This window comes from Silurus aristotelis, assembly GCF_946808225.1.
Source record: "Silurus aristotelis genome assembly, chromosome: 10".
NCBI lineage: Eukaryota > Metazoa > Chordata > Actinopteri > Siluriformes > Siluridae > Silurus > Silurus aristotelis.
The window spans coordinates 3,657,187-3,785,126 of NC_139583.1; the positions used below are offsets into that span (position 1 = coordinate 3,657,187).

The following is a 127,940-nucleotide window of genomic DNA, read 5'->3' on the forward strand; positions in this document are numbered from 1 at the left end:
AGCCCCATCTCACCTAGCCCATCAACTGCCTGGAGATGCTAGCCATGCTTCTGGCTCTGAAGCAATTTCTCACAGACTTGAGAGGCCACCATGTGTTGATCCGTATAAACAATACATCACTGGCCTCCTACTTCAAATACAGGGGGGTCGCAATCTTGCCCCCTATACAGGCTGCCACATCATTCCTTCTATTTCAGAAGCTAGCATCATCTCCACTGCAATTGCTTTGATAGCTTCCTGGTTGTAACATCGCGCCTTTCCGTTGGACAGATTACACACGTGATTCAGAGTGTGGACACGTGAAAGCATTTCCAAAGCGTTGTCTATGCAATGTCTTATTCCCTTAGGGAATCTAATTTACATACATAAACTAGAGACATTCTTTTTAAATTTTACTTTTTCCAGTGTCTTATTCTTGTTATTTCTTTCTTTTTTTTTGTTTTTGTATATTCTTTTTTTTGCCATCCTGGTGCTAATCACCTGACCTAATTAGCATGTAGTCTTAGTTTATTTCACTTATATTTATCTGCCTGTGTACAGGGAGCCAGTTCACATTTTACAATTTCTCATTAGGATGACTGACAAAATGTTCTGTTTAGTTTGGTTGCTTCCTTGCTTTTTAATGGTATAATTAGTTTTTATATAATATTTAGCTGTTGCAGTTTGTTCTTGTAACCTTGTGAAAAATGTGTTCTTCTAAAATGTACCTTTAGAGGATTGAGTCAGTTCAAATCAATAGAAAATTCTTAGTACTTCTTGAAAATACTGATCACCTGAATCCTATGAGGACACCTTTGTAAGTTTTTAGTGTTATAGTTCGCAATAAAAAAATTTAAATCATTTTGAGTTATAATGATGCATGCACATGGTTATTCCATTTCAGATGAGCAATAAATGTGCTCCGCAACAAGTCACTGCTCTGTTGGTAAAACACAATGACTATGCAAATAAGTAAATAATAAGCAATCAAGAAGTAAACAATATACGGTTTATTTTTATATTAAAACATTCCAATTCTAAATTGGTCTCTATATTTTTATTGGATTTTGGACCATTCATATTATAAGTAAATACCCACAGCATTAACTCAACTACCTGGTGTTTTACCCATAAGTTGTTTCTTACTATTCTTTTCTGGTTTCAATATGATTATGTAACACTTTGGCAAAAAAATGCAAAATAGTAACCCAAAGCTTGATGATAAAATGGCAAAGATCTCCACAGCTACAGTGAATTTTCCAGGAGAGCTGAAATAAGCTGGAATAAAGGTGATCCACACTGCACAGAATATGAGCATGCTAAATGTGATGAATTTCGCTTCATTAAAGTTATCAGGAAGCTTCCGGGCCAAAAAAGCCAAAATAAAGCATAACAGTGCTAAAAGTGCTATATAACCCAGCACAGCCCAAAAACCAATAGTTGATCCCAAATGACATTCTAGAATGATCTTTTCTTTGGATCGCTTAAAATTTTTAAAGGGGAATGGAGGGGATATTGTCAACCAAAGCACACAAATAAGGACCTGTATGAGAGTAAAGACAAGAACACTAAGCCTTTGTTGTGGAGGCCCAAACCATTTCATGACATTGCTGCCTGGAAGTGTAGCTCTGAAGGCCATTAACACAACCACTGTTTTTCCCAGAACACAGGAGATGCAGAGGACGAAGGTGATCCCAAACGCTGTGTGCCGCAGCATACAGGACCAACCAGAAGGCTGACCAATGAAAGTAAGTGAACAAAGGAAACACAAAACCAGTGAGAAAAGCAGCAGGAAGCTCAGTTCAGAGTTGTTGGCTTTAACTATTGGGGTATTTCTATATTTAAATAATATAATCGTTATTATAAGTGTCATCAATGCGCCAAGTATAGATGCTGCTGTTAGCAAAATTCCCATGGTTTCCTCGTAAGAAAGATATTCGACCTCTTTTTTTACGCATTCATCTCTCTGAGGATTTGACCAGTAATCTTGCTGACATTGTTCACATGTAATAGAGTCTGTAAAGGAAAAAAGGAAATAAAAGAGCAGCAGTAAGCAATATATCGCTGTTACTTTTGCACAATTTATTGGAATAAGAAATTGACATCTTACACTTCAATATGTAAAAATGTTTTTTATATGTGATTATGGGTCTTTGTACCTGTCATATTACTGATCTCTCCTTCAGCACATGGTATGCAGTCAAAGCAGCAAATGGGTTTTCCTTTCTGTACAGCCTTCCTTGTGCCAGGAGGGCAACTCTCACTGCATACAGACTTTGGGACCTATAGTATAGAGAATATCTAAAGACTTTAAAACCTGATATATGTATTTTTTTTATTTATTTATTGATTTCATTACAACTAAGTTCTACCTTTTACTCACCTGAGTGTCATTCTGTGCCCAAACAATATATGTCATATTTATTGTTAAGTGCTCATGAGAGGAGCTGTCATAAAGTCCGACAGTCACAAATTCATGCTGATATTCTGTATTTACCTGCCAGTTTATTATTTCATATTTTGCAGGAGGATCACCATTTTCATCAAAGTAAACCTCTTCACCTTCTTTGCTTTTAAAATGCACCTTTTTAAGATGTCGTAGAAACTGTTAAGACACAGCACAGCCTATATTTTAATCAAAGTTAGGTCATTTAAATCGTTCTCTTTATTCTTAACCCTACAATAGTTTTGCCTGCTGCTTACTCTTACATGTATACATAAAAATTTTTAGGAAATTTTGAGAAATCTGAACGACTCACAGTCAAAGGATCAGGCTGAGTCTTTTTAGGACATGTTTGTTGACACCCAAGAAAGTTGTGTAAGGCATTGGCTATAGCATATACTCCTTTATACACATTACTGAAAATAGGCATCAAGGAAGTATCACTGAAGATGTTCTCCACCTCGGAGAGTTTCTCTTTTCCTGTGCACACTGAAATGTCTGAATTGTTCTGCGCTCCAAATTCGCACTTAAAAAGAGTTTCCCAGAATTCTTTAAAAATGATATTGCCTGCGGATTTTAGTGGTCTTATATCTGAAAAGAAGCTTTTGAGACCTGTGACCTTTGTTTTGGGAATGGCCAGTCCAATAGCTCCCTGTAGCATATTGTTCTTATCTTTTACGACCAGTTCCGAATCAGAGATCCAGCCCTCCGTTCCTACCCACTGGAATCCAGTGATGTTGTGCTCGAAAAAAACACTGAGCAAGATCTCTAGCTCACGAGTACCAAGAAATCCCACAATAACTCGAGAGCTGGCACTTTTGACTTGCTCGACTATTCCCATCACTCTTTCTTGTGAATAGGTTTTGGAAAATGGAAGAGAATATTCTAAGCAGATGCCCAGCTGCTCTGCAGCTTTAGTAAATGCAGCCATCCCGCTGTTACCATAGTCATCATCTCTTCTTATTGCTCCCACCCAGGTCCAGCCAAAGTGCTTGACCACCTCTGCCAGGGCTCGGCTCTGGAAGGAGTCACTAGGAATAGTGCGCAGAAATGATGGATATTTCCGCTTGTCACTGAGACACTCACAGGTGGAAAAGTAACTGATCTGAAATGGCACATAAAATTCAAAGGGAATTAATAAATGATTGTCCTCCAGTTAAATTATAACATTTATTGTTAATACATAATTTCTTACTAGAGGAATGCTGAAAGGCCCGATAGTCTTTGCTATAGCCATGGACACTGATGAATAAGCCTCACCGATTATAGCTTGCACCTCTGCTGGCTTTGTACAGGGCTCAGCTGAGATCGAGTTCTCATTCCCGTTCACAAGTGCCATAGCCATTTTAACCCCCACTGATGCAGAGCTGCATGTATCATATACCCTGTAGCCCAGTGTGATTCCAGGCAGTAAAGATGAACTGTTGTTGATTTCCTCTATTGCAAAGATCAGAGTCAGTGAAGACTGTAAGGCTGTGAAATCAAGACTGGTCAAAAATCAGGAAAAAAAAATACAATGACAGTGGTTTAATATAAATTCATCTTAATCACTGAGTTGTCATATTGGGGTCATGTATATCAAAAACGTTTAAACAATTTCAAACTTTTTTTTTTTTTTTTTATCTTTGGCTGCTTACCTTATGCACTTCAGTGGAGGTGGAATGGCTGAAAAGGACAAATCTGTGATCTCCCAACGACTATGTAAGGGAAAAATACCTCCAACTATGATATCCCCATCATTCCACAGCTGTGGATATACTGGTTCCCCTTGTAGGTTGCAAGCAGTTGCATTAGCTCTTGAAAAATTAAGAATGGCCATTACCACATGCAACAGGGAAAAGATGAGCTCCATTTATCTATCCAGCAAGAGAATTTCCCCTATTTCAATTATATGAGCAGGATACAAAAAGGATCTGCTGTATTTATAGAAACAGGTGAGACAAATTCTCACTGGAAAAGTTACGTTAGAGAGACACAGTCAAAGGAGGTGTGACTTTTATATACGAGAATCACTAATCCTCAAGGAGAACTCAAGGCTTTGTTTCCCCTTTTACTTTAGTCCCTGCATCTTTTACAAGAATTAGAGCGCTGTCAAACATATTAGTTAAGCTCAAATTAGGAGCTATTATTTATTTATTTATTTTTTTTTTTTTTGGAGAGAACTTAAACCAGAGTCCTTGGTTACAATAATTGCTTACTGTTATATTACAAGATTCCCAGGTACCAGGGGATAGCAAATGGAGATTTGGGACTATTTTAATCAACCAGTTCTGGATCAGGTTCTACTGTTGATAAGGGAAATAAAGGCATTCCTAGACCTCCATGGACCACTAACATGGCACTAACATCAATAACAACAACATCACAGGCTACAATTTCTGACATACACACTCTGTCATGTTTCTAAATACTGATTATGCACACCTGGACATATATAAGCAGAAACCAAACTTACACTCGCTGTGAAGTGTCGCACTGTTTCTAAATGTGTAATGTGGGCACAGTATAAAATTGAATAGGTACATTTATTTGTCACATGTACAGCACAGTGATATTCGTTCTTCGCACATCCCAGCAATGCAGGAAGCTTGGGTCAGAGCAGAGGGTCAGCCATGATTAACACCCCTGGAGCACAGAGGGTTAAGGGCCTTGCTCATGGGCCCAAGAGTGGCAGCTTGACAATACTGGACTTGAACCCCCGACCTTTCCGATCAGCAACCCAGCCTTAACCACTGAGCTTGAAACAATATAAACAATATATATTATTAAAAGTGCTATACAAATACAAATATATTAAATTGAGTTGAGCTACCACTTCCTAGTGTATCTGTTGATCACATGATTCTCCACCTATTTTTGACTGGTTTTAGCCTGTAGAACTGCAACAATTTTGGCCACTTAATAATTACAAAACCAGAAAATGACATTTGTTGATATGACAATGACAATTGTCATATAAAAATTATTATATAAAATTATATAAAAAGGTGATTTTAAGCAGTATTTTTTTTTTTTATATGGACCGTTTCTGATTCAATTTATGTTTAATGCAAAAAAAGTAAAAAATAAATAAAGCAATTTGTAACCATTCAAATGAATAAATATAATAAAATCAATAAATTCTATAAATAACTAATCATTTCCACAATTGATCATTTTGACACTGTAAAAAACAACTTTGTATTATTCTGTCCAATGTCATTTATTGGAGCACAGAGGTGCATTTTCATAAGAAAATAAATTAAATATATTGTACAAATTGTTTGTCTTGGACTTTAAGATCATAATAACCCTGTGTTACCACTGCATATAATCAAATAATGTTTATTAGCTTGAAAGTGTGTAAAGGCAAATTGTATGGTTTGGGGTTTAAAAGAGCAGCTCTGCTGCGTATTGCCTCACATTTAAGAGAGATGTGATGTAAGAGACAATGAAGTTTGTGTAAAAGAACAGTTAATGACTTTCTGCCACAAAACTTCCATGGCCCTACAAACACTGGCCCTTATAAAGTCCACAGAAATAAGAAATTGACTCATTTTGGCGGTTATGGCAGGGCATCCACTGGCCGGTGATGTAGATGGAGTTTGGTGTGACAACAAGGATTTTTTTTTCTTCAAGCAAGTTTCTTGGAATGTTGGAATATTCTGTGCAATAACACGATAAAACTTAATAAATATTAATAAAAATTAATCTAACATGTTCAGCTGTTTCTCAGTAATAATATAACATTCGAGTATTAACACATACAGTATAAATGACAGTATACAGTATATGTTTTCCGACAGAAAATATGCTGAGCTTGGTCTAAACTGAGAAACAGTATATCTCATTAATTTTTTAAGGTTGCATGTTTTGAAAAATTATAAAATGTTATATAAAATAAAAAAAGGCTGCTACTTCATATAACTGCCCATGAGTTGCTTTTTGGTGTTCTTCTCCGGTTTCAGTATGATTATGTAACACTTTGGAATAAATATACAAAATAATAAGCCAAAGCTTGATGCTAAAATGGCAAAGATTTCTACTGCTACTGTGAATTTTCCAGGTGAACTGACATACGCTGGAATAAATGTGAGCCAAACTGCACAAAAGATTAGCATACTAAATGTAATAAATTTGGCTTCGTTAAAATTATCAGGCAACTTCCTTGCCAGAAAAGCTAAAAGAAAACACAAAAGAGCCAAAAATCCTATATAACCCAGCACGACCCAGAAACCTAGGTTGGAGCCCAAATGACATTCTAGAATAATCTTTTCCTTGTAGCTCTGAAGGTTTTTAAAGGGGAAAGGAGGAGAAATCGTCAACCAAAGCACACAAATAAGGACCTGTATAAGAGTGAAAAACAGAACACTCAGTCGTTGTTGTAGAGGCCCAAACCATTTCATGACATTACTGCCTGGAAGTGTAGCTCTGAAAGCCATCAACACCACTAATGTTTTCCCCAGAACACAGGAGATGCAGATGACGAAGGTGATCCCAAACGCTGTGTGCCGCAGCATACAGGACCAACCAGTGGGCTGACCAATGAAAGTAAGTGAACAGAGGAAACACAGAGTCAGAGAGAAGAGCAGCAGAAAGCTCAGCTCAGAGTTGTTGGCCTTGACAATTGGGGTATTTTTATGTCTAAAGAAAATAATTGCTATTACCATTGTCATAAATGCACCAATAATTGAAACAGCTGTTAGCAAAATTCCCATCGTTTCTTTGTAGGACAAGTATTCAATTTCCTTCTTTACACATTCATTTCTCTGTGGATTTGACCAGTAATCCTGATAGCATTGCTGACATTCAATGGAATCTGTCAAAAATATTAAAAAAAGCAAATAAACCGTAGAGAAAATAAAAAAATATATTCTTTACAGAAGTGATCAAATCAATAGATTATAATACCAGTCATATTACTGATTTCTCCATCAGCACATGGTATGCAGTCAAAACAGCAGATGGGTTTTCCTTTCTGTACAGCTTTTCTTGTGCCTGGAGGGCAACTCTCACTGCATACAGACTTTGGCACCTATGACAAAAAACAAAACAAAACAAAACATATTTCAGACATTTCACACAATTATTGTACACAATTTTTACTGCAAACCTTCAGTGCATTGAAATATTAGAAATTATTATAAGATTGAACATAATCTCTCTATAAGACTCACCTGATTTGTATTCTGCGCCCACATAATAGTGGTCGCATTTACAAATAAATGGTCTTGACCAGTTAAAGATGAGTCATAATGTCCAATTGTGACAAACTCATGCTGATTCTCGTTATTCAAACGCCAGTTTATTACTTCGTATTTAGCTGGAGGGTCACCATTTCTGTCAAAAAACACATCTTCACCCTCTTTGGTTTTGAAATGCACTCTCTTAAGCTGTTGTAGGAACTAAATCGATGAAAGAAAATGACAATTCGGCATATTTGATATCTGAGTACACAGTATGGTATGATAAATGTTCACATTTCTTTTGGTATATTTATATTTATGGTTCAAATACTGGAATCATCAGTATTATAAACTCACTGTGAAAGGATCAGGCTGTTTATTTGTAGGACATGTTTGTTTGCAGCCAAGAAGTTCATGTAAGGTATGAGCAATTGCATATACCCCTTTATACACATTGTTGAATATTGGCATAAGGGTCATATCAGTAAATGTGTTTTCCACCTCAGACAGCTTTTCGTTTCCTGTGCAAACTGGTGTCTCCTCTGTACCATTTTGCACTGCATACTTACAGCTAAACAAAGCCTCCCAGAATTCAGTAAAAATGGCACTGCCTACAGTTTTTAGTGGATGTACATCTAAAATGAAGTCCTGCAGACCCGTCACCTTCAATTTGGGGATAGCCAAACCTATAGCTCCTTTCAGTATATGGTGTTTATCCATTGTGGCTAATTCTGTATCAAAAATCCAGGCTTCAGTTCCAACCCATTGAAATCCAGTTATATTGTGCTTAAAAAATACTGGCAGTAAACTCTCCAAATCCCAGTTGTCAAGAAATCCAATAATGACTCGAGAAGTAGAGCTTTTGATTTGCTCGACAATTCTCATCACTCTTTCTTGTGAATAGGTTCTAAAAAATGGGATGGAATATTCCAAACAGATGCCCAACTGTTCTGCAGCTTTAGTAAAAGCAGCCATCCCGCTGTTACCGTAGTCATCATCTCTTCTCATTGCTCCCACCCAGGTCCATCCAAAGTGCTTGACCATTTCTGCAAGCGCTCTGCTCTGGTAATAATCACTGGGAATTGTGCGCAGGAATGACGGATATTTTCTCTTGTCACTGAGACATTCACAGGTAGAATAGTGACTGATCTAAAATCAGATTTAAAAATGTAATTATAAGGCAGTTTGGTAAATTATGGTTTTATACATGATCCTAATCAGCAATTATAGAATGGCACAAAAAAATAAAAATTTTAGGATTAAATTTCCACATTTTTTAACATTGCCTATCTTTAACAATGGCAAAAATTGGAACAAATATTCTTACTAAGGGAATGCTGAAGGGTCCAGTGCTCTGTGCAATAGCCATGGACACAGAAGAGTAGGTTTCGCCAATTATGGCCTGCACCTGGGCTGGCTTTGTGCAGATCTCATCCATGACTGAGTTCTCATTTCCATTCACCAGTGTCATTGCAACTCTCGCTCCCATTGTTGATGAACTGCAGGTATCGAATATCTTGTACCCCAGTGAGATTCCAGGCAATAAAGTGGTACTGTTGTTAATCTCCTCTATTGCAAATATCAAAGACTGTGAATACTGAAAGGCTCTGAAATCAAGACTAATTTATAACAATCAGAAAAAAAAAATACATTATTTGAAACAAAATTTGTCACCGCTGTCTAACTGTGAATTAAGCACTATAATATATAATTATATTATATATTTTTTACACCGAATTTCTACATCAACTACAGGGGGTCTGCAATCTTGCCCCTATACAGGCTGCCACATCATTCCTGGATATGTAAAACATCTTACCTAATACACTTCATTGTTTGTGGTATGACCGAATAAGACAAGTCGGTGACCTCCCAATTACTATGAAAGGGAAAAACTCCACCGACAGTGATATCACCATCCTTCCATAGTTGTGGATACGCAGGCTCTCCTTGCAGTATACAAGCAGTTCCATTACCTTTAGAAAAATTGATGATGACTATTATTATATGTAAAAGAGTAAAGATGGGCTCCATCTATCTGCCTGACTGCAAAACAGTGCTAACGGTTGATATCTGCAGGTCTAGTGTCTCTTCTGGATTATTAGAAATGAATTATTAGTATTTATATAGATATAATGGCAAATTCTCTATGGTAATATTACACTGGTGGGAAAAAAAAGAGGTGTGACCTGCAAATGTAGGCAGCACTAATCTAAACTAGTGTCATTGTTTTATTTAGTCTGTTTTCTCTCATTGGTGCAGTGACAGATTATTATTATTTTTTTTATTAAATGTAATTAAAATGAAAGCTATGTTTATTATTATAATATTGAATCTATAAAATATTGTTTATTAAAAATTATAATTCTTAATCCATTTATATTTCTCAGGCTATTCTCACAGCCGTGAGGACAGTGAAAGAAGGCCAGTCACATATTGTGAAGCATTTTCAAAGACTGCTGGGTCTGTTAGCACTTGCATCTAATGCGGTTCCGGTTGGTCTCCTGCACATTAGACTTCCCCAGCGGTGGCTCAGGGACAGAGGGTTCTCCCAGAAGGCCATCCCACTCCACACTATCAAGGTCACACGGTGAGCCCTATGGGCCTTGGACGTGTGGAGAGAACCCAGGATTCTGTCTCAGGGCCCCGTGTTTGGAGCTTCTTGTCATCACGTAATGCTAACGACGGATGCCTCCCTCACGGGATAGGGAGGCGGTCATGAGAGGCTGCTCCGCCCAAGGTCTGCGGCCCCATCTCACCTGGCCCATCAACTGCCTGGAGATGCTAGCCATGCTTCTGGCTTTGAAGCAATTTCTAACAGACTTGAGAGGCCGCCATGTGTTGATCCGTATGAACAATACATCAGTGGCCTCCTACATCAACTACAGGGGGTCTGCAATCTTGCCCCTATACAGGCTGCCACATCATTCCTTCTATTGCAGAAGCTAGCATCGTCTCCACTGCATTTGCTTTGATAGCTTCCTGGTTGTAACATCACCCCGCCGGTGACATCGTGCCTTTCCGTTGGACAGATTACACACGTGATTCAGAGTGTGGACATGCGAAAGCGTTCTTGTTTTTTGTTTTGTTTTGTTTTGTTTGTATATTCTTTTTTTGCCTTCATGGTGCTAATCACCTGACCTAATTAGTATGTAGTCTTCCTTTATTTCACTAATAATTATCCACCTGTGTACAGGGAGCCAGTTCACATTATACAACTTCTCATTAGGATGACTGACCAAGTGTTCTGTTTAGTTTGGTTGCTTCCTTGCTTTTTAATGGAATAAATAGTTTTTTATATAATATTTAGTTGATGCAGTTTGTTCTTGTAACCTAGTGAAAAATGTGTTCTTCTAAAATGTACCTGTCAGGAATCCCCCTGCCACGCCCCCTTCGGAGGCTGTCTTTCCCGGGGATTCCCTGACGCACCGCTCTCCTGTTCTCGTGCGTGCCCCGCCCGCATGCAGCTGCTCGCAATTGGGCTTCACGAGGAGCAGCTGAGACTCATCTCCGTTTCCCCTTATGCCACCCATATAAACCCCACGCTGACCTTCACGGACTGTGGGTTATTGTATGTACGTGTGTGTAGTTTCGTTTTGGTCTGTGCAGGTTCCTGGTGGCTCGCTGCTCCGCGTATGCTTCCCCCGCTACGCATCTTCTCCTACCGGATTCCTTGTTCTCTCCACGGCGGCGTGTGCGTTTCCCGTCGCTCCTAGGACTTCCTACGCTTCTCCTTCTCTCCCTCTGCGCCACACCCTGCACCGTGGATATTATTGTGTTTCTCTTTTGTATTACGGACTGCCGTTTGCCGGTTTATCCAGCTCTGCGGGTGCTTTATGTTGGCTCTGCCCTTTTGTATAATAAAAAACGCCGGCTTATATTTCTGCCTCCGCCTCCATCTACGCCGTGTGACAGAATCACTGACCCTTGAAAAGGAATAAAGAACTGAAGAAAAGAGGAAAGGACATGATCGGATTAACGGCGTGTTCCCGGCGCGAATCGCACCTCGGTAAGCCGGTTCGCTCGGCCGCGATTCCGAAGCAGCCAAGCCCCGCCACCAGGAAAACCCGGAAGCTCGCGGCCGACTCTCAGTCATGTTTGGCGGCGCCACACCCCTACGATGACGTCACAGGATTGCCAAAGCGCTTCTCTGGCAACAGAGCTCAATGGGGCGATTTTTTACGGAGCGTACTTCACTTTATGGAGTTGAATGCGTTCTACTACCCGACGGAGAGAACCAGGGTCGCTTCGGTCTTCTCTCTCCTGACGGGTGAATCACTCTCTCTCGCCGTACAGCTATGGGACGTGTATGGGGGTGAGTTTGGCATGTGCACCCGGTTCTTATAGCTTCTCACCAGGGAACTCTGGTTGGTCACGGCTGATCTTCAGCTCCTCTCACCCGCCTCTGAGAGCACGGTCCCGTCCCAGGACCTCAATGGAAGCTCGGTCCCGTCCCAGGACCTCAATGGAAGCTTGGCTCCGCCCCAGGACCTCCCGGAAAGCTCGGCTCCGCCCCAGGACCTCGCTGAGAGCTCGGCTCCACCCCAGGACCTCGCTGAGAGCTCGGCTCCACCCCAGGACCTCGCTGAGAGCTCGGCCCCGTTCCAGGTCCATCCAGAGAGCTCGGCCCCGTTCCAGGTCCATCCAGAAAGCTCCGCCCGGCTCCAGGTCCCTCCAGAAAGCTCCGCCCGGCTCCAGGTCCCTCCAGAAAGCTCCGCCCGGCTCCAGGACCCGCCAGAGAGCTCCGCCCAGTTCCAGGTCCCACCAGAGAACACAGCCTCGCTCCAGGCTCCGCCAGAAAGCGCCACCTCTCCGCTCCAGGTTCTCCAAAAGAGCTCCGCCTCTCCGCTCCAGGTTCTCCAAGAGAGCTCCGCCTCTCCGCTCCAGGTTCTCCAAGGGAGCTCCTCTCCACCTCCGAGCGACTCCGTGGGCTCCTCTCCGCCTCCGAGCGACCCCGTGGGCTCCTTTCCGCCTCCGAGCGACCCCGTGGGCTCCTCTCCGCCTCCGAGCGACCCCGAGAGCTCGGTTCAGCTCCAGTGTCCCGAGGAATGCTCCGCTCAGCTCCAGTGTCCCGAGGAGTGCTCCGCTCAGCTCCAGTGTCCCGAGGAGTGCTCCGCTCCGCTCCGTTTCAGGGTCCCGAGGAGGGCTCGGTTCCATTTCTGGACCTCCGTGAGGGCTCAGCTCCGCTCGTGGATCTCCAGGCGAGCTCCTCTCCGCTCCTAGGCTGCTCGGCAGGGTCCGATCCGCTCCTGAGGGTCCCAAAGAACGCCCCTTCACCCAGGGTTTCCCTGTGTGCTCACCTCGACTCCAGAACTGCGAAAGGGAAGTCGAACCGCTGCTCCTGGGCTCCACCGAAGGCGACGGCTCACCCCACAGTCCTGCAGCAGGCGAAGTGATGCCTCAGAGCTCCTCCCACGGCGACGTCTCGCTCCTGAGCTCCTCCCACGGCAACGTTTTGCTCCCTAGCTCCTCCCACATGGCACTCCAGGAGTCCTCTAAGGGCGTCGCTCGGCCTCCTGACTCCGCCGAGTACGTCCTCCAACCTCCAGTCGGGGTCGTCAACACCATACAGTTCCGGTTCCCCGCCGAGGAGGTCGCTCCGCCTCTGAAGACCACCGGGGGCTTCGCTCCGTCTCCGGCCTCCGTCCAGGGGGTCTACCAGCCGGTAAGCCTCGCTGTCTACTCACCCACGCCTCCGGCGGTCTGTCCCTTCCAGGTCCCCGTGGGTGGGAAGGCTCCGGTCCAGACCTCCGGCGAGGACGTCTCACAGCTGCCGGCCTCCAATGAGGGCGTTGCTCCGTCTCCAGTCTTCCCCGTGGGCATCGTGCAGCTCCTGGTCCCCGTAGGTGTCGTCTCTCCGTCTCCGGGCGACTCCAAGGGTTTTGCTCCATTCCTGGCCGCAGCATTGGGATGTGCTCCGCTCCTGGGTCCCGCAGTGTCCATGGTCCCCTTCCGGCTCTTCTTGCAGGGGGTCGCTCCGCTTCAGGTCCTTCCCGGCTCTCCCCGGCTCCGTGGCAGTCCCTACCTGGTCCCTTTCGGCCCTGGACGATCAGGAGGGCGTCCTCCGAGTGCCCCGGCCCTCCGGGCTTTCTGTGGGTTGGGGGCGTCCGTTGCCGCCCCGTCGGGGGGCTGGTGGTGTCAGGAGTCCCCCTGCCACGCCCCCTTCGGAGGCTGTCTTTCCCGGGGATTCCATGACGCACCGCGCTCCTGTTCTCGTGCGTGCCCCGCCCGCATGCAGCTGCTCGCAATCGGGCTTCACGAGGAGCAGCTAAGACTCATCTCCGTTTCCCCTTACGCCACTCATATAATCCCCACGCTGACCTTCACGAACTGTGGGTTATTGTATGTACGTGTGTGTAGTTTCGTTTTGGTCTGTGCAGGTTCCTGGTGGCTTGCTGCTCCGCGTATGCTTCCCCCGCTACGCATCATCTCCTTCCGGATTCCTCGTTCTCTCCACGGTGGCGTGTGCGTTTCCCGTCGCTCCTAGGACTTCCTACGCTTCTCCTTCTCTCCCTCTGCGCCTCACCCTGCACCGTGGATAATATTGTGTTTCTCTTTTGTATTACGGACTGCCGTTTGCCGGTTTATTCCGCTCTGCGGGTGCTTTATGTTGGCTCTGCCCTTTTGTATAATAAAAACGCAGGCTTATATTTCTGCCTCCGCCTCCATCTACGCCGCGTGACAGTACCTTTAGATGATTGAGCCAGTTCAAATCAATAGAAAATTCTTGATCATTCTTGAAAATACTGATCACCTGAATCCTATGATGACACCTTTGTAAGTAAAGTTTTTATGTTATAGTTTGCAATAAAAAAAAAAAATCTAAATCATTTTGTTATAATGATGCATGCACATGGTTATTCCATTTCAGATGAGCAATAAATGTGCTCTGCAAAATGTCACTGGTCTGTTGGTAAAACACAATGACTATGCAAATAAGTAAACAATAAGCAATCAATAAGTATACAATATACGGTTTATTTTTAGATTAAAACATTACAATTCCAAATTGTTTTTTTTTATTGGATTTTAGACCATTCATATTATAAGTGAATACTTACAGCATTAACTCAACTACCTAGTGTTTTACCCATAAGTTGTTTCTTACTATTCTTTTCTGGTTTCAGTATGATTATGTAACACTTTGGAAGAAATATACAAAATAATAAGCCAAAGCTTGATGCTAAAATGGCAAAGATTTCTACTGCTACTGTGAATTTTCCAGGTGAACTGACATAAGCTGGAATAAATGTGAGCCAAACTGCACAAAAGATTAGCATACTAAATGTAATAAATTTGGCTTCGTTAAAATTATCAGGCAACTTCCTTGCCAGAAAAGCTAAAAGAAAACACAAAAGAGCCAAAAATCCTATATAACCCAGCACGACACAGAAACCTAGGTTGGAGCCCAAATGACATTCTAGAATAATCTTTTCCTTGTAGCTCTGAAGGTTTTTAAAGGGGAAAGGAGGAGAAATCATCAACCAAAGCACACAAATAAGGACCTGTATAAGAGTGAAAAACAGAACACTCAGTCGTTGTTGTAGAGGCCCAAACCATTTCATGACATTACTGCCTGGAAGTGTAGCTCTGAAAGCCATCAACACCACTAATGTTTTTCCTAGAACACAGGAGATGCAGAGCACGAAGGTGATCCCAAAAACTGTGTGCCGCAGCATACAGGACCACTCAGAGGGCTGACCAATGAAAGTAAGTGAACAGAGGAAACACAGAGTCAAAGAGAAGAGCAGCAGGAAACTCAGCTCAGAGTTGTTGGCCTTGACAATCGGGGTATTTTTATGTCTAAAGAAAATAATTGCTATTACCATTGTCATAAATGCACCAATAATTGAAACAGCTGTTAGCAAAATTCCCATCGTTTCTTTGTAGGACAAGTATTCAATTTCCTTCTTTACACATTCATTTCTCTGTGGATTTGACCAGTAATCCTGATAGCATCGCTGACATTCAATGGAATCTGTCAAAAATATTAAAAAAAGCAAATAAACCTTGGAGAAAATAAAAAAATATATACCACTGGAGAGTTAAATATCAATATTCTTTACAGAAGTGATCAAATCAATAGATTCTAATACCGGTCATATTACTGATTTCTCCATCAGCACATGGTATGCAGTCAAAACAGCAGATGGGTTTTCCTTTCTGTACAGCTTTTCTTGTGCCTGGAGGACAGCTCTCACTGCACACAAACATTGGCACCTATGACAAAAAAAATTAATAATAATTATTAAAATTATTTCAGACATTTCACACAATTATTGTACACATTTTTTACTGCAAACGTTTAGTACATTGAAATATTAGAAATTATTATAAGATGGAACATAATCTTTTTATAAGACTCACCTGATTTGTATTCTGCGCCCACATAATAGTGGTTACATTTACAAATAAATGGTCTTGACCAGTTAAAGATGAGTCATAATGTCCAACTGTGACAAACTTGTGCTGATTCTCGTTATTCAAACGCCAGTTTATTACTTCGTATTTAGCTGGAGGGTCACCATTTCTGTCAAAAAACACATCTTCACCCTCTTTGGTTTTGAAATGCACTCTCTTAAGCTGTTGTAGGAACTAAATCGATGAAAGAAAATTGCAATTCGGCATGTTTAATATGTGAGGACACAATATGGAAATATAAATGTTAAACACATTTTATTTTTTATTTTTTTATGTTTAGATTTATGGTTCAAATACTGGAATTATCAGTATTATAAACTCACTGTGAAAGGATCAGGCTGTTTATTTGTAGGACATGTTTGTTTGCATCCAAGAAGTTCATGTAAGGTATGAGCAATTGCATATACCCCTTTATACACATTGTTGAATACTGGCATAAGGGTCATATCATTAAATGTGTTTTCCACCTCAGACAGCTTTTCGTTCCCTGTGCAAACTGGTGTCTCCTCTGTACCATTTTGCACTGCATACTTACAGCTAAACAAAGCCTCCCAGAATTCAGTAAAAATGGCACTGCCTACAGATTTCAGTGGATGTATATCTAAAATGAAGTCCTGCAGACCCGTCACCTTCGATTTGGGGATAGCCAAACCTATAGCTCCTTTCAGTATATGGTGTTTATCCATTGTGGCCAATTCTGTATCAGAAATCCAGGCTTCAGTTCCAACCCATTGAAATCCAGTTATATTGTGCTTAAAAAATACTGGCAGTAAACTCTCCAAATCCCAGTTGTCAAGAAATCCAATAATGACTCGAGAAGTAGAGCTTTTGATTTGCTCGACAATTCTCATCACTCTTTCTTGTGAATAGGTTCTAAAAAATGGGATGGAATATTCCAAACAGATGCCCAACTGTTCTGCAGTTTCAGTAAAAGCAGCCATCCCGCTGTTACCGTAGTCATCATCTCTTCTCATTGCTCCCACCCAGGTCCATCCAAAGTGCTTGACCATTTCTGCAAGCGCTCTGCTCTGGTAATAATCACTGGGAATTGTGCGCAGGAATGACGGATATTTTCTCTTGTCACTGAGACATTCACAGGTAGAATAGTGACTGATCTAAAATCAGATTTTAAAATGTAATTATAAGGCAGTGTGTTTAATTATGGTTTTATACATGATCATAATCGGAAATTATAGAATGGCACAAGAAAAGAAACATTTTAGGATGAAATTTCCACATTTTTCAACATTGCCTATCTTTAACAATGGCAAAAATTGGAACAAATATACTTACTAAGGGAATGCTGAAGGGTCCAGTGCTCTGTGTAATAGCCATGGACACAGAAGAGTAGGTTTCGCCAATTATGGCCTGCACCTGGGCTGGCTTTGTGCAGATCTCATCCAAGACTGAGTTCTCATTTCCATTCACAAGTGTCATTGCAACTCTCACTCCCATTGTTGATGAACTGCAGGTATCGAATATCTTGTACCCCAGTGAGATTCCAGGCAATAAAGTGGTACTGTTGTTAATCTCCTCTATTGCAAATATCAAAGACTGTGAATACTGAAAGGCTCTGAAATTAAGACTAATTTATAACAATCAGAAAAAAAAATAGATTATTTGAAACAAAATTGTCACCGCTGTCTAACTGTGAATTAAGCACTATAATATATAATTAATCAATGCTGGATATGCAAAACATCTTACCTAATACACTTCATTGTTTGTGGTATGACCGAATAAGACAAGTCGGTGACCTCCCAATTACTATGAAAGTTAAAAACTCCACCGACAGTGATATCACCATCCTTCCATAGTTGTGGATATGCAGGCTCTCCTTGCAGTATACAAGCAGTTCCATTACCTTTAGAAAAATTGATGATGACTATTATTATATGTAAAAGAGTAAAGATGGGCTCCATCTATCTGCCTGACTGCAAAACAGTGCTAACGGTTGATATCTGCAGGTCTAGTGTCTCTTCTGGATTATTAGAAATGAATTATTAGTATTTATATAGATATAATGGCAAATTCTCTATGGTAATATTACACTGGTGGGGAAAAAAGAGGTGTGACCGGCAAATGTAGGCAGCACTAATCTAAACTAGTGTCATTCTTTTATTTAGTCTGTTTTCTCTCATTGGTGCAGTGACAGATTATTATTATTTTTTTTATTAAATGTAATTAAAATAAAAGCTATGTTTCTTATTATAATATTAAATCTATAAAATATTGTTTAATAAAAATTATAATTCTTAATCCATTTATATTTCTCAGGCTATTCTCACAGCAGTGAGGACAGTGAAAGAAGGCTAGTCACATATTGTGAAGCATTTTCAAAGACTGCTGGGTCTGTTAGCACTTGCATCTAATGCTATTCCCGTTGGTCTCCTGCACATGAGACTTCCCCAGTGGTGGCTCAGGGACAGAGGGTTCTCCCAGAAGGCCATCCCACTCCACACTATCAAGGTCACATGGTGAGCCCTATAGGCCTTGGACGTGTGGAGAGAACCCAGGATTCTGTCTCAGGGCCCCGTGTTTGGAGCTTCTTGTCATCAGGTAATGCTAACGACGGATGCCTCCCTCACGGGATAGGGAGGCGGTCATGAGAGGCTGCTCCGCCCAAGGTCTGCGGCCCCATCTCACCGGGCCCATCTACTGCCTGGAGATGCTAGCCATGCTTCTGGCTTTGAAGCAATTTCTAACAGACTTGAGAGGCCGCCATGTGTTGATCCGTATGAACAATACATCAGTGGCCTCCTACATCAACTACAGGGGGGTCTGCAATCTTGCCCCTATACAGGCTGCCACAATTATTCCTTCTATTGCAGAAGTTAGCATCGTCTCCACTGCATTTGCTTTGATAGCTTCCTGGTTGTAACATCACCCCGCCGGTGACATCGTGCCTTTCCGTTGGACAGATTACACACGTGATTCAGAGTGTGGACATGCGAAAGCGTTCTTGTTTTTTTTTTGTTTTGTTTTGTTTGTATATTCTTTTTTTGCCTTCCTGGTGCTAATCACCTGACCTAATTAGCATGTAGTCTTCCTTTATTTCACTTATAATTATCCACCTGTGTACAGGGAGCCAGTTCACATTATACAACTTCTCATTAGGATGACTAACCAAGTGTTCTGTTTAGTTTGGTTGCTTCCTTGCTTTTTAATGGAATAAATAGTTTTTTATATAATATTTAGTTGATGCAGTTTGTTCTTGTAACCTAGTGAAAAATGTGTTCTTCTAAAATGTACCTGTCAGGAATCCCCCTGCCACGCCCCCTTTGGAGGCTGTCTTTTCCGGGGATTCCCTGACGCACCGCGCTCCTGTTCTCGTGCGTGCCCCGCCCGCATGCAGCTGCTCGCAATTGGGCTTCACTAGGAGCAATTGAGACTCATCTCCGTTTCCCCTTACGCCACCCATATAAACCCCATGCTGACCATTACGAACTGTGGGTTATTGTATGTACGTGTGTGTAGTTTCGTTTTGGTCTGTGCAGGTTCCTGGTGGCTCGCTGCTCCGCGTATGCTTCCCCCGCAACGCATCTTCTCCTTCCGGATTCCTCGTTCTTTCCATGGCGGCGTCTGCGTTTCCCGTCGCTCCTAGGACTTCCTACGCTTCTCCTTCTCTGCCTCTGCGCCGCACCCTGCACCGTGGATATTTTTGTGTTTCTCTTTTGTATGGACTGCAGTTTGCCGGTTTATCCAGCTCTGCGGGTGCTTTATGTTGGCTCTGAACTTTTGTATAATAAAAACGCCGGCTTATATTTTTGCCTTCGCCTCCATCTACGCCGTGTGACCGAATAACCGACCCTTGAAAAGGAATAAAGAACTGGAGAAAAGAGGAAAGGACATGATCGGATTAATGCCGTGTTCCCGGCGCGAATCGCACCTCGGTAAGCGGGTTCGCTTGGCCGTGATTCCGAAGCAGCCAAGCCAAGGAAAACCTGGAAGCTCGCGGCTGACTCTCGGTCATGTTCGGCGGCGCCACACCCCTACGATGACGTCACGGGAAGCCCAAAGCGCTTCTCTGGCAACAGAGCTCAATGGGGCGATTTTTTTTTACGGAGCGTACTTCACTTTATGGAGTTGAATGAACGGCTGATCTTCAGCTCCTCTCACCCGCCTCTGAGAGCACGGTCCCGTCCCAGGACTTCAATGGAAGCTCGGTCCCGTCCCAGGACCTCAATGGAAGCTTGGTCCCATCCCAGGACCTTCAAGGAAGCGAGGTCCCATCCCAGGACCTCCAAGAAAGCTCCGCTCCACCCCAGGACCTCGCTGAGAGCTCGGCTCCGCCCCAGGACCTCGCTGAGAGCTCGGCTCCGCTCCAGGACCTCGCTGAGAGCTCGGCTCTCGCTGAGAGCTCAGCCCCGTTCCAGGTCCATCCAGAGAGCTCGGCCCCATTCCAGGTACATCCAGAGAGCTACGCCCAGCTCCAGGTCCCTCCAGAAAGCTCCGCCCGGCTCCAGGTCCCTCCAGAGAGCTCCGCCCGGCTCCAGGTCCCTCCAGAAAGCTCCGCCCAGCTCCAGGTCCCGCCAGAGAGCTCCGCCCGGCTCCAGGTCCCGCCAGAGAGCTCCGCCCGGTGCCACACACAGCCCTGGGGGGCCCCAGTGCTCAGTGTGGTGGTGCTGGAGATGCTGTTTCCGATCCGGACTGACTGAGGTCTTCCAGTCAGGAAGTCCAGGATCCAGTTGCAGAGGGAGGTGTTCAGGCCCAGTAGGCTCAGCTTCTCGATCCGGTGCTGAGGAATGATTGTGTTGAATGCTGAACTGAAGTCTATGAACAGCATCCTTACATAAGAGTCCTTGTTATCCAGATGGGTGAGGGCCAGATGAAGGGTTGTGGAGATAGCATCGTCCGTGGAGCGGTTTGGACGATATGCGAACTGCATGGGGTCCAGTGCGGGTGGAAGCTGGGTCTTTATGTGCCTCATGACGAGCCTCTCGAAGCACTTCATCATGATGGGTGTAAGTGCAACGGGACGATTGTCATTGAGGCAGGAGACAGAAGACTTTTTCGGCACAGGAATGATGGTCGTCGTCTTGAGGCACGTAGGAACAGTGGCGCTGCTCAGGGAGATGTTGAAGATGTCAGTGAGGACATCTGCTAGCTGTTGTGCACATTCCCTGAGCACTCTGCCAGGAATGTTGCAGACTTCCGTGGGTTAACTCTGCATAGAGTTTTCCTCACTTCAGCTGTGGTTAGACAGAGCACCTGGTCACTGGGAGGAGGGATGGTCTTCCTCGCCACCATGTTGTTCTCCACCTCGAACCGGGCGTAGAAGTCGTTCAACGCATCTGGGAGTGAGGCGTCACGGTCACAAGCAGGTGATGTGGTCTTGTAATTCGTGATCGCCTGGATGCCCTGCCACATGCGCCGGGTGTCTCCACTGTCCTGGAAGTGGCCGTAAATTCTCTTGGCGTGTGCGCGCTTCGCCTCTCTGATGGCATGGGACAGATTGGCCCTTGCTGTTTTCAAGGCCGCCCTGTCCCCTGCTCTGAAGGCAGAGTCTCTTGTTTTTAGCAGCGCACGCACCTTGGCGGTCATCCATGGCTTCTGGTTGGAGCGTGTAGTGATGGTCTTGGAGATAGTCACGTCATCAATGCACTTGCCGATGTAGCTGGTCACTGTTGACGTGTATTCCTCCAAGTTGATGAAATCGCCGTTGGTTGCAGCTTCCCTGAACATGTCCCAGTCAGTGCATTCAAAACAGTCCTGGAGAGCAGACATGGATCCTGCTGGCCAGGTTCTCACTTGCTTCCGAACTGGTCTTGAACGCCTGCTGAGTGATCTGTATGCTGGGATCAACATAACAGAGATGTGGTCTGAGTACCCGAGGTGGGGGCGGGGCTTCGCCCGGTATGCGCCCCGGATGTTTGTGTAAACAACATCCAGCGTGTTTTCTCCTCTGGTTGCAAAGTCCACATTCTGATACAATTTAGGGAGCACAGTCCTGAGATTTGCGTGATTAAAATCTCCGGCGACTATAAACAATCCGTCAGGGTGGGAGTTTTGAAGTCTGCTAATGGTCTTGTAGAGCACACTAAGCGCTTCCTAAGCATTAGCGCTAGGTGGTATGTACACTCCGAGCACAATAGCGGTGGTGAATTCCCGGGGTAAATAAAAAGGTCTACATCTCACAACAATAAACTCCAGCAGCGATGAGCAGTAGGTAGAAACAAGCACAGAGTTTCTGTGCAGGCGATGCCGCAGGCGATGCCGAGGACCGGAGGCCAGGTTCTCGGAGCACGCCGAGGTCGCGTAGCTTCTGCCGCAGGTCATCATTAATGGTGTTGTTTGGGTTGTTTCTCAGGGTTTTTCGGTTGTACACAGGGACACCGGTTGCTCTGATGTCCATGTGTTGTAGTAAGGCGGGCTACAAAGTGAGAGTAGCACCATTTTGGGTCCGGAGCGGCCGCTGCGAGCTACTGCCGCGCCGCCATCTTGGAACCAGATGGAACCAGATGCATCCTTCTATTGCAGAAGCTAGCATCGTCTCCACTGCATTTGCTTTGATAGCTTCCTGGTTGTAACATCACCACGCCGGTGACATCGTGCCTTTCCGTTGGACAGATTACACACGTGATTCAGAGTGTGGACATGCGAAAGCGTTTCCAAAGCGTTCTCTACGCAATGTCTTATCCCCTCAGGGCATCAGGTTTACATACGTAAACTAGATACATTATTTTTCAGTTTAATTTTTTCCAGTTTCTTATTCTTGTTTTTTTTTTTTTTTGTTTGTATATTCTTTTTTTGGCTTCCTGGTGCTAATCACCTGACCTAATTAGCATGTAGTCTTCCTTTATTTCACTTATAATTATCCACCTGTGTACAGGGAGCCAGTTCACATTTTACTACTTCTTATTAGGATGATTAACCAAGTGTTCTGTTTAGTTTGGTTGCTTCCTTGCTTTTTAATGGAATAAATCATTTTACAAGTTTGTTCTTGTAACCTAGTGAAAAATGTGTTCTTCTAAAATGTACCTTTAGAGGATTGAGTCAGTTCAAATCAATAGAAAATTCTTGATCATTCTTGAAAATACTGATCACCTGAATCCTATGATGACACCTTTTGTAAGTAAATTTTTAATGTTATAGTTTGCAATAAAAAAAAATCTAAATCATTTTGAGTTATAATGATGCATGCACATGGTTATTCCATTTCAGATGAGCAATAAATGTGCTCTGCAAAATGTCACTGGTCTGTTGGTAAAACACAATGACTATGCAAATAAGTAAACAATAAGCAATCAAGAAGTAAACAATATACGGTTTATTTTTAGATTAAAACATACCAATTCCAAATTGTTTTTTTTTTTTATTGGATTTTAGACCATTGATATTATAAGTAAATACTTACAGCATTAACTCAACTACCTGGTGTTTTACCCATAAGTTGTTTCTTACTATTCTTTTCTGGTTTCAGTATGATTATGTAACACTTTGGAAGAAATATACAAAATAATAAGCCAAAGCTTGATGATAAAATGGCAAAGATTTCTACTGCTACTGTGAATTTTCCAGGTGAACTGACATAAGCTGGAATAAATGTGAGCCAAACTGCACAAAAGATTAGCATACTAAATGTAATAAATTTGGCTTCGTTAAAATTATCAGGCAACTTCCTTGCCAGAAAAGCTAAAAGAAAACACAAAAGGGCCAAAAATCCTATATAACCCAGCACGACACAGAAACCTAGGTTGGAGCCCAAATGACATTCTAGAATAATCTTTTCCTTGTAGCTCTTAAGGTTTTTAAAGGGGAAAGGAGGAGAAATCGTCAACCAAAGCACACAAATAAGGACCTGTATAAGAGTGAAAAACAGAACACTCAGTCGTTGTTGTAGATGCCCAAACCATTTCATTACATTACTGCCTGGAAGTGTAGCTCTGAAAGCCATCAACACCACTAATGTTTTTCCTAGAACACAGGAGATGCAGAGGACGAAGGTGATCCCAAAAACTGTGTGCCGCAGCATACAGGACCACTCAGAGGGCTGACCAATGAAAGTAAGTGAACAGAGGAAACACAGAGTCAGAGAGAAGAGCAGCAGAAAGCTCAGCTCAGAGTTGTTGGCCTTGACAATCGGGGTATTTTTATGTCTTAAGAAAATAATTGCTATTACCATTGTCATAAATGCACCAATAATTGAAACAGCTGTTAGCAAAATTCCCATCGTTTCTTTGTAGGACAAGTATTCAATTTCCTTCTTTACACATTCATTTCTCTGTGGATTTGACCAGTAATCCTGATAGCATCGCTGACATTTAATGGAATCTGTCAAAAATATTAAAAAAAGCAAATAAACAGTAGAGAAAATAAAAATTTATACCACTGGAGAGTTAAATATCAATATTCTTTACAGAAGTAATCAAATCAATAGATTCTAATACCGGTCATATTACTGATTTCTCCATCAGCACATGGTATGCAGTCAAAACAGCAGATGGGTTTTCCTTTCTGTACAGCTTTTCTTGTGCCTGGAGGACAGCTCTCACTGCACACAAAAATTGGCACCTATGACAAAAAAAATAAATAATAATTATTACAATTATTTCAGACATTTCACACAATTATTGTACACATTTTTTACTGCAAACGTTTAGTACATTGAAATATTAGAAATTATTATAAGATTAAACATAATCTCTCTATAAGACTCACCTGATTTGTATTCTGCGCCCACATAATAGTGGTCACATTTACAAATAAATGGTCTTGACCAGTTAAAGATGAGTCATAATGTCCAATTGTGACAAACTCATGCTGATTCTCGTTATTCAAATGCCAGTTTATTACTTCGTATTTAGCTGGAGGGTCACCATTTCTGTCAAAAAACACATCTTCACCCTCTTTGGTTTTGAAATGCACTCTCTTAAGCTGTTGTAGGAACTAAATCGATGAAAGAAAATTGCAATTCGTCATGTTTAATATGTGAGGACACAATATGGAAATATAAATGTTAAACACATTTTTCTTTTTTTTTTTGTATATTTAGATTTATGGTTCAAATACTGGAATTATCAGTATTATAAACTCACTGTGAAAGGATCAGGCTGTTTATTTGTAGGACATGTTTGTTTGCATCCAAGAAGTTCATGTAAGGTATGAGCAATTGCATATACCCCTTTATACACATTGTTGAATATTGGCATAAGGGTCATATCATTAAATGTGTTTTCCACCTCAGACAGCTTTTCGTTCCCTGTGCAAACTGGTGTCTCCTCTGTACCATTTTGCACTGCATACTTACAGCTAAACAAAGCCTCCCAGAATTCAGTAAAAATGGCACTGCCTACAGATTTCAGTGGATGTATATCTAAAATGAAGTCCTGCAGACCCGTCACCTTCGATTTGGGGATAGCCAAACCTATAGCTCCTTTCAGTATATGGTGTTTATCCATTGTGGCCAATTCTGTATCAGAAATCCAGGCTTCAGTTCCAACCCATTGAAATCCAGTTATATTGTGCTTAAAAAATACTGGCAGTAAACTCTCCAAATCCCAGTTGTCAATAAATCCAATAATGACTCGAGAAGTAGAGCTTTTGATTTGCTCGACAATTCTCATCACTCTTTCTTGTGAATAGGTTCTAAAAAATGGGATGGAATATTCCAAACAGATGCCCAACTGTTCTGCAGCTTCAGTAAAAGCAGCCATCCCGCTTTTACCATAGTCATCATCTCTTCTCATTGCTCCCACCCAGGTCCAGCCAAAGTGCTTGACCATTTCTGCAAGCGCTCTGCTCTGGTAATAATCACTCGGAATTGTGCGCAGGAATGACGGATATTTTCTCTTGTCACTGAGACATTCACAGGTAGAAAAGTGACTGATCTAAAATCAGATTTAAAAATGTAATTATAAGGCAGTTTGGTTAATTATGGTTTTATACATGATCCTAATCAGCAATTATAGAATGGCACAAGAAAATAAACATTTTTGCATACAATTTCCACATTTTTTAACAGTGCCTATCTTTAACAATGGCAAAAATTGGAACAAATATTCTTACTAAGGGAATGCTGAAGGGTCCAGTGCTTTGTGCAATAGCCATGGACACAGAGGAGTAGCTTTCGCCAATTATGGCCTGCACCTGGGCTGGCTTTGTGCAGATCTCATCCATGACTGAGTTCTCATTTCCATTCACCAGTGTCATTGCAACTCTCACTCCCATTGTTGATAAACTGCAGGTATCGAATATCTTGTACCCCAGTGAGATTCCAGGCAATAAAGTGGTACTGTTGTTAATCTCCTCTATTGCAAATATCAAAGACTGTGAATACTGAAAGGCTCTGAAATTAAGACTAATTTATAACAATCAGAAAAAAAAAATACATTATTTGAAACAAAATTGTCACCGCTGTCTAACTGTGAATTAAGCACTATAATATATAATTATTCAATGCTGGATATGTAAAACATCTTACCTAATACACTTCATTGTTTGTGGTATGACCGAATAAGACAAGTCGGTGACCTCCCAATTACTATGAAAGGGAAAAACTCCACCGACAGTGATATCACCATCCTTCCATAGTTGTGGATACGCAGGCTCTCCTTGCAGTATACAAGCAGTTCCATTACCTTTAGAAAAATTGATGATGACTATTATTATATGTAAAAGAGTAAAGATGGGCTCCATCTATCTGCCTGACTGCAAAACAGTGCTAACGGTTGATATCTGCAGGCCTAGAGTCTCTTCTGGATTATTAGAAATGAATTATTAGTATTTATATAGATATAATGGCAAATTCTCTATGGTAATATTACACTGGTGGGGAAAAAAAAGAGGTGTGACCTGCAAATGTAGGCAGCACTAATCTAAACTAGTGTCATTGTTTTATTTAGTCTGTTTTCTCTCATTGGTGCAGTGACAGATTTTTTTTTTTTTTTTTTTTACATTTAATTAAAATAATATTATTATTATATTATATTATTATTATAATATTGAATCTATAAAATATTGTTTAATAAAATTATAATTCTTTAACCATTTATATTTCAATAATTATATATATTCAATATTTGAACAATTATTCTCTCCCCAGAAATCTTTTGAGTTGTCATGATAATTGAATGCAAGATTTGTCAAAAACATTTCATTTCACTTATGTTCGTCGCAATTCCCAGCACCTCCTAGCTGCCATTTAACAGGGCCCTGAACCCTTATCTGCTTGGTGTATAAACAATGAGATAAATGTAAGTTGTTCTGTTTAAGGGGACCTGCCAAATACAATAAATATATATGATGAATATATACATTCCTTGCATTTTTTTTATATTTATTAAGTATTTTTATGTGCAACAATTCCAGAGTAGATAGATGTAGATTTTAACATTTACATTAACATTATGACATTGTTATGAACAGCCAGTGACTAGAGAAGGTATGTCCAGTTCATGCCAAGTTAATCAATCGAGTTAATACACATTTCTAACTAGAAAATGTGTTTGAAAGCACATAGAAGGTATTTTACAAATTGTTATACTACATTGCATAGTAAACTGCATAAGGTAAATAATAGTAAACCATATTATTTAGTGACTATTATAAATAAGTACATTGATCCTAAAAGAAAAGGTATGTAGATACAAGATTGAGGAATCAAACACTTGTAAAAATTAAGATATTATTGGTTAATGACATGTTTTTACTTTGAAATAACAAGCTTTAGAGGAAAACAAATTGTGATGATTAAAAATAATATGAATTTCATAAATGTAAAGAAATGCTTGTTTGTCCTGTGTCCAGCGGTGGTAGCAGTCTTAGACATCACGGTTCTCCCTTCACAGAAGGAAGAACATAGAACATTTATATTTTGTATATCGCCATATACAGACATTCAGGTTTACTTTATTTTCTGATCAGATTCCATGTAGATTATGCTTTGCCCATAAGTTGCTTTTTAGTATTTTTTTCAGGTTTCAGTATGATTATGTAACACTTTGGAAGAAATATACAGAATAGCAAGCCAAAGCTAGATGCTAGAATGGCAAATATTTCTACTGCTACTGTAAATTTTCCAGGTGAACTGACATACGCTGGAATAAATGTGAGCCAAACAGCACAGAAAATTAGCATACTAAATGTGATAAATTTGGCTTCGTTAAAATTATCAGGCAACTTCCTTGCCAGAAAAGCTAAAATAAAGCAGAAAATAGCTAAAAAACCTATATAACCCAGCACGGCCCAAAAACCAATAGTTGAGCCCAAATGACATTCTAGAATAATCTTTTCCTTGTAACTTTTTAGGTTTTTAATAGGAAAAGGAGGCGATATGGTCAACCAAAGCACACAAATAAGGACCTGTATTAGAGTGAAAGTTACAACACTAAGTCGTTGTTGTGGAGGCCCAAACCATTTCATGACATTACTGCCTGGAAGTGTAGCCCTAAAGGCCATCAACACCACTAATGTTTTCCCCAGAACACAGGAGATGCAGAGGACGAAGGTGATCCCAAACGCTGTGTGTTGCAGCATACAGGACCAACCAGTGGGCTGACCAATAAAAGTAAGTGAACAGAGGAAACACAGAGTCAGAGAGAAGAGAAGCAGGAAGCTCAGCTCAGAGTTGTTGGCCTTGACAATCGGGGTATTTTTATGTCTAAATAATATGATTGCTATTACCATTGTCATAAATGCACCGATAATAGAAACAGCCGTCAGCAAAATTCCCATCGTTTCCTTATAGGATAAATATTCAATTTCCTTCATGATACATTGATCTTTCTGAGGATTTGACCAATGATCCTGATAGCATTGATTACATTCAATGGAATCTGTTACAAAAAAAAAGAAAGAAAAATTAAACTTGTGCACAGTTCAGACATTTTGTTATTTAATATTCAGGGAAAACTTGGGAAATATGTTTCCATTGTAAGAAATATCAGTACCTGTGATATTGCTGATCTCTCCTTCAGCACATGGTATGCAATCAAAGCAGCAGATAGGCTTTCCTTTCTGTACTGCTTTTCTTGTACCAGGAGGACAGCTCTCACTGCATATTGATATTGGAACCTATAAATAAGAACGATATGCATGTACTTCAATGCATTCATATATCAAAACAACATGTTTGAAGGCAGTTGCAGTTTTTACTTAATTTGTACTCACCTGGTTAACATTTTGTGCCCATACAATAGACGTCATATTTACTGCTAATCGATCATGACCAGGTATGGATGAGTCATAAAGTCCAACAGTAACAAATTTATATTCATTATTTACATGCCAGTTTATTATATCATATTTTGCTGCAGGGTCACCGTTTTCATCGAAAAACACTTCTTCACCCTCTTTAGTTTTGAAATGCACTCTTTTGAGATTTTCTAGAAACTTAAATGGAAAAAAATATATATTATTCAGATTAAAAGTGCTATCCGAATATTTTCCAATAAAGAGTAGCATCTGTCTCTATGATTGAGCCACAGCGACAGCACTATTAACTCACTGTAAATGGATCAGGCTGCGTCTTTATAGAACATGTTTGTTTGCAGCCAAGAAGTTCATGCAGTGTATGGGCAATGGCATATACTGCTTTATACACATTACTGAAAATAGGCATCAAGGACATATCAGTGAACGTGTTTTCCATCTCAGAGAGTTTCTCATCTCCTGTACACAAAGGAGATTCCATCGAATTATTTTGCACTGCATATTTGCACTTAAACAATGCTTCCCAGAATTTAGTAAAAATGTCGCTGCCAACAGACTTTAACGGTTTTATATCTAGAATGAAGTCCTTTAAGCCTGTCACTGTCGTTTTAGGGATAGCTAGTCCTATGGCTCCTTTCAGTATATGGTGCTTATCTTTTGCAGCTAGTTCTGAATCTGAGATCCAGCCCTCAGTTCCTACCCACTGGTATCCAGTGATGTTGTGTTCGAAAAATACTTTCAACAAGATTTCCAAGTCCCAGTGAGCAAGAAATGCAACTATCACTTTAGAAGTGGAGCTTTTGATTTGCTCAATGATCTTCAGCACTTTGTCATTTGAGTAAGTTCTAAAATATGGAAGGGAATACTCTAAGCAGATGCCCAGCTGTTTTGCAGCTTCTGTAAATGCAGCCATCCCGTTGTTACCATAGTCATCATCTCTTCTTATTGCTCCCACCCACGTCCAGCCAAAGTGCTTGACCATCTCTGCCAAGGCCCGGGTCTGGTGGAAATCACTCGGAATAGTGCGTAGAAATGAGGGATATTTCCTCTTGTCACTGAGACACTCACAGGTAGAGTAATGACTGATCTAAAATTATATTTACAAAAAAATATCACATTCATTATGATTAGCAATCATATTTCTTAACATGAATTTTAGCTGCCATGTGGTATAAAACATCGAAAATAATTTACAGGAAAGGTAATTATTTTGCACTTAACATTTTAGAAAACTATTAATCATATAAAAGAATCTTACTAAGGGAATGCTGAAAGGTCCTATAGTCTTTGCAATAGCCATGGACACTGAAGAGTATGTCTCGCCAATTATGGCTTGCACCTCGGCTGGCTTTGTGCAGATCTCATCCAAGACTGAATTCTCATTTCCATTAATAAGTGCCATGGATACTTTAACCCCCAATGCTGGTGAACTGCAGGTGTCAAAGATTTTGTAACCCAATGATATCCCAGGAAGTAAAGACGAACTGTTGTTGATCTCTTTTATTGCAAAGATCAAGGATTGTGAATACTGAAAGGCTCTGAAATCAAGACTTAAAAAAAAAAATTCATTATTTTAAAATGAGATATGAAAATAGATCCAACTGTCTAAGTCAAGAATTTAATGTTTTACAGTAAACAACATGCTTAAATTCTTACCTTACACACTGCATTTTTTGTGGCATGACCGAATAAGACAATTCTGTGATATCCCAATTACTATGAAAAGGGAAAGCACCTCCGACAATGATATCACCATCCTTCCATATCTGAGGATATGCAGGTTCTCCCTGCAGTACACATGTAGTCCCATTACCCCTAGACAAATTGATTATGGCCATTACCATATGTAAAAAGGTAAAAAGTAATGGCTCCATCTACCTATTCCGCTACCCCGTAGTGATCCAGTTATATCTGCTCGGCCGGTTGCCCTAGCTGGATGAATAAAAATGATTTTGTGGCATTTATACATATGGAAAAAAATCTCTATGGGAGCATTGCACCGATGGGACAAAGGAGGTGTGACTAAGTAGCTAGGCCTCATTTTAGTATTTTGTATTTTTTATGCTGGACTAGTAATAAATATACTTTTTTTTATTTCTGCTCACTATTAAGAGTGGTTGTGATTTATTTTATAGTTGTATTGTTATTTTTGGTATACCTTTCATTTTCCAGCCATCTATTAACATGTGCCAGAGACTCAAACACCTGGTGCCAATGAACTGCAGGTGTCATAGATCCCAGTGACATCCCATGAAACAGAAACAAATTGTTGATCTCTTCCATTGCAAAGATCATAGATTTTGAATACTGATAGACTCTAAAATTAAGAGAAGAAAATATTATTTATGGATTAAATATGAAAACATGGACCACTGTTTTATTGTCTAATGTTGTTATTGTATTGTATATTAAAGTTGTTCAATGTATGAGGTGGGTAATTTCTTACCTCACAGCATTTATTTTACCAGCAGGGGCGAATAAGTCTGTGATTTTACAAACGTAATATTAGTAGCATGACCAAAGAAGTCTGTAATATACCAAATTCTATAAAAATAAATAAATAAAAGACCTACTAAGATACAGAATGACAAACAGGCCTAGGACAGATAATATGTAAAATATTTATTTTTATGAAGATGAATTTGTATTGTGATGTAGAGATGCACAAGAGATCAAACCCATACTATGCAAAACACTACTAATATGCCATCTGACTAAATATAGAGAACATTCCCTATATCTATTCATAAAAAATAACACTGATAACAATGCCACTGATGGCATTTTCAGCATGCAGTAACACTCCTAATTATCAATACACATTATATATTCACTTCTTTAAGATTTCAGCTGTCTACGCTAGACCAGTTAGAGCGAGAATATTGCAATGTATACTTTTTTTTTACAAAAAAAAAAACAAAACAATTATCTATACACAAAGCGTCTCAGACTCACAATTTTCATCGTCTTTCAAATAACTTGCCATAAATACAATTCTTTATTTAAGACTTTCAGACTGAATCCTGACAAATAATAATAATAATAAAAAATTATAATTCCATATAGGCCTTTATATGTTTTGCTCTGATCTCAACCATAGTAACCACTGGGTTAATTGTTTTGTCACCTCTCTTATGAAAGCCCCTCTTTCCCATTTGTTTAGTTTGCTGACCAACTCTAGATCCTGGTTGATCCAGACTTTTTCCATTTAAAAATTATAAAGGTCATTGTGCTTTTATGTATTACACCTGACAAAGTGGGATATTGTCAGGGATCCACCAGCCAAAAATCAGTCCAAATCAGTCACCACTATATATAAACCCTATTCATTCACAGTCTCACCGTCCGTTCTACAGCTTTTGGCCTAAGAACATTGTGGACTCCCAAGCTTTATTGTTTGATCCTTTTGGCAAGCTATCTTTGTTTGTTTGTTTTCTTTCGAGCCTGCCCGTTTGCTGCGTTGCTCTTTGTTTCTTTTTTGTTTTATATAAAGACAGAACCTTCGTGATTCACACTCAAGTTTCCTGCGAGTTCTTGTGCCTGACAGAAGAACGGACCTTTAACAAACCGAAGGGCAAACAGGAAACGGAAAAAAAAGGAAACCGCGTTACCTCGGTATGGAGGATCCGCCCGCAGCCGCGTCTGGGGTTTTGGAGGACTAGCCTGCTGCCGCGTCTGAGTTTGTGAGGGAGCTTTCCGCCACGCTCCGAGAAGCTTTCCAACCTGCGGTCACTAACCCAACCCGTTCAACTTCCGGCAGCCCGGTTGCGCTCCCGGCGTCTTTTTCCGGAAACACGGCAGAGTGCCAGGGCTTCCTGCTCCAGGTGTCCCTGTATATTGAGACGCAACCCCAGAGCTTTCCCAGAGAATGAGCTAAGGTCACGTTCCTGATCTCGCTTCTCTCCGGAAGAGTGCTCTCATGGGCACGAGCCCATGACGTCATTCGCCGCTTTCACCGAACACTTCGCCGAAGTCTTTAGCACCGCCCCCAGGGATACCTCAATGGCCGATCAGCTGCTGAACATCCATCAGGGGACCGACAGCGTGTCGAGTTACAGCCTCCGCATCCGTACTCTGGCGGCATCTGCCGGCTGGAACGAGAAAGCGCTGCTGGCAGTGTATTGCAAAGGTTTAAACCGAGAGCTTCGGCTGGCAATGGCCACATATGATGACACACCAGGGCTAGAGGCATTTCTCCAGAGATCCATCCGTGTGTCTCAATACCTGACGGCATGCCAGTCTCCTGTGGACGATCCAGCGCCAGCAATGGCAGCATCAGCAGTTCCGGAACCGGAACCCATGCAGCTCAGCTCACAGCGGCTGTCTCAGCGGGAAAAGGAGCGCCGGTGGGCGACTCAGGCCTGCCTCTACTGTGGAGAAGGAGGACATCGCGTGGCCCGATGAGCTGTTAGGCCTCCCCGTCGGACGGTGAGTAGTGTCACTCTTTCTTCTGACATTACTCATCTGTCCACACTCCTGGTCACCTTGATAACCCCCTCTCTCTCTCTTTCGGTCGTTGCCCTAGTCGACTCGGGATCCGCGGGGAACTTCATCTCCCAGGCGTGTCTAGAGGAGTGGGGATCTCAGGAACTAGCCATTCAGACCATCCAGGGACGACCTTTAGGACGAGGAAAGGTGAAGCACTGCACGCCACCTATCACCCTCCAGGTCGGGGTGTTACACCCCGACCTGGAGGGTGATAGGTGGCGTGCAGTGCTTCACCTATCACCCTCCAGGTCGGGGTGTTACACCACGAGGAAATTCAGCTTCTCGTACTGGAGGACTTGACAGTGGACGTGATCCTGGGTCGTCCCTGGTTAGCCAAGCACTCCCCTACTTGTTCCTGGGACCCGTGTGACATCTTGGAGTGGAGCCCCGCCTGCCGGCAGAAATGTTTACGTCCACTCCCGACTCCGCTCCGGACCACCTTCACCCTGGCAGCCACTCGGGTAGAAGGAGCTCCCCAGCCCTTTCAGGTGGAAGTCCCCCACGTCTATCATGCTTTCTCTGATGTCTTCAGCGAGGAGGCTGTCACCCGGTTACCCCCACATCGGGCATGGGACTGTGCCATCGACCTGAAGCCTGAGGCGAAGCTGCTGAGGGGGCGGATCTACCCCTTGTCAGCCCCGGAACACCAAGCAATGGAGGGTTACATCCAGCAGGCCCTCCGACAGGGTTTTATCACGCAGTCAACCTCTCCGGCGGCTTCCAGTTTCTTTTTTGTGGCAAAGAAGGATGGGGGGTTGCGGCCATGCATCGACTACAGGGGCTTGAACGCACAGATCCCCCCGCTTCCGCATCCGCTTCCCCTGGTCCCAGCGGCCTTGGAGGAACTACGCAAGGCTCGCGTTTTCACCAAACTGGATCTCCGAAGTGCCTACAACCTGGTGCGCATCCGTAAGGGGGACGAATGGAAGGCGGTCTTCGTCACTCCTTCCGGCCATTACGAGTACAGGGTCATGCCGTATGGTCTCTCCATTGCTCCGGCGGTCTTTCAGACCTTCATGAACGAGATTTTCCGTCCTTTTCTCCATCGGTTCGTAATTGTTTACATTGACGACATCCTGATCTATTCACAGACGCTGCAGGAACACCATCAACACGTCACCCAAGTCCTAGCACGGCTGAGAGAACACCGGTTGTACCTCAACCTTCCCAAGTGTGAGTTTCACCGCTCGGAGATGCAGTTCATGGGTTACGTCATCGACGCAGCAGGCATCAGGATGGATGAGAGAAAAGTGACGGCCGTACAAGACTGGCCGGTTCCCACCACGATCAAGGAACTCCAAAGGTTTCTGGGGTTCGCAAACTTCTACCGCCGGTTCATTGGGGGTTTCAGCCTGGTTACTGCCCCACTCACATCAATGTTACGTGAAAAAACCAAGGCCCTTTCCTGGACCCCGGAGGCACAGAGGGCTTTCAGGGAGCTGCGCAAGAGGTTCTGTGCCGCCCTGGTTCTTCATCACCCTGACCCTCAGCTCCCGTTCGTCGTCGAGGTGGATGCATCCTCCACGGGTGTAGGGGCTGCCCTCTCCCAGCATTCGGGAAACCCCCATGACTCCATCCCTGCGCGTACTTCTCAAAGAAGCTATCCCCCGCTAAACAGAACTACGACATAGGTAACTGGGAACTCCTGGCCATCAAGCTGGCCCTGGAGGAGTGGAGACACTGGCTGGAGGGGGCCACTCATCCGTTCACGGTCGTCACTGACCACAAGAACCTCCAGTACCTCCGTGAGGCGAAGCGCCTAAACCCCCGTCAGGCGCGATGGGCACTCTTCTTCGCCCGGTTCAACTTCAGCATCACATATCGGCCAGGGTCAAAGAACGGCAAGGCCGATGCACTCTCCAGGGTCTATGGGCCTGAGGAACCCGTCGAGCTTGGGACAATCTTGCCTCCCACGCTTATCCTAAGTCCGATTGTGTGGGATATGGACGAGAATATCCGCACGGCCACACGGAGGGAACCAGCGCCCCCTGGTTGCCCCAGGAACCAGATCTATGTGCCACAGGAATGTCGACATGCTCTGCTCAGCGCAGTCCATGAAATCCCAGGCTCGGGGCACCCGGGACGAAAACAAACCCTACGTCTGGTTCAGGGACGGTACTGGTGGCCAGGGTTGAGCAACACGGTGGCTGAGTTTGTCCGGGGCTGCAACACTTGCGCCATCTCGAAGACCCCCCGGCATCTGCCGGTGGGTAAACTCATCCCCCTGCCTACTCCACAAAGACTGTGGTCGCACATCGGCGTGGACTTCGTCACAGACGTTCCTCGGTCGGGGGGCTTTACGTGCATCTTAGTGGTCGTCGATCGGTTCTCCAAAGCCTGCTGCTTTGTCCCCCTCCAAGGCCTCCCCACAGCTCTGGAAACGGCAGAAGCCCTCTTCCATCATGTCTTCCGCAACTTTGGCCTTCCGGAGGAAGTGGTGTCTGACCGGGGCCCCCAGTTCACCTCACACTTCTGTAAGGCATTTTTTCGGCTACTGGGGATCGCTGTCAACCAGTCATCTGGGTACCACCCCCAGTCAAACGGCCAAACCGAGCGGATGATCCAAGACCTGGGAAGGTACCTACGTTCTTACTGCCACCATGATCAGGAGGAGTGGAGTCGGTTTTTGCCCTGGGCGGGGAAGGCCCAGAACTCGTTGCGCCAGGACACCAAAGGACTCACGCCCTTTCAGTGTGTGTTAGGGTTTCAGCCCCCACTGTTTCCTTGGGCCGACGAGCCCACCAACATACCTGCAGTGGACTACTGGTTCCGGGAGAGTGTTAGGACGTGGGAGGCCGCACACACCCAACTACGCCGGGCAACGAGGGAAACTCAGCGACATGCAGACACACGCAGGAGGGAGGCCCCCCAGTACAGGCCCGGAGACTGGGTCTGGCTGTCCCCCAGGGATCTAAGACTGTGGCTTTCTTGCAGGAAGCTGAGCCCCCGGTACATCGGGCCGTTTCAGATCGAGAGGCAGATTAACGAGGCGGCTTATCGGCTAGAACTTCCACCGCGGTACCGGATACACCCCACCTTTCATGTGTCACTCCTCAAACCTTACACCCCCGCGAACACACAGCGCCCCAGTGAGGTTACACCCCCGCCGCCGGAGGTGTTGGAGCAGCCCTCGGTCTACTCGGTAAGAGAGATACTGAACTCACGTCTTCGGGGCGGTGGCCTGGAGTATCTCGTGGACTGGGAGGACCCGAGGAACGGTCGTGGGTGGCTCGGCGGGACATACGGGACCCAGCGCTCCTGGAAGCGTTCCACGCTGCTCATCCGTTGCATCCTGCACCCCGGGGTCAGGGCATTGGGAGCCGCCCGCCACGCCTTCTCCTAACCCTCATATACCTCCTAGCAGCTCGCCTGATTACTAATCATCTACACCTGGTCCAAATCAGTCACCACCCTATATAAACCCTATTCATTCACAGTCTCACCGTCCGTTCTACAGCTTTTGGCCTAAGAACATTGTGGACTCCCAAGCTTCATTGTTTGGTCCTTTTGGCGAGCTATCTTTGTTTGTTTGTGTTTTCTTTCGAGCCTGCCCATTTGCTGCGTTGCTCTTTGTTTCTTTTGTGTTTTATATAAAGACAAAACCTTCGTGATTCACACTCCGGTTTCCTGCGAGTTCTTGTGCCTGACAGATATATTGGGCAGCAACTAAACAATCATATATATATATATATATATATATATAAAAAAGAAAAAGAAAAAATAGAATCATATATACAAAACCTGACACACAGCTTGAGTGTATGCTGTGAGTTATGGTTGGCTGAAGACAAGAGGAACAACTCAAAGTTAAGTGAAGAATGTCTCCAGGTTATGTATGTAACCCTAGTTTGCTTCGGGAATGCTTCCGCATTGTCCATGCTCTAAATCATGTGTATAATCTGTCCAATGGAAAGCGCAGTGTAACTGGCGGGGTGATTTCATGATCAGGAAGCTCTAAAAGCACATGGAGTGAAGCCAGCACCAGCTTCTGTAAAGAGAAGGAAGCGCTGCAGTGATGCCATCAGTGTGGCATTGAGACGCAGCGTCTCATTCCCTCAGGGAACCAGGGTTACATACGAAACCTGGAAATAATTCCTTTCAGAAACTCGACGCTTTGGAAACGAGAGTCCAATACCACCAGACTGACCAGTCCCTGCCTAGTGTGTGGGCACAGCTAGGCTGAAGGACAGGGGGCAAGGACTGGCACTGAGGTCAAGGTTATAATAGCTGACAATGGTAAGCAGAGTAGACCAGCCCGCAGCACTGCAGATGTCATACAGATGTGCAGATGAAAACTCCAGAGGACCAAGACTTAGAGGCTGCCACTTTCCGGGTTGAGTGTGCGCTGACCCCGAAGGGAGCGGGGCGACCAAAGGACTCATAGGAGGATGCGATTGCATCAACAATCAACCTGCTAAGCGTCTGCGTGTTCACAGGGAGGCCTCTCCTAGGACGGCCATAGCAGATAAATAGCTTCCGAATTCCTTCACGGACTCGTCCTGTAGATGGAAATGTCCAGTGCTCGCACCGAATTCTGCCACTTCAGCTTTTCTGGTCTGGGGCCTGAAAAGAAGGAGGATAGAATGCCTGGAGCCTAACAGGTCATGGGACAACCAAGGGCACCTTCTGGATGTAAAAGAAGCCTCCAAGGTGCCTCGACCAACGGCTCGAAGGGGGGCTCAGATAGGCACACTAGGCCAAGTTCCACACAGGCACACTAGGTCGCACCAGAGGCCTTAGCCTCCGGGTGCCGGGAGAAAACGCATCACCAGAGGGTCTCTGCCCAGTGATTGCCCTGCCAAGGGGACATGAAATGCCAAAATGGCGGGCACGTACACTTGGAGGGTAGATGGAGCCATACCTTTAGCGAACTGTTCCTAAAGGAATTCCAGCACTGAACCAACCAGGCAGTTATCTGGATCCAATCGGGGCTGATCACACCATACACAGAACAGGCGCCATGTAGCGGCATATGACCTCCTAATGGAGGGAGCTCTGGATTGGAGGATGGTCTCCACCATCTCGGTGGAGAGACCGTTTTCTCTGAGCTGTTACCCCTCAGGGGCCACAGCCACAACCTCCACAACTCTGAAGCACGGCCAGCATCTATAGGCAATTGATGTGCCACAGCAGATGGGGCCCTTCCCATAGACCTTGGATGGAGCGGCAACTTATGTCTGCTCTCCAACCCGTGAGGGACACGTTTGTCATTAGCATTATGTGACGATCGGGAACTCCCAACACTGGGCCCTGAGATAGGAAACCGGGCTCTCTTAAGACATCTAAGGCTCGTAGGGCTTGCCACGTGACCCTGATTGTATGGAGTGAATTGCCCCGCCGAGAGAACCTTTGGGTCCTGAGCCACCACTGAAGGGGTCTCATGTGCAGGAGGCCAAGTGGAACCACATTGGACGCTGCTGCCATCAGCCCCAGCAGTCTCTGAAATTGCTTGACAGTGAGTGACTGCCCTTCTCTTATCCTACTGATGGCCCTATTAGAGCCGGGGCTATGCCCTGGTGCAGCTCTAGGAGCCTCGAAGGAGGCCACAAGTTTTCCAGGTCTGCTACGATACCGGGCAGAAATCGTGTCGTGTGCTCATTAGAGCTGGCCGTGCCCTGAAGCACTAATTGTGGCATGGTTGATAGACCAGGTCCTAAGGGGTACCAGGGCAGGGCAGGCACTGTGTGATGAGGTGCACCATGCCCTTTCTGGCGAGCGTCACACAGGATCCCTGGCAGGGGAGACTGTTTTTTTTAACCTCTCTGTGTTGGGTTGTTCTTGGGGCTGCGCCCTCCGAGCAGCCACATGAGAGCATCATAGGAAAAAAAACACTGGAATGCTGCCGACTGTTTCTTGGCATCTTGTAACCTCTCGAAGACCGGATTTATGGAAACGCCAAAGAGGCCAGTCAGCACTAGCAGAGTGTCAGGCAGCACCGCCCTGCCCCTGTCAGAAAGATCTGACAGGGTAGGCCATGTGCCTCTGTGGAGACTAGGGCAGCCATAGACCGTCCAACAGCCAAGGTGGTCTCTTTAATGGCCCTAAAAGCCTGAACCTCCTGACCGTCCGAGGCGCCCCTACGTCTAGCTCTCGCAGTAGATCAGCCTGGTACACCATGGTGTGCAGGCTTGCACCAGCTTCTCTCCATGTGCTTTTATAGCTTCCTGGTCATTACGTCATCCTGCCAGTGACACCGTGCTTTCCTTAGGATGGATTACACACATGATTTAGCGCGTGGACAACAGGGAAGTGTTCCCAAAACATTGTTGACACAGCTCGAGTTCCTAAAAGGGAACAGAGATGAGAAGTAACGAAGTACAAATGCTTTGTTACTGTAATTAAGAAGATTTTTACTATTTATTTTTTTGGAAAACATTTTACTTTCGCTCATTATATTATTACACAAATATCTAGTTTTTACTTCTTACATTTTTAAAACAGGCTTGTTACTTTAGTTTTTTAATCTATTTGGTGAAATGTCAATTTTTTTGTCATTGCGCCACTTTCAGCCCATCAACTGTCATTGCACGGCTTATTCAATCTACCACTGGTGTATCATTTCCTGGCTCTCACAAACCACAGACCTAGGCTAGTTTACGAAGCGAATAATGACTACAATGACATGCTAAGATGCACTATGTGAAAAGGGCAAGTTGAATAAGCAGTGTAGTTCAATGAGCAATGTTTTGCTGAAAAGCCTACTACTTAACTTGTGAAAAAAAAAAACATGGAGGGAAAATAGGGACATCTGGTGGACAAAGAGATTAAAGCATGGCAAAACTCTGACAATAAATCAAGGGAATATGTCAATACCCTAGGACCAATTCCAGTGTCAGATAAAAGCAAGCTGTACCTAACCAAAGTACTGTATCAGCTCATCAACATGTAACACAGGGTATACATTACATTTATAAGTCAATACAAAAACTAACTAACCTGAAGCTCCTGTGCATTAAAACCAATGATGAGCTCCAATTACTGTAGTACACCTTAATTAATTCTAATTCTAAGTTGAACATTATCCTGATGCTTTGTGATTTTCTTTTAAATCTGGGACACCCACCTGAGAATATATCTTGTTGAAGTTTTGGATAAGAGGAAAACACACTTCTGCATAGCTTTTCTAAAACCAGTTTCTATTGTGTGTTTTCCTCTTATCCAAAATGTCAAGTTTAAGACGTTCAACATAGAATTAATTAAGGAGTATCACAGTAATTAAAGCTCACAATTGGTTTTAATGCCCACGAGCTTCAGGTAGTTTGTTTTTGTATTGACGTTGGTGTATAAACTCGATGTATAACCTGTCCATCAAGATTGCTCTACATCACCATGACTGTCTGAGTCTCAAGGTGCTAGCAAATGGAGATAATCCCTAATGCCTACAGTATCTTAATGTGTGGGTAATTACTTTTCAACAATCTGTATATTGGAATATTAAGTTATCCTTGAAATTGTGGTTATTGAAGCAAACAAAAATTCTGAATAAATATAAATCAATGTAGAGGTAAAGTTCAATGTTACACATGTGGCACATGTATATTTCATTTATAACATGGAAAGTCAAAACTAATAAATAAACTCATACAAAAAATAGGTCCCACAAAACGATGTATGTATTGTTATTTGTATGTTTATTAATAGAATAATAATACAAAATTAATAATGATTTTCATTTGGAATTTAAAAAAAACAACAACAACAACAACAACAACAACAAAAAACCAAAGGTGCCAACAGTATTTTAAATGTAATCTAGTAATTATTTAGCAATGTCCAATTAATAAATGCTTTGGCTACATGCACACAAAACAATAAATAAATACATAAAAATAAAAACAGATTTATAAAATTTTAGGTGATGCATTGATTTCTTTCTTTTCATGTTCCAGAGGTGAGTGTTTAAACACAACACGGTCCTGGTAAGATGTAGTCTTTCCAGTATTTCTGAGGAGAGGCATTGATGCACTGATGCACTGATGCACTGATGCACTGATTACTGTCCTCTGAACAGTTACCCATGCTTCTGGTCCTTGCAGCTCTAGAACAACTATGAGAGAACAACTGAGATTTTTGACAGGTCAGATATTTGGTGTATCTGTAAGAGCACCATCTTTGTCCTATTTAAAGTAGTGTTTAATTCCATTCCCGCTATCTTTGGTGTCAACCATATTTCAGTGCCTGGTTAATGATGAGCTGCGGCAGGTCTGTGATATATATCAAAGCCTATATTGGTATTTTAATATACTCCTCCAACAAGACCAAATCTGATTACCAAATAATCAATGTATACTGTAAAATTATTATAAAAGACACCTTACTCTAGAGATATAACAAAATTGAAGAATAAATATAATATATATATATAGTAATATTTTAGTCATTTTCCTGGGAGTTTGACCATAATTAGCTTTTTTGTGTTCCTCTCCGGCTTCAGTATGATTATGTAACACTTAGGGAAAAAGATACAAGATAGCAAACCAAAGCTTGATGCTAAAATGGCAAATATTTCAACTGCAACAGTGAATTTTCCAGGAGAGCTGACATACGCTGGAATAAAAGTGATCCACACTGCACAGAATATGAGCATGCTGAAGGTGATGAATTTGGCTTCGTTAAAGTTATCAGGTAGCTTTCTAGCTAGGAAGGCCAGCACAAAGCATAAAAATGCTAAAATTCCAATATAACTCAGCACGGCCCAGAAACCTATGGTTGACCCCAAATGACATTCCAGAATGATCTTTTCCTTGTAGATGTTTAGATTTTTGAAAGGGAAAGGAGGGGATGTTATTAACCAAATGACACAAATAAGGACTTGTATTGCAGTAAAGACAAGAACACTGAGTCTCTGTTGTGGGGGGCCAAACCACTTCATGACATTACTCCCTGGCAATGTAGCCCTGAAGGCCATTAAAACAACTATAGTTTTTCCCAGAACACAGGAGATGCCAAGGACGAGGGTGATCCCAAACGCTGTGTGCCGCAGCATGCAGGACCACTCAGAAGGCTGACCGATAAAAGTAAGTGAACAGAGGAAACACAGAGTCAGTGAGAAGAGCAGCAGGAAGCTCAGTTCAGAGTTGTTTGCTTTGACTATTGGGGTATTTTTATGTCTAAAGAATATTACTGATATTACCATTGTTATAAATGCACCGATAATAGACACAGCTGTTAGCAACATTCCCATTGTTTCTTCATAGGAAAGATATTCGATTTCCTTTTGTATACATTTGTCCCTTTCTAGATTCGGCCAGAAGTCTTGATAGCAGTGCGTACATGTCAGAGAATCTGTAGAGAAGGAAATGTTTCAAATGGTAGAGGCATTAGATACACAGTGGACGTAATAAGCACAATACAGTGCAAATAATAGTGCATCTATTTTATAGTACATTTCAAAGTGGAGAGTCGAACATCTGGCCCTAAATTTAGCGAGCTTCTCAAAGAACAAAATCAAACATAACTGCACATAATAATGTTAATACTGGCCTTCAATACATATAATTCAATTATGCTGATCCTATATCCTAGTTTAATTAATTTTAGTCACTTTTAACATGAACATAAAGAATTCAAATGTAAATTGCTTGAGACTTTTAAAATGTTCAAGACAGAAGGGAAAAAAAATTACACACACACACACACACACACACACACACACACACACACACACACACACACACACACACATTAATATTGCTCAAAAAGACATGGTATGGCTTGTTTTTGAGGGATGTCATAATTTCATGTACAACAATCTACCGGTACATATGTATGGTACAAAAATCTATATATTACAACCTGTACCCTGATTGGTCATCTGTTTACAGTCTCTCTCGTACAAAATCACCCATTTGGGTATTTACAAATACTTACTTTAATTATAATTTATATAACCATTATATTAGTATTATATAATATTATATATTACTATAATAATAATAATTATTATATTTAAATATTAGATTACGATAATAATTATTATATTAATTATATTTTATAATTTTATATTTGTATAATATTATATTAATTATTATTATATTAATATTAATATTAATATTTTCTAATTCAATACATCACAGACACATTATATTGCAACAGACTTTTGGTACTACAATAAATGGCAATCTTAACTGGGGCTTATTTTTGAGGTATATATATATATACAGTATGGTTATAAATTGGATGTTTATAAATTGGATGGTTTGTACCTGTCATATTACTGATCTGTCCATCAGCACACTGTATGCAGTCAAAACAGCAGATAGGCTTCCCTTTCTGTACAGCTTTTCTTGTGCCAGGGGGGCAACTTTCACTGCATACAGATACGGGCACCTATGTTTAAGTAAAAAGCAAAAAAAGGGCTTTAAAATGAACAGGAAATAATATTATATGTAGCAAATCAACAACAACAATATCATTTCATTATAGAATTGTTTTTAGTTATAACTTTCAACAATACATTGTGAGTACTGACTGATGTGAAATGCATGTATTAAGAGCACTATGCAATTTACTTAGTCTTTTACTGACCTTTGTGGCATTATTTGCCCACACAATATTGGCCATGTTCATTCTTAGGCGGTCCTGTCCAGAGAAAGAGGAGTCATAATGTCCAACAATGACAAATTCGTTTTTGGACTCTGTACTGGCTTGCCAGTTTATAATCTCATATTTTGCAACTGCATCACCATTTTCATCAAAATAAACTTCTTCGCCTTCTTTCGTTTCGAATCGAACCCTTTTGAGATGTTCTAAAAACTAAAAAAATAAAAGTTATTATTTTAATTCTGAAATAAGTTCTGTACTGTCCCTATTAATGGATGATATTTCAGCATAAAAAAGATTATTGCTTACTGTGAGAGGATCAGGCTGCTGCTTTGTAAGACAGATTTCTTTGCAGCCAAGAAGATTGTTTAGTGTATGGGCAATGGCATAAACTCCTTTATACACATTGCTGAAAATAGGCATCAGGGACATGTCAGTGAAAGTGTTTTCCACCTCAGATAATTTCTCTTCTCCTGTGCACACTGGAGCATCATCCAAATCACTATTAACTGTATATTTACACTTAAAAAGAGTTTCCCATAACTGAATAAAAATGGCGTTGCTTGAAGATTTCAGTAACTTTATATCTAGAATGAAGTCCTTCAGACCTAATACCACCGTTTTGGGAATGGCTAGCCCAATAGCTCCTGCCAACATGTTGTACGTATCTAATGTGTCAAGCTCAGAATCTGAGATCCAGGCTTCGGTTCCTACCCACTGGTATCCCGTAATGTTGTGTTCATAAAACACATGCAGCAAAATTCCCACATCCCAGCTGTCAAGGAATCCGACAATCACTCGTGAAGTGGATCTTTTAATTTGCTCAGCGATTCTCATAACTTTTTCTTGTGAATAGGTTCGAAAAAATGGAAGAGAATATTCTATACAGACACCCAGCTGTTCTGCAAATTTAGTAAATGCAGCCATGCCACTGTTTCCATAATCATCATCTCTCCGTATTGCTCCTACCCAAGTCCACCCAAAGTGCCGGACCATCTCTGCCAATGCCCTAGACTGGTGGTAATCACTGGGAATAGTGCGCAGAAATGAGGGATATTTCTTTTTGTCGCTGAGACACTCACAAGTAGCATAATGACTGATCTGGTAAATAGCACAAAACAGCATAGAACATTGCAAGTAATTTATTATAAATGTCATTTTTATTTGACCCATTTAAAAAAATTCTAATAATAATTTGCATAAATTCTTACTAAGGGGATGCTGAAGGGTCCAATACTCTTTGCTATAGCCATAGACACAGACGAAAAGGCTTCTCCTATTATGGCTTGCACCTGGGCTGGCTTTGTGCACGGCTCATTTGAGGCTATTCCATGCTCATTCATAAGGGCCATGGCCATTCTAATGCCAACTGCTTCAGAACTACATGTATCGTAGATCCTGTAGCCCAATGACACTCCAGGCAGTAAATCTCTATTGTTGTTTATTTCTTCTACTGCAAAGATTAAGGACTGTGCAGACTGCAATGCTGTGAAATCAAGACTTTTCAAGAAATTCAGAAATAAATGCTTGTGTTATGTTAATTATGTAAAAATGTTTAAGGTAATTCATCTTAAAACAGTATTTCAAATGTTCTTTATTGCTGCTTACCTCATGCAGGTCACTGGTGGTGGCATAAACAAATAGGATAAATCTGCAATTGTCCAGCTGCTATGCAATGGGAAAATCCCTCCGATTATAATATCACCATCTTTCCAAAGCTGTGGGTTTGCAGCAGCTGTCCTTAAGGTACAATTAGTTCCATTAGCTTTGGAAAAATTAACAATAGTTATTACAACTTGCAAAAGAGTGAAAATGGACTCCATCTACCTAAACAGCTTAAGAATAGAGATATTAGAGTAGAGCACGCATGGCTAGTCTAGATTAACAAGCAGCATAATACGGATTTGTGATATTTATACAGACAATTCTCTGTGGTCAGACATATGGACAGCATATACAGGAGGTGTGACTTTCACAAACGTAGTATCTTCTCAGTGGAGGATTTTACTATGTTTCTTAATGATATGTAATATTATAATATTTAGTATAATGTAATATTGAGATAAACATTTTAGTAAAAAAATCCCTTTAGCGTACAAGAATACAGATTTTATTTAAAATGCCACATGATCAGTCTTGTATAGGGAAACACACATATATACATTGCACTACATCATGCAAAGACCTTGGCATGGTCATTACATATTAATGAGGCTGTATACATTTGATTCCAACTCTGCAATGCAATGCAATTTTTATATTGCATATCAGTCTTACAGACAACTGGCAGGTTTAATTCTAACCTTTTTTTTAGAGTAATTAAGGCAGTATTCTTTAATAGCTTAGTTTACATTTGGCATTTGCTAGTTAACAGTTTTATTTGGTGGCTGTGATTGCTATAATTTAGTGCCCCGAATAGTACCAAATATTGACACTATCAGACACTCTTGAAAGAACAAGTGAACCGGGTCTTTTTTGTGTTCTACACGGCTATTCAAGCAAGTCAACCAGCTTTATGTTAACAGCATTCTTAAAATGATGATAATAATAATAAAAAAAAGAAAAGAAAAAATCCTTAATTAATAACATTTTACAATGAATTTGAATGTGATTGGTTTCATTCTGAGCAAAGTCACATGATATATAACAAACACACACAAATTACTGAAAAATATTCCATAACAATTATTTTACTTTGTCACTGAATTCTGTTGGTTTCTACAAAAAATATATTGTCATGTTTGATCTCTCACAAAAACTGCAATTTCAACAGAAATGTGTAGATTGTATATGTCCACTATAGATGTATTTATTTCACTATACACAATGCTATTTTATAAAGGCTTATCCTGGCAGAGCAAAGCTATTACAGCATTTCGGACCCTGAGCATTCCTCACTGTTGAGATAACCTTTCAAGTATGAAGGCATTGACTAGAGGTGCCTAGTCACCCATTTATAGTCTTAAATGACCTATAGTAAACAAATTATGCATGGCAATCCTTGCAGGCCAGTTTCACCTGCCAGTTGGTTCCCTGAACCTAGGACCTTTTTGGAAGAGCTCTCTCCATCATTTCCCTGTCCTCAACATGTCAGGATCCTTGGACTTTGTTTCAGATATTCCTTGGTCCAGTCATAGTGTGAGTTTACAATTACTGCAAATCTGTAGCCCTACCCAAGATCTTTCCTCCCAAGGAATCTGACCAGTGACCCCAACAGGCTACTCAGTATTGCAAGACCTTGTCAGGTCATGTGAGACTCTGTAAGTTTTTGATTTAGCAGCCACTCTCATTTCAATAGTCACATTAAATGATTTGTTTGCAGTCCTAACCCAATAGCCTAATCTATCTCCTAAATGAAGGGAGGCCCAGCATATAAGAGTCCTATCATTCTTGCTAGGTCAGATACTGTGATGCATGATATCATGATTCTTTCATCATCCAACATTTCCATTCTACCAAAGCCAAAGGTACGGAACACACTTCGCTGTTTTCCTGGTGCTGGTGTTCTCAATGTCGCTGCACAGGTACCCACGATCCTTAATCAGAACTAAGGAGATATTGTCCTCCATGCCACAACGAACGACTAGGGGTCCTCTTATTAGGGGTCGCCACAGCAGATTATTTATTTCCACATTAACCTGTTCTCTACATCTGCCCCTTTCAAACCAACTACCTGCATGTCTTCCCTGACCACATCCATAAACCTCCTCTTTGGCCTTCCGCTTTTCCTCCTGCCTGGCGGCTCCACCCTCAGTATTCTTCTGCCTCTGTACCCCATGTCCTTCCTCTGCACATAACTAAACAATCTCAATTCTTCACCTTGTCTCCAAAACCTCCTACATACTTTCCCTTTCTGCACACTTCACTGCTGTCACACTGTCCTCACACATGTCCTGTACCGCTCTCACATACATCACTGCCACACCTGACTTTTCCTTAGCTGTTGCCACATCCCTCTTTACCTGCTTCCACATCTCCTTGTATTCCTGCCTAGTTTTCTCATCTCTCTGCCGATCCCAATTCTGTTTTGGTTAACCTTTTTTCTCCTTTTGCTCTCCTGCACATCCTCATTTTACCACCACGTCTCTTTGTCTTCCTTTTATCTTTCCAGCTGCCACACCAAGTACTTTCCTTGCTGTCTCTCATCACTTCTGCAGTAGTTGCCCAATCATCCAGCACCTCTTCACCACCACCGAGCCCCTGTCTGGCCTCTTCCCTGAATCTAACACTACAGTCTTCCTCCTTCAGTTTCCACCATCTTATCCTTTTTTTAGTCCTCACTCTCTCTTCTTTACCTCCAATGTCATCCTACATACAATGCTGTTTAGCTACACTGTCCCCTGCCAGCACTTTACTGTCTCCAATCTCTTTTAGTTTGCATCTCCTGCATAGAATATAGTCCATCTGTGTGCACCTTCCTCCACTCTTATACGTCAGCTCTTTCAATGCACAATGAACAGTTTAAACCCCGCTCCAATGTTCCTGGCCTTACTTCCTTTTCACTTGGTCCCCTAAACACACAACATATCTACCTTTCTCTTCTCCATGTTGCCTACCTCTCTCCTTTTGTCAGTTATAGTACCAACATTTAAAGAAGCAACTCTAACCTAAACTCTCCTACACTTTTCCTATCCTGCTGTCTCTGTAGATGTCTTTCCCTCTCCTTCTCCTCCGTTGGCCCAATTTCCACTGCTAACCTGTTAGCTAACAATAGCTGTGGCGGTCGTTGGTAACCCGGGTCTAGACCGATCCGGTATGAAATTCAGGTTTGTAAATGGCATATGATTTGCCATGTTTTACGCTGGATGCCCTTCCCAATGCAACCCTCCCCATTTATCCGGGCTTGACACTAAGAGTGCACTGACTTGTGCAAATAGCCCTAATAAATTGGCTAATGTGTCCTAATCAGACTTACCCTTTTCTCACAACCTAATTACTCACTTTTGAAATTCATGTTTGCATATTTACTAATTGGCAAGCAGGGTATTTTCTTTTTCCCTCTGTGAGTGGATCAATTGCTAACCACCCCAATACACATAAATGATAGAGTCAAAATGTTACTTTGGAAAAAATCCGGCCACCAGGACATTCAGGGCAAGCTTAAAACTGAGACATGAACTTCTTTAGCTATTTTGCTGTGACAAACATTAGCAAAAAGGCTTTCTTCAATTATGCCTATTTTAGAAATCATCCTCTACAGATTCAGATGTAGACCTATAAAAGTACTCTAAGTCCTCTAATGCCAGGCTCTTATAGGCACAAGTTAATTGGAAAGAAGTAACAGAGGATTGGGTTATCTATAGAAAATACAATGTCACTATCACTTTCTGACTTTGTTAAATAGAGCTCTGTATATAGAGCATCATTTAGCTTTAATTATAACAAATTTTGCAAAAACTAAAATAATATACAGTGATGCTAATTTCTTTTTTTTCTTTTTTTGGTATTATACATGTTTTAAACTTTTACTGAATCAGCTTGTGGTAGCAGCTGCTATTATAAACTTGTTCATAAACCAATGCTGTTACTAGATCTGGATTTTTTGTTTATGTGTTTGTTTTAGGTACTGTTGTTCAAGAAACATTAGGCAATTTAGATAATATATGTGTTTAATGTATTATAATTCATTGATTCATTTATTCATTCAATCAATTTATCTTTTTATCTAACTCGTGCTTTTGCTAAATATTATCCCCCAACCTTTATGAATTTACTGTAGAAGGACACAAAAAAAAAAGAAAAGACAAAATCCATTATTAATGAGTAACAGTATGAAACAGATTTTAATGGTAAACACACTGAACTGTCCAGTGTGTTCAGTATATTACCTAGCAAAAAAAAAAAATATAGGGCCAAATTAATTAAAAACATTTAGATTGTTTTATAATATTTTAATTATACTTAGCTGGTATTTTTCCCCATAATTTGCTTTTTAGTATTTTTCTCTGGCTTCAAAATGATTATGTAACATTTTGGAAGAAAGATACAGAATAACAAGCCAAAACTTGATGCCAAAATTGCAAATATCTCCACAGCTACAGTAAATTTCCCAGGTGAACTGACATACGCTGGAATAAAAGTGATCCAAACTGCACAGAATATGAGCATGCTGAATGTGATAAATTTGGCTTCATTAAAATTATCAGGCAACTTCCGAGCGAGAAAAGCCAAAATGAAACACAAAAGGGCCAGGAGTCCTATGTAACCCAGCACGGCCCAGAAACCTATGGTTGAGCCCAAATGACATTCCAGAATGATCTTTTCCTTGTAGTGACTTAGATTTTTGAAAGGGAAAGGAGGGGATATTGTTAACCAAAGCACACAAATTAGCACTTGTATCAGAGTGAAGGCAAGTACACTGAGTCTCTGTTGTGGAGGCCCAAACCATTTCATGACATTACTGCCTGGAAGTGTAGCCCTGAAGGCCATTAACACCACAATAGTTTTCCCAAGTACACAGGAAATGCAGAGTACAAAGGTGATCCCAAATGCTGTGTGCCGCAGCATACAGGACCAATCCGAGGGCTGACCAATGAATGTAAGTGAGCAAAGGAAGCACAGAGCCAGTGAGAAGAGCAGCAGGAAGCTCAGTTCAGAGTTGTTGGCTTTGACTATTGGAGTATTTTTATATTTAAGAAAAATGACTGCTATTACCATTGTCATAATTGCACCAACAACAGAAATAACTGTCAGCAACATTCCCATTGTTTCCTCATATGACAGATATTCGACTTCCTTCTTCACACATTCATCTTTCTGTGGATTTGACCAGAAGTCTTGCTGACATTGTTTACATTCAACAGAATCTGAAATAGAGAAATAAAAATGAACAAAGTAATGAATTCAGGGTTAATACAGCTGTTTTGCTGCTTAATTTCTATTTAATAGTAATTATTTACTATTCTTATTCAGTAGATTAAACATTTTATCACAAATGTTATAATGGTTGGCAGTTAACGTATAGGTAAACATACCTGTCATATTACTGATCTCGCCTGAAGCACATGGTATACAGTCAAAGCAGCAGATAGGTTTTCCTTTTTGCACAGCTTTCCTTGTTCCAGGAGGACAGCTCTCACTGCATACAGATTTTGGCGGCTAGGACGAAGTCAATTTATTTATTTATTTATTTATTTATTTATTTATTTATTTATTTATTTGTATTTAATATTGTATAGATATTTAAACATGATCACATAAAAGTTCACTTCTACTTACTTGATCGCTATTTTTTACCCAAACAATAGACGACAAGTTTACAGACAAACGACTCTGATCAGGGAAAGAAGAGTCATAAATTCCAACAGTAACAAATTGATGTGGGTGTCCCTTTTTGGTTTGCCAGTTAATTATTTCATATTTTCCTACAGGGTCACCATTTTTATCAAAATAAACACTTTCACCATCTTTAGTCTTGAAATGCACCTTTTTGATGTGCTCAAGAAACTAAAAAGAACAAGAACTAATATCAAAGAAATAAAAATGTGTTCATACATATATATATATATATATATATATAAATATATAAATATATATATATATGATTTTCAAATACATTTCTAATAAGAGGTAAGCAGCAACGCAAAGCATTTGTTTTAACTCACTGTAAGAGGATCAGCTTGCTTCTTTGTTGGGCAAGTTTCTTTGCATCCAAGGAGTTTGTGTAGAGTATGGCCAATTGCATAAACCCCTTTATACACATTACTGATAATAGGCAGCATAGACATATCAGTGAAAGTGTTTTCCACTTCAGACAGTTTTTCTTCTCCTGTACAAGCTGGTTGCACCTCCAAGTCATTCTGCATTGTATATTTACAGTTAAACAGAGCTTCCCAAAATTTAGGGAAAATGCCACCGCTTACAGACTTCAGTGGATTTATATCTAAAATAAAGTCTTCAAGACCTGTAACTGTTGTTTTGGAAATAGCTAGCCCTATGGCTCCTTGTAGTATATTTTGCTTATCCAGTGAGGCCACTACTGGATCAGCGATCCAACCCTCAGTTCCTACCCACTGGTATCCAGTGATGTTATGTTCAGTAAACACATGCACCAAAATCTCCCAATCCCAGTGAGCAAGAAATCCCACTATGACTCGAGAAGTAGAACTTTTAATTTGCTCTACTATTCTTAGCACTCGTTCTTGCGAGTAAGTTCTAAAAAAAGGAAGAGAATATTCCAAGCATATACCCAGTTGTTCTGCAACTTTTGTAAATGTAGCCATTCCAGTGTTACCATAGTCATCATCTCTTCGTATTGCTCCCACCCAGGTCCAGCCAAAGTGCTTTACCATCTCTGCCAGGGCTCTGGATTGGTGGTAATCGCTGGGAACAGTGCGCATAAATGAGGGATATTTCGTTTTGTCACTCAGACATTCACAGGTGGAATAGTGACTGATCTAAAATTACGTTAACACAAACAACTCAGCTATTACATTCATTTATTTTGCACAATACAAAGCACCAAAATTGAGCAGCCTGATCAGCTGTGCATTACAAGATTATATTTAGATTAATAATAAAATGGAAGAAATTCTTACTATAGGCATGTTGAATGGTCCAATGCTCTTTGCTATAGCTGTGGACACTGAGGAGTATGCCTCACCTATTATGGCTTGCACCTGGGCTGGTTTTGTGCAGACCTGATTTGCAACAGATTTTTCGTTTCCATTCATTAATGTCATTGCCATTTTAACTCCCATTGCTGAAGAACTACAAGTGTCATAGATCTTATAACCGAGGGAGACTCCAGGAAGTAAAGAGGAACTGTTGTTGATCTCTTCTACTGCAAAGATCATGGACTGTGTGTATTGAAAAGCTCTGAAATCCAAGCTATTTAAAAACAACAGACAAATCCATCATTTCAAAATAATATTGAAACATTTCATCACTTCATCATAGTAAATCCTTTATAAACAACATGAATTATTTTTACCATTGATACTTACCTTGTGCACTGTATTGGAGGTGGCATGACCGAATAAGACAAGTCTGTAAACTCCCAACTACTATAAAATGGGAAAATCCCCCCTATTATGATATCACCATTCTTAAAAAAATGTGGGTATGCAAGTTCTCCTAGCAAACTACAAGCAGTCTCATTAGCTCTGGAAAAATTTACAAGGGCTATTATCATATGCAAAACAGAAAATATGGACTCCATCTACCTACAGTATACTGCTCTGGAGTACAGATGATAAATAAGAGCATTTGTGTGGCCTAATCTGATAAGAGTTTCAGTAAGGATTTAATGGTATTTATACAAGAGAAAAGACAAATCCTCTATGGTATAGTCAAATGCATGAGCCACCACCAAAGGGGTGTGATGTATTCCAAAATATATTCTCACTGAATGATATACTTACAATGGCTATCATGTTTTACTATTTTACCCTTTTGTAGACAGTTGAACGAAAACACAGAAAGCATTGCATTTATATGATAAAAAACATTATTTTTAGGTTTTCTATATTTTTCTACCCTAATGCACAGTTTCAGTGCATGCATTTGCTTTGGGTTGCACCCTGGATATTATACAGGTTGTCTTCTATTGTACATACAATTCATTCATTCATTCATGCATTCATTTATTCACTCCCTGAATCAGACATTTAACAGTACTTAGTATGTAAGTACTGTTTTTTTTTAAAAAAAACCAATGTACAGCATTTATTCAGGACTTGCAGTATATTTTGCTTCCTGGATCAATGCTCCCATCCTCAGTTTCCACCCATTAGCATCAGTAAGTAAATGTGACAAAATCTTCCAATCACAGAGGGCAAGAAATGACTTAAAAACTTTTCTCTGTCTTCTTACATGGCCTAAGAAAAGTGAAATCACTAACATAAGCACTGAATCAGCAAACTATTATATCAATTTGTTGAACTGATGATGGTAAATGCAATTCTTACATGTACACCCTCACTGGTTTGCAAGATTGTATTTTACTGGGTCACAATTTATCATTGTAGGTCAGCTGGTAAGCAAAGTCAGATCCTGACTACATGAAACTGAGAAAATTACTAAATTGTTCATACGTACACTCATGTTATTGCTTGTGCACCCACTACTTGTGGGAAGTGGTAGTAGCTAGTGTTCAAGATGTTTGGACTGATCAGCAGGTCATGAGTTCAAATACCACCACTATTAAGCTGTCACTGCTGGGCCCTTGAGCCAGACCCTTAACCCTTACCTACTTAGAATTATTAAAAAAAAATAGCTGCACGTTTTTCTGGATAAGGCGTCCTCCAAAATCCATAAACGTATTGTAAATGGAAGCAGTATACTGGCAAATAGAAGTTATTACTGATTAGAAGACCTGTTCTTATCTTTCAGAAGATATAAATATGAACTCAGTTCAGACATTTCACTTAGATTTATTGACACATACATTTCATACAAGAAAGGGCGACAGCATTTACAGCCATGGGCAAAAGAAAGAAAACCATTTTTCAATCCATTTTTATATGTATTTTTTTTTTTTTTTTTTTATCATGTCCTCAGCAAGTTCTATAAACAGATAACCTCAAATGAAAATAACAACATAATTTATATTTATATTTTAACAGGGTCCCAAACTCTTTCTATTCCCACAGTCATTATGAAGGTGTTTAACAAACAGGTTTCACTACAGAAATGTAAAAAAAAAATAGTTAATCATCAAGAATTTGTCTATAAAAGCAGAACATTTGTGTTCTGGAGTTCTCAGGTATGTGTCTATATCATGCCAAGAAGAAAGAAGAAGAACCTTTACCTCAGAAACAACAGTTTTGCTCTACCTGGGAAGGTGTTATGAGGCCATTTCCAAACAATTTATAATTCACTATTCTACAGTGATTATTTTAAAGATCTACAGCTTTCAAGAGATTTAATAAAAGTTAGGATTCCAGCAAATTTAGTTTATTTCCAGCAAATTCACACAACAAAATGACCCAAGTTCATGTGATTTACAGCCTTCTAAATGTTTATTTACACATTAAACAATCAAATGAATAAACAAGTAAATACGTGTTTCTTAAGGGTAGCTGAATGCCCCTCTCTTCATAAAAATATGTCAGGATGATATATTTATAATTCAATCTTTGTAAAATTATTATTTAAGTATTATTTAAAATAACAGAGCTAATGACCAATATGTTTTTTAAAGTAAATTTGACTTTATTTCTGTCCAAAAAATGTCTTGAAAATCTAAGATAATGGTAAGCAATATGCTTTATATAAGCTACTAATTAAGGTACTAATTAATTTCGACACTATTAGGTCACTTAACTTTTCCCCATAATTTGCTTTTTAGTGTTTTTCTCTGGCTTCAGTATAATTATGTAGCATTTCGGAAGAAATATGCAGAACAGCAAACCAAAGCTGGAAGCTAAAATAGCAAATATTTCGACAGCTACTGTAAACTTTCCAGGTGAACTGACATAAGCTGGAATAAAAGTGATCCAGACTGCAGAGAACATGAGCATGCTGAATGTAATGAATTTGGCTTCATTGAAATTATCAGGCAATTTTCGTGCTAGAAAAGCCAAAAAAAAACATAAAAGGGCCAAAATGCCAATGTAACCCAGCACGGCCCAGAAACCTAAGTTTGAGCCCAAATTACATTCTAGAATGATCTTGTCCTTGTAGTGATTTAGATTTTTAAAAGGGAAAGGAGGGGATATTGACAGCCAAAGCACACAAATGAGGATTTGTATAAGAGTAAATATAAGTACACTGAGTCGTTGCTGTGGAGGCCCAAACCATTTCATGACATTACTGCCTGGAAGTGTAGCTCTGAAGGCCATTAACACCACTATAGTTTTCCCCAGAACACAAGAGATACAAAGGACAAAAGTGATCCCAAACGCTGTGTGCCGCAGCATACAGGACCACTCAGAGGGCTGACCAATGAAAGTTAGTGAACAGAGGAAACACAAAGTCAGTGAGAAGAGCAGCAGGAAACTCAGTTCAGAATTGTTGGCTTTGACAATTGGTGTATCTTTATGTCTAAAGAATATGATTGCTATTACTATTGTCATAAATGCACCAATAACGGACACTGCTGTCAGCAACATTCCCATCGTTTCTTCATAGGACAAATACTCAGTTTCCTTTTTTACACATTTATCCTTAAGTGCATTCGACCAGTAATCTTGTTGACACTCTTCACATTCATTAGAGTCTGTCAGTGAGAAAAAAAATGTCAAAATTATTTAGAGCAATGGCCATGATTTAACCTTTTGGAGTTTTCCCAGTGTATTTAGTATATTTCATCTTCAGACAATATTCGATATAGTGTTATGCACATAGTCTTGTTTGCATATGCAAAGTAATGCTATATCTATAAGAAAGCAATTAAATGTTAATACCTCAAACTGTATTGAAAGTAAAAGTGAACAGTAATTAACTAAAAAAACGTTAATAAGTGCTCTGCTTCTGGTAATAAATAACTTAATAAATAAATTCTTCTTTCCTCTTTCGCCACAGCGGATCATCCGTCTCCATACCCCCTGTCCTCTATATCCCCCTTTTTTAAACCAACTACCTGCATGTCTTCCCTCACCACATCCATAAACCTCCTACTTGGTCTTCCTTTTTTCCTCCTTCCTGGTGGCTCTATCCTCAACATTCTCCTACTGATATACCCCATGTCCCTCCTCCGCATACATCCAAACAATCTTAGTCAATGTCCAAACAATCTTAAAATGTCCTACATGCACTGTCCCACTAATAAACTGTCTGTCATTCCTACTGCACACTTCACTGCTATTACACTGTCCTCATATGTCCTGCACCACCCTCACATACTTCTCTGTCACACCAGACTTCCTCATACAATACCAAAATTAATAAATAAATAACATTGAGTAGTCTTGTGTACTACACATATTACAGTGAAATCGATTTGTACATGAGCATCTGAGCATTACTGAGCATCTTGAAAAATCGGCCACAGGACTTTGTCCTTTATGTTTATATTTATATACCTGTCATATTACTGATCTCTCCTGCAGCACATGGAATACAGTCAAAACAGCAGATGGGTTTTCCTTTCTGTACAGCCTTCCTGGTTCCTGGAGGACAACTCTCATGACATATAGATACTGGTACCTATTATCCAAATAGTGTTCATATTTATAAGAATTATTTCCAAAATTTTTTTACATTTGATTCTAAACCAATTTAGACAATCGATATACATGCAATCATTTTATGAAAAATATAATAAATATAGTGATGTATAGATTTTATGAATTTATTCTTTACACTCACCTTATTGGTATTTTGAGCCCATATAATCGAGGACAAGTTTACTGTTAATCGGTCATGAGCAGGATACGAGGAGTCGTAAAGTCCAACAGTGACAAATTCATTTTGATTATTTTCGTTTATTTGCCAGTTTATTATTTCATATTTTGCTGGTGGGTCACCATTTATATCAAAATAAACTTCTTCACCTTCTTTGGTTTTAAAACGTACCTTTTTGAGGTGTTCTAGAAACTTGGAAAATAGAGAAAATGCATGTGTAAATATTATACATATTGTAGATGGTAAAAAGAAAATACAAATGTATTTTCAATTATTGCAGTTTGTGTTTGGCAAAGGTCTAAAGATTAAATAGAAAACTGCATTTGTAGCAGCATCAACTCACTGTGAAAGGGTCGGGTTGCTTGTTTGTTTGACATGATTGTTTACAGCCAAGAAGGTCATGCAGTGTATGGGCAACGGCATACACTCCTTTATACACATTACTGAAAATGGGCATCAAGGACATATCAGTGAAGGCGTTTTCCATTTCAGACAGTGTCTCTTCACCTGTGCACACTGGCAAGTTCTCCGAATCATTCTGCATTGTATATTTACAGTTGAACAAAGACTCCCAAAATTTGGTAAAAATGGCACTCCCTACAGATTTTAGTGGCTTTACATCCAGAATAAAGTCATCCAGACCAGACACCTTTGTTTTAGGGATAGCTAGTCCTATGGCTCCTTGCAGTATGTTGTGCTTATCACGAGTAGCCACTATTGGATCAGCGATCCAGCCCTCAGTTCCAACCCACTGATATCCAGAGATGTTATGCTCAGAAAACACCTGCAACAAAATTTCCACATCCCACTGAGTGAGAAACCCTACTATAACTCGTGAAGTGGAGCTTTTAATTTGCTCAACAATTCTTAGCACTTTCTCTTGTGAGTAGGTTTTGAAAAATGGAAGGGAGTATTCTAAGCAGATGCCCAGTTGCTCTGCGATTTTTGTAAACGTGGCCATTCCATTGTTACCATAATCGTCGTCTCTTCGTATTGCTCCAACCCAGGTCCAGCCGAAGTGCTTGACCATCTCTGCCAGTGCTCTGCTCTGGTAATAATCACTGGGAACAGTGCGCAGAAAGGAGGGATATTTCGTTTTGTCGCTGAGACATTCACAGGTGGCATAGTAACTGATCTAAAATCACAGAGGCATCCCAGGCATTTAAAGTCAGTATTGTTCCACCTATGTATGTCTTTTCATCTGTAAATGCTTTTACTTTAAAAAAATGTTGTTGTTACACCCTACATAAATATACATATTGAATAAATTCTTACTAAGGGAATGCTGAAAGGTCCAATACTCTTCGATATGGCCATGGACACTGATGAGTATGTCTCTCCTAGTATGGCTTGCACTTGAGCTGGTTTAGTGCAGATGTCATCAGTGGCTGACTTCTCATTTCCATTCATTAGTGTCATTGCCATTTTAACCCCCAGTGCTGCAGAACCACAGGTATCATAAATCTTGTAGCCCAGTGTGACCCCAGGCAGGAGAGATGAACTGTTGTTTATCTCCTCTGTTGCAAAAATCAAGGTCTGTGAATACTGGAAAGCTCTGAAGTCCAGACTGATAAAAAAAAAAAAAAATTTGAAAAAGTGCATACAAATCACTTAATAAGATTTAGCTAACAGTAACTGTTTATGCCTGAATATTAATATTTCGATCATTTGTTTATCAAATACTTTTTTTTCAATGCTGCTTACCTCAAACACTTCATAGAAGGTGGCCTGGACGAATAGGATGACTCCGTGATTTCCCAACTGCTATGAAAGGGGAAAATTGCTCCAACTATGATATCACCATTCTTCCATATATGTGGATATTCAGGCTCTCCTCGCAGGATACATGTAGTCTTATTAGCTCTGGAAAAATTGATGATGGCCATTACAACATGCAAGAGTGTAAAAATAGACTCCATTTATTACTACAGATAAAGAGATGAGATAAGAAAACGTGTGTGTGTGTGTGTGTGTGTGTGTGTGTGTGTGTGTGTGTGTGTGTGTGTGTGAGTGTGTGTGTGTGATGTGTCCTGAATTTGAACTGTATTTATATCAATTGAAATGCGTAGTCTCTATGGTAAAGTTACACTTGTGGCTCATAACTAAAGGAGGTGTGACATTCTGACTGGCTGCTTCACATTTCTGGTTTTCCGGATTTCCGATTTCTGGTTCTTTTTCTCAGCTACTCTAATAGATACTGTTAATGTAAAAAAAATAGCTTTGAATGTTATGTCTGAATACTTCTTATTCAAAATCCAGTATGTAGTGAATGAGTATTTGAAACCTACTGCAAACTGCAACACTTTTAAAATAATAAATTAATCTCTGGCCTGTACAAGTCACTAAGAGATGGCTTAGTGTTTTGGGGCGATTCAAAATAATATAAATTATACTTTATTTTTTGACAGACTCATAATTCTGCATTTGAGCTTGCAGTATTGCATCATTGGCCACATTTATGCCTTTTTCAGAGGATGCCTCCCCCTTTATAGTTTACCTATTTAGCTAAATGGGGCCTTACAGAAGTAATGATGAGGTGCTCAAAAGGTTAACTTGACAAGCCAATTTGATGCCTTCATGACTGTGAAGCAATGCACAGCTCGAATCACATCATCTAGTTCGCCCATGACACCACCGTGTTGGGTCTCATCAGTAAGAACGATGAGTCAGCATACAGAGATGAAGTGCAAAGGCTGACAACCTGTGAATTTGGATGAAACTAAAGAAATGGGTACTGACTTTTGGAGGACATTTAGTGATCACTCGCAGCTGAACAGAAGAACCTCAAATTCTTTAGTGGCAGAAAACCTCACCTGGTCCCTCAAAATGAGCTCATAATAAGGAAAGGTTTGAATTTGCGATGATCTACAGTAAAACATGTTTTGACATAACTAAAAACACGATAAGCTCAAATGCAAATAACTCTGACTGTGCTAATAAGTATTTTTTCATGTCTCAGAGATCTGCCTGATCATGACCAACATGCTTAGATGGTAAAATAATAGTAACAAGTACCTGAAGGATAAATAAACATGTCAATTTAGAAAAGAAAGAAAGGTGCTTTAACTTGCCACGTGTATTGTACAGCACAGTGGAATTCATTCTTTGCATATGTCAGCAACGTAATAAGAAGCCATGATACAACACCCCTTAAGCACAGAGAGTAAAGGACCTTGTTCAAGGCTGGCAGCTTGGCAATACCAGGGCTTAAACCACTGACCTTTTGATCAGTAACACAGCACCTTAAGTACTAAGCTATGAACTCCCCATAAGGGAACTTTGACCCATAAACAAAGCCATGTACTGTATAACATTTCAAACTGTGGGAATTAGCAACCTCTTGTGGATATGTAGAAAATTGCAGTTAGAGACCCAAATCTGTGACCTCACAATACTAATCATATTAAATTATGCTGTTACAAAATAACTGCATATAGGATTTCTGTGCATGAAAAGCATTAACGTATCACAGTAAAACATATGACAAGTGAGTTTGGATAGTTCTATATATTGGTATTAATTGAATATTAGATGTGAATAAAATAAAGAGTGGAGATACGGTTGGAAGGGAATGTGAGGAAAATCGCGCAGGTATATATGAAATATAATATATAAAACATAAAAAAAATGTTCTGAAATTGTAGATAAAATCACCTTATAGCAAAATCTTAAGAACACAGAAATTAATTTAGGAAAGACGTTGTGGAAAGCAGATCTTTATTTATACATTTTCACTTTTAAAACCTAGTCAAATACTTTTACAAGAAACATGTATTATATATTATTTCAAATAACAAATTAAAACACTTACAGTCTAATTTTCTGTCTAAGTGTTTAAAAACCTGAATTTTTAAATCTTTTGGCTATCTATGTTTTAAAGCTATAGCAACTATGTCCACTTGATCATAATGGATATCACCTCAGTTACTGGACGCTTTCCCCATTATTTGTTTTTTGGTGTTCTTTTCTGGTTTTAATATGATTATGTAACACTTTGGTAGAAAGATACAAAATAGTAACCCAAAGCTTGATGCTAAAATTGCAAATATCTCTACAGCTACAGTAAATTTTCCAGGAGAGCTGACATAAGCTGGAATAAAGGTGATCCACACTGCACAAAACATTAGCATACTGAATGTAATGAATTTAGCTTCATTAAAGTTATCAGGCAGCTTTCTAGCTAGAAAAGCTAAAACAAAGCATAAAAGAGCTAGAAGGCCTATGTAACCCAGCACGGCCCAGAAACCGAAGTTTGAGCCCAAATTGCATTCAAGAATAATCTTTTCCTTGTAGTGCATCAGATTTTTAAAAGGGAAAGGAGGAGAAATTGTTAACCAAAGCACACAAATAAGGAATTGTATAAGAGTGAAGGCAAGTACACTGAGTCTCTGTTGTAGAGGCCCAAACCATTTCATGACATTGCTGCCTGGAAGTGTAGCTCTGAAGGCCATTAACACAACTATAGTTTTCCCCAGAACACAGGAGATACAGAGGACAAATGTGATTCCAAAAGCTGTGTGACGCAGCATACAGGACCACTCAGAGGGCTGTCCGATAAATGTAAGTGAGCAGAGGAAACACAGGGTCAGTGAGAAGAGCAGCAGGAAGCTCAGCTCAGAGTTGTTTGCTTTGACTATTGGGGTATTTTTATATCTGTAGAATATGATTGCTATTACAACAGTCATAAATGCACCGATGATTGACACAGCCGTTAGCAAAATTCCCATTGTTTCTTCGTACGACAAATATTCAATTTCCTTTTTTACACATTCATCTTTGCTTGGATTCGACCAGTAATCTTGCTGACATTGTTCACATTTAAGAGAGTCTGTCTCACAGAGAGAAAAAGAGAAAGAGATAAGAGGAAATAAAAGATGTTAGAAATACATAAAACAAGCAGAGTCTACTTTATTACTGTTGTGTTACATCATTACATCATATTACTATCCTACAAGATATAAGGTTCTATTATATTTTATGTGTATTGTTTTTTTTTCTTCATTTAACTTCTATACCTGTCATATTACTGATTTCTCCAGCAGCACATGGTATGCAGTCAAAACAGCAGATGGGTTTTCCTTTCTGTACAGCTTTTCTTGTGCCGGTAGGGCAACTCTCACTGCATATAGACTTAGGCAACTACGAACAAGTCAATTTCATTAAGTATATTCAAAAACACAAGTAGTATAAATTAACTGAGTAAATAAAGTGCACAAAAATGTGAACACTTCATTCTATTTACTAAATACAAGCCATATATTCTTTAAATACTCACTTGATTTGAATTTTGTGCCCAGACAATGGAAGCCATATTTACTGCTAACCGATTTTGAGCAGGAACAGAGGAGTCGTAAAGTCCAACAGTAACAAACTCATATTGGCTTTCTTTCCTTTTTTGCCAGTTTATTATTTCATATTTTGCTGGAGGATCACCATTTTTATCAAAATAAACCTCTTCGCCATCCTTGGTTTTAAAACGCACCTTTTTAAGGTGTTCTAAAAACTAATCAAGAGAAAATGGTTCACTTGGAAAGTTACATCATGAAAATGCATTTTAAAATGTCCATTTTACCTCTGATATACAAGTGTAACACATTTAAAGCAGTAAAGCTGAAGCACAAAACGTTCGCCTTGAACTCACTGTGAAAGGATCGGGCTGTTTCTTTGTAGGACATGTTTCTTTGCAATCAAGAAGTTCATGTAGTGTATGAGCAATTGCATATACTCCTTTATACACATTACTAAAAATAGGCATCATAGACATATCAGTAAAGGTGTTTTCAATGTCAGACAGGCTTTCTTCACCTGTGCAAACAGGCACATCCTTTGAATTATTCTGTATTTCATATTTACAAGTGAACATAGCTTCCCAGAATTTCATAAAAATGGCACTGCCTGCATCTTTCAATGGTTTTACATCTAGGATGAACTCCTTCAGACCGGTTACTGTTGTTTTGGGAATCGCTAGACCTATAGCTCCTTGCAGTATATTATACTTGTCCAACGTGACCGCCACTGGATCAGCAATCCATCCCTCAGTTCCAACCCACTGATATCCGGTTATGTTGTATACCGAAAATACTTGAAGTAAAATCTCCAGGTCCCATGGAGTGACAAATCCCACAATTACTCGTGAAGTAGAGCTTTTAATTTGCTCAACAATCCTCAACACTTTTTCTTGTGAGTAGGTTCTAAAAAATGGAAGGGAGTATTCTAAACATATACCAAGTTGTTCTGCGATTTTAGTAAATGCGGCCATTCCGTTGTTCCCATAATCATCATCTCTTCGTATTGCTCCCACCCAGGTCCAGCCAAAGTGCTTGATCATTTCTGCAAGTGCAATTGTCTGGTAATAATCACTGGGAATAGTGCGCAGAAATGAGGGATATTTTGCTTTATCACTGAGACACTCGCATGTAGAATAATAACTGATCTAAAAATCAGATTCACATAATTATAACAGGCTTAAGGATCAGTCATTTTTCCTACCTTTACATAAAATTATTATTTATAAATTAACTATAAAAAATTGTCATTTTACATTTAATATTATAAATGTCTTATGATTAAAAAGAAAATCCTTACTAAGGGCATGCTGAAAGGTCCAATACTTTTTGCTATAGCCATAGACACAGATGAATATGTCTCTCCTATTATAGCTTGAACCTGGGCTGGCTTTGTGCAAGTCAAGTCTGAGGCCGAGTTTTCATTTCCATTGACAAGTGCCATTGCTACTTTCACTCCCAGGGCTGCAGAACCACAGGTATCATAGATCTTGTAGCCCAGTAAAACTCCAGGCAGTAGAGATGAACTGTTGTTGATCTCCTCTATTGCAAAGATCAGGGTCTGTGAATACTGCAAAGCTCTAAATTCCAGGCTAGTTTAATGAAATCAGATAGAAACACATACACTGTATTCAGTTTACAATACTGTAGGGTTGGCATTATTTAATAATTGTTGATAATTTGTTGTATATTCAACGTAATGTTTATATTACTTACCTCATGCAATTCACTGCAGGCGGCATGACTGAATAAGATGAGTCTGTGATCTCCCATTTATTATGAAAAGGAAAAATTGCTCCGATAATGATATCACCATTCCTCCATAGCTCTGGGTATGCAGGCTCTCCTCGTACGCTACAAGTATTTTCTTGGGCCCTAGAAAAATTTATGATGGCCATTACTATTTCAAAGAGTGCAAAGATTGACTCCATCTAGCTTTCCCACTCAGTTACCTCTACAGACAGACATTGAGGGATTGGATGGTAATGGATGTGCCCGTGGTCTAATTTGTTGGCTGACTGAAAATAAATAATCTCCATTATTTATAAGGAAGAAAATGCAAATTCCCCATATGGAAGCACAGCCAAGGGAGGTGTGACCTGTATCTAATCTGAATGAAGTCAATCTTGATGTAATTTAGCCTGTTTTTTTATTTTTTATTTTTTTTTATTTTTTATAATGTCTTGTTTTAGGGGTTTCTTTTTTAAAAATTTTTGCAATTTGAACTATTATTGCGTAGGGTTAGGGTTAGGATTAGGGTTAACCCTAACCCTGATTTACGAAATTGATTGGAACCGGAAACCTTATTCATAAGTCGAGAAGAGTGAGACTTACATTTCTCTACAAATCTAAATAGTGCATGCAGATTTTTCAAGTTTTTTTCAATATATTTTGATTTAGTTTTTTGTTTTTTTAGGTGGCCGTTGCTGTGTTTGTCAATCAATAAAAATTTTAATTGTGGTTAATCGAATGACTGTCACGAGTTAACTCATGATTAATTGCAACTTAATCGCACAATTTTATCTGTTCTAAATGTACCTTAAATTAATACTTTTAATTACTTCATGCAAATATATGTTTATTATTAGTGAAACCACAATTAACATGGAACATGAAGACTAGACATGTTTCAAAGGTCATAAAAAAAAAATGAAAAATGAACAGAAATACCAGGTTCCCGTTGCTTCTCTTTCTTTGCACTGAGCCAGTTGCTCAAACAGACAAGCCTATTTACATTTTCAGATGACAGGAAAGCTCGTAAAAATACTCGTTTGCAAACGTATTCAACGCAGAAAAACGGAAGCAGGAGCAGGAATCAGACACAATTGCTACAGTAAATTAAGTCTTTATCAAGAATTAAGAGGAGAGGGGGTTAAGAGAGAATGTGTGGTTGTCCTGTTTAGGAGTGGGAGTCAATGCTCATAGTAAGTTATCAAGGGGGCACATGAGAGGGAAGCCACAAGCCACTGGACATCTGATTGGAAGTTTGGAGTATACATTGAAGCACCACCATGCTGCTAATGTTTGGCCATTGAGGCCATTGCTAAGTTGTATACATGAGAACATTTTAAGTTACTCTGTAAAAGGGAATCTACCAAATGTGAATGGAAATGCTTTTTTCCTTTCAGGAACCCGAGCTGCGTCAACAACGAATTGGGAACGATTCCACATGACTACGCTCTGAATCACGTGTACTCTGTCCAATGGAACGGCGCGACGTCACCCTGACCAGGAAGCTATAAAACACATGCGGTGGAGACGGCGCTAGCTCCAGGCCAAAAGATCTGATTCCCTTAAGAGGCCAACTGGCAGCATGGCAACGTCTCTGTGGGTCCTGCATTCTGTGGAGAGAGTCTATACGATTCAGTTCAGGTCTTTTCCAGCCCGGTTCAACAGGGTGTGTCCCACTCTGGTGGGGCCTGAGCAGGAGCTGGTTATGGAACAAGAAGTGAAAACTCTCTTGAGCAAGCAGGCCATCAAGATGGTCTCTTCGTTTGACAGAGAGTCTGGGTTCTACAGCCAGTACTTCATAGTTCCCAAGAAGGATTGGAGGCTGCCTCCCAATTTAGATCTTTGTCAGCTGAACTGCTCTCTATTGAGATTCAGGTTCAAGATGCTTACCCTGAAACAGGTCATTTTCCAAATTAAATCTGAGAACTGGTTTGCCCAATATATCTGAAGGGCACTTATTTTACGTATCCATCCTTTCTTCACACAGGAAGTTCCTAAGGTTTGTTTTCGGGGTTGAAGCTTATCAATATTGGCTCCTTCCATTCGGTCTTACACGCTCACCCTGCACCGTTACAAAGTATGCGGATGCCCCAGAGTCTCAGCAGATCTGGCTCTGCTGAGACTCTGGGGCATCCGCATACTAAACTATATCAACGACTCTTTGATATTAGCTCGATCAGACCACCTGGCGACCCAGCATTGAGATGTCATTCTTGCCCATATGAAGGAATTAGGGTTAACACGTAACGCTAAGCAAAGTTTACCTTATCCAGTACAGAAAACTACCTATCTAGTCGAATGTGTGAGATTTGACCATTATGTGGGTGCAGCTGTCTCTTGCATGAGTCGAGTCTATCCTCACTGCAGTCAAAACGTGTGAGAGAAGGCCAGCTACTCACTGTGAACCCTACAGTGGTGGCTCAGGGATCACTGCAACCCCAAGCTGTGGAGGCTGTGGCTGTGGCCTATTCGGGGGCACAGCTCTTACCCAATGGTCTCTCAGCTGAGGTTGTAGAGACCATTTTTCAATGCAGAGCTGCTTCCATGAGAGGGTTGTATGGCGCAAAGTGGTGCCTGTTCACTACATGGTGAGTAGGTCACCACTCAGGCCCAGTTTACTGCCCAGTTGGCCCAGTGCTGGTATTTCTTCAAAAACACTTTGCCAAAGGGTTGTCTCCTTCCACCTCAAAGGTTTACATGCCCACTTTTGCGGCTTATCATGCTCTGCTTGCCAAACAGTCCCTAGGGAAAAAAAATTGTTGAGGTATGACCCAGAGTGATTGTATGGGACTTGGCCGTTGTTCTGGAGGCCTTGTCTAAGCCTTCCTTCTAGCCACAGTCCGAAGTCCCCTTGAGATTTTTGACAATCAAGACATCTTATCTGTGAAGAGGGTTGGGGACCTTCATGCCCTTTAAGTGAACCCCACCTGTCTGGAGTTTACCCCAGACTGGGATATGTTCCAAGGTGCACTCAGTCGTCCCGAGACACAAGGCATTCTATCCTCTTCCTCTCAGGCCCATCATCAGGAGAAGCTTAACCGGGTGTGCTCGGTGTGAGCACTGGACACATACGTCTACAGAACAGCGTGTGGAGAAAGTCGGACCAGCTATTTTGTCTGCACTGCTCTTTATAAAAAGGGTTTCCTGCTAATTAGCAGACCCTAAGTAGATGAATTGTGAATGCATTCCACTCCTTTTTTGAGTCCTCCGGTCTCTATGCTTCATCGGGGTCAGAGCTCACTCAACCCGGGGTGTGGCGGCCTCTAAGGCCTTGACCTCTGTGGTATCTCTCCAAGACATTCACATTTCTACAGGTTGATTCACACCTCTGACCTTTGTCAAGTCTATGAACTAAGTGCCACTTCTGGCTACTCTGTCTGCTGTGCCCATCCACACTAGGCAGGAATTGGTCAGTCTGTGATGGCACTTGTTCCCAGTCTGTGTTGGCACATGTTCCCAAAGCGTTGCTGATGCAGCTCGATTTGCTTAAAAAGAAAGTCTCTAGCTCTGCTTCGCTGAGAGAACCCTGGTTCTCTGAGAGAACACTCCCTGCATCCCTGCGAGTGCTTCCTTCACTCTCAAAGCTAGTGCCGTCTCCACCGCATGTGTGCTTATAGCTTCCTGGTCGTGACGTCTCCCCACCGGTGACGTTGTTCCTTTCCATTGGACAGATTAACATGTGATCCAGATTGTGGTCACATGGAAGTGTTCCCATAGTGTTAATGCAGCATTTTGTTCCCTCAGGGAACCAGTGTTACATACGTAACCTAGAGACAATTTTTGCTATATTCATTAGCTTAGAGTCCTTACCAATAGTGAAGGTCATCAAAACCCCTACTGACATCTACTAAACATAACATCAGTTCCTTTTCAAATTTAAATAGCCCAAGCTCAGGCAAGATACTATAGAGTCTGGAACACCTGGTTGGTACTCCAAGATGGGATCACTGGATAACCTACTTGTCTTGAGAATGCACCAGAAGCATTGGGCATTTAGGGCAATTATAAAAACCAACTCCTGGCATTTTTTTATGGCCAGGAAATTTGTGGCTGTATTTATAAAGTAGTGTGTGTCATGTCACAAATCAGAATCAGAAGCAGAAATAGCTTTATTACCAAGTATGCTTACACACACAAGGAAATGTGTGCTACTGCTACTGCTGCAGTAGATCGCAGCGGCCGCTCCGGACCCAAAATGGTGCTAACTTTATTTTGTAGCCCGCCTTACACAACACATGGACATCAGAGCAACCGGTGTGCCTGTGTACAACCGCAAAACACTGAAAGAACTCAGAAACAACCCAAACAACACCATAAATGATGACCTGCGGCAGAAACTACGCGACCTCGGTGTGCTCCGAGAACCAGGCCTCCAGACCTCGGCATCGCCTGCGAAGGACGGACGGAGGAGGGGAAATCAGAAGCGCTGCGCGAGGAAGCAGAAACGCGGAAAGCGAGCGGGTGCTAATGCTAGGCTAAAAGCTAACCCTAGCCGGCCCGCTCTACCATCACTACTGCTGGCAAATGTCTGCTCCCTGGACAATAAATTAGACTACATCAGACTCCAACAAGCTACTCGGCGTGAGTACAGACACTGTTGCGTTTTTGTGTTAACGGAGACGTGGCTGAGCGACAAAGTTCCGGACGCCGCCATCCAGCTGGACGGGCTAGCCGCGTTTCGTGCCGACAGAAATGCAGCTCTGTGCGGTAAGACTCGCGGCAGCGGTCTGTGTGTTTACATCAACACGGAATGGTGTAAGAACTCTGTGCTTGTTTCTACTTACTGCTCATCGCTGCTGGAGTTTATTGTTGTGAGATGTAGACCTTTTTATTTACCACGGGAATTCACCACCGCTATTGTGCTCGGAGTGTACATACCACCTAGTGCTAATGCTAAAGAAGCGCTCAGCGTGCTCTACGGGACCATTAGCGGACTTCAAAACTCACACCCTGACGGATTGTTTATTGTTGCCGGAGATTTTAATCACGCAAATCTCAGGACTGTGCTTCCCAAATTCGATCAGAATGTGGACTTTGCAACCAGAGGAGAAAACATGCTGGATGTTGTTTACACAAACATCCGGGGCGCATACCGGGCGAAGCCCCGCCCCCACCTCGGTTACTCAGACCACATCTCTGTTATGCTGATCCCAGCATACAGACCACTCAGCAGGCGTTCAAGACCAGCTCAAAAACAAGTGAGAACCTGGCCAGCAGGATCCATGTCTGTTCAGTACTGTTTTGAATGCACTGACTGGGTCATGTTCAGGGAAGCTGCAACCAATGGCGATTTCATCCACTTGGAGGAGTACACGTCAACAGTGACCAGCTACATCGGCAAGTGCATTGATGACGTGACTATTTCCAAGACCATCACTACACGCTCCAACCAGAAGCTGTGGATGACCGCTGAGGTGCGTGCGCTGCTAAAAACAAGAGACTCTGCCTTCAGAGCAGGGGACAAGACGGCCTTAAAAACAGCAAGGGCCAAACTGTCCCGTGCCATCAGAGAGGCGAAGCGCGCACACGCCAAGAGAATTCACGGGCACTTCCAAGACAGTGGAGACACACAAGGCGCATGTGGCAGGGCATCCAGGCGATCACGAATTACAAGACCACATCACCTGCTTGTGACCGTGACCCCTCCATCCTGGATGCGCTGAATGACTTCTACGCCGGGTTCGAGGTGCAGAACAACGTGGTGGCGAGGAAGACCATCCCTCCTCCCAGTGACCAGGTGCTCTGTCTAACCACAGCTGAAGTGAGGAAAACTCTATGCAGAGTTAACCCACGGAAGTCTGCTGGACCTGACAACATTCCTGGCAGAGTGCTCAGGGAATGTGCAGAACAACTAGCAGATGTATTCACTGACATCTTTAACATCTCCCTGAGCAGCGCCACTGTTCCCACGTGCCTCAAGACGATGACCATCATTCCTGTGCCGAAGAAGTCTTCTGTCTCCTGCCTCAATGACTATCGTCCCGTTGCACTCACACCCATCATGATGAAGTGCTTCGAGAGGCTCGTCATGAGGCACATAAAGACCCAGCTCCCACCCGCACTGGACCCCATGCAGTTTGCGTATCGTCCAAACCGCTCCACGGACGATGCCATCTCCACAACCCTCCATCTGGCCCTCACCCATCTGAAAAACAAAGACTCTTATGTAAGGATGCTGTTCATAGACTTCAGTTCAGCATTTAACACAATCATTCCTCAGCACCTGATTGAGAAGTTGAGCCTACTGGGCCTGAACACCTCCCTCTGCAACTGGATCCTGGACTTCCTGACTGAGAGACCTCAGTCAGTCAGGATCGGGAACAGCATCTCCAGCACCACCACAATGAGCACTGGAGCCCCTCAGGGCTGTGTGCTCAGTCCACTGCTGTTCACTCTGCTGACTCACGACTGTGCACCAACGCACAGCTCAAATCATATCATTAAGTTTGCTGATGACACGACCGTGGACGAGTCAGCATACAGAGAGGAGGTGCAACGGTTAACAGCCTGGTGTGGAGCCAACAACCTGTCTCTGAACGTGGACAAAACCAAAGAGATGGTTGTTGACTTCAGGAGAGCACAGAGAGACCATTCTCCACTGATCATCGAGTGATCTTCAGTGGAGATTGTCAAGAGCACCAAATTCCTTGGTGTTCATCTGGCGGATAACCTCACCTGGTCACTTAACACCAGCTCCATCACCAAGAAAGCCCAGCAGCGTCTCTACTTCCTGAGAAGGCTAAGGAAAGCTCATCTCCCTCCCCCATCCTGACCATGTTTTACAGAGGGGCCATTGAGAGCATCTTGAGCAGCTGCATCACTGCCTGGTTTGGGAACTGCACCGTCTCGGATCGCAAGACCCTACAGAGGATAGTGAGGACAGCTGAGAAGATCATCGGAGTCTTTCTCCCCTCTATCATGGACATTTACACCACACACTGCATCCGCAAAGCACACAGCATTGTGGATGACCACACACACCCGTCACACACACACTTCACCCTCCTACCATCAGGGAAACGGTTCCGAAGCATTCGGGCCGTCACAACAAGACTGTGCAACAGTTTTTTCCCGCAAGCCATCAGGCTCCTCAACAAACATCTGAACTGAACTCTCTTTCACACACACACACATACTCACACACACACTTACACACAACTGTGTGACTGATCTGTACAACCGGACTCAACACACATACACTTCGCACACCCAGGTTTCAACACCATTTACACCTTTCATTGTCGCAATAATGTTTACATGCCGTTTGTTGCTGATCTTCCGGGACTTGCTCTCTTTGCACAATATTCTGTCCAAATCCTTTGGTCACTGATCACTTTATTTTGATTGCTGCTATTGTAGAATTGCACAATTCTGTTTACATTTCTCTGTTTACATTTTTCTGCTACTGTGCACCTTATTCTGTTACGACAGGTTTTACTGGCGGAGCTATTGTTGTTTTTATTTTTATATTTTGTGTATTTTGTATTGTCCTGCACTGTCCTGTGTTGTCTCACACTGTCTTGTGATGTCTTTTGCACTGTTTGCACCAGTTGCACACATGCACTTTATGTGGCGAAGATCTTAGCTCCTGGCCCTGTGTTCTTCTGTTCTGTGACTGTTGTTTACTGTTGTTTTATGTTGTTTTATGTAGCACCTGGGTTCAGGAGGAACGTTGTCTCATTTCACTGTGTACTGCATCAGCTATATATGGTTAAATGACAATAAAAGCTTCTTGACTTGACTTGAATTTGACTTGGCATCAGGAGCTTCCTGTGCAGGAGAAGTACAGATATAATGTAACAGAATTGTAAACCAGACAGTTAGATAAGTATAAGATAATATATACAGAGTAAAATAGTTGTCAAATAAATGTACAGATGTCATTTACAAGTGTTCAGTTTACAAATGGACCATTTGGATGCTATGTACAAATGTGTCAGTTATGGTGGACAATGTGTAGTTATGAATATTTTAATTGTTCATGCTGAGTATAGCCTGCAGAAAGAAAACTGTTTGTGCCTGGCTATTTTGGTAGACTGAGCTCTGTAGCGCTGACCAGAAGGCAACTTTTCGAAGAGAGAGTGGGCTGGGTGTGTTGGGTCCAAAGTGGTTTTCTTAGCCCTTTTCTCCACTCTGGATGAGTAAAGATCTTGGAGATTGGACAGTGGGGCACCAATAATCCTCTCAGCAGTCTTGACCGTCCACTGTAGCCCCTTGATGTCTGATTTAATAGCTGAACCAAACCAGACAATTATAGATGTACACAGGACAGACTCAATGATGGCCGAGTAGAATTGTTTCAGCAGCACCTGTGGCAGGTTAAATTTCCTTTAGCTGGTAAAGGAAGTACAACCTCTGCTGGGCCTTTTTAGCAATGGAGTCAATGTTATTGTCCCACTTCAGGTCCAGAGAGATGGTGGTACCCAGAAACTTGAATGACTCCACTGTTGTTACAGTGCTTTTTATGATGGTGAGTGGGGGAAGTGCTGGGGGATTTCTCCTAAAGTCCACATTCATCTCCACTGTTTTAAACATGTTGAGCTCCAAGTTGTGGTGGTTGCACCAGACAGTCAGCTCTTTAATCTCCTGTCTGTAAGCAGAATAGTCTCCATCCTGGATGAGGCTGATGACTGTAGTGTCGCCACCAACTTCAGGAGCTTGACAGGGGGGTCTTTAGAGGTGCAGTCATTTGTGTACAGTGAGAAGAGCAGTGGGGAGAGAACACTACCCTGTGCTGAGAGTGAGAGACCTGGATGTGAGTTTGCCCAGCCTCACTGTTTGCTGCCTGTCTGTCAGGAAGCTGGTGATCCACAGACAGATTGGGGTGGGCACTGAAATCTGGGTCAGTTTGGCTGAGAGAAGGTCAGAAATGATGGTATTAAAGGCCGAACTGAAGTCTACAATGTCAGGTGGCGAATCAACCTGCCATCCAAAAATCACCATTGTGCTACCTTCTATTAAACAAGGTACCCCCTTGCTTTAGTTCCTGCAAGGTTATAAGGGCCCGAGTGCTGTGTTCCTAAAATCCTACACACTTAAATTCAAGAGATGCAAGCAACTTTACCATGATTTTTATAATCTAGTTATTGTAGTGTTTAGGGTCATTGTAGTAGAGATACATGAATTAAATGTATTTCTTTATTGTTAGCAAAAGTGTGATGTATAAAGTGTAGAAAGAGAAATGATTGTGTTATTAATGTAATTTGCATCTCAAAAATTCCCCCAGACTGATAGTTGGCACACCAATTATATTTTTTATCATCTGATGTTGTCTGTAATCATGCAGCCAAAATGTAGCTCATGAGATTTTTAAATACAACCACTGAAAGTAACAAGTGACAAATGTCCACAAATTTCAATTCGGTTTACTGGATAATATATTATATTTAATTAAAGATTTTCTTGAAAGATATGACAGACATAATATTTAGATTGCAATCAACTATAAAAGTTAAGCTTACATAAATGTATGAGAAAAAAATTTATGAACCTTATTTCACACAATAGGTTTGAAGTTTACTTTGATACTAACTTAATATTGGGAAATAATCATCATGCATATTTAAACTACTAACTTACTCTTTACCCATGAGTTGCTTTTTAGTGTTCCTCTCTGGCTTCATGATGATTATGTAACACTTTGGAAGAAAGATACAGAAGAGTAAACCAAAGCTTGATGCTAAAATAGCAAATATCTCTACAGCTACAGTGAACTTTCCTGGTGAACTGACATAAGCGGGTATAAAAGTAATCCAAACTGCACAGAACAGTAACATGCTGAATGTAATGAATTTTGCTTCGTTAAAATTATCTGGAAGTTTTCTAGCCAGAAAAGCTAAAATAAAACATAAAAGTGCTAAAAGGCCAATATAACCCAGTACAGCCCAGAAACCTATGTCTGAGCCCAAACTGCATTCAAGAATGATCTTTTCCTTATAGTGCATGAAATTTTTGAAAGGGAAAGGAGGCGATATTGTTAACCAAAGTACACAAATAAGAACCTGTATAAGAGTGAATGCAACTACACTGAGTCTCTGCTGTAGAGGCCCAAACCATTTCATGACATTGCTGCCTGGAAGTGTAGCTTTGAAGGCCATTAACACCACAATGGTTTTCCCCAGAACACAGGAGATACAGAGGACAAATGTGATTCCAAACGCTGTGTGCCGCAGCATACAGGACCAATTTGAGGGCTGTCCGATGAATGTAATTGAACAGAGGAAACACAGAGTCAGAGAGAAGAGCAGCAGAAAACTCAGTTCAGAGTTGTTTGCTTTGACTATTGGTGTATTTTTATATATAAAGAATATGATTGCTATCATTATTGTTATAAAGGCCCCAATAATGGAGACTGCGGTTAACAAAATTCCCATAGTTTCTTCATTGGATAAATATTCAATTTCCTTCTTTACACATGTGTCTCTCGCTGGATTTGACCAGTAATCTTGCTGACACTGTTCACATTTAATAGAATCTGTCAGAGGGAGAGAATATAAAATAGGTTCAGAAATTCATAACACTTAACAGCAGAATGTACATTACAGATGTCTATCTATCTATCTATCTATCTATCTATCTATCTATCTATCTATCTATCTATCTATCTATCTATCTATCTAGGGAAAGAAAGAGATAATTGATTTTGATTTTACTGTATTGAATAGTAGTCATTTACATACCTGTCATATTACTGATTTCTCCATCAGCACATGGTATGCAGTCAAAACAGCAGATGGGTTTTCCTTTCTGTACAGCTTTTCTTGTGCCGGGAGGGCAACTCTCACTGCATACAGACTTTGGCACCTATGACCAATGCAACTTTTTAAGTTAAATATTATTAAATATCGACTTAAATATGCTTTGGATGAAACATTAGTTAATTAAACATGGAAAATTAATCAGCTGAGAATGTTTTTATATATATATATATATATATATATATATATATATATATATATATATATATATATATATATATATATATATATATATATATATGCATATTTATAAATACTAACCTGTATTGAATTTTTTGCCCAGACAATTGAGGCCATATTTACTGCCAATCGATCCTGAGCAGGAAGAGAGGAGTCATAAAGTCCAACTGTGACAAACTCATATTGGTTTTCTTTATTTTTTTGCCAATTTAATATATCATATCTTGCCAGAGGATCACCATTTTTATCAAAATAAACTTCTTCACCTTCCTTCGTCTTGAAATGCACCTTTTTGAGACTTTCTAAAAACTGAAGAGGTAGAAGCAAAAATCATTATTGTATTATATTTAAACATTTATATACAAACAGCCTAATAATCTGCTTTGTGACACTTTTATACAAATGAAATGTAAAAGTGCATTTTAACATATGAGAAAGATTGTCTGGTTTTATATAATGCAGCTTTATACCAAAAAATTAGGGTTTTGAAAACACTTTAACTCACTGTGAAAGGATCAGGTTGCTTCTTTACAGGACATGTTTCTTTGCAGCCAAGAAGTTGATGTAGTGTATGGGCAATGGCATATACTGCTTTGTACACATTACTGAAAATAGGCATCAAAGACATGTCAATGAAGTTATTTTCCACCTCAGACAGTTTTTCTTCTCCTGTGCAGGCTGGTATGTTCTCAGGTTCATTCTGCACTGCATATGTGCAACTAAACAGAGACTCCCATAATTCCATAAAAATGCCACTGCCTACAGCTTTTAATGGCTTTACATCAAGTATGAAGTCCTTTAGGCCTGTTACAGTTGCTTTTGGAATCGCTAGCCCTATGGCTCCTTGCAGTATATTTGACTTATCCAAAGTAGTTGCTATTAAATCAGCAATCCATGCCTCACTTCCCACCCACTGGTATCCAGTGATGTTGTGTTCAGCAAATACTTGAAGTAAAATCTCCAGGTCCCATGGAGTGAGAAATCCCACTATCACCCGTGAAGTGGAACTTTTAATTTGCTCAACAATTCTCAAAACTCTGTCTTGTGAGTAGGTTCTAAAAAATGGAAGGGAGTATTCTAAACATATACCAAGTTGTTCCGCGATTTTAGTAAAAGTGGCCATTCCATTGTTACCATAATCATCATCTCTCCTTATTGCTCCCACCCAGGTCCAGCCAAAGTGCTTGATCATTTCTGCAAGCGCTAACGTCTGGTAATAATCACTGGGAATAGTGCGCAGAAATGAAGGATATATCCGTTTATCGCTAAGGCACTCACAGGTGGAATAATAACTGATCTAAAATTAGATCCACATAATTATTCTATAAATATAAATACAGTATATAAATTGCTATAAATAAGCAAAAAAGCCTTTATATGTTTTCACATTAAGATTAATTGTATAAATAAGGTTTCACAAGTAAAACAAACCAATCAATAAATCATTTCTTACTAAGGGTATGCCAAAAGGTCCGATACTCTTTGCTATAGCCATGGACACTGATGAGAATGTCTCTCCTATTATGGCTTGCACCTGGGCTGGCTTTGTGCAACCCTGATCTGATATTGAATTCTCATTTCCATTCAAAAGTGCCATTGCTCCTTTCACACCCAGCGCTGCAGAATTACAGGTATCAAATATTTTAAAGCCCAGCGAGACTCCAGGCAGTAAAGACGAGCTGTTGTTAATCTCCTCTAGTGCAAACATCAGGGTCTGTGAATACTGGAATGCTCTGACATCCAAACTTGTAAAAAAAAAGAGAGAAATGCACATTCATATAGATCATTTTGTATATTACAAAGCTACAACTTATACTTTGACAACTGTATATTATAATGTTTTACATAAGGTCTGTCTTACTTACCTTAAGCAGTTTATAGCAGGCATGACCGAATAAGAAAAGTCGGTGATCTCCCATTTTTTATGGAATGTGAAAATACCTCCAATTATGATATGACCATCCTTCCATATTTGTGGATGTTTAAATTCTCCATACACCCTGCAAGCAGTCTCTTCTGCACTTGAAGAATTCATGATTGCTTTGATTATAAGCAATATAGTAAAGATTGACTCCATCTAGTTTTCCAGTTTAAGAAGCTGTACAGAAAAAATACTAAGACACTGAATATGCTCTTGATTTGAGCTGCCAGCTCAGTGAACAAAAATAATCAAAAATAAGGATATTTATATAGAAGAAAATGCTGATTCTCCACAGTAAACATGTAGGTCACAACCAAAGAAGGCGTGACATTTCGATCTGAAAAAGTGGGCCTTGATGTCATTCTTTTTTTTCACTTTTTTTTTAAACACGTTTAATTTAAAACAGCTTCATCATGCTTTCCTACAATATATTTGCAATTAAATAAAATACTCCTACCTCACAGCTTTTTGTATTATCTATTTATCAATAGATTTATTAATGTATTAATAAGTAGTAGCTCAGTGGATAAGGTGTGGGCCTTCTGATCAGAAGGTCATGGATTCCAATGCCAGCACCAATTTGCCACTGCTGTGCCCCTTAGCAAGACCCTTAACCCCTAAATTTCTCTGCTAAACCTGAGATAACTGTAGGTCACTTTGGATAAGGTTATATGCCAAATAAACAATTATTTAACAATTTATGCCTACAGGAATAATCTTCAGTGAGAAACACCAGCTGAACTAGTTATTAGAGACTCTATTATATGAAATGTGAAATTAGAAAGGCCCTGAAATATTAAAAAAAAAGATAAAAGTGCAGCTTTTACTTTTCACATGTACATTACAGCAAAGCAAAAATTGTCTTTTGAGGCCAAGAAGTAGCTCAGTGTTTAGGACACTGGACTTCTAAACAAAAGTCCATGAGTACAAATCCCAGCACCACCAAGCTTTTAATGCTGGGCCCTTGAGCAAAACCCTAAACCCTTAACTGTTCAGTTGCATAAATGATATAATTATTAGTCACTTTGGATAAGAGCATACAGCATTCCTGGAACAGAGAGGGTTATGGGTCTTGCTCAATGGCCATAGATGTCAGTGATCACAGGACACGGTGAATGACCCAGATTATTCTATTAGAACCTCACGGGACATGGTGCACGATGCAAGGCCAGATTATTTTGTCATGAACTCTTGCGGGTGACTAGGTGAATGAGCACCAGATGGGAGGACCCAAATGCAGGATGTGACAGGGTAATGAGAAAACAGGCTGTAATTAAAAGTTAGCAGCGCAATGGGCAAAGTAAAAAACAAAGTTCAACAACAGTCCAGGGTCGAAAATACAGGCAAACAGAACCGAAAACAAAGTCTAAAAAATCAAAGCCAGCGAACTGAGCAATATGGGGAGGGCAGAAACACAAACCAAAAACCAGTCCAGAGTTCAAAACCAGAAGCAGGGCAGAACAGGGGTCAGGATCAGGAACAAGAACAGAATTCAGAGCAGGCAGGTGGCAAAAATAATCCCAGGGACTATAGGAAGCCAGTGAGATAATCTGGCCTGAGCTAAAGTCTTGGGTGTTCTTTAATACCAGGAGGCACGGGAAAAACGGCAAGATGGGCGCCAACCCGAAAATGCACACCGCAAAACCGGAAGTGTGCGCAGCGATTCTGACAGTCCTGGTTCCCCAGTCCTGGGTGGATGGAAAAAGTTTGGTGGAGAGAAATACTGAAGAGGCACGATAATCCTGGGACATGAGGAATGTCAAGTGCCAGTGACGGCACAGGGGTTCTTGAGGAGAACTGCCATCGGGTAGAACGCTTTGAAGGTCAGGAAAGGCCGAACGCATCGTGGAGCGAGCCTCCAGGTGGCTGCCCCAAGCACTTTCTGGCCGATGTGATGAGGCCTGAGGCGAGCGACGCCCTCTGTGGAGGCCTGAGGCGGAGCGACACCCTCTGCGGAGGTCTGAAGTAAAGCGACACCCTCTGCAGAGGTGTGAGGTAGAGCAATGCCCTCTGCGGAGGTCTGAAGCGGAGCAATGCCCTCTGCGGAGGTCTGGACCATGTCATCAGCAAAACCCAGGGGCCTGTCAAACACCTTTGAGAAACCCGGGGGTGGAGCAATGGGGTCAGCAAAGAATTGGGCCCTTGGCAGTACTCTGGAGCGGAGCAGTGACCTCGGGGGGACTCTGAAGAGGAGCGGCGCCCTCGGCGGGACTCTGGAGCGGCTTGGGGGCTTTCTCGGCAGGGCAGACAGGCATAGAGGTGATCTTAGAAGGTTAGAAGAGTGGGAAGATGTCCCCAGTCAGACAGGAAGGCTAAGGTTCGGCAGCCCCCCAGCAGAGCTCAGGGGCTGGAGTGACAGCTGTTTCAGGAGGTTATTCAAAACCATCTGGATTGCCTGAGATTGTTCCTGACACACCCGGAAATACTAAGTTCTCTGCTTGGGGCTGAGCTTTAGAATGTCGACCGTCTCGGTTGGGTTTCTGAATTGCCAGTCTGCGGTGGAGCAAGTTCAACGCTTTGAAACATCCACTGGGTCCATCTTTTGGCCAGATTATTCTGTCAGTAACGAGGAAGGACACGGGGCATGGCCAAATTATTCTTTCAGGAACTCACGGGACATGGTGCACGATGCAAGGATAGATTATTTTGTCATGAACTCAACTAGGTGACTAGGTGAGTGAGGATTGGATGGGAGGACCCAAATGCAGGAAGCGACAGGGTAATGAGGAAACGGGTTTTAATAAAAAGTAAGCAGAGCAATTGCGCAAAGGCAAAAACAAAGTTCGAAAACACAGGCAAACAGGGTGATGCAGGAAAGACAAAAACAAAGTCCAAAAAAATCAAAGCCAGCAAACTGAGCAATACAGGGAGGACAGAAACACAAACCAAAAACCAGTCCAGGGTTCAGGAACAGAATCCAGAGCAGGTAGGGTGGAATGAATAATCCCAGGGACTATGTGAAGCCGGTGACATAATCTGGCTCCGAGCTAAAGTCTTGGGTGTTCTTAAATACCAGGAAGCGCAGGAAACAAAAGATGGCCACTTCTGCGCACCACATGCCGAGAAGATCCTGACAATATATTGGAAGCTTGGCTATACTGGGGGTTATATTTACATTTGTGACATTTATCATATGCCCTTGTCCAGGGGTACATACAAAGGTGCTTTGAGTCTCTATCAATGAATAAATCTACACTGGTATGTTAGATTACAAACTAAATATAAATCAGCCTATAACTCTGTTGAGCAAACCTGTAAAGTTTTAGTTTAAGTGTTTCAGGAAGAGGTGGGTTTTGACCTAAGTCTGGAATCTGTAAGAACATTAGATGGGGAGAACATGAGAAATCAGCCAGAAAAAAAAAAAATATGAGAAGGAAATTAGCTGCAGTGCTACCTGGACCAATTCCCCTAAAATATCCTTGCATGCCCATTGAGATTGACTGTTGGATGTAGACATTATAAAGCAAAACAAAAAAAAATCAGCTACAATTTAACTTTCAGTAGGCTTACTAAGGCCCGGTTCACACATGCTGTGCACAAGTTTGCTACCCATAACAACTGTGTAGTGCATTTATACAGATTCCTTAATTAGCATTTAGTGCACTCTGCTGTTGAGATGATTGCTTGGCTGTGTGACTTTGAGTAAAACCTGAAATACAAATTATATTTTACTGTAATAATATTTATTGTTAGAAAATGGAATGGTGTACTGTATGTAGGAGTAAATATGGACAGCTGTAAGAGTGAATGTGATTGCTGTTCTGTAAATAATGACTATGAAACTACAGAACGTTTAAGAGTGTAAATGTTGGATGTATTGCTTTGTGAATCAGTAGTTAATCATTTGTATACCACTATAATCGTCACTTTCACTCAACAGTAAACCTAAGCTTAAATTCCATGAAACTGGAAGACATTGTTATATTGTTCCCTTTTTTATTTTAATTAAACTACATACACAATATACATAAAATATTACATGTCATTTTGAGGTTGAGTAGGTTACAATGATCCACATTAATCAACATATTCATTTACTAAACTGGCCCTTTTCCCATGAGTTGCTTTTTAGTGTTTTTCTCTGGCTTCATGATGATTATGTAACACTTTGGAAGAAAGATACAGAAGAGTAAACCAAAGCTTGATGCTAAAATAGCAAATATCTCTACAGCTACAGTGAATTTTCCAGGAGAACTGACATAAGCTGGTATAAAAGTAATCCAAACTGCACAGAACAGTAACATGCTGAATGTGATGAATTTTGCTTCATTAAAATTGTCCGGAAGTTTCCTAGCTAAGAAAGCTAAAATAAAACATAAAAGTGCTAAAAGTCCAATATAACCTAGTACAGCCCAGAAACCGAAGTTTGAGCCTAAACTGCATTCAAGAATGATCTTTTCCTTGTAGTGCATTAAATTTTTGAAAGGGAAAGGAGGGGATATTGTTAACCAAAGCACACAAATAAGAACCTGTATGAGAGTGAATGCAAGTACACTGAGTCTCTGTTGTGGAGCTCCAAACCATTTCATGACATTGCTGCCCGGAAGTGTAGCTTTGAAGGCCATTAACACCACAATGGTTTTCCCCAGAACACAGGAGATACAGAGGACAAATGTAATTCCAAAAGCTGTGTGGCGCAGCATACAGGACCACTCAGAGGGCCGTCCAATGAAAGTAAGTGAACAGAGGAAACACAGAGCCAGTGAGAAGAGCAGTAGGAAACTCAGTTCAGAGTTGTTGGCTTTGACAATTGGTGTATTTTTATATTTGAAAAATATGAATGCTGTTAGTATTGTCATAAATAAACCGACAATAGAAACCACTGCTAGCAAAATCCCCATAGTTTCATCATAGGACAAATATTCAATTTCCTTCTTTACGCATTGATTCCTGTCTGGATTAGACCAGTAATCTTGCTGGCATTGCTCACATTTGATTGAATCTGTCACAGGGTAAAAATTTTTGTACTTTAGAAAAATGTGTTATTTTAATATATTTTAGAAACATTAAGCCAAACTCAGTGTGTGTATATATATATATATACACTGAGTTTATATCATTTGTAGTGGGATATTACACACCTGACATATTATTGATCTCTCCTGCAGCACATGGTATACAGTCAAAACAGCAGATGGGCTTTCCTTTCTGCACAGCTTTCCTTGTGCCGGGGGAGCAACTTTCACTACATACAGATTTCGGCACCTTGTTTAAATAGACATTGCAGTTACTTGACCTAAAATAGAATCTGCATTATGAATTTATTCTCTGATCATCCTTCTTATACTTACTTGATTTGAATTTTGTGACCATAAAATTGAAGTCATATTTACTACTAATCGATTCTGAGCAGGAAGAGAGGAGTCATACAGTCCAACAGTAATGAATTCATACTGGTTTTCTTTATTTTTCCTCCAGTTTATTATTTCATATTTCGCAGGAGGATCGCCGTTTTCATCAAAGTAAACGGCTTCACCTTCTTTTGTCTTGAAAGACACTTTTTTCAGTTGTTCTAGAAACTGATCAAATAAAGTCAACTTTATAGATTAAGAAAATCAAAGGATTTAAATAAGTGCAACTAAAAACCAAAATATCAATTTCTTGAAAACACTATTTACTTACTGTTAAAGGATCAGGCTGCTTCTTTATAGGACATGTTTCTTTGCAGCCAAGAAGTTCATGTAATGTATGAGCAATGGCATATACTGCTTTATAAACATTACTAAAAATTGGCATCATGGACATATCAGTGAAGGTGTTTTTCACCTGAGACAGTTTCTCTTCACCTGTGCACATTGGTATATTCCCTGAATTATTCTGCCCTGCATATGTACAAGTAAACAGAGCTTCCCAAAATTTGATAAAAATGGCACTGCCTACTGATTTCATTGGCTTTATATCTAGAATAAAGTCCTTCAGACCAGTGACTGTTGTTTTGGGTATAGCTAGTCCTATTGCTCCTTGCAATATATTGTATTTATCCAATGTGGCTGCCACTGGATCAGCAATCCAGCCTTCAGTTCCAACCCACTGATATCCAGTTATGTTGTGCTCAAAAAACACATGCAGCAAAATCTCAAATTCCCGGGGAGTGATAAATCCCACTATCACTCGAGAAGTGGAGCTTTTAATTTGCTCAACCAATCTCAAAACTCTTTCTTGTGAGTAGGTTCTAAAAAATGGAAGGGAGTATTCTAAACATATACCAAGCTGTTCAGCAATTTTAATAAATGCAGCCATCCCATTGTTCCCATAATCATCATCTCTTCGTATTGCTCCCACCCAGGTCCAGCCAAAGTGTTTTACCATTTCTGCAAGTGCAATTGTCTGGTAATAATCACTGGGAATAGTGCGCAGAAATGAAGGGTATTTCTTTTTATCACTGAGGCACTCGCATGTAGAATAATAACTTATCTAAAATTAGATCCACATAATTATTTGAGGAATAACAGACAATAAGAATGTTGAAAATAAGCTATTAAAAGTTGTTTTATCATCTCACCTTTACAATTTAAACAGTAAATAATTACAATTATAGCCATGAAAAAAGTGCATAAATTCTTACTAAAGGGATGCCGAATGGTCCAATACTCTTTGCTATGGCCATGGACACTGATGAATATGTCTCTCCTATTATGGCTTGCACTTGGGCTGGCTTTGTGCAGGTCTGAGCTGTAGTTGAGTTTTCATTTCCATTTACAAGTGCCATTGCTACTTTGACCCCCTGTGCTGGAGAACCACAGGTATCATAGATCCTGTAGCCCAGTGAGACTCCAGGCAGTAAAGATGAACTGTTGTTGATCTCCTCTATTGCATAGATCAAGGTCTGTGAATACTGGAATGCTCTGAATTCCATACTTGTTAAAAACGAGATAAAAACATATACTTTAAAATTGTATTAATACAAATGATATTGTTCGTATTTAATTATAATTTTTCTCTACATGTTTTTTCTGCTTACCTTGTACATTTCATCGTAGGAGGCATAAATGAATAGGACAAGTCTGTGAACTCCCATTTAAAATGGAAGGGGAAAATTCCTCCAACCAAAATATCACCATCTTTCCATAAATGTGGATATGCAGGTTCTCCACGCAGACCACAAGTCTCTTGTGCAGTATATGAATTGATGATGGTCATTACCACATGAAAGATAGTTAACATTGACTCCATCTACTATCAAGCTCTAGATAAGTGAGACAAAATATGAGGTCTGATCTCACAGCTAACTGAACAGAAGAGTATGGGGTATTTATATAGAAGAAAATGCACAGGGTGCAATGGGTCACAGCCAAAGAAGGTGTGGCAATTTTCTATTGTAAAGAAATTGCCTATTAACTGATTTTACCTTTGTAGGTTTTTTTTTGCCTTATTATAAATATTATTCTTATTATTATAATTATTATCTATTTAGGGGGGCATCCAGAACAATATCTTGAAACTATATTTGACTTTTCTGAATATTTCAAAGCTTGTGAAAATCTTTTGAAATATTTGGATATTTGAAACTCTTATATTTTAAATATTCAGAAAGGTCATATATAGTTTCGACATATTGTTCTGGATGCAACCCCCCCCCCCCCCCAAATAGATAATAATTATAATAATAAGATATATATATATATATATATATATATATATATATATATATATATATATATATATATATATATATGGGTCTTATTACATTATGTTGCATACACAAATCATAAATGCCAAAAATCACTGTTATTTAAAACAACCTACATATTAGTACCTATATCCTCAAATCTAGCTCAAGGCCTTGCCATAATACAAACAAGGGTCAGGGTTTAAGTGGTTATACTAAAGTATTTTATGGCATATATCTTTAATTGCAGTTACTATCACGGTCTTCTGGTTTTGCGCCATGCATTTCTGGATCCACGGCAAGCACTTCGTTGGCGGCCATGCTTTGTTGCCGGATTTTGGACTGTTTGCTTGTGCTTTTGAATTTTTTGGGGTTTTGTTTTGAAACTGTTTGTTGGGATTTGCACTGTTGTTTTTTGGTTTGAGCTCTGAAACTTTTCACCTGGTTACTCCCTATTTTTTTTTTTATTAAAGACTCTTTTTTTACGCTCTTGGCTTGTGTCCTGCATTTGGATCCCTCCAGCTAGTCCCTGACAGAATAACTTTCTTTTGGCTTCTCCTATTAGGGGTCACCACAGCGGATCATCTGTATTTATGATCTGCATTTTGATTTGGCACGTTTTTATGCTGGATGCAATTCCTAACGCAACCCTCCCCATTTATCTGAGCTTGGGACCGGCACTAAGAGTGCACTAGCTTGTGCAACCCTAATGGCTGGGGTTAGTTCTCTGACCAGGGATTGAACCCGGGCCGCAGTGGTGAGAGCGCCACATCCTAACCACTAGACCACCAGGGAACAAGAATCTGGCCAAAATGGACCCCGCAGATGCTTAAGATTTGAGAACTGACCTCAATACCTTGGCTCAAGTCTCAGCTTTCCACAGTCAACAACTCCAGGAGCTGGCCTTAGCATTCCGGGAGCTCATGCAACACCTGGATCGGTCTCCCACCCCAGCTGCGGTGGCTACACAGACTGAGATTACCTATTTTTACAGTCACAATCAGTCCTAGCCACAACTGCCTTGAGAGCCTCACCTCATCTTGCAGCTTCTTTCCCACACAGTGCAATGTCATCTTCCAGCTCCAGCCATCTTCATTTCCAAAAGGCCCAGCGATGGGCGACCACAAAGTGGACGAGCCAGTCTTCCTTCTGTTCATCTTTCACCGCCTTCTGGGAGGAGGTCCGCAAGATCTTCGATACTTCTACTCACCAACAGGATGCTGCATGGTCGTTTTTTTTTATCACCCTGTGTAGTCACTCGGTTGGCGAGTTCGCACAGATGCCATTGACAGCAGTTAGGACCACACCGCTTTGCACAATGCCTTCCTGCGAGGTCTTGCTACGGAGGTGAAGGATGTGCTGGCTGCCCGGGAGTTACCAGTTGGCAAAGATAATCTAATCACTCTGGCCACCAGAATTGATGCGTTGAAAGGCAATTCCAATGCCTTGTGCATGGTCCTCAGTTCCCGTCTCATTGTGTCAATTGGCACTTCAGACGGGCACACCCACCACCAGGCATCTCGCCCTACTAAGTCACTGCTTGTTACCATCGCCGAACAACATTAGAAGTAGCTCTTATTCCTGATCATCCCCTTGTCCCATGCTCGTGTCATGCTTGGTTTTTCCTGGCTCTGGAATCACAACCCCCGTCTGGTTTTTAACAGTGGGCCAGACTTGCCAGGACCTGCACCAGTCCCACTACATCATGAGCCTCCACCTGACCTCAACACTATCCTGGCGGTCTACCATGACCTGGGGGTCATCTTCAGCAGAGTCAGCAGAGGCCATACAACTGTGCTATTGACCTGCTGCCTGCAACCTCTTCTACCTGTGGATGTTTGTCCCATCTGTCTGGACCTGAGCATGAGGCCATGGAGCAGTATATGCAGTAGTCTCTTTCTGCCAGTTTTATTCACCCTTCCTCCTGGGTTCTTCTTCATGGAGAATAACGACCAGACCCTCCACCCATGTATAGATCTGTCAAGAATTGTTATCCCCTACCACTCATGGCTTCTTTGTTCGAGCTCCTCCAGGGGGCAACCATCTTCATGAAGTTGGACCTGATGAATACCTACTATTTTGCTCGCATTTGGAAGGGAGATGAGTGGAAGACTGTGTTTAACACCCCTTCTGGACATTACAAGTACTTTGATACTGATACAGAAAAACTGAAAAAACTGAAGCAATTTGTGTCTGTCTAAATTCAATTGATTAAATGAATTAATATACAGTATGAACAAGATCAGACACACGTTTTCTTCAATATTCATTTCTATTTTTTTTCAACATTGTAGATAAATGCTGAAGACATCCAAACTATAAAATAATAAGTTTTGAATTATGTATTAACAAAATTGTGTTAAACATTTACCAGAGCTGATGAGTGCATGTTGGCTACTTTTCCTTCACTCACCGATCCAACTCATCCCAAACCTTATCAGTGATTGTGGGGGCCAGGTAATCTGATTTAGCACTCCATACCACTCCTTCTTGAACAATTAGCTTTTACAAAAGCTAGAGGTGTGTTTCGAGTCATTGGAAGTCTGTTGGAAAACAAATTATGGTCCCACTAAGTGCCAACCAGATGGGATGTCATGTAGCTGCAAAAGTGTCCCCTCAATTTTGAGTAAATCACTAATAGTGTTACCAGCAAAGCACCTCCACACAATCACACCATTTACCCTCTGTGTGTCTAACAAAGACATGAGCTAAAACTACAAATCTCAAATTTGGACTCATCAGACCAAAGGACAGTTTTCCACTGAACAAATGTTTATTCCCTGTAGAGACCACACCACTTTACACCTTTTCTCACAACATATTCACTTTTAAACATTTTTAAAAAAGCACATTCTCTCATACAGCCACATGCAGGACAGGCTTAACACTAAAGCTTGAGCTTCCTTTCAAAATATTAATTAGCAATAAGGCTGTTTTACATTATGCCTGCTACATATATTGGCTAATTTAAAAGTTGTATGTATTACATTTGCATTTAATCTATTAAAAATGTATTAATTCATGTATTGATTCATACAGTAAAGCTTTTACCAGATGTAATTGTATTTGTGCTACACACTACACCCCATATCTTTTTTTTAATATACAGAAGAAATAGAATTTTATAATTATTAAATGTAATAGTTCCTTGACTTGATGAGAAAATAAAAACGAAATCTATTAGTTGTAAAGGTACAGAATATATCTTAATGTTAAAGTGTCTATTGTGTCAAATATTTTACCTACCCATGTGCTTTATATAGAGCTATATTTATAATAATATTTAGATTTCTTTAAATAATTTGTGGTGCAAAATTAACTGCTATTTTTCCCCATAACTTGCTTTTTAGTGTTCTTCTCTGGCTTCAAAATGATTATGTAACATTTTGGAAGAAAGATACAGAATAACAAGCCAAAACTTGATGCCAAAATGGCAAATATCTCCACAGCTACAGTAAATTTCCCAGGTGAACTGACATACGCTGGAATAAAAGTGATCCAAACTGCACAGAATATGAGCATGCTGAATGTGATAAATTTGGCTTCATTAAAATTATCAGGCAACTTCCGAGCGAGAAAAGCCAACACAAAACACAAAAGGGCCAGGAGTCCTATGTAACCCAGCACGGCCCAGAAACCTATGGTTGAACCCAAATGACATTCCAGAATGATCTTTTCCTTGTAGTGACTTAGATTTTTGAAAGGGAAAGGAGGGGATATTGTTAACCAAAGCACACAAATTAGCACTTGTATTAGAGTGAAGGCAAGTACACTGAGTCTCTGTTGTGGAGGCCCAAACCATTTCATGACATTACTGCCTGGAAGTGTAGCCCTGAAGGCCATTAACACCACTATAGTTTTCCCAAGTACACAGGAAATGCAGAGTACAAAAGTGATCCCAAATGCTGTGTGGCGCAGCATACAGGACCAATCCGAGGGCTGACCAATGAATGTAAGTGAGCAAAGGAAGCACAGAGCCAGTGAGAAGAGCAGCAGGAAGCTCAGTTCAGAGTTGTTGGCTTTGACTATTGGGGTATTTTTATATTTAAGAAAAATGACTGCTATTACCATTGTCATAATTGCACCAACAACAGAAATAACTGTCAGCAACATTCCCATTGTTTCCTGATATGACAGATATTCGACTTCCTTCTTCACACATTCATCTTTCTGTGGATTTGACCAGAAGTCTTGTTGACATTTTTTACATTCAGTAGAATCTGTAATAAAGGAATAAAAAAGAATAAAGCAAAGATGCATATGCTTGGAAAAACATAAATAGATTTCAAGGTTAGTAAAGCTGTTTCGCTGTCTCAAGAATAATTTCTAATTTGAAGAATATTATACCTGTCATTACATCTAGTTATTATTACACCTAGTACCTGTGGTATTACTGATCTCGCCTGAAGCACATGGTATACAGTCAAAGCAGCAGATAGGTTTTCCTTTTTGTACAGCTTTCCTTGTTCCAGGAGGACAGCTCTCACTGCATACAGATTTTGGCACCTAGGACCAAGAAAAATGTTTTGTTTTTGTTTTGTATTTTGAAAATTATAATTATAACATGCAATTTAATTTGTACTTACTTGATTACTATTTTTTGCCCAAACAATAGAGGACACGTTAATAAATAAACGACTCTGATCAGGGAATGAAGAGTCGTAAAATCCAACAGTAACAAATTTATGTTGTTTTTTCTCATTTGTTTGCCAGTTAATTATTTCATATTTTCCTACAGGGTCACCATTTTTATCAAAATAAACACTTTCACCATCTTTGGTCTTAAAATGCACCTTTTTGATGTGCTCAAGAAACTAAAAAGAACAAGAATTAGTATCAAACAAGGAAATTTCATATGCTTATGAAAAAATCATATGCTTTTACATTTCTCTAAAGTAAGACGCTTTAGACTATCCATTAAATTTTAAAATGACATGTTAGTAAATTACAGGATTTGTGTGCCAAAGCTTTCCTAAGTAATGCATTTGAACTACTTTTAACTCACTGTAAGAGGATCAGCTTGCTTCTTTGTGGGGCAAGTTTCTTTGCATCCAAGGAGTTTGTGTAGAGTATGGCCAATTGCATAAACCCCTTTATACACATTACTGATAACGGGCAGCAAAGACATATCAGTGAAAGTGTTTTTCACTTCAGACAGTTTTTCTTCTCCTGTACAAGCTGGTTGCACCTGCGAGTCATTCTGCATTGTATATTTACAGTTAAAAAGAACTTCCCAAAATTCTGTGAAAATGCCACCACCTACAGACTTCAGTGGTTTTATATCTAAAATGAAGTCTTCAAGACCTGTAACTGTTGTTTTGGAAATAGCTAGCCCTATGGCTCCTTGTAGTATATTTTGCTTATCCAGTGTTGCCACTGCGATCCAACCCTCAGTTCCTACCCACTGGTATCCAGTGATGTTATGTTCAGTAAACACATGCACCAAAATCTTCCAATCCCAGTAAGTAAGAAATCCCACAATGACTCGAGAAGTGGCACTTTTAATTTGCTCTACTATTCTCAGTATTCTTTCTTGTGAGTAGGTTGTGAAAAAAGGAAGAGAATATTCCAAGCATATACCCAGTTGTTCTGCAACTTTTGTAAACGTAGCCATTCCATTGTTACCATAGTCATCATCTCTTCGTATTGCTCCCACCCAGGTCCAGCCAAAGTGCTTTACCATCTCTGCCAGGGCTCTGGATTGGTGGTAATCGCTGGGAATAATGCGCAGAAATGAGGGATATTTCGTTTTGTCACTCAGACATTCACAGGTGGAATAGTGACTGATCTAAAATTACGTTAACACAAACAACTCAGCTATTAAATTCATTTATTTTGCACTTATCAAAAATTGATATTGAGTAAATAATGCCTTATCAGCCGTGCATTACAGATGCGGTTGAAATATTTACGTTAGTAATAAAAATAGATTTTATTCTTACTATGGGCATGTTGAATGGTCCAATGCTCTTTGCTATAGCTGTGGACACTGAGGAGTATGCCTCACCTATTATGGCTTGCACCTGGGCTGGTTTTGTGCAGACCTGATTTGCAACAGATTTTTCATTTCCATTCATAAGTGTCATTGCCATTTTAACTCCCATTGCTGAAGAACTACAAGTGTCATATATCTTATAGCCCAGGGAGACTCCAGGAAGTAAAGATGAACTGTTGTTGATCTCTTCTACTGCAAAGATCATGGACTGTGTGTATTGAAAAGCTCTGAAATCCAAGCTATTTAAAAAGAACAGACAAATCCATCATTTCAAAATAATATTGAAACATTTCATCACTTCATCATAGTAAATTTATAATAAGCAACATGAACTCTACTTTATCAATAATACTTACCCTGTGCATTGTACTGGAGGAGGCATTACCAAGTAAGACAAATCTGTAAACTCCCATTTACTATAAAATGGAAAAATCCCTCCTATTATGATATCACCATCCTTGAAAAAATGTGGGTATGCAAGCTCTCCTAGCAAACTACAAGCAGTCTCATTAGCTCTGGAAAAATTTACAATGGCTATTATCATATGCAAAACAGAAAATATGGATTCCATCTAACTATACTGTTCTAAAGTACAAAAAAAAAAACATATAAGAGCACATGTGAGTGTCCCAATCTGTTAGGACAATCGGGAAGGATTTAATCATATTTATACAAATGGAAATGCAAATCCTCTATGGTATTGGCAAGCATATGAGTCACAATCAAAGTGGGTGTGATGTATTCTGAAATACATTCCCCTGTGCATGACATACTGACCAAAGATATTATGCTTTAACATTCTTACATTTTCTATGCAATTCAAAAGGATTTTTTTGTGACTATAATGATTTTTCTTCCACTTATGGTTTTCAGTGTATGCATTTGCTTGGGACAATAGACAATTTGTACTAAACGCAATAGCAAATTCAGATAATAATAATGATTTATTTATTTATTCAATTAATCAAATAGCCTTAATGTTGCCTGTGTTACAAATTGCATTTCACAATATAGGGTTTTGTTGAAAAAAGATACAAAGGAAACATTACATTACATTAATTATTATTACAGTGAATGCTCATTTTTATAACCACAAACAGCATAAAAGCATTTCACTGTAAGTCCATAACTGATCTGTAATCATAAAAAAAAAGATTAAATAAAAGATTATATATATTTTTTTTCTTTTTTTTTTTAATACAGAATAGATACAGAATTAAACAAAACATACTGAAGGTAGTATTTTTTTATTATTATTATTTTTATTTATTTATTTTTTATATTATTTATTACTTTTTTATAAAAGTTAGATGTTTAGGAGATATCTCAGTGGAGTTTTTAATTAGATTGTTTAACAATTTTTTGTAAAGTGAGATAATGCCTGAGGTATTAAGAAGTATAAGAATAAGGGAGATAATAAAGTTGACCAGCCACACCATGAGGTTATGAGAAAGAGTAGTGAAAGCCAAGCTGATTGGAGTGGTGACCATGTGTGAGCAACGTATTATTATTTTTTTTTATGACAAGGAAGAGCACTATGGACACAATATTTTCTTTGAGGATGTTGGTGGAGAAGTATTTTGATATTGTATGAGGAAGTCAGGTGTTGCAGAGAAGTATGTGGGGGGTTACAGGACATATATAAGGACCTGTATTTATATAGTACCTGTACTGTGTGCTTGGTGCTAGTCATGCCTAGCTTCTCCATAAAGTTTGTCCAGACTCTGGAGGTGAAACTGAGTCACTCACTTTCTCTTCTGGAATGACGAAGTACCTGAGCTCTTAGTTTAGTTCTGCTGTGATATAGTCGGATGGCAGTGTGGGTAGAGAGATCAAATGTAGTTACTTTGAGGACCTGTCTCTAACCACCAGGATCACTCTGGTACCCTGAGATTCCAGAAGATCATTAATTAAATTCCAGGCCAAGTGGGACCAGAATCTTTCCGGGGTAAGGAGCACGAGGAGTTTACCGATAGGTAACATATGAGAAACCTTACTATGTGTACACACTGAACAAGATGTCAGACAACATGTTAGGCCAAAAGTACCCTTTCCTGGAGTAGGTGGTATGTTCTTTGGACTCCTGGGTGGCTGCTCTTAAATGAGCTGGCTAGCTGGATAGTTTCTTGGGGCCTGTGAGGATTATAAAAGGCTGTTTGGCTCCAACTAGCCAGTGCCCCCACTCTAAGGCAAACTTAACCACAAGAAGTTTTCTATTAACCACATTGTAATTGCGCTTGGCTGAAAAGAGTTTGCCTTTACTGGTGGTGGCCAAAACAGTGACAGTGTTTAAGACAGTAGTTGGACCATCAGATTATTTGTTGAGTGGTTCAATGTAGCTTTAAACATGAACGCCATGAATGATGGGATGTTTGGGTGAGTTTGTGATCAGGAACGTAACTGACTCTTGGTGTAGAGCCCTAATCTGTAGTACAAGGGGTTTGTTTTAGTGAGTAATTGCCTTGTCTCTAATAAGAACTCTGTTGATTAGTCACTGTGGCCAGCTCTGCCGCTCTGAAGTCAGTCATTGCTGTTAATATGAGAGACTTTCCTAAATTCTCACTGCAAGAATCTAGAATCTTGTTTACAAAGTGGGCAACTTCACACAAAGTGATTGCCTACTCCACAGTAGAAGCATCGGAATTCCCTCTGCAGTAAAGCCACAGTAAAAGTTCATTTCATTCACTGCTTGTTGCAATGGTTAAAACCTCTAGAACATTATTTCTGCCGCAAAAGTTGCTGTGTGAAAGGGTAAGCAGAATTTTGCCATCCTTTTTTCCATCTGGAGATTAGTCAAACATGAAATAACTCTAAGAAGAGATCATAAGTGGAGATTGATTTACCACTGTGGGTCCATGCCACGTTAGTCCAAACTAATGCTAATGCTCACCAGATTGCAGATGCATTCCAGATATTCTGTGGGGAATTCGAGGCCAAGTATTATCAAGAATGTGCTAAGATGGTGCCTGGGACTGTTTCTTTGTTCTATACCCAGGATCTCCAGCTTCCATCATCATGGATTAAAGATGTTTTTTCATTAAATAATTAGAATGTTTAGGTGTCACACAAATAGAGACATGAGTGTCAGGATTTTTGCCTGAGGTGGTGACTTGTGATACCTTTGAAACATGAAGACAATGCAGTAGTAAGACCAGTACTGTAGGTAATCTGTTTTTTTTTTTTCTTTTACTGCAAAATAGCAGGGTTATGTTAAACAAGTAATTGAAAGCTGAGTATAACCGAGTGCTGTGGTGAGACAGTGACCAGAATTCAAAGAGTTTTCTAATGCAGGGCTCCGAACTGCAGCATGAGGTAGCTTGAACAATGAAGCTTCCCACTGCCCCAGAGTCAAACATTACTGTCAAAACATAAACCGGTCCTGGGTGTTGTACCTTTTAAGCACCTTTAAAGGTTAGAATATCTAATGGGAAATGTTGGCAAGTTTGAGTAATCTGTTACCTGTATTATTTGCAGGGCATAACTCTATTTATGTTTTGATGACAGAAAATACCACAGAACTATTAACAGCACCAAATCATGATGTTCCTGATCTTCACAGTTGACATGTTTGCTACCCTTATTTTCCCCAAAAATGATGTGCATTTATTAGGGTTCTCCTTTTTGTTTTTATATTCCAAAAGTCTTTGATATTACTTGTCAGTCAGAGTAACTAACACATGAGGTGTAAAAATAGAGATGAGTCTATTAATAAATGACATTGTCAAAAGCATCTAGGACAAATCCTCCCTGACTGCTAGATGGCATCCTCACTCACATTATAGAATATCTTTTTCTATTGTCTTTAAACACTTCCTAGACCCCAGGGAAGTTCTGCATTGTCCAACCTTAGTTGCTACTGAATGCCACCATAATGTGCCTAATGCAAATGTTTTAATATATGATCTAAAATTTGAAGTGACAAATGCTCACACCGTAATATTAAACTGCTGAATTTCCTGCCATCATATACACCATTATTTTACATTTATTGAATTATGTAACAAACATGTATACAATTATTACTTTGGAAAACCTTGGGTTGTATTGTATTAAAATATTATGTTTAAATATTACTTTATTTTATAATAACATCATGCAGTCATGCACATGTAAACTGTTAACCTATTGAACAGACTCTTTTCCCATAAGCTGCTTTTTAGTGTTCCTCTCTGGCTTCATGATGATTATGTAACACTTTGGAAGAAAGATACAGAAGAGTAAACCAAAGCTTGATGCTAAAATGGCAAAAATCTCTACAGCTACAGTGAATTTTCCAGGAGAACTGACATAAGCGGGTATAAAAGTAATCCAAACTGCGCAGAACAGTAACATGCTGAATGTGATGAATTTCGCTTCGTTAAAATTGTCTGGAAGTTTTCTAGCTAGAAAAGCTAAAATAAAGCATAAAAGTGCTAAAATTCCTATGTAACCCAGTACAGCCCAGAAACCTATGTCTGAGCCCAAACTGCATTCAAGAATGATCTTTTCCTTGTAATGTATGAAATTTTTGAAAGGGAAAGGAGGGGATATTGTTAACCAAAGCACACAAATAAGAACCTGTATAAGAGTGAATGCAAGTACACTGAGTCTCTGCTGTAGAGGCCCAAACCATTTCATGACATTACTACCTGGAAGTGTAGCTCTGAAGGCCATTAACACAACTATAGTTTTCCCCAGAACACAGGAGATACAGAGGACAAATGTGATTCCAAAAGCTGTGTGCCGCAGCATACAGGACCACTCAGAGGGCCGTCCGATGAATGTAAGTGAACATAGGAAACACAGAGTCAGTGAGAAGAGCAACAGAAAGCTCAGTTCAGAGTTGTTGGCCTTGACTATTGGAGTATTTTTGTATTTGTAGAATATGATTGCTATTGTTATTGTTATAAATGTCCCAATAATGGATACTGCTGTTAGCAAAATTCCCATCGTTTCTTCATTGGATAAATATTCAATTTCCTTCTTTACACATGTGTCTCTGTCAGGATTCGACCAGAAATCTTGCTGACATCGTTCACATTTAATAGAATCTGTCCGGGGAAGAGAATATAAAATAGGTCACTTATGAGATTTATTTTAGTCTTACAATTGAAAATTTATTTATAGTACAGTTATATTACTATTCTATATAGCAAAATCTATAATTTAAGCCATTTCTATACCTGTCATATTATTGATTTCTCCATCAGCACATGGTATGCAGTCAAAACAGCAGATGGGTTTTCCTTTCTGTACAGCTTTTCTTGTGCCGGGGGGGCAACTCTCACTGCATACAGACTTTGGCACCTATGACCAATGCAACTTTTTAAGTTTAATTTTGTTATATATTTTTTAATACTTTCTTGATTAAAAATGAGTTAATTGATTATTGAAATTACATATTACATAAAAAAAACTAAAAAAAAACTTTTAGCACACAAAGTAAGAACACATTATTGTGCACAAAACAATAAATTATAAATATATATGAAAAATAATAATATCCAACCAAATCATATATTTTTCTAAATACTTACCTTTTTTGCATTTTGTGACCAGACAATTGAGGCCATATTTACTGCCAATCGATCCTGAGCAGGAAGAGAGGAGTCATAAAGTCCAACTGTGACAAACTCATGTTGGTTTTCTTTATTTTTTTGCCAATTTATTATGTCATATTTTGCCAGAGGATCACCATTTTTATCAAAATAAACCTCTTCACCTTCCTTTGTGCTGAAGCGCACCTTTTTGAGACTTTCAAAAAACTAATGGGAAAAAAAAGTAAGAATCAGTGTTTCATTCTGTTCAATTATAATTATTCCTCCAACTGTTATTAGCTCTGTATACAGCTATACATATGTACAAATAAATATGTTTTTTGATATTAGTGCAGCTTGTGTATATCAAAACTATAATGTACTATAGTAAGTCTTGAAAACACTTTAACTCACTGTGAAAGGATCAGGTTGCTTCTTTACAGGACATGTTTCTTTGCAGCCAAGAAGTTGATGTAGTGTATGGGCAATGGCATATACTGCTTTGTACACATTACTGAAAATAGGCATCAAAGACATGTCAATGAAGTTATTTTCCACCTCAGACAGTTTTTCTTCTCCTGTGCAGGCTGGTATGTTCTCAGGTTTATTCTGCACTGCATATGTGCAACTAAACAGAGCTTCCCATAATTCTGTAAAAATGCCACTGCCTACAGTTTTTAATGGTTTTATATCAAGTATGAAGTCCTTTAGGCCTGTTACGGTTGCTTTTGGAATCGCTAGCCCTATGGCTCCTTGCAGTATATTTGACTTATCCAAAGTAGCTGCTATTAAATCAGCAATCCATGCCTCACTTCCCACCCACTGGTATCCAGTGATGTTGTGTTCAGCAAATACTTGAAGTAAAATCTCCAGGTCCCATGGAGTGACAAATCCCACTATTACCCGTGAAGTGGAACTTTTAATTTGCTCAACAATTCTCAAAACTCTGTCTTGTGAGTAGGTTCGAAAAAATGGAAGGGAGTATTCTAAACATATACCAAGTTGTTCTGCGATTTTAGTAAAAGTGGCCATTCCATTGTTACCATAATCATCATCTCTCCGTATTGCTCCCACCCAGGTCCAGCCAAAGTGCTTGATCATTTCTGCAAGCGCTAACGTCTGGTAATAATCACTGGGAATAGTGCGCAGAAATGAGGGATATTTCTTTTTATCACTGAGGCACTCGCATGTAGAATAATAACTGATCTAAAATTAGATCCACATATTTATGTCAGGTATAGCAATCATTAATATTTTCTTCTGTCACACATGGTTTAAACTGTAAATTAGCTAGAAAAAATAATACATTACATTTTATTATGAATCAAGAAAATATATGAATAGTTCCTACCATGGGCATGCTGAAAGGTCCAATACTCTTTGCTATGGCCATGGACACTGATGAATATGTCTCTCCTATTATGGCTTGCACCTGGGCTGGCTTTGTGCAGCTCTGATTTGATACAGAATTTTCATTTTCATTCAAAAGTCCCATTGCCCCTTTCACGCCTAGTGCTGCAGAATTACAGGTATCAAATACTTTAAAGCCCAGCGAGACTCCAGGAAGTAATGATGAACTGTTGTTGATTTCCTCTATTGCAAAGATCAGGGTCTGTGAATACTGGAATGCTCTGACATCCAAACTTTAAGAAAAAAAAAAAATCAGATAGAGATGCATAGTCATATAAAATATTTTGTATATGACAAAACCTCATCTTTCATTATTGACAACTATGGATTATAATCCATTATGTTGTTCTGTCTAAGATTTGACTTGCTTACCTCATGCAGTTTATAGCAGGCATGACCGAATAAGAAGAGTCAGTGATCTCCCATTTTTTATGGAAAGGGAAAATACCACCAATTATAATATTACCCTCCTTCCATAGCTGTGGATATCTAGTTTCTCCATACACCCTACAAGCAGTCTCTTGTGCCCCAGAAGAATTTATAATAGCTATCACTACAGGCAAGAGAGTAAATATTGACTCCATCTAGATATCCAGCTTTAGAAGCTTTACAGAAGAAATATTTAGAGAAAGAGACAATGAATATGCCTTTGATCTGATCTGGCAGCTCACATGAACAGAGATAATCAATGATATTTATATTGAAGGAAATCTCAATTCTCTATAGTAATCATGTACGTCACAGCCAAAAAAAGGCGTGACTTTCCATTCGGAAAGAAGTGGGCCTTGATGCCAAATTTTGTCTGAAGTTAAAGGTCTTACTTGTGATTACATTTAAAATAAGCAGCATATGTAGTTTTCAGTGCTATATAAAACTGACATTTTTAAGAAATCCGATGTGGGAAACCATTCTGTGTAGTTCAGCAGTTTCTTAAATATTCAGAACAATATTTGGTGGCAGTAACCATGATGATGTTACTGTCTAAAATATTACAAAATTATGAATAATCTTGGTATTTGGCTGATGAGTGTATAACTTATAAGTGTATAACTGTACACTTGATCTATTGTCTACATCAGTGGAGGGCCGTCAGGGCCAGCGAGGCGTTTGCGGAATCACTGAATCAGAATCACAGACTTACATTTTAATATATTTTTGTTCATAAATATGTATTAAATTATTTCCAATAGTCTATTCTCTTCATTTAGGTTCCCTGGTGGTCTAGTGGTTAGGATGCGGCGCTCTCACCGCTGCTGCCCGGGTTCGATCCCCGGTCAGAGAACCAACCCCAGCCATTAGGGTTGCACAAGCCTTAGTGCTGGTCCCAAGCCCAGATAACTGGGGAGGGTTGCGTTAGGAAGGGCATCCAACGTAAAAACATGTGCCAAATCAAATATGCGGATGATCCGCTGTGGCGACCCCTAATGGGAGAAGCCAAAAAAAGTTTAGTCTATTCTCTTCATTTTATCGCATTTCTCTCAGGTGCGCTGCTACAAGGTGGAACGCAAATAAATGTCTGTTTATGTTTCTATCCAATCAGATTTCAGCCGCCACGTGACTTTTTGCTTGCAGAAATGAAAAGCATGGGCTCTTGATAGCTTTAATCCATGCTTCTTAAAGAGGTTGCTTTAACCAATCAGATTGCGACTTGCTTAATCCGAGGCCCCCTATTATTTTACAACGGCTGAACATTAGATGGGCATAATTCAGCATACACCTGACATTCAGGGAAGAGAATTGGCCTTTAAGTGCCACTTGATTTCTGGATAAGCACTGCTGTAGCAAATATGTCTTATCTAGAAACATTCACTCACTTCTGATCCCTTCATTTAAACAGCTTTTTAGACCAGTCACATAAAAAGCTTTTAAATTGCTTTTATCTACACCACTTTAATGCTGAGATTAAGCTAAACTTTCCTATTCTTTTTTTAATTATTAATAGCATGCTGAAAATAGTCAGAAGGAACTGGTTTATAATCGCTACATTTTCATGTCATAAATTTGCTGCCCATCTGAATAGCGTTCATTCAAGGTAGGTCATTAATAAAGCTTCCATACTGAGCTTGGTTCTGTGCCCTGTTGTCATTTATGTGTCCATGTGATACTCAATAAAACCAATTGAACATAGTATAGATGTGTCTGGTATTCTTTATTGTATGACATAATAAAAATATGTGCATGTACTTATTCCAATGGTACTACAAAAATCGAATCAAGATCAGGCAAATATCCTAATATTTAAATTGTTGCATGTACTGCTTTGTAAATCTGTTGAGTTCCTCTAGAATTATAATTGTCACTTTTAATGACTAAAACATTTAACCAAAGTAGACATAGAATTAAAAATATCACTCATATCAAACATTTGTGTATTTTCCCAATAGTAATTTTAGGTAAATTACATAGAAAAATTTAAACAAATAACCTTATGTCAATTTTGAAGTTGAATAAATGATATAGGTTTCATTGGTCTCTATTAATCATCAATATTTTCATTATGACACCTTTCCCATAAGCTGCTTTTTAGTGTTTTTTTCTGGCTTCATGATGATTATGTAACACTTTGGAAGAAAGATACAGAACAGCAAACCAAAGCTTGATGCTAAAATGGCAAAGATCTCCACAGCAACAGTGAATTTTCCAGGAGAGCTGACATAAGCTGGAATAAAAGTGATCCAAACTGCACAAAACATTAGCATACTGAATGTAATGAATTTTGCTTCATTAAAATTATCTGGAAGTTTTCTAGCCAGAAAAGCTAAAACGAAACATAAAAGTGCCAAAATTCCTATGTAACCCAGCACGGCCCAGAAACCTATGGTTGAGCCCAAATTGCATTCAAGAATGATCTTTTCCTTATAGTGCATTAGATTTTTGAAAGGGAAAGGAGGGGATATTGTCAACCAAAGCACACAAATAAGAACCTGTATGAAAGTGAATGCAAGTACACTGAGTCTCTGTTGTGGAGGCCCAAACCATTTCATGACATTACTGCCTGGAAGTGTAGCTCTGAAGGCCATTAACACAACTATAGTTTTTCCCAAAACACAGGAGATACAAAGTACAAATGTGATCCCAAAAGCTGTGTGCCGCAACATACAGGACCACTCAGAGGGCCGTCCGATGAATGTAAGTGAACATAGGAAACACAGAGTCAGTGAGAAGAGCAGCAAGAAGCTCAGTTCAGAGTTGTTCGCCCTGACTATTGGTGTATTTTTATGTTTGAAAAATATGAATGCTATCACCACTGTTATAACTAAACCAACAATAGAAACCGCTGTTAGCAAAATTCCCATTGTTTCCTCGTAGGACAAATATTCAATTTCCTTCTTTACGCATCTATTTTTGTCTGCATTTGACCAATAATCTTGCTGGCACTGCTCACATTCAACGGAATCTGTATGAGTGACAGAAAAAAAAAAAAAAAAAAAATTTAAATACACAAAAAGGTTTGACAGTTTAATGAAGATATCATAAAGGTTTCTAGCATGATCACTAGCGTATAGTATTTAGTGTATTTCTAACATTTCATAGAATATTAATGACAACAGTGATGTGTTATTAGCAATATGTATATTGCTTTCTGATTTTGTTACCTATACATTGTCTTCTTTTAAAGATATACATTACCTGTCATATTACTGATCTCTCCAGCAGCACATGGTATGCAGTCAAAACAGCAGATGGGCTTTCCTTTCTGTACAGCTTTTCTTGTGCCAGGAGGGCAACTCTCACTGCATACAGACTTTGGTACCTTTTTAAAACAGAAAATGTGGTTACTTGGTAATATGGCATAAATTTTGAGTCTTTCACATCATTGATTTCATGTGTTTTTACTTATACTCACTTGATTTGTATTTTTTGCCCATACAATGGAGGCCATGTTTACTGCTAAACGATCAACAATTGGTAAAGAGGAATCATAAAGTCCAACTGTGACAAATTCAAACTGGTAATCTTTACTCATTTGTCGGTTTATTATTTCATATTTTGCTGGAGGATCACCATTTGCATCGAAATACACTTCTTCACCGTCTTTTGTCGTAAAGTGCACTTTTTTGAGGTTTTCCAGAAACTAATGAAATAGCACAAATTTGCAGTTAGTAGGTATTTGTGTAAAAATGTTAGGTACAAAGAAAGTTTCAGAAATGGTATTTACTTACAGTGAACTGATCTGGCTGCTTCTTTGTAGGACACGTGTGTTGGCAACCAAGAAGACTGTGTAGAGTATAGGCTATGGCATAGATTGCTTTATAGATATTATTGAAAATGGGCATGAACGACATATCTGTAAAGGTGTTTTCTATCTCAGAGAGTTTTTCATCACCTGTACATACAGCTGAGTCCTCTGAATCATTCTGCACTGTAAATTTACACTTAAATAAAGCCTCCCAGAAATGAGTAAAAATGGCATTGCCAACTGCTTTCAGAGGTTTTATATCAAGAATAAAATCCTTCAGACCTGTCACTTTTGTTTTAGGAATGGCGAGTCCTATGGCTCCTTGTAGTATGTTGTGCGTATCTAATTTGGCCACTACTGGATCAGAGATCCAGCCTTCAGTTCCAACCCACTGATATCGGGTAATGTTGTGTTCGGAAAGCATAGGCAGCAAAACATCGAAGTCCCATTGAGTGAAAAATGCAACTATCACGCGAGAAGTCGACATTTTAATTTGCTCGATGATCCTTAGCACTTTTTCTTGTGAATAGGTTGGAAAAAATGGAAGGGAGTACTCTAAGCAGACCCCAAGCTGTTCTGCCACACGAGAGAAAGTTGCCATCCCGCTATTGCCATAATCATCATCTCTTCTTATTGCTCCCACCCATGTCCAACCAAAGTGCTTGACCATCTCTGCAAGTGCTCTGCTTTGATGGAAATCACTGGGAATTGTGCGCAGAAATGATGGATATTTTCTTTTGTCACTTAGGCATTCGCAAGTGGAGTAATAACTGATCTGCAGCAAAGGTGTATCAAAAGTTATTATCTAACCTTTGAATTCTTGTTTCCATTGTCATAATTTTGCTAAGAAATGCATAAATTCTTACTAATGGCATGTGGAAAGGTCCAATACTCTTCGCTATAGCCATTGAAACTGATGAATACGTCTCTCCTATTATGGCCTGCACCTGAGCTGGCTTTGTGCACATCCCTTTGTGCACTAAATTCTCATTTCCATTCAATAGTGTCATTGCTGCTTTAACACCCAAAGATGTGGAGCCACATGTGTCAAAGATCTTGTAGCCAAGCATGACTCCAGGCAATAACGAAGAACTATTGTTGATCTCTTCTATTGCAAAGATTAAGCTTTGTGCATAATGGAAGCCTTTGAATTCCATGCTGGTAATAAAAAAAAAAAGTCAGACAAAAACACAGTTACCTTGAGATACAGTACAGACCAAAAGTTTGGACACAACTTGTGTGTCCAAACTTTTGGTCTGTACTGTATATATATTATATATACAGTACAGACCAAAAGTTTTATATATATATTATATATACAGTACAGACCAAAAGTTTTATATATATATTATATATACAGTACAGACCAAAAGTTTGGACACACCTTCTCATTCAAAGAGTTTTCTTTATTTTCATGACTATGAAAATTGTAGAGTCACACTGAAGGCATCAGAACTATGAATTAACACATGTGGAATTATATACATAACAAAAAAGTGAACTGAAAATATGTCATATTGTAGGTTCTTCAAAGTAGGCATCAAGAGAATGCCAAGAGTGTGCAAAGCAGTAATCTAAGCAAAAGGTGGCTACATTGAAGAACCTACAATATGACATATTTTCAGTTCACTTTTTTATGTATATAATTCCAAATATAATTCAACATGTGTTAATTCATAGTTTTGATGCCTTCAGTGTGAATCTACAATTTTCATAGTCATGAAAATAAAGAAAACTCTTTGAATGAGAAGGTGTGTCCAAACTTTTGGTCTGTACTGTATATAATAATATCTTTTATATATCATATAAAACATTTTTATGCATAACTTTCATATGCTGCTTACCTGGTGCACTTCACTGGAGGGGGCATGACTAAATAGGACAAGTCACTGATCTCCCAGTAACTATAAAAGGGAAAAATACCTCCGATTATGATGTCGCCATCTTTCCAAAGATGCGGGTATGCAGGTTCTCCATACAGGCTACAAGTAGTCTCATTAGCTCTGGAAAAATTGATGATGGCCATTAACACATGCAATAAAGTAAACAATGACTCCATCTACCTATAGAGCTTAGATACACTGATAGTGAATGTGAGCATGTATGCATGGTCTGATGTCAGTTAGTTAAACAGGGGGAATCTCTTGTATTTATACAAATGAAAACGCAAATTCTCTATGGAAATGTTACACTTGTGATCTGCAGTCAGTGGTGTATTTACCTCTCGGCTATTAGTGCTGAGTTACTTTTCTCAATGCATCTGTTTCTTTTGTTTTGCTATGATTATTTTGTATATCATTCATTCATTTGTAAAACTATAGATTCATATTTTTTTCTTTGTGTGTGTATTATTAATTATATTATAAATTATTAATGTTTGTGTATGTATCTACAATAGTTCTAAAATAGTTTTATTCCTTTTTATTTTTAAATAATTTTTCAAAGATTTCAAACAAACTTCTTTCACGTTGTCATTATGGGGTATTGTTGTAGTATTGTGAGGAAAATTTTATCCATTTTGGAATAAGTGTGTAACATAACAAATGTGGAAAAAGTGAAGCGCAGTTAATACTTTCCTGGATTCACTGTGGTATCTGATAATATATGCCAATCCACCAATCTACCTATCTGTTTTTGGATTCCACGTGCATAGCTACCATTTTCATAATTATTTCAATGTCCAACTGAGACCAAATTTAGCAGATTTTTGCATGCTTCAAAGATTTTGTCAAGCATCTGTACATAGTTTGGTGCTTTTCAGAAACATTCCATTCAATTTTCTTTGCCCCTGCTAGACATAAACTGTATTTTTATGATGGTGTTTTTGTTTTTTTAATAAAAAAAATTATCCTTGATTGTGGCAGCAAAATGTCTTGAAAAAGTATTTCTCAAGTACTAGCCTCCTCCTTGTTCATTACATTAATAATAATAATTTTACATCACCCCAAGATTTATATAAAACTAATGTAATGTGTTGATCAGCATTTTATGCACTTTACTTTTATGTCCTAGAACCATGTTCTTACAGCATAGCCAGTCATTTAAAATATAATTAGACTTGCATGGCTAAGTATGGCTGCTATAGTAACCATTAACAATACATGAACTAAATATTTTAGCAATAAGCTTTCCTAGCATGTATTGGTGATTGAACCTTGAGTTTCTACTCCTAGTTTTATCATTGTCATATAAAACCAATGTATAGTAGGTGACAACTCAGTGAGGTTTAATTAAAATGTGGCCATATAACAATGGTATTTTTTATCAAATGCAACTTTGTTGGAAATCTTGACATGTGTACACACATACACAGGAAGGTCTCCAAGTTATCATCACTGATTTGTTGTTCTTGTTTGTATTGAACCACTGTATTCTGGTTGGATTTCATATTCATTTTATTTAATGAATGTCATACATTTAAATCATGGCCAGGTTTACATATATAATTTTATATATATATATATATATATATATATATATATATATATATATATATATATATATATATATATATATATATATATATAAAAAAAAAAAAGCACCAAGCATCCAGGACACACACATATTAATATGCTTGTTGGTTTCATTATTTACAATGTGTATACCATATGTGTGAACCTGTTCAAAGTGATTTGGATGGTGTTTTACCTATCATATGTTTTTTGGTGTTTTTGTCAGGCTTAAGTAAAATTATGTAGCACTTTGGAAGAAATATGCAAAAGAGTAATCCAGAGCTTGAGGCTAATATAGCAAATATCTCCACAGCTACAATAAACTTTCCAGGAGAGCTGACATATGCTGGAATAAATGTAATCCAAACGGCACAGAATATGAGCATGCTGAATGTAATGTATTTGGCTTCGTTAAAGTTATCAGGTAGCTTCCTTGCAAGAAAAGCCAAAATGAAACATAAGAAAGCCAGAAAACCTATATATCCAAGCACAGCCCAGAAGCCTAAAACTGATCCCACATGACATTCTAAAATGATTTTATCTTTGTAGTGGTACATATTTTTGTAAGGAAATGGAGGCGAAATTGTCAACCAAAGACTACAAATGAACACTTGAATGAAAGTAAATGAAATTACACTGAGTCTCTGCTGTGCAGGTCCAAACCACTTCATGACATTACTACCTGGAAGTGTAGCTCTAAATGCCATTAACACAACTACTGTTTTTCCCAGAACACAGGAGATGCAAAGAACAAAGGTGATCCCAAATGCTGTGTGGCGCAACATACAGGACCATTCAGAGGGACGACCAATGAAGGTAATTGAGCAAAGGAAACACAGACTTAGAGAGAAGAGCAGCAGGAAGCTCAGTTCAGAGTTGTTGGCCCTGACAATTGGAGTTTGTCTGTAGTAAAAGAAAATGAACCCAACTGTAATTGTGAGACATCCACCGAACAAAGAGAATGCCATCAGCAGAATACCCATAAGTTCATTAAAGTTCAGGAATTCAATATTTTTCAGATCGCACTGAGTCTTGTTCTTATTTGACTTGTATTCGAGAGGGCATGGGAGACATGTCACTGCATCTGAAACCACAGATATATTAAAAATGCAAAATGTAGACAATTCAGAATTGTATGAAGTCATTTGAGCTTTTAGCGGAAGTCTTAAAAGCACCAAAAGAAGTAATGTAAATGAAAGGAGACTGGTCTTCTCACTTGTGGTGTTGCTGAACTCTCCATCTGCACAAGGTATGCAGTCAAAGCAGCAAATTGGCTTTCCTTTAATGAAAGCCCTACTGGTGCCTGGTGGACAGTTTTCACTACATACAGACAGCGGAACCTGGAGTATATGGGTAAAACATTTTAGAGCCTTTTAGCAATAGCCATACAGTAATAATAAGAAGAAGAAGAAGAAGAAGAAGAAGAAAAAGAAGTGGAAGTAGAAGAAAAAGAAGAAACATATTGAGAGGAGTGATAAATCAGGATTTTTCAAGCTTTGCTTACTGTATGCTGATCTTTTGCCCAGACTGCACTGTCTGTATTAATTACAAGCTCCTGCCCATCTTGCCGAGATGCATCATACATGCCAATGGACTCAAATGTTACCCCTCCTTCACCCTTTTTTTGCCAATTGACAATGGTATAGCGTGCAACTGGGTCACCCAACTTATCAAAATGTACTGTATCTCCATTCTTAGTAGTAAAGTTTACTTGAGCCAGGTAATGAAGCACCTGAAAAATAGGACATTGACTTATTTGCTTGTTTGTTCATTTATTTTACTTTGTATTGACCAAAAAATTGCAAAAATAGACAAATGTGTGCAATGAAATTGCAGTGTTTACATTACCTGCCATGGCTCTATGCTTCTTTTATCTGCACATGTACCATTGGTAAATGGCCCTTTCCCATCATGGCAGCTTAAAAGCCTATCCATAGCATGAGCCACAGCATAAACAGCTTTATAAATGTTGTTCAATAAGCTAGCGTCTGACACATCTGTGAAGCTTGTGTGTGCTTTCTCAAGGGACTCATCTCCAGTGCAGGATTTTTCAGCCTTCTGTGACTGTGAGCTTAAAGTACAGTCAAACACACTTTCCCACAGTTCAACCAGACCTGAATTACCAGGTTGTAAAGAGGGTCGCCTGCTTGCAATAAACTCTTTCAAGCCAGGAATTTTAGCATTTGGCACAGCAAGGCCTACTGCACCACCAACCACAGCATAATTGATGTCATTTGATAGGTAGCTGTAGGTGATCCATCCTTCACTTCCAACCCACTGAAAGCCAGTCACATTTTGATAGTAAAGCTCTGTTATGAGGATGTCCAGGTCATTCCCATCTGCAAAAGCTACAATGACCTTGGATGTAGATGCCTTGATGATATCCACAACATTTAGAAACTTTTGTCTGGAATCAGTCCTGTATATAGCCACAGAGTACTCAATACATATGCCCTCATTTTCAGCAGCTTCTAGAAAACTGGCCATTCCGTTATTTCCATAGTCACTTCTACTTCTTAGAGCTCCTACCCAAGTCCAACCAAAATACCTGACCAGCTTTGCCAGTGCTCTGCTCTGATAATAATCATTGGCAATTGTCCTGAAGAAAGAGGGATACTCTTTTCTATTGCTCAGACATGCGCAGGTAGCTGAGTGGCTAATCTGGAAAAGATTAGTACATGATATGAGTAGTATTAGATACAGTATGGTATAATATATGATTTACTAATATACTGTTAAAAATATTGTACTTGTTGATTACTGAACATGGAGAATTAAAGTTTAATGTTTCTATTTCAAAAATTATAAAATATAATGTATAGAATACAAACAAATCTATAGAATATAAAACCTAAAAACAGCATATAAATATGTAATTAAAATGTATTTATAATGCTAGGTATATATTACATGTACACACAAATATTTCACATGTCGATTGATTTGCATTGTTTTCCGTCTAAACAGTACAACAGTGATTCCAGAATACACATTTACTCACCACTGGTATATAAAATGGGCCCATAGTCTTTGCAATGCCTATAGTTGCTGTCGAAGTGGTTTCCCCAATGACAGCATGCACCATGGAAGATTTTGTGCAGTTACCTTCTTCCACTCCTGGCCTGTTCATGAGAAGCAGAGATGCCTTTACTGAGAGAGGAATGCTTGGACAGGAACCATATATTCTGTAGCCCAGTGTAAGATCACGAAGAAGATCTGTGCTATTGTTAATCTCCTCAATAGCAAATATCATTGTCATGGCATATTGCAATTCCCCAGGATCAATCCTAAAACATGATAGATAGATAGATAGATAGATAGATAGATAGATAGATAGATAGATAGATAGATAGATAGATAGATAGATAGATAGATAGATAGATAGATAGATAGATAGATAGATAGATAGATAGAATACTTCTATAATATATTTTTTTACTTTTAGTCTCCACCTACCGTTTTGGTGTTCTAAAACATTTTATTTTAGGTTTGTATTATACAATTATTTACCTACCCACTTACCCATAACATCTCATATTTCCAGGGTTCGCCAGCAGTGTTGGATTTATACCGACAGGATATTGATGAAATGAAAAAATGCCTCCTATAGATACGTCCCCCTCTTTAAAAAAATGAAGGAGTTCATCTGTTCCATATGCCTTGCATTGCTGATCTTCAGCATTAGCAGTAAAAAATATAATCATTAGTATATCTGCTAGTGAAAGCATGACTCTATAGGAAGTATATGTCTCTGATACTTGGACTATACCTATCCCACAATGTCCTTATGTACTACTAATAACTGTGGAACATGGGACCTAATTTGCATGTTCTCCAATGACGAAACAACTGCAGCAATTCATACAAAAAAAAAAAAAAAAACATGCAGTGTTGTGTGGATTTTACACCCAATCAGACTGTATTACAATGTTGTTGTTTTTTAATGCTTTATGTTAATATGAATAAGTGTAACACATGTTATTATTATTATTATTATTATTATTATTATTATTAGTAGTAGTAGTAGTAGTAGTAGTAGTAGTAGTAGTAGTAGTATTAATTATCATCATCATCATATATATATATTTTTTAATGCACCTCTTAGATATATATCAGCAGTCAATCCAGACACATTTACTAAAAATCAATCATGATTTCAAAGTGAACGTTAAAATAAAATTTTAATAATACATTCAGACAATAACACATGCATCAAAATATTTCTATGATTGAACGTTTTTCCTTTATCTCATTTATTTTAAACTCATTAACAAACTTAATTCGATACAAAATAATTAATTGCTATGTAATTTTGTATTTACTCTGCCCATAAGATGTTTTCGTGTATTCTTTTCAGGCTTAAATATAATAATGTAACATTTTGGAGTAAATATACAGAATAGTAAACCAAAGCTTGATGCTAAAATGGCAAAGATCTCCACAGCTACAGTGAATTTTCCAGGAGAGCTGACATAAGCTGGAATAAAAGTGATCCAAACTGCACAGAAAATAAGCATGCTGAATGTGATGAATTTAGCTTCATTAAAATTATCAGGCAGCTTTCTAGCTAGAAAAGCTAAAACAAAACATAAAACAGCCAAAAGTCCTATATATACTAGCACGGCCCAGAAACCTATAGCTGAGCCCAAATCACATTCTAGTATTATTTTGTCTGTGGAATGAGCCATGTTTTTTTGAGGCACTGGGGGTGCTAGTGTTAACCACAGAATGCATATAATAATTTGAAAAAGGGTGCAGCAGAAAACACTCATTCTTTGCACAGGTACTGAACACTTAGGAAAACTGCTTCCGGGCACTGTGGCTTTAAATGCCATTACTACTGCTATTGTTCTTGCTAAAACACAGGACATACAAAGTGCGAAAGTAATGCCGAATGCTGTGTGGCGTAGCATACAGGACCACTCAGAAGGCTCTCCAATGAAAGTAAGTGAACACAGAAAACAGAGAGTCAGAGAGAAAAGCAGCAAGAGACTCAGCTCAATGTTGCTTGCCTTTACAAGTGGTGTATCTCTAAAATAGTAAATTACCAATCCTACAGCTATAGTAATAGTAACTCCTGTTAACGAAACAGCTGTCAGGAGCATCCCCATGTTTTCATCGAATGAAAGGAATTCCACTTTCTTTGGAACACACAGGCTATGATTTTCATTTGACCAGTACTCCAGGGGGCATCTGATACATTCAACGGAATCTAAAATAAAAAAAAAATGGTTACAATCATCTATGAGAAACTCATTTTTGTTTTGTTGTTTATTTGTATCTGGTTCTTTTATATTTTAGCCATGAGGTAGCCCATTGACACATACCAGTCTCATTGCTGATTTCACCAACGGGGCATTGTATACAGGCAAAGCAGCATGGTGGTCTTCCTTTGATTTGTGCCTGTCTGAATCCTGGCTGACAGCTCTCACTGCACACAGATCTCGGCCTCTGACACACATTCTGATTCAGTTATACAGTACTTCTGATAAATTTACTATAACCTCACAGCAGGTTTCTTCATCTGTACATCATACCTACCATATTACTATTTCCAGCCCAAACTATATTAACTGGATTCATGACAAACTGCTTGTCAGTTGGAAGAGAGGCATCATAGTAACCCACTGAAACAAAGTTTATGTCTCCAGCTGAATTTTTCTGCCAGTTCACCAGCTCATATTTCGCAGTAGGGTCTCCATTAGCATTAAAATACACACGTTCACCAGATGGCATTGTAAAGTTCACACTCTGTAAGGACTGTAATACCTGCAGGGAGAAATGATGTGCTTTTATTACATGCATTTATATTTGATATAGCAATCCTCTCAGTATATATTTTTTTCTTTGAACTGTTTTTTTTTTCTTATTTATATATATATTTTTTTTACCTGACCCGGTTGAAACATGTTCTTTTTAGTGCAGTTTCGATCATCAAAGGAACCATTAGCATTGCAAGCCAATGTGTTATGTAGGGCATGAGCTATTGCATAAACTGCCTTATACACATTGTTGGAAATCCTTAGCTCTGAAACATCAGTGAATGTATTATTTATAACTTTTAGGTCTTCAAAACCAGTGCAAAGTTTCACATTCTCTGCTGTTGGTGAAAATTGACACCCAAATGTACTTTCCCAGAATTCTATCAACAGGGAATTTGAGGGAATCTGGGATGGGTGGACCTTCACAAGGAAGTTCTTTAGACCTGGAATTTTAGATTTATTAATGGTAAATCCCAATGCACTACTGATTACTATTGCTGTCCTTTCAGTTGCTAAGTATCTGGCAGTGATCCAGGACTCACTGCCTACCCATTGAAGCCCTGTCACATTTTGCACAAAGGCCTCCTCTAACAAAACATCCATTTCATTTTGAGCCAAAAATGCTACTAACACTTTAGATGTGCCCTTTTTAATTATTTCTACAACTTTAACAATGCTCTCCTTTAAATTTGTCCTTAGAATGGCTTCATTATACTCAATGCATACTCCTTCTTTTTTAGCTGCCTCCACAAATGTGGCCATGCCATTGTTGCCATAGTCATTGTCACTTCTCACTGCTCCTACCCAGGTCCATCCAAAATACTTCACTAGTTGAGCCAGAGCTCTGCTCTGGTAGTAGTCACTAGGAATTGTTCTGAAGAAAGAAGGATATTCTTTTCTGTTGCTCAGGCAAGCACAGGTAGCAAAATGACTGATCTGTTTAAAGCAGACAAATACATCACATAAAAAATAAATCAAGACAGTATTATTAATTAGACATGTAAATAAATGAACTAAAACTGTTTTATGTCCAAACATTTTACCACTGGAATCTTAAATGGCCCTGTTACTCTTGACATCACTATAGTTGAGGAAGACTCTGATTCTCCAATGATGGCCTGCACTGCTGACTGCCCAGAGCAGGTTTCTTGAGCTGTATGCTCCTGCCCATTTATTAAACCCATAGTTGATCTCATTGAGGCTAACGTTGAGCCACAGCTATCAAATATCTTATATCCAATAGAAATATTAGGGAGCAGGCTACTATTGTTTATTTCATCAATAGCAAAGATCATAGTCTGAACAAACCGGAATTCTCTGAAATTCAGACTAAACAAATACAGATAAACAACATCTTGTCAATATTGCAAAGTGTTATATTGTTTACATTTTTTTTATGATTAAGTTTATTTGGTTAAGCTTTATATACACAGTACATAATTCCTAAAATGCAAAATGGTATCTATAGACTACAATACAGTTACAAAGCTTAAAAAGAAACAAACCTTGTGCAGACTAGACGTTGTGGCTTCTCAGTAAATGAGAGTGTCTGCAATGAAATTTTGCTGTGAATTGAAAAAGCTCCTCCAATGATGACATCACCATCCTTGGAGAGCTGAGGGTACTCTGGATTCCCAATCATTTGACAATTGGCCTTTTCTCCATTTACTTTGAAGACACTAAGGAACAATATCGCATAGAGAAACATCACAGAGGTTGTGAGGCACTAGCCTATTTTCCCTGTTACAAATGAAGAGCAAGTTATATAGGGTTTGCGTTATCCTTCTGGGTGCAATATGCAATCATGTGATCATATAATGTATCTCAACACATGATTCTTAGTATGATTGAAGTGGTTACATCACAGTTAATCAAATAATATATTCAGTAATGATGATCGAACAATATGGATAATCAATACAGTGACTCTTCAGAAAATTGGGACTGTGAAGTCACTTTTATAGGACACGTGGCATCTATACCCTTACAGGTTTCCATTGTTTGGCTGATTGGTGTATATAAATATGTGATTTTTCACTACAACCACTGAACCACTCTGAAAGAAGAATGGACAATGTTTTTGGAACATTCTGTATAGTTACTTTATGTTCTATAAAGAATCGTATATTGACTTTCCACACTTTTTTTTATTTTCTTGACTCTGTCACATTTCCTTTCTAAATTCACTTTATGCCCACCGATCAGTCATAGCAATATGACCACCTGCCTAATATTGTGTTGGTCTCTTGTTTGCTGCCGAAACAATCCTGACCCATCAAGCATTAACAGCATTTGCATCTTCAACAATTTGAGCTACAGTAGACTTGGCCGCCCATGACCCTGTCACCAGTTCACCACTGTTCCTTCATTGGAGCACTTCCTTGGAGAGATACTGACCACAGCAGACCGGAACCAACCCACAACAGCTGCAGTTTTTGAGATGCTCTAACCCAGATTTCTAGCCATCACAATTTGTCAAACCCAATTAAATCCTTAAGCTTGCCCATTTTAACTGCTTCTAACACATAGGCTTTAAACAGAAAATGTTCACTTGCTGCCTAATATATCCCACCCAATACCAGGGGCCATGATGAAGAGATAACCAGTGTTATTCACTTCACCACTCACAATGTTATATTGTAATAATATTATGCATGCTCAGTGTATGTTGATAGTTAGTGAAAATCAATGATTTTACCTACCAGTGCATTTTTTTTATATGCCACTGGCTGGAACTCAGCAATATTTCTAGCCTAGGTCAATTCCCTTACTCTTCATTAAAAAAACGTATGCACTGTCTCACTTCCCTCTCACTCTTGCACTAAATGGTTTGGAAGGTTTTCAAATTTTTTCCTCCCCAAACTCCAATGCCTATAAGTATTTCATCCTGTGCCTTCTTCTTCATTTTAATTTTTTTTTAAATGACTTCTGTGAAAACCTTAGGAAAAGGGAGACCTCCCCAGTTTACAGAGGCCCTAACGACCTAATGTATTAAATTCATTCATTACAAGTCATTACAGTCTTTATCTGATCTCTTCTAACAGTGTTGGGCTCTAGCACAGCCCTGAGGTTCAGCAAAGTACACAAGCCTCTTCACCATGCCAAGGACTCAATGCTCAAAGGCACTAGTCCACACTCTGGTTTGTCCTATGTAAACATATTCATTTAGAGCATTTGGTAAACAGCCTTATCCTGAGTGACAATTATCTATAAGCAGTTGAGTTAGGGCCTAGGTCCCCTGGTGGTCTAGTGGTTAGGATGCGGTGCTCTCACCGCTGTGGCCCTGTCAGGGAACCAACCACAGCCACTCTTAGTGCCGGTCCCAAGCCCGGATTAATGGGGAGGGTTGTGTTAGGAAGGGCATCCAGCGTAAAACATGTGCCAAATCAAATATGCGGAGGATCTGCTGTGGCGACCCCTAACGGGAGAAGCCGAAAGAAAGTTTAAGTTGAGTTAAAGGCCTAGTCAGAGGACTAGTAGTGGCAACTTGGTGGTGCTGGGATTTAAACTCCTGATTAACATCATTACCACTGAGCCACCACTTCCAGTCTAAGCAGTCTTACTAAAAATGGTGACACACTTGGACTAAATACAGTATTTAAAGTACCCATTTTTAACTGCCTAGGACTCACTAGAAAAAGTTCACTGATAGAACGATAAGATTAAGAAACTCTAAATCTCCACTGTAAGCTTTAGTTTCAGTAAAATGTCTTTCTGGATAATGTTATAAATTGGCAGGATGCTACCAAAGGCTGATTTGTGATTTAGCAAAAAAAGATTTGTGGATCCAAACAGGTATGGCTAAATGGGAATCATTTCTGTTCTGAATTTCTAACAAGCCCTCCCACATCCAATAACCACAATGGCATAATAATACAATTCGGCTCAAACAGTACTATGGGGATAGAGGGGCATTTGTTAAAGTGGACAATGTATGTAACCCAGGCTTTCTGACTGTTAGGGATATTTTGTCACCCTATTTCACAGAAAACTTAATTTGAAGAGGGTAGTTATTAAATGTTAAGTAAAACCACGGTGATTAACACCATTGATGGGCTTTTAATTGTTGTATAATGAAAAATGTCACTGATAAAAAAGATAAGATCCAGAACTCTTAAATGGGATAAGATGGAACAGGGTACTGTGAGTATTTCTGGTCTTTATCTCTAAACACTAATATTCGATAATATCTTAGTGTTAAGTAAAAACATCGCTGCAATCCATGTAGGAAATGCTGGCTCAAGGCTTTTGCTTCATTATAATTTATTTGGGCTAATTTTCATAACAGCAAATTCCTGACTTCTTTTGTCTGTATTTTTTAGATGACAGTGGTTTGGTTTCTAATTAGCATACATTAAAATTTGTTGTTTTTCAATTGCTCTTTTTATAAGACATTGAATTTTGAGGTTGGATGCTAATGGCAGGACTTTTCTTATCTCTGTCCCAATTTCTGCTTGTCAATAATCAGCAACTGGTATGACCTTACTTACACATATCTTATCCTACTGCTTTGGAGCCCTCCTCTCCAAGAAGGAATGTGTGCCTATATCAGGGTTTGTTTTCAGCATATTTTGTGAAGCCATTATGTGTATTTTTAATATTTGTAGCTAGTTTCATTGTGTTATATTTGCAAGTCTGGTCTGGTTCTATTTGTTACTGGCTATTATAATTGTTGTGAGTGGTTAGGTGATGTCTTACATTTTTGGTCTAAACACCATGTCACTGGAACATGTGCAACATGTCTGTTTAGAACAGTGTCCCTATTTTGGCAAGTTAACACTGCCATTATCTTTTGTAGCAATTTCTCTCTGTGGCCTCTGTTTCTGTTCTCGGCCAGAATCCAATCCTTGCAAAGATTTGAATGTTAATAGGCCGATTGTTGGTAGAAACATCTACTCTATCAATCATCAAATAGGCGAATAAACATGTCTGGGAACAGATTTTTGTTGGTCAAACTGCAAGTATGATTACTATCAGGGTTATGATGCACAAAAATAGACCAGTAGCATTAACCCAGAAAAGTAAATAAAATATAAGCCACTTAAATTTAGGGTTTACTCTAAATAACTGCAATTGACATGTTCATATACAAAATTAAGTTTTAATAGACATTTTCTCTTCATTAGCCTATTAGAAGACATTTCAACATTCATTCCATTAAGTTTATTACTGCATATTTAAATGTTTTTACTTTGCCATTACATTTTGCCCATCATATGTTTCTTTGTGTTTAGTTCAGGTTTAAACAGAATAATATAACATTTAGGAGTAAATATACAAAACAGTAGAGCAAAACTGGAAGCCAAAATGGCAAAGATCTCCACAGCTACAGTGAATTTTCCAGGAGAGCTGACATAAGCTGGAATAAAGGTGATCCACACTGCACAGAATATGAGTATACTGAATGTGATGAATTTCGCTTCATTAAAATTATCAGGCAGCTTTCTAGCTAGAAAAGCCAGAAGAAAACACAGGAAAGCCAGAAATCCTATATAACCCAGAACTGCCCAGAAACCTATAGCTGAGCCCAAGTTACATTCTAATATGATCTTTTCCTTGTAGTAGTTCATGTTCATGTAGGGGAAAGGAGGAGAAATTGTTAACCAAAGTACACAAATAAGAACCTGTATGAGAGTTAAAGCAACTACACTGAGTCTCTGCTGTAGAGGTCCAAACCATTTCATAACATTGCTGCCTGGAAGTGTAGCTCTAAAGGCCATTAACACCACTACTGTTTTCCCCAGAACACAGGAGATACAGAGTACAAATGTGATCCCAAAAGCTGTGTGGCGCAGCATACAGGACCACTCAGAGGGCCGTCCAATGAAAGTAAGTGAACAGAGGAAACACAGAGTGAGTGAGAACAACAGCAAGAAGCTCAGCTCAGAGTTGTTAGCCTTAACAATTGGAGTGTCTCTTTTCATTAGGAATAAAATAGCTACTAATACAGTTAATGTAGCTCCAACTAATGAAAAGACTATCAAGACTATCCCCATAACCTCTGTAAATGAGAGAAACTCTATAACCTTTAACACACATTTATCTCTTTCAGCATTAGACCAATATTCTCCTGGACACTGCTCACAGTTATTTGAATCTGCAAAATAATCATGTTATTATCATTAGGAAGGAAATTTGACATTTTGTCATGCTTTTATTTGTTAAATAATTTTTTCAGCAACTGTACCCTAAATATTAAAAGGATTATACAAAATGTACAATTAACAACTTGTCTTTGATACTTGGTGATGCTGAAGTTACCTGTCTGGTTACTGATCTCTCCCTCTGCACATGGTATACAGTCATAACAGCAGACAGGCCTTCCTTTCTGTGCAGCTTTCCTGGTTCCTGGAGGACAGCTTTCACTACACACAGACCTTGGCTTCTAATGTGAACACAAAATTTTGTTGATATCATTGGGGCTTTCCACATAAAATGTAGAATATTTTCTATATATAATATGTATAACACATAATTAAAGATACCTCTTTAATTTCCCCAGCCCAAAGTATATCTTCACCATTTAGAACAAATTGTTGTCCAGTTGGCAGAGAGGCATCATAATAGCCCACTGCCTTAAACTGAACTTCTCCATTTAACCCTCGTTGCCAGTTCACCACATCATACTTTGCAGCCGTTGCCCCAGTGCTGTCAAACCAAATCTGTTCTCCTACTTTAGTGGTAAAATTGACCTTTTTTAGTGACTCACCAACCTTTAAAATGGAAAAGGATACAAAGATTAATTTCTTGACATTTATTAATTATTTAACAAAGCGTCACTCAACCTAGCTTAGCTTCTCTTGTTTCTGTTACCTGCCATGGTTGTATTGTTTTGTTTTTCTTACAACTCTGGGTTTCTGTGCATCGCAGCAAGCTTTGGAGAGAATGTGCCACTGCATAAACTGCATTGTAAATATTATTTGCATATCTTAATTCCAATATATCTTCATTGTACTTTTGGAATGGAATCATATCCTCATATTTACTGCAGTCGCTTTCAGTTTCAGAAATGTTTCCTTTCGCTTGTAAGCATGGGACTGCTGTTTGCCAAAACTCTTCTATAACATACTCAGCAAAACCACCAATGTTCATTTTTCCCACATCCAAACCAATAGATCCAGCAAGTATGTTGTAACTTGCTGGTGTTACTAGATTGACTGCAGTAATCCATCCTTCAACACCAATCATCTGGTAGCCGGTGACATTCTTTAAAATGAGGTGATCTATCAGAATATTCATATCAATGTGAGCAAGAAACATGATAATAACTTTAGCTGTGCCCTTCTTTATAATATCTGCCACTTTCTTGATTTTTTCAGGATCTGACCGGTCAAACTTCTCGGCATACTCAACACATATTCCCTCCTCTTTGGCTGCATTCAAAAAAATGGCCATTCCACTGTTGCCATAGTCATTATCACTGTTCACAGCTCCCACCCAAGACCAGCCTAAGTGCTTGACTAAATATGCCAGTGCTGTACTCTGGTAGTAATCACTCGCTATGGTCCTGAAGAAAGAAGGGTACTCCTTTCTATTACTCAAACATTCGCATGTGGACGCGTGACTTATCTAGTGGAGAAAAGCAAAAAAGTGTTGTTGCATTATCATTTGCTTTTTAACAAAATGAAATTATTAAATTACAATAGCAACAGTCATTTTTTGGAAAAAGAAATACAAAATAAAAGGAAATTCAGTGAAAAAAAAGCTTGTTACTAGTGATGAAAGATTGCTAAAAATGAATAGATGGCAAACACCTTCAGCTCATAACATAATTATTTATTTTTTGTAAGAATATTCTTATGTGTATACTTAAACACATATAAAAAACAATTAATGAGTTTGTTTTGTATGAATAAATTGTTATTAAATAATTATTCGAATATTTGCTTCTTACCACTGGAATTTTAAAAGGCCCTGTACTTTTTGTGAGCACTATAGTCGGGGAAGACTCTGACTCCCCTATAATGGCTTGGACTACTGCTTGTCCAGAGCAGGCATCATCTGCTGTTATATCCTGACCATTCATCAAAGCCATTGCTGCCTTCATAGATAACAATCTTGAGCCACAGTTATCATATATCCTGTAGCCTATTGAAATATTTGGGAGCAAACTATTGCTTCTGTTGATTTCTTCAATTACAAAAATCATGGTCTGAGCAAAGCGAAATTCTCTGAGGTTAAATCTATAATGTATACAGAAAACATGAGAAAATATAAATTACATATAATAAAAAAGCAATGTAGTTAATACATAAATAAATTAGTTACATAAATGGTACAAATGTAATACAAATATGAAATAATATACAACAAACCTGATGCAGATTAAGGGTGGAGGTTTTTCAGTATATTGCAGTGACTGCATTTGTGTACCACTATGTATTGAAAACACAGCTCCGATTATCACATCTCCATCTTTTGATAATAGAGGAAATGCTGGTTTTTCCAAAATATGGCACGTTTCTCCCTTTGCCATGCTAAGAGAAAGTAATAGTAAAAAGAATCGCATCACAGAATCTATCCAATGTTTTTTTGCTGAATTAATCCTTAACAGATGTAGTCTTCACACGTTTATATACATGTTCTGGAGGTAACTATTCAGCCTGGACAAATCAGAGAGGTGGTTAGTTTGTGATGTCATTAATGGACAGCATGTTTTCTGCGTCCATCTGGTGTCATTCAAATATATTAAGACTGGTGCACTGGAAATAAGGTAAAGGCTTCAGAAAACTCAAAAAGTGGCTTTTCTTATTTCTGCCACTATTTTGTTCTCTTTTTCATCATTTCAATTTATGATGCACATACAGTATATGCCCACACATGAAATTATGTTGTTCAGGTCATCCTCCTTTTCTTTCCATTTTTAAATAGTGTTCTTTAACAATTGGCATTGTCACACAAAGCTTTATAGAAATGAATCGATTCAGCATATTGATTTCAAAGTAAAAAAAGAAAAAAACAAAAAAACAATAGAAATGAACCCATACATGTCTTCAGCAAATGTATCAAATGTACAAATGTATCTCTCAAAAGCAAGCCAGAGGCAACAAAACGTTTTTCTGGCCAACTAGTGGGCAATCCACTCACCAACTTTTTCTAACTCAGCCCTCCATTTTTAATTTGGTGCTCAACCACTACCCAACCTCAAGCCTGACTCAGACCATGAAGCTCTATTATGTTATGCTTTGGACACAGAAAAAGTTCCTGTCCCTCAGAACTAATTACATTCTGGACATATGAATGTGGAAGCAGACTTGCTTTTCAGACAAGCTTTGACACATGGGGAATGAAAATTTAAAGTAGTCAGTTAAATTTGGAAAAGGTTTTACGAAGCAGAGGTGGACCTCTTTGCTTCACTGGAGAGTGCTTCTGACTCCCCCAGCTGGGTCTGGACACAATGGCCCATATGTGATCCAAACTTCACCTGTGTTTCCCCTGTATTTCTGTTTCCCCTGATCTCTCAGATCTTACCAGTTCCACCAACAAAAATCTCTCTTCTTACTGATAGCACCTATTGGCCGACCAGAGTGTGGTTCTCAGAACTAATACCCCTCATTAAAGGCTCGCCTTTGGCGATTCTTATCAAGAGAGATATCCTTTCTTAGGTGCAGGGAACAGTGTTTCATTCTCAGCCCAAGCTCTGGAACCTGCATGTCTGGCCCCTGAAAGGGACCAACTAATAGATGCTCCACTACCAACCAATGTAGTACCGACTTTTCCTTCACTACAAGAATCTATGCCTTCAGATGGCATGTGTTTTTAAAAGTTGGTATATGAAACACTTTTCAGACCCAGTTCACTGCCAAGTCTTTTCAATGCTGTAGTTTCTGCAAGAAAAACTGTCCTCGGGTACATGTCTTGGTATGCCAATTTCAGTGTGCCATGCTCTGATCAACAAGGTCCCTGTAGAAAACCACCATCTAGTTGGGGAATTTTTCATAAAACTAAGCGAATTAGCCTTCTCACCAGATCCCTTCAAGGGGGTAGTAGTGCTTGATAATCTGGTTGGAAACCCATTTAAACCACTAGAACCTGTCAACCTGAGACCTCTTCAATGAAAGCACTTGAAAACACTTGAAAACACTTGCCAGCGAACAAAGATGGCAAAAGTACACACATACTTCACTAATCGTAGTAAAAAGTAAAGTAAAAATACTCATATTTTAAAAGATTTGGTAAAAGTACTGAATTAAGCATACTTTACTTATTCACACAAGTTATAGTCAAGAAGTTTGGGCTCTGACATGTATTTAAGTAAAAAGTGGACATTACTTGCTACCTGTGTTAGTGTCATGCTTGTTGCCCTCTGCTTTGCTTGTTGTTAGCTTTGCAGGCTAGCCTACATCAGTAGTGCCATTAAATGATACACCAATGATATGAAAAAATTAAATACGTTCTAATGGTTTTGTGCTTATAAGCATAATAACAATAGTTCATGACTGCATGATGTAAATAATATATATATATATATATATATATATATATATATATATATATATATATATATATACAATATATATATATGTGTGTGTGTGTGTGTGTGTGTGTGTGTGTGTGTGTGTGTGTGCTTTGTACTTTGCTCAGAAATGGTCATTTTCTGACCATACAGTACTTTATCTGCAAGAAGACAAACTGTAATCTATAAACTCTTGTTTCCAGACAAGTTTAGGGGGGCTGCACTGTTTATAGAACAAGGAGGCCTATGTGAATTTTCTGTAATGTACATACTTCTACTGTCATGTGATTTTTAATGGACCTTTAAATATATATATATTTTTAATGACAAACCTAATCTTGGCATCTGATCTAACAATTAACAGTAACAGTAAATTTGTCATGTAGGATAAAAAGCTAATTTGACTCTGATTATGGCACATGCCTCAACATATCATCATTTAACCCTATTAGTAATGGGAAAATAGTTCAATTATATTTGTATTAATATTTGTTTACTTCTGATATAATTGTGCATTGCATCATACATTGCTGGTGCTATTGTTTGTTTTTTTGAGAAATATCCCTGCAGGCATTAATGAAAGGGTATTAGGTTACTACCAGCTGGGTTTTAATTAATAAGAATGTTATTTGTGATTGTAGTGTTTGTAAAGCCACCAATCAGACTGCTTTCCAGATGAGTAGTTTCTCACATGAGTCTGTTTTGTCAACCTGTTCAAGTTCTAACATGTCAACCTCTAAATCTCTAGACAACTGCTTACCTCCACCACCCACTTGTTTCTGTTACACACTCTCATTTGCACCTGCTTCAGTCCAAACCTAAGTCACAGCTTTTTTTTTTCCCCTTTGATTTTATGTATTTCACTACATACAGTAAAAAGTGCTAAATAAAGATTTTCAACATTTAGTGTTTAGTCAAATTAATTTATAGTAGCTATAATAGCTTTAATAGTAATTTTTTGTATATAAGATGCTCATGAGTGTATCATTCAAATCTGTGCATAAGCTTTTGCTTTTTAGTGCCCCCTGCTGTTCTGATAGAAACAAAAGCAGATGCATTTATAAGCAAAGCAACAATCAAGTACAAGCAGTTTTGTTTTTAACTTGTTCTATTATGAATTAAAGGATAAACACATTATAGTCCTGTACTTACTTGTACAATTAATATTGTATTTGCATGTTTGATTTTTTATTATTATTATTATTTGTATTTTATTACTGACAACACACATTTGTAAAGTCCCACATGACTGATTAAAATGTATGTTACTGAAAGCCAAAAACATCCGTCTATAAAAAGAGATGAGACAAGTGAATTTTTCATGACACTTTAAATTTAATGTTCTCACCCATACACACATTATATGTAATTAAATGTACAATCTAATTTTTTACTAAGTTTCAGTATCTACAGTAAAATTCTGCAGCTAAACAGTCAATAAATAATGTATATGTTTGCACATTTGAACATTATATTTCTTAAAGGGATTTAGAAGCCATTTTGCCCATCATATTTTTCTTGGTGTTTAGTTCAGGTTTAAACAGAATAATATAACATTTAGGAGTAAAGATACAGAACAGCAGAGCAAAACTGGAGGCCAAAATGGCAAAGATCTCCACAGCTACAGTGAATTTTCCAGGAGAGCTGACATAAGCTGGAATAAAGGTGATCCACACTGCACAGAATATGAGTATACTGAATGTGATGAATTTTGCTTCATTAAAATTATCAGGCAGCTTTCTAGCTAGAAAAGCCAAAACAAAGCATAAGAAAGCCAGAACTCCTATATAACCCAGCACGGCCCAGAATCCTATAGCTGAGCCCAAGTTACATTCTAATATGATCTTTTCCTTGTAGTAGTTCATGTTCATGTAGGGAAAAGGAGGAGAAACTGTTAACCAAAGTACACAAATAAGAACCTGTATGAGAGTGAATGCAACTACACTGAGTCTCTGCTGTAGAGGCCCAAAATATTTCATGACATTGCTGCCTGGAAGTGTAGCTCTGAAGGCCATTAACACCACTACTGTTTTCCCCAGAACACAGGAGATACAGAGTACAAATGTGATCCCAAAAGCTGTGTGGCGCAACATACAGGACCACTCAGAGGGCCGTCCAATGAAAGTAAGTGAACAGAGGAAACACAGAGTCAGTGAGAAGAGCAGCAGGAAGCTCAGCTCAGAGTTGTTGGCCCTAACTATAGGAGTGTCTCTTTCTATTAGGAATAAAATAGCTACTAATACAGTTAATGTAGCTCCAACTAATGAAAAGACTATCAAGACTATCCCCATAACCTCTGTAAATGAGAGAAACTCTATAACCTTTAACACACATTTATCTCTTTCAGCATTAGACCAATATTCTCCTGGACACTGCTCACAGTTATTTGAATCTGCAAAATAATCATGTTATTATCATTATGAAGGACACAAAATGAATCTTAATCTTTTATTTATGAATGCCATTGTTCAATAATTGTATCCTAAATAATAAAAGAAGAATACAAAATGTACACTTAACAGCTTGTGGTTGAAACTTGGTGATGCTGAAGTTACCTGTCTGGTTACTGATCTCTCCCTCTGCACATGGTATACAGTCATAACAGCAGACAGGCCTTCCTTTCTGTGCAGCTTTCCTGGTTCCTGGAGAACAGCTTTCACTACACACAGACCTCGGCTTCTAATGTGAACAATATATTACCGTTGAAACCTCTGAATTTTAAATTTCTTTCTGGTAATTCTTCTGCAGCTGTTGAGCCATAATTGTTTATTTATTAAAATCAAAAATCTATACATTGTAAAATATATATTGGCACTGTACCTCTTTTTTCTCACCAGCCCACACTATATCTTCAGCATTTAGGACAAACTGTTGTCCATGTGGCAGAGAGGCATCGTAATAGCCCACAACCTTAAAATCCACTTCTCCATTCAACCCTCGTTGCCAGTTCACCACATCATACTTTGCAGCAGTTGCCCCAGTGCTGTCAAAGAAAACATGATCTCCTGATTTGGTGGTAAAATTCACCTTTTTAAGAGACTCAACAACCTTTACAAGAAATAAATTAAATATTAATTTTATGAAAATATCAGTAATGGATATGGCCTGTTTTACTTCTATTCATTGTGTTACCTGCCATGGTTGAATCTTTTTGTTTTTCTCACAGCTTTGGTTTTCTGTGCATTTCAGAAGACTGTGTAGAGCATGTCCCACAGCATAAACTGCATTGTACATATTATTTGCGTACCTCAGTTCTGCTATATCTTCATGGTAGTCTTTAAATTGCATAATATCTTTATATTTGCTGCAGTTACTTTCAGTTTGAGAATCGTTTCCTTCAGTCTGTAAGCAAGGGATTGCTGTTTGCCAAAATTCGTTGGCAACATAGTCAGCAAAACCACCAAGGTTCAATTTTCCGATAGCAAAACCAATAGATCCAGCCAGTATGTCGAAGCTTCCTGGTATTATTAGATTGACAGAAGTAATCCATGCCTCAACACCAATCATCTGGTAGCCAGTGACATTTTTTAGGCTAAGGTGATGTATTAGAATTTTCATATCGAAGTGAGCAAGAAATATGATTATTACTTTGGCTGTCCCTTTCTTAATAATATCTGCCACTTTCATAATTTTAGCAGTATCTGCCCGGTCAAACTTTTCAGAATATTCAACACATATTCCCTCATCTTTGGCTGCATTCAGAAAAATGGCCATTCCATTGTTGCCATAGTCATTATCACTGTTCACAGCTCCCACCCAAGACCAGCCAAAGTGTTTGACCAGGTAGACTAAAGCTCTACTCTGGTAATAGTCACTTGCTATGGTCCTAAAGAAAGAGGGGTACTCTTTTCTGTTGCTCAAACATTCACATGTGGCAGCATGACTTACCTAAGGACAGAAAGAGACAGTAGGTTTTACATTAATAACGTTAAGGTTTTTAATTGGTCCTAGAAAACAGAAAATGAGAGGGCCGGTTTGAGTAAAGAAATAAATAGAAAAGAACTCCAATCTATCATGATCAGGGTTGCAGTGGACACATAGTCTATGCCTAAAATATTGAGTGCAAGGCAGGCAAGATTATCTGAATCATAGTATTCCATGCATACACACAAATAGGGAAAAAGGCAGAAACAGACACAGGATTAAACCCAGGATCTTTAGACTGTAAGGCACTCACAGTATCAACATGTCACCCAAAATAAAAACATGCACATTTTAAAAACTAATCAGTACCTAATGTACATTTGATGAAATTCTAAACATAACTAACTACTTCAAGACAAAATGTAACTTTTCTAAACATCTTCTAAACATGGAAAATCTTGATTGTAATAATTCCATTCATCAATTTATCAATTGTTTTTTGTAATCAGTAAAATAATTTTTTGTTAAATAATGATTAAAAACATGGATTCTTACCACCGGAATCCGAAAAGGCCCTGTAGTTTTTGTAAGTGCTATAGTAGGAGAAGACTCTGATTCGCCTATGATGGCTTGCACTACTGCTTGTCCTGAGCAAGACCCATTTGCTCTTATTTCCATACCATTCATTAAAGCCATGGCTGCTTTCATAGATAGCATTCTTGTAAGACAGTTGTCATAAAGCATGTAACCAACTGAAATATTTGGGAGCAAGCTGTTGCTTCTGTTGATTTCCTCAATTGCAAAGATCATGGTCTGAGCGAGGCGTAATTCACTGAGGTTAAATCTACAAATACACAGTACATCAAAATCAGATGATAAAAATCCATTTCCAAATAATACAGTGTGAAATATTCCATTACAACAAACCTAATGCAGACTAAGGGTGGAGGTTTTTCAGTATATGGTAGTAACTCGGTCTGTGTACCATCATGTATTGAAAAAATTGCTCCAATTATCACATCTCCATTTTTAGACAACAAAGGATATGCTGGGTTTTGGAGAATATTGCAATTTTCTCCCTTTGCCAGGCTAAGTGAATAAAGTAACGCAAGGAATAACATCGCACAGTCTATACAAAGTTCTTGCTGCCTCACTTCTCAACAGATATACTCTTCAGATATTTATAGACATGATTTGAATCTTCTGGGTATTACCATTCATTTTAAACAAATCAGCGTGCTAATCTTTGTGATGTCACTAAGGGACAGAATGGTGGCATCTGTCAGCTATATCCAATTGAACTTAGTTAACAATGAGTTTACAAATGATTTACAGGCATTATTGTCCCTTTAAAGCATGCTGGGCCTACATGTGTGTTTCAACATTGTGTCCAGTCTGTTTATGATGTGTTTCTTGCATTTGATTAATGATCAATATATGATGCTCTTAGTGACTGATAGAAGCCTGTAAATTCATTGACCCCAGTAATTAATTATTAGAATTAATTTAAGGTATGAAGTAAACCCTAAAGAAACAAAGAGAAAATCTCCCAGTAGCCATGACCAAACTCAGCTGCCCCCCCAATTCATCATGTAATTTAATCACTTGACCAGCTCATGCATGTCCAAATGGTTATGACATAGCTTTGGCTCTTCTAGAAAGTTTTTCCTAGTTTGCTCCTCAAGAAGGAAAAAGGAAAACCTGCGAGATTTTGCTTTCATTAGATGGCCATTAAATGTGTGGGCATTGCCTATGACTAATATATAATAGCAGTCCTACACTGTCCGGCCCATCATGCAACAAGCATGCAAGGGTGTGGAGGAAGGCTCGATCTGTGCCACCTGTCTGTGGTCCAACATCAAATTTTAATGTTTAAAATGGTAGATATCAATGGGTGATTTGCACATTGGCATCCTTCATGCAGTGGAGCCATTGGAACAGGGTGTGATCAGAGTAAAGGGTAAAATGGTAGAATTGGAGTGTGAGATCCACCCATTAGATGGCCACTTCTTTTTTATGGTGCTATACTTTACCCTCACAAGGAGCTTTCAGCTCACTTCACCACTTGGGACAAAATCAGTGCTCTGTCAATACCATCAGACTGTAGAAGTGGAGTGGTAGCGCAGGAGTTAAGGCACTGGTTTACTGATCGGAAGGTCAGGGGTTCAAGCCCCGGTATCACCAAGCTGCCACTCTTGGGCCCTTGAGCAGGGCCCTTAACCCTCTGTGATCCAGGGGTGCCGTGTCATGGCTGATACTGCGCTCTGACCCCAGCTTCTGAGCAAGCTGGGATATACGAAGAACGAATTTCACTGTGCTGTAATGTATATGTGACAAATAAAGGT

The 127,940-nt window shown here is 39.4% G+C and overlaps 14 protein-coding genes and 1 pseudogene across 15 annotated transcripts in view; 1 reads left to right on the forward strand and 14 right to left on the reverse strand.

The window, feature by feature from the left end:
- Positions 1-1,087: 1,087 nt before the first annotated feature.
- On the reverse strand, positions 1,088-4,274 carry LOC310732666 (extracellular calcium-sensing receptor-like; the record flags this gene model as incomplete). The annotated part of the gene is made up of 6 exons (XM_083553284.1): positions 1,088-1,995; positions 2,139-2,262; positions 2,363-2,584; positions 2,739-3,527; positions 3,618-3,909; positions 4,060-4,274. 6 exons carry the CDS (start codon positions 4,272-4,274, stop codon positions 1,088-1,090), a joined length of 2,550 nt encoding a protein of 849 aa, XP_083409410.1.
- Positions 4,275-6,315: 2,041 nt separating this feature from the next.
- LOC310732073 (extracellular calcium-sensing receptor-like) lies at positions 6,316-9,621 on the reverse strand (the record flags this gene model as incomplete). Its single annotated transcript, XM_083552312.1, has 6 exons — positions 6,316-7,220; positions 7,313-7,436; positions 7,579-7,806; positions 7,945-8,736; positions 8,915-9,206; positions 9,407-9,621. 6 exons carry the CDS (start codon positions 9,619-9,621, stop codon positions 6,316-6,318), a joined length of 2,556 nt encoding a protein of 851 aa, XP_083408438.1.
- Positions 9,622-10,663: 1,042 nt separating this feature from the next.
- LOC310732066 (extracellular calcium-sensing receptor-like) lies at positions 10,664-26,646 on the reverse strand (the record flags this gene model as incomplete). Its single annotated transcript, XM_083552305.1, has 7 exons — positions 10,664-10,951; positions 14,276-15,565; positions 15,684-15,807; positions 15,955-16,182; positions 16,332-17,123; positions 17,302-17,593; positions 26,432-26,646. 6 exons carry the CDS (start codon positions 26,644-26,646, stop codon positions 14,658-14,660), a joined length of 2,559 nt encoding a protein of 852 aa, XP_083408431.1. The 3' UTR covers positions 10,664-10,951; positions 14,276-14,657.
- On the forward strand, positions 12,983-20,546 carry LOC310732667 (uncharacterized protein; the record flags this gene model as incomplete). The annotated part of the gene is made up of 2 exons (XM_083553285.1): positions 12,983-14,133; positions 20,374-20,546. One exon carries the CDS (start codon positions 12,983-12,985, stop codon positions 14,072-14,074), a length of 1,092 nt encoding a protein of 363 aa, XP_083409411.1. The 3' UTR covers positions 14,075-14,133; positions 20,374-20,546.
- A 1,239-nt stretch (positions 26,647-27,885) lies between the features above and the next one.
- LOC310732069 (extracellular calcium-sensing receptor-like) lies at positions 27,886-31,034 on the reverse strand (the record flags this gene model as incomplete). The annotated part of the gene is made up of 6 exons (XM_083552308.1): positions 27,886-28,784; positions 28,899-29,022; positions 29,119-29,340; positions 29,456-30,247; positions 30,419-30,710; positions 30,817-31,034. The coding sequence occupies 6 exons, from the start codon at positions 31,032-31,034 to the stop codon at positions 27,886-27,888; spliced, it is 2,547 nt and encodes an 848-aa protein (XP_083408434.1).
- A 10,991-nt stretch (positions 31,035-42,025) lies between these two features.
- LOC310732668 (extracellular calcium-sensing receptor-like) lies at positions 42,026-46,013 on the reverse strand (the record flags this gene model as incomplete). Its single annotated transcript, XM_083553286.1, has 6 exons — positions 42,026-42,933; positions 43,854-43,977; positions 44,176-44,403; positions 44,500-45,291; positions 45,402-45,690; positions 45,799-46,013. The coding sequence occupies 6 exons, from the start codon at positions 46,011-46,013 to the stop codon at positions 42,026-42,028; spliced, it is 2,556 nt and encodes an 851-aa protein (XP_083409412.1).
- A 4,078-nt stretch (positions 46,014-50,091) lies between these two features.
- LOC310732669 (uncharacterized protein) lies at positions 50,092-59,396 on the reverse strand (the record flags this gene model as incomplete). The annotated part of the gene is made up of 12 exons (XM_083553287.1): positions 50,092-50,996; positions 51,165-51,288; positions 51,409-51,636; positions 51,795-52,586; positions 52,728-53,019; positions 53,136-53,313; positions 55,457-56,350; positions 57,156-57,279; positions 57,442-57,669; positions 57,821-58,612; positions 58,753-59,044; positions 59,182-59,396. 12 exons carry the CDS (start codon positions 59,394-59,396, stop codon positions 50,092-50,094), a joined length of 5,064 nt encoding a protein of 1,687 aa, XP_083409413.1.
- Positions 59,397-61,397: 2,001 nt separating this feature from the next.
- LOC310732071 (extracellular calcium-sensing receptor-like) lies at positions 61,398-104,120 on the reverse strand (the record flags this gene model as incomplete). Its single annotated transcript, XM_083552310.1, has 6 exons — positions 61,398-62,305; positions 62,493-62,616; positions 62,753-62,980; positions 63,119-63,910; positions 64,063-64,354; positions 103,906-104,120. The coding sequence occupies 6 exons, from the start codon at positions 104,118-104,120 to the stop codon at positions 61,398-61,400; spliced, it is 2,559 nt and encodes an 852-aa protein (XP_083408436.1).
- Positions 72,813-77,465, reverse strand: LOC310732623 (extracellular calcium-sensing receptor-like; the record flags this gene model as incomplete). The annotated part of the gene is made up of 7 exons (XM_083553236.1): positions 72,813-73,164; positions 74,073-74,967; positions 75,173-75,296; positions 75,512-75,739; positions 75,936-76,727; positions 76,884-77,175; positions 77,296-77,465. 7 exons carry the CDS (start codon positions 77,463-77,465, stop codon positions 72,813-72,815), a joined length of 2,853 nt encoding a protein of 950 aa, XP_083409362.1.
- Positions 81,389-84,491, reverse strand: LOC310732624 (extracellular calcium-sensing receptor-like; the record flags this gene model as incomplete). The annotated part of the gene is made up of 6 exons (XM_083553237.1): positions 81,389-82,293; positions 82,433-82,556; positions 82,643-82,870; positions 82,974-83,765; positions 83,917-84,208; positions 84,313-84,491. 6 exons carry the CDS (start codon positions 84,489-84,491, stop codon positions 81,389-81,391), a joined length of 2,520 nt encoding a protein of 839 aa, XP_083409363.1.
- LOC310732075 (extracellular calcium-sensing receptor-like) lies at positions 88,276-91,526 on the reverse strand (the record flags this gene model as incomplete). The annotated part of the gene is made up of 6 exons (XM_083552314.1): positions 88,276-89,180; positions 89,343-89,466; positions 89,547-89,774; positions 89,966-90,748; positions 90,903-91,194; positions 91,312-91,526. 6 exons carry the CDS (start codon positions 91,524-91,526, stop codon positions 88,276-88,278), a joined length of 2,547 nt encoding a protein of 848 aa, XP_083408440.1.
- LOC310732625 (vomeronasal type-2 receptor 1-like) lies at positions 95,920-103,218 on the reverse strand (the record flags this gene model as incomplete). Its single annotated transcript, XM_083553238.1, has 3 exons — positions 95,920-95,985; positions 97,192-97,677; positions 102,928-103,218. 3 exons carry the CDS (start codon positions 103,216-103,218, stop codon positions 95,920-95,922), a joined length of 843 nt encoding a protein of 280 aa, XP_083409364.1.
- A 3,232-nt stretch (positions 104,121-107,352) lies between the features above and the next one.
- Positions 107,353-112,917, reverse strand: LOC310732670 (extracellular calcium-sensing receptor pseudogene; annotated as a pseudogene). The gene is made up of 3 exons: positions 112,781-112,917; positions 112,319-112,604; positions 107,353-108,174 (listed from the first exon to the last, which is right to left on the reverse strand). The product of its transcript is annotated as an extracellular calcium-sensing receptor pseudogene (transcript).
- A 3,556-nt stretch (positions 112,918-116,473) lies between these two features.
- LOC310732079 (extracellular calcium-sensing receptor-like) lies at positions 116,474-119,784 on the reverse strand (the record flags this gene model as incomplete). Its single annotated transcript, XM_083552319.1, has 6 exons — positions 116,474-117,372; positions 117,537-117,660; positions 117,761-117,988; positions 118,089-118,844; positions 119,170-119,458; positions 119,591-119,784. 6 exons carry the CDS (start codon positions 119,782-119,784, stop codon positions 116,474-116,476), a joined length of 2,490 nt encoding a protein of 829 aa, XP_083408445.1.
- Positions 119,785-123,209: 3,425 nt separating this feature from the next.
- Positions 123,210-127,940, reverse strand: part of LOC310732671 (extracellular calcium-sensing receptor-like) — a gene marked incomplete at both ends in the record, with an annotated part of 4,917 nt that continues 186 nt past the window's right edge. The window contains 6 exons of the mRNA XM_083553288.1: positions 123,210-124,123; positions 124,287-124,410; positions 124,552-124,779; positions 124,864-125,619; positions 126,151-126,439; positions 126,523-126,684. Coding sequence (XP_083409414.1) covers positions 123,210-124,123; positions 124,287-124,410; positions 124,552-124,779; positions 124,864-125,619; positions 126,151-126,439; positions 126,523-126,684 — 2,473 coding nt within the window. The remainder of the gene's footprint in view (positions 124,124-124,286; positions 124,411-124,551; positions 124,780-124,863; positions 125,620-126,150; positions 126,440-126,522; positions 126,685-127,940) is intronic.